This window comes from Notamacropus eugenii, chromosome 4, assembly GCF_028372415.1.
Source record: "Notamacropus eugenii isolate mMacEug1 chromosome 4, mMacEug1.pri_v2, whole genome shotgun sequence".
NCBI lineage: Eukaryota > Metazoa > Chordata > Mammalia > Diprotodontia > Macropodidae > Notamacropus > Notamacropus eugenii.
This window is the reverse complement of record NC_092875.1, coordinates 55,050,658-55,193,229: the sequence shown is the minus strand read 5'-3', so window position 1 is coordinate 55,193,229 and position 142,572 is coordinate 55,050,658. Positions and strand designations below refer to the sequence as shown.

General features: G+C 45.2%; 4 protein-coding genes and 1 pseudogene across 25 annotated transcripts; 3 read left to right on the top strand and 2 right to left on the bottom strand.

Moving 5' to 3' along the window:
• Nucleotides 1-9,919: 9,919 nt before the first annotated feature.
• On the top strand, nt 9,920-10,914 carry LOC140498105 (WW domain-binding protein 2 pseudogene; annotated as a pseudogene).
• A 13,966-nt stretch (nt 10,915-24,880) lies between these two features.
• NR2C2AP (nuclear receptor 2C2 associated protein) lies at nt 24,881-26,511 on the top strand. Its single transcript, XM_072601104.1, has 5 exons — nt 24,881-25,039; nt 25,121-25,211; nt 25,655-25,760; nt 25,879-25,947; nt 26,249-26,511. Exons 1-5 carry the CDS (start codon nt 24,996-24,998, stop codon nt 26,362-26,364), a joined length of 426 nt encoding a protein of 141 aa, XP_072457205.1. The 5' UTR covers nt 24,881-24,995; the 3' UTR covers nt 26,365-26,511.
• Nucleotides 26,512-27,161: 650 nt separating this feature from the next.
• On the bottom strand, nt 27,162-36,363 carry RFXANK (regulatory factor X associated ankyrin containing protein). 20 transcript variants are annotated; one of them, XM_072601082.1, is made up of 10 exons: nt 36,179-36,363; nt 35,035-35,247; nt 34,411-34,494; nt 33,916-33,981; nt 33,489-33,521; nt 33,011-33,111; nt 31,244-31,369; nt 29,985-30,051; nt 29,117-29,197; nt 27,162-27,698 (listed from the first exon to the last, which is right to left on the bottom strand). In XM_072601082.1, the coding sequence occupies exons 1-10, from the start codon at nt 36,315-36,317 to the stop codon at nt 27,631-27,633; spliced, it is 978 nt and encodes a 325-aa protein (XP_072457183.1). In that variant the 5' UTR covers nt 36,318-36,363; the 3' UTR covers nt 27,162-27,630. The 20 variants fall into 20 exon arrangements, with proteins under 20 accessions (XP_072457183.1, XP_072457185.1, XP_072457204.1 ...); XM_072601084.1 differs by having other exon boundaries at nt 34,411-34,491; nt 36,179-36,360; XM_072601103.1 differs by lacking the exon at nt 36,179-36,363 and adding an exon at nt 35,777-36,058.
• Nucleotides 36,364-36,417: 54 nt separating this feature from the next.
• On the top strand, nt 36,418-51,568 carry BORCS8 (BLOC-1 related complex subunit 8). Its single transcript, XM_072601107.1, has 6 exons — nt 36,418-36,592; nt 38,125-38,237; nt 46,886-46,950; nt 47,629-47,736; nt 48,861-48,930; nt 49,644-51,568. The coding sequence occupies exons 1-5, from the start codon at nt 36,556-36,558 to the stop codon at nt 48,892-48,894; spliced, it is 357 nt and encodes a 118-aa protein (XP_072457208.1). The 5' UTR covers nt 36,418-36,555; the 3' UTR covers nt 48,895-48,930; nt 49,644-51,568.
• Nucleotides 51,569-61,604: 10,036 nt separating this feature from the next.
• Nucleotides 61,605-134,763, bottom strand: UNC13A (unc-13 homolog A). 3 transcript variants are annotated; one of them, XR_011965479.1, is made up of 41 exons: nt 134,684-134,763; nt 131,267-131,384; nt 130,487-130,610; nt 124,231-124,304; nt 123,926-123,980; nt 120,145-120,180; nt 118,179-118,395; nt 114,756-115,250; nt 114,317-114,410; nt 112,218-112,264; nt 111,884-111,962; nt 109,338-109,409; nt 106,938-107,157; nt 105,841-106,068; nt 104,858-104,999; nt 104,514-104,683; nt 104,012-104,127; nt 103,662-103,825; nt 102,141-102,291; nt 101,479-101,547; nt 100,853-100,942; nt 100,360-100,494; nt 97,222-97,355; nt 95,573-95,658; nt 94,818-94,944; nt 94,521-94,617; nt 93,823-93,966; nt 90,371-90,454; nt 88,307-88,384; nt 86,561-86,649; nt 85,953-86,105; nt 84,386-84,509; nt 81,857-81,895; nt 79,211-79,240; nt 77,370-77,426; nt 76,924-77,004; nt 75,990-76,137; nt 67,503-67,595; nt 67,196-67,355; nt 64,196-66,231; nt 61,605-61,811 (listed from the first exon to the last, which is right to left on the bottom strand). XR_011965479.1 is itself a non-coding variant. In XM_072601080.1 (40 exons), the coding sequence occupies exons 1-40, from the start codon at nt 134,686-134,688 to the stop codon at nt 65,907-65,909; spliced, it is 4,950 nt and encodes a 1,649-aa protein (XP_072457181.1). In that variant the 5' UTR covers nt 134,689-134,763; the 3' UTR covers nt 61,605-65,906. The 3 variants fall into 3 exon arrangements, 2 of the variants coding, with proteins under 2 accessions (XP_072457181.1, XP_072457182.1); XM_072601080.1 differs by having other exon boundaries at nt 61,605-66,231; XM_072601081.1 differs by lacking the exons at nt 79,211-79,240; nt 81,857-81,895 and having other exon boundaries at nt 61,605-66,231.
• Between the last annotated feature and the right edge of the window lie 7,809 nt (nt 134,764-142,572).

The window sequence follows — 142,572 nt, the reverse complement described above, 5'->3', positions numbered from 1 at the left end:
GAGGATAGAGGGGAGGGCATGGGGAGGAGAATGCAATCCGAGGTCGACACTCATGGGGAGGGAAAGGATCATAAGAGAATAGAAGTAATGGGGGACAGGATAGGATGGAGGGAAATATAGTTAGTCCTATACAACACAACTAGTATGGAAATCATTTGCAAAACTAAACAGATTTGGCCTATATTGAATTGCTTGTCCTCCAAAGGGAAGGGGTGGAGAGGGAGGGAGCTAAAGAAGTTGGAACTCAAAGTGTTAGGATCAACTGTAATGTTCTTACCACTAGGAAATAAGAAATACAGGTTAAGGGGTAAAGAAAGCTATCTGGCCCTACAGGACAAAAGAGAAGACGGAGACAAGGGCAGAGAGGGAGGAGAGAGGAGAGAGCAGATTGGTCACAGGGGCAATTAGAATGCTTGGGTTTGGGGGGGAGAGGGGATAAAAGGGGAGAAAATTTGTAACCCAAAACTTTGTGAAAATAAATGTTAAAAGTTAAATAAAAAAAATGAAAATAAAAAATAAAGTATCTGAGTGAGTGATGGATCCTAGGACTATAAATGTATAAAGTATAATTACATATTATACTATAAAATTATATATAACATATAAAGCTAATATATGATATATAATTATGGTATTTATATATTATATACACAATGTATACAAGCCACTAGGTCAAGTCTCACAAGTAACAATGATCAGAGGCAGAATTTGAACCCAGGTCCTATGCTTCTGGAACCAGCATGCTTTTCTACTTTACCATGAAAAAGGGTAAAAGAAGATCCTAGGGTTTTTGTCTTCTATTTTCCTCTACAGAAAGTGTTGACTCCTCTTGCCCCCAAGCTGACCAAGCTGTGTAGCTTCACACAAGCCTCAGGGGAATCTGGAATGCTCATAGGGAAAAAAGGTGCTTGGGGGATGGGGAAAATGATATTATCAGATTGTTAAACTGCTATATTCATTGAAGCCGCAGGACAGGCTGCTGTCTGTGCTGTTCATTATACCAAAGCAGCCCCAGGGGGAATCTCCATGATTAGGAACAGAATTTTATTCCTCTTTGTCATCTGACTGTGCTAGTCCAGCATTTCCCTCCTTTGTTCTTTAGCCCCAGCCTCCCTCTGACATTGCCCCCCACTCACCCAGGTATCAGACACCCAGCCTTTCAGCTTTTTAACTTTAATTGACATTATTAACATTTTCCCCATCCCTTTCTTAAGCCCAAACAATCAACAGAACAATAAATCGAGCCTTGATTTGTAGATTTATTGATTTCTGAGGTATAAATACTCACAGTGAAAATTTAACAATAACTCTTGAGAGCTAATACAGTGGGCTCTGATACAATTCTGCTTACATTCTAGCTTGTTATTACTTATACCTTTAAAAGGTAATTGGGGATACAAATATGAAAAAAAATACACATGTTCTGTGTTCAAGGAACTTCGAGTAGAAAAAAGAGAATCATACATTTATATGGATGTTTCATCTAGGGACGATACTCCCTTCTGGTCTATTGGCTTATTTAGGAAAGGAGTAGAAAGGGGAGAACATCGTAGAAGGGAGCGCACATGTGCTGCTCCATGGGGACCCTTCTGTCACCTTTTTCTAGATGGCTTTAGGACATGGGTTTTTAATCTGGGGTCCATAAACTTAGTTTAAAAAAATTGTGATAACTGTATTTCAGTACAACTGGCTTTCTTTGTGATATTATATATTTTATTTTGTTAATCTAGAAGAGGTCCATAAGTTTCACCAGAAGGAATCCATGACTCCCCAAAAGGCTAACAATTCCTGATTTAGAGCATAACAGGTCAGACCTGGAAGGAGCCTAACACAGATCAAAGAACTTTAGAGCAAGGGAGGGATGATAAAACATTTTTTGATGAATTCGTATTTAGCAATGTGAGTACTTAATTGTTTCACATTGTCTTGTCCATGTCTTTTCATATTTTCCATAAAAGATCAATTCAATGTTCATGAGATTTCTGATTCTTTTGATATTTCACCTGAATACATATATGCCATGGTGTGTTCTCCCTCACTCTTGTTATATATCTGGCCCACCTCCTTTTCCAGTCTTTGATGATGTTTTCATGCCACTTTTTATCTGCAGGTTATGGTTGATGAGATGCTGCAGCCTGGAACTATTGTTCTATCTATTGCAGTTTGGGTCAGTTACCATTTTGACTATTCTGAGATTGTGGTTTTTCATTTTTTATAACCATCTGACTCATCAAAAGTAGGAAATACTAGTTTTTGTGTTGTCGTCATTGTTTCAAAAGAAGAATGATTTTGGCAACAGTGTTTAGCTTGGCATCATTGATGGTACTTTGCAGTTTTCCAAATGTGGTCCAGTTTGTTCTCTTTCCTAATCTATTTATGGTTAGTCAGCCAGTCAATGAGCATTTATTGAGCACCTACTATGTACTAGGCACTGGTAATACAAAGAAAAGTAAAGCAAAATAAAACCAGTTCCTTCTTTCAAGGTGCTTATATTTTAATGGGGTAGCTCCTCATTAATCTGCAGTACTCAAGATATATGTTCTGATAGACTGACTCAATGAATCTGACTACACCAAAAAATCTGGGATACAGATATTATTCATCTACCTGGTCTTTCCTATGTGGATTTCTAGGCTAATCTCTCATGAGTGATTATGGATCTTGATCTGGAGTTCTTCAGGACTCAATGCACTCAACTCAATGTCATCTGCAAATATGAGCAACTGGAGGGTGATTTCACCATTCATAGGGAATTTTTCTTCCATATGAATTTTGAGCAGGATATCCTCCATGACAGCGATAAAAACCTTTGGCAAGTATATATCTCTCTATTTTATACTTCACTTGATGTTGATAACCAACAATTACGCGTGGGACAAAATTAATTCTCTTTTTTCTGACATAGAATTTTTTCTATTATACATATACTCTTTGGCTCAGCCAAACTTGTCTTCACACACAATATTCCACTCCCCATCTCTGTGCCTTTGCACTGACTGTCTCCCATGCCAAGAATGTATTTTCTTATTTTCTTCCTCATCCCTCCCCACCTGATAAAATTCCTAGTGTTCTTCAAAGCTCAGTTCAAGCACCACCTCCTTCATGAAGGCTCTCCCAATCCTCCCAAATGTCAGTGCCTCCCATCAAAATTACTTTGTGTAATTTTACTTAACACACGTACATACAAGTGTGTGTGCCTATGTCCCAGTTTATTATTACTTATATTTTAAAGGATCTAGGTAGTTGGGGATACAAATATGAAAAAAAAAATACATGCTCTGTCCTGAAGGAACTTAGAGAGGTAAGAATCATCCACTTAAACAGATGTTTCATCCAAGGGGAGTATACTTCCCTCTTCTGATCTGCCCTACTGGTATACACACATACATACCTACATATATATATACACACACATACACACACATACACACACACATATACACTATATCTATATCTATGTGCCTGCACAGTGCCTGAAACATAGTAGGTGCTTACTAAATGTTTTGTTTTTGGTTTTTTTTTTGGCCAAGGCAAAGGTATGGAGGTGGGAGATGGAATACCAAAGCCAGAAAATAGCATGTATTTTAAGCAGGATGGCAACTTTGATATGACAGAAAGGTTAGACAAAGGCCTTCTGCTCTACCGAACCTCCTTTCTGCTGTGTGAGATTTTCATGGACTACAATAGCTATAAGTGTAGTAGAAAGGAACTAAAGGAAATTTTCTAACCCCAAGTTAGTCAATGAGCCAATAAACATTTATTAAATGCCTTTACATGACGTAAACTATACTAAGCACTGGGTAAACCAAGAAGGGTCAAGGACTTACCTTTAAATGGAAGAAGATAGTATACTAATACACAAAAGAAAGCTGAAACGAGGGGTGGGCCATGATAGAGAAGTCCAGAGGAGTGCAGTTAGGTAGGAAATAAAGAGAGAACTGACTGGGGTATCCTGCTTAAATGAAGGGAGAAGCTCTCTATCATCCAATTAGAGAGGGCCCTTCTTCTTCCCAAGATACTGATGAGATGTGAGTTCTGGAGTTGAAATGAGATAGAAGATTTGGCCCAGAGAGTGAACACAGAAGAAGTGCAAAAGATAGACCTTAATGTCTAAGGGCTTCTATAGCTAGCTGGTGAGGTGCAGCTGACTGGGTTCTACATAGCAAAAAGAACTGAAATAGCCCCGTGGGCTATAAGTAAAAAAATAAAAAATGAATGCTGATACTTCCTTCTAACCGTTAAGAAGTCAAATGGCATTTGACATTCAGTAAATGGCAGCATAGAGCAGTTCAGAGTATTAACAGAAGAAAGAAGAGCGTTTTTGTTGCTATTGAAAGAACAACTTTTCAAATGATAATACCAAAGGATACCAGTCAGTCAATAAACATTGATTAAACACCTGCTATGTTCTAGGTACTGCACTAAGCACTGAGGATACAAAAAGAAGTAAAAGAGAGACCTTGCCCAAGAAGTTACAGTCTAATGGGGGAGACAATATGCAAACAAATATACACACACACACACGTATATATACACACACACACACACATATATACACACACACATTATATACAGGATAAATAGGAAATCATTAAAAGAGGGGAGGTACTAGGATTAAGAGGGGTAGGAAAGACTTCCTTCAGAGATGAGGTTTTAGTTAATACCAGGAAAAGGAGATGAGGAATGACAGCATGCCAGGCATGGGGAATGGCTGTAGAAAATGCCCAGAGATGGAGTATCTTGTTCATGGAACAGCCATCAGGCCAGTGTCACCGGATCATAGAGTACAATGGCAGACAGTAAGGTATAAAAAGACTGAGAAGGTATGGGGGGGTGTGTGTGTGTGGCTAGGTAATGAAGGGTTTTGAATGCCAAAGATTTTGATTTTATCTTGGTGGTGATAAAGACCCACTGGAGTTTGCTGAGTGGAGGAGTGACAGTTGTTGGACCTTAACATTAGGAAAATCACTTTGATGGCTGAACAGAGGATGGATTGAAGTGGGGAGAGATAGGCAGGGAGATCCACCAGAAGGCTATTGAAATTCACAACAATATGTGACATTTACACAACTAACCACTCATAATAATGAGTAAGCATTTACTTTATAATAACACAAAATGAACCTCTGTGAGAGAGCACTCATTTGTTATATGTGGAGACCTTTCTTGTCACTGATTATGCAATGCTACTTTAACTAATGTGTCTTCTGCTTGGCACAAGAAACAAATCATTGGAGACTGATGCAATGAAGTTTTGAATGGATACTGACCCACAAAACACTTTGGATGTGGGGTATCTTTCAAAGAAACCCCATGTAAATGAGTCTTTGTATAAATTTAAGCAGAAAGATCATACCAATGTTTATCATTCTATAGCTAGTTTGAAAAAAGAGAAAGTGGCATTGATTATATCAGGCAAAATTAAATCCAAAGAAAAACACTTTAAAAAGGAAAAGATGAGGAAATTATACATTCCTTTAAAATGTACTTTTCAAATAAATATTTCGAAGATTTATGCACCATATAATTTGGCATAAAATTGTTAATAGAAAAGTTTGACATTTTCTAGGAGGCAATAAGTAAATTATTAATAAAGGAATATTTCAATAGCTAACTACAAAAATATGACAACTCTAAAAGAAAGACAAAGAAAAGAGAGTTAAATATAGTGCTAAACAAACAAGATCAAATAGATACATGGGGAAAACTTAATGGGAAAGTGACAAATAAATACAATTTGAAATTATGAAAAGTACAAAAAAATTTATTGTCTGCTAGGATCAAGGAGAAATCATAGGTAAATGAGGAAACTAGATTGGCTTATCTTTCTGGTAATCCTGTGGAAGAAAGGAAGGAAGGAAGGAAGGAAGGAAGGAAGGAAGGAAGGAAGGAAGGAAGGAAGGAAGGAAAGAAGGAAAAAAGGAAGGAAGGAAGGAAGGAAAAAAGAAAGAAAAAAGGAAGGAAAGTCTATCATGAGTTGTTCTTGATGATGCCTTCTGGTTACACACATCACTCCTTATTTCCAAATAGTCATAAACTATCTCTTTCTTGAGTACATTCTAAATTTTCTCCAGGAACTGAAACTCACCAATCTAGAGTTTTCAGATACTTTCTTTTTTTTTTTCTTAGAAAACCAGGATGACATTTGCCTTTCTCCAGTCCTGGCAGGCATTTCTGTGGTTGTTCCTGGTATCTAAAAGTTCAGTGGCAATGGCTCAGGAATCCCACCTATCAGTTCTTTCAGGACTCTAGGATGCTATTAGCAGTTTATCTAGAATGGGTGATTTGAACTCATTAAGGGCAGTGAGGTGTGCTCTTATTTCCTTATTTATTCTTTTCCAACTCAGAAAATGGTTTTCTTAGCAGAGAAAGCAAAATCAAAAAGCGTTAAATAATTCTACTTTCTCACTATCATGCATTATCATCATAACGTCTACCTTAAACAGTGGTTCTAGATTTTATATAATTTCCTTCCCTAGCAAAGCCAAAAAGTCATACTTGAGGAAAAGAGGTCCTGTTAATTAAGTAAGTAATGTTGAGAGCAGTAGTAATGGACAGTTAAGAGATGTGGAATCAATGGGACTTAAGAACTGGTTTAATATGGGGAATGAGGAAGAGGTAAGAGTCAAAAATAGCTTTAAGATTATGTGCCTTGAGCAGCTCGAAGGATGGTGATTCTATCAACAGAAACTGGGTTGTTGGGTCAAGGGACAGATTTAAAAGGGAAATGATGAATTTCACTATGAACATGTTTAGTTTGAGATATCAGTGGATATGTAGGTGGAGCTACCCAGAAGGCAGTTGGTGATGTGGTAAGGAAGTCCTGGGAGAGATTGGGTCTAGAAAAAGAATAATTTGGAGGTCAAATTGAACCAGTGAATAAAGACAATACTTACAGATGTTTCACTCTTCTCCAAGAAAGACACATCTAGAATTAAAGTTATGAGGGACAAAGCTAGGACTGTATATGTCCAAAGAATTATTAGCACTTTGAACTCAAAGCTAGAAAAGTAAATTTGAAACCATAAACACCTTCATGATATTAGTTATAATGAAAGCTTTTCGAACAGCAAAAGGGATATCAACATATTTATCAAGTATCCTAACAAACTGTGTGCAGGATTAACCAAACACAGGGTCATTCTAAAGTATAAGAGGAAATTTACTCATTTAACTTTAAACAAATTAAAAAACTTAAATATTTTTTGGGATGACCGTCACTTTATCAAGCAATGGCATAGACTAGCAATAGATATAGGTAACTGGATTTGTTGAATGCAAAAGAAAGTAGTTTGTCTCTGAGTAGAGCCTATGAAATGACCAAGACTCAAGAATGGAATCAAAAGGTCCTCCATGGGCAACAAGATGCTGACAAGGAAATATTGAACAAATGGCCAAGTCATTGGGATTTGTTGATAGAAATAGAGGGATATATTGTGGTAATTCACGATCAGGTAATCACCACTAAAAATTGCCAAAAGGTTTCCTTGAGGATCCTGAACATAGTGATCAATGAAGATTATGCAAAATAATAGTAGAAACTATGTAACATATCTTTGCAGGCCTATCAAATATCTAGAAAGACAACAGGAACAAAGAATCCTCAAAAGAATAATCGCAAACTTTTAGCAGCCACATGAAAGAGTACCTTAAATAACTAATAAATGCACAAATGCTATTCAGAACAAACCTTGAAATATCAACTCATAGCTCCCACACTGGCAAAGATGACAAAAAATGAGAATAATCAATCTTACAGGGACCGAGGAAAGAAGGGCATACTAGTTCATTGTTGGTGGACTTGAGAATTGGTACAATCATTCTGGAAATATACAACTAAAGTGATTAAAATGTCCATGCCCTTTGACTTAGAGATTCCATTGCTAGGTTTATACCCTACGAAGTCAACGACAAAGAGAAAGGATCCATATATAAGCATATGTTGGAAATACTGCAGGTTCAATTCCAGTCCACCATAGTAAAGCAAATTTTGCAATAGAGTGAGTCACATGAATTTTTTTTTGGTTTCCTAGTGCATACACAAATCGTTTACACTATATTGTAGTCTATTAAGTGTGCAATAGTATTATGCCTAAATAAACAATGTACCTACCTTAATTAGAAAAATACTTTATTACTAAAAAATACTAACCATCATCTGAGCCTTCAGTGAGTCATAAGGGTGGAGGGTCTTGCCTCAGCGTTGATGGCTGCTGACCAATCAGGGTAGTGGTTGCTGACAGGGTGGTTATGACAATTTCTTAAAATAAGACCACAATGAAGTTCATTACATCAATTGACTCTTCCTTTCCCTTGAATGCTTAGAAGCCATCATAGGGTTCTTAGCTAGCTAGTTAGTTAGCTATTTTCAACATTGTTATGTCTCAGAAAGAAGGGAAGCCTGAGCAGAGGGCGAGAGACGGGGAATGGCTGGTCAGTGGAACAGTTAGAGTACACACAATATTCATCAATAAAGTTCATCATCTTATATGAGCGTGGTTTGTGATGTCCCAAAACAATTATAGTAGTAACACCAAAGATCACTGATCACAGATCATTGTAACAGATAAAATAATAATAATAAACAATTTTGAAATATTGAGAGTTATCAAAATGTGACACAGAGATGATGTGAACACATGCTGTTGGAAAAATAGCACCAATAGACTTACTTGATACAAGGTTGCCACAAACCTTCAATTTGTAAAAAACACAATATCTGCAAAGTGCAATAAGATGGTTCATACCTGTATATCAAAATATTTATAGCAGCATTTTTTTTTGTGGTAGCAAAGAATTGGAAACAAAGTAGATACCCATCAACTGGGAAATAGCTAAACAGAGTGTGGTATATTAATGTAACAGAATATCCTGTATTATAAGAAACAATGAACATAATGAAGATAGGGAAGGAAAAGCTTATATGAACTGATGCAAATTAAAGGAAGCAGAACTAAGAAAACAATATGCACAAAGGTTACAATGCAAAGAACAGCAATTCCAACATGTTCAAAATTGATGATAGCAAAATTACAAAGAGCTTAAATGTGGTCCCAAAGAAGCAATATAAGAAGATATCTTCCCTGGATCTTTGCAGAGGTAAGAGTCCTGGGGAATGGGACATTCATTGCGCATATTGTCAGATGTTTTTCGATGCATCGATTGATTTTACTGATAGTTATCTTTTCTTTTTCTTAAAAAAAATTCTTTGCTTTAGGAATAGTTCTCTGGGAAGGGAAGAAGAAGGATTAAGGAGGAAATCTCCTTAGAGATTTCCAAAAGATAGCAATAAAATCCCTGGAAAGACTTACATGAACTGATGCAAAGTGAAGTTAGCAGTACCAGGAGAACACTGTATACAGTAACATCAATATCTACTGAGAATAGCTAAGCCATTCTCAGCAGTACAATGACCCAAGACGATTCCAAAGTACTCATGATGAAAAAAAAATCCACCGTTAGAGAAAGAACTGAGGGAGTTCTATTTTCCACTTTTTTGTGAGGTTTTTTTTTTTTTTTTGGTCTATGTTTTCTTTCACAACATGATTAATTTGGAAATATGTTTTGTGTAATTACACATGTAAAACCTATATCTATTGCTGCCTCAGGGAGGGAGAGGGGAGAAAGAGACGGAGAGAATTTGGAACTCAAAGTTTTTAGAAACATTAAAATCATTTACATTTACATGTAATTGAGAAGAATAATGTATTATTTAAAAGATATAAAAAAGATATCAATAAAATAAATTTTAAAAAGACACTGTCAGGTCGATAATATTATATACCAGAAATATGCCATTCTTCATAAGCTAACAGAAGAATTTCCATACTAGAAATTCAGACCCAAAACTATTCTTCAGAATTCAACAAGTAGGCACTATTCTTCGAGGTCTGGATCAGGGCATCTGTGCGGCCCTGCCATGGCGCTCAACAAGAACCACTCGGAGAGAGGAGTGATTGTCAACAACACAGAGAACATTCTAATGACCTACGATCATGTGGAGCTCTCCTTCAGTGACATGGATCACTACAGACGCCTTCAAAGGAACCAAGAAAGGCAGTCTCTATTTGACGCCTTACAGAGTTATTTTTCTGTCCAAGGGAGAGGACTCCATGCAGTCATTCATGATACCATTTTACCTAAGAAAGGACTACGAGATCAAGCAGCCTGTGTTTGGTGCAAATTACATCAGAGGAACAGTGAAGGTTGAAGCAGGAGGTGGCTGGGAAGGATCAGCTGTATACAGATTGACCTTTGCAGGAAAGGCTCTATTGAGTTTGCAAGCGAATGCTACAGGTGGCTGCTCAAGCCTCCAGAGATGAAGTCCCCAGTGGCGCTTATATTTACTCTTACATGCCCAATGGAGCCTATGCTTTTCCTATGCCAGCTGCCAATAGAATGTACCCAAACCCTCCAAGCTATCCCTATGCACCACCTCCACCTGAGTTTTATCCAGGACCTCCCATGATGGATGGGGCCATAGGGTACATGCAGCCCCCACCACCTCCATATCCGGGACCCATGGAGCCACCTGTAGGTGGCCCTGATGTACCATCTACTCCTGCAGCTGAAGCAAAAGCTGGTGAAGCTGCTACCAGTGCTTACTACAACCCTGTCAATCCCCACAATGTCTACATGCCCATGGACCAGCCTCCACCACCTCCATACTACCCCCCAGAAGACAAGAAGACCCAGTAGATGCCCCTGCAATCTCATCACTCACATGCTCCCTTATTTCCCCAGAGCTGAGTTTGGAGTTGGTGGGGAGACTTTTGTCAGACCTGGCCTTTCCTCTAGGCCTGTGTGTAGTTAGCAGTAACAGGCACAGAGAGAAGGAGAGTAGCCTGGGAGAGTTCCAGCTGGCCTAGAGACATTGACACATCTCCTCCACCTTTGTCAGTGGGACTTTCCATTTGAGTCGCCATTTCCATTTTGCTCCTGTTGCACTAACACAGCTTCCCATAAAGGAGGTGACTGTTCTTGATCAGCTCCTCAGCTCCTACCCAGTACTTTTATTTTTTAATTCATTTGGACTATACTTGTGGCTCCTCCCAACCCAGATCAGCAGAGTTCTCTCTCCTTGAGCTGGGAAGGTGTCTTGAACTCATTCCCCAAGGGTCCCCTACCCACATTCTGTCACCACCCTAATCCCTCTCTAGCTGTCAACTCTAGCCTGGGTTTCCAGTGTGACCATAAGATGGAATGGTGGCATGCCCTCGAGCATCCCCTCTTTTCCATTTCCATGCCTTTAGGGGTATCACCCCTGTTCATACTCCTGTCTTTCTTTTTAAATTCCCACCACTTTGGGGTTGTTCTTGATCATGAGCCTGCAACACCTGGGACTGGTGGGGGGAGAATAAAGGGAAGACTGTTCAGCTGGGAAGACATAGAAATGATTGCTTGGCTTTGATCCTTGTATTCTGAGAAGGTCCTAAGGTTCTGTGTTGTCCCCAGAGGGGCTGCTGAGGCTTAGAGCTGTAGAGTGCATATCTTATCTCACCCGCCTTAGGGCTCCTGGCTATGAGGAAATCAGGTGTACCTGGGCCCTGGCTTAGTCCTGAGTCAGCAGGTGCCCATTGGTGGTCCCAAATCAGCTCTCATCCCTTCCTTTCAGCTTCATGCCTGATTGGTGACTCTCCCCTGGATACATTAATTTCCTTTGATTTCCTCTTGGACTGGCCAGAGTGTGAGATCATTATTTAAAAGAAAACTCCCTATTTATTTGAACAAAAATCCAGTTAATATATTAATGTGAAATAAACCCTGTTGCACTTTGATTTGTTTGCCAAAACTATGATGTAGTAAAGATGAAGTAGCTTGAAAAAAAAAAGAATTCAACAAGTAGTTGGAATTGAGTATTATTACATATAGAAATCAGTCATTTGGTTATAACACTAGTCCATAAAAAGTTAATCAGTCCTTTAAATAGATATTGCCATGTTGAATATGCATAATCTCCACTTTATATGAAATTTCAAAATATGGAGATTTGGCTAAAGAAAACCATTTGGGAGCAGGATGAGATGCATATTAGCTTAACCATTTGCTACTAAAGTCCAGAAGGTGCTTTCAATGAGCCTATAAAATATAAACATACATTCCAAAACTTTTATTCATTTATAAAAGAGTAGTTATTTTATATACTTGGGCAATAGTTTACAGAACATTACATATAAAAGAATATTAGCAAGACAGTGATTTATCTCAAGATAATTTCTCACTAAAATCCATTTTTTAAAAAAGATGAGAATGAAATAATAAAAATGATAATAATAATAATAGCCTTTAAGATTTGAAAAATGCTTTACACATATTATGTCATCTGATCTCATCTGCAAGTCATCTAAATGTGGAGAAAATAATTGAAAAAATAGGAAAATGGGGAAAATAGGAAAAAATACGCCAAGGAAGAAAGTGTAGAGAGAAGTGGGCCAAGGACAGTCTGAACCTCAAGGGACACCCAAATCCCATCCCAGAAGGCACTTCATTAAGCTTTTAAAAAGTCAGTTTTATAACACATGGGGCTCTATGCTCCCCTTTGTGAATACATAATACAGCTAAATATAAAGATGAGTTATCCCTCATATTCTCTATTGACAATCCCCTATTTTCCTTCTCTGGCTTCTGAGGTACTTCTTTCTTTTTTTTTATTTTTATTTTTTAAAATTTATTTATTTAAATTTTAACATTCATTTTCAAAAAATTTTGGGTTCCAAATTTTCTCCCCATTTGTCCCCTCCCCCCACCCCAAAACACTAAGCATTCTGATTGCCCCTATCACCAATCTGCCCTCTCTTCTATCATCCCTCCCTTCCCTTGTCCCCATCTTCTCTTTTGTCCTGTAAGGCCAGATAACTTTCTATACTCCATTACCTGTATTTCTTATTTCCTAGTAGCAAGAACAGTGCTTAACAGTTGTTCCTAAAACTTTGAGTTCCAACTTCTCTTCATCCCTCCCTTCCCACCCATTCCCTTTGGGAAGGCAAGCAATTCGATATAGGCCATATCTGTGTAGTTTTGCAAATGGCTTCCATAATAGTTGTGTTGTGTAAGACTAACTATATTTCCCTCCATCCTATTCTGCCCCCCATTGCTTCTATTCTCTCTTTTGATGCTGTCCCTCCCCAAGAGTGTTGACTTCAAATTGCTCCCTCCTCCCATTGCCCTCCCTTCCACCATCCCCCCTACCCTGCTTATCCCCTTCTCCCCCACTTTCCTGTATTGTAAGATAGGTTTTCATACCAAAATGAGCGTGCATTTTATTCCTTCCTTTAGTGGAATGTGATGAGTAAACTTCATATTTTTCTCTCACCTCCCCTCTTTTTCCCTCCACTAAAAAGTCTTTTGCTTGCCTCTTTTATGAGAGATAATTTACCCCATTCCATTTCTCCCTTTCTCCTCCCAATATATTTCTCTTTCACCGCTTAATTTCATTTTTTTAAGATATGATCCCATCCTATTCAATTCACTCTATGCTCTCTGTCTCTCTGTGTGTGTGTGAGTGTGTGTGTGTGTGTGTGTATGTGATCCCATCCACTACCCAGATACTGAAAAGTTTCAAGAGTTACAAATGTTGTCTTTCCATGTAGGAATGTAAACAGTTCAACTTTAGTAAGTCCCTTATGACTTCTCTTTGTTGTTTACCTTTTCATGCTTCTCTTCATTCTTGTGTTTGAAAGTCAAATTTTCTTTTCAGCTCTGGTCTTTTCATCAAGAATGCTTGAAAGTCCTCTATTTCATTGAAAGACCATTTTTCCCCCTGAAGTATTATACTCAGTTTTGCTGGGTAGGTGATTCTTGGTTTTAGTCCTAGTTCCTTTGATTTCTGGAATATCATATTCCAAGTCCTTCGATCCCTTAATGTAGAAGCTGCTAGATCTTGTGTTATCCTTATTGTATTTCCACAATACTTGAATTGTTTCTTTCTAGCTGCTTGCAATATTTTCTCCTTGACCTGGGAACTCTGGAATTTGGCCACAATGTTCCTAGGAGTTTCTCTTTTTGGATCTCTTTCAGGTGGTGATCGGTGTATTCCTTGAAGACTTATTTTGCTCTCTGGTTCTAGAATCTCAGGGCAGTTTTCCTTGATAATTTCATGAAAGATGATGTCTAGGCTCTTTTTTTGATCCTGGCTTTCAGGTAGGCCCATAATTTTTAAATTGTCTGTCCTGGATCTATTTTCCAGGTCAGTTGTTTTTCCAATGAGATATTTCACATTATCTTCCATTTTTTTCATTCTTTTGGTTTTGTTTTGTGATTTCTTGGTTTCTCATAAAGTCATTAGCCTCCATCTGTTCCATTCTAATTTTGAAAGAACTATTTTCTTCAGCGAGCTTTTGAACCTCCTTTTCCATTTGGCTAATTCTGCTTTTGAAAGCATTCTTCCCATTAGCTTTTTGAACCTCTTTTGTCAATTGAGTTAGCCTATTTTTCAAGGTGTTATTTTCTTCAGCATTTTTTTGGGTCTCCTTTAGCAAGGTGTTGACCATGCTTTTCTTGCATCTCTTTCATTTCTCTTCCCAGTTTTTCCTCCACCTCTCTAACTTGATTTTCAAAATTTGTTTTGAGCTCTTCCATGGCCTGAGCCCATTGAATATTTATTTTGGATGTGTGGGATACAGAAGCCTTGATTTCTATGTCTTTCTCTGATGGTAAGCATTGTTCTTCCTCATCAGAAAAGATGAGAGGAGATATCTGTTCACCAAGAAAGTAACCTTCTATGGTCTTATTTTTCCCCCCCTTTTCTGGGCATTTTCCCAACCAGTTACTTGACTTCTGAGTGTCTTCTCCACACCCACCTCACCTCCAGATCAGCCCAGCCAGAGCTTGGGGTCTGAGATTCAAATGCTGCTTCCCAGCCTCAGGGCTTTTGGTGGGGGCAGGGCTGCCTCAAGGGGCTCAGTTCCCTCAGGGGGTTTATGCAGAGACCTTCAACAATGGATCCGATCTCCTGCTTGCTTTGGGAGCCCCTGTCCTCTGCTGCTTCTGCTGCTGCCTCCAGAGGGGGCCTGAGTTATGGGGACACCCTGCTCCCCTCTTGGCAAGCCCAAAAGACCCTCTCACTGACCTTTGGTGCCTGTGTGTGGAGGGACCTGGGCTGCTGCTGGAGATTCTGTCCCTGAAGCCTGCTCGGATCTGCTCCCCTCAGTGCCGCACACGTGCGTGGCCAAGGCAGGACTGGGCTCTGCTCTGGGTCTGGTGTGTGACGGACCTTTTGCCATTGGTTTTTCAGGTCTCTCTGGAACAGAAATCTCCTTTGTCCCGTTGTTGTGTGGCTTCCGTTGCTCCAGATTTTGTTGGGAGTTCTTCTTTACAGGTATTTTATGATCTGTGGGTTGGGAGCTAGTATATGTGTATCTTTCTACTCAGCCATCTTGGCACCTCCCCCTCTGAGGCACTTCTTTCTCCTGGTTTTCCCACCTACAGGATTGCTCCTGCTCAAGGATGGGAAACCTATGGCCTCTAGGTCCTCCTGTGTGGCCTTTTGACTGAATCCAGACTTCATAGAACAAATCCCCTTAATAAAAAGGATTTGTTCTGTAAAACTTGGACTCAGTCAAAAGACCACACCCAAGTATCTAGAAGGCCATGGCTGCAGGTTCCCCATCCCGCTCCTGCTTCTCACATTTGCTATTTGAATCAACCAGTTCTTATTAAATGCCTGTTTGCCTAGGAGGCTGCTAGGTGAATCAGTGGATAGAATGCTGGGCCTGAAGTTAGAAAGACCTGAGTTCAGAATCCAGCCTCAGACACTTATGAGCTGTGTGACCCTGGGCAAGTCACTTAACCTTTCAGGGCCTCAGCTCCTGATCTGCAAAATTGGAAAGTTGAACTAGATGACTTCTAAAGTCCCCTCCAGCTTCACATCTATGATCCTATGATTCTATGACCTTGCGAGAGAAATAAGGATGATGACTAAATGAGTTAAGAATGAAAGACAAAGCATTTATTTGGTACTTACCATGTGCCGAGCCATTATGCTAAGCACTGGGGATAGAAATCTGAAAGCAGAGATAGTGAGAACATGTCAGTTTGATTACATCTGTCATCATCATCGTGATCATCACTAGCATTTACATGGTACCTTAAGATTTGTAAAGAGCTTTAAAAATGTCTCAGTTTATTTTCACAGAAATTTTTGGAGATAGGTTTTATTGTTATCCCCATTTTACAGATGAGACAATTAAAGCCAACAGTGGTTAAATGATTTGATCAGGGCCACATAACTAGGGAGTATCTAAGACCAGATCTGAACTCAGGTCTTCCCAATGCCAGATCCAGCGGTCTAGCCTCTGCTCCACCTACACTACACCAGAACTTCAACAGAACTACAGGGTGGATGGCCATGTATCCCATGAAAGGCTGCTGCTTGTTGCTTTTAGAGTCATGATGATACCAGCTCCTTCAAATACTTTACTCCCTTTTCTATGAAGAATCTGTGAATTATCTTCCATTGGATGTCTTTGTTTTTTGATTTCCTTTGCAGGGAATGTCATGAGAGCACAGGGGTGAAATCTAGCTGGGATTTTAGAGAGCATCCAGTACAAGCCCATCTTAAAGCAAAGCAAACTGAAACATAGAGAAGGGAAGTAACTTACCTAAGATCACATAAAGGAATAAATGGCATAATCTGAATATAAGTAATTATGACATACATTATAAATAATAACCCAGGCCTTATTACTCTATTTCCAGGGCTCTTTCTATCACATTCCAATTCTTGCATACAGTCTACTAGATTCATTTTCTCAAAGTGAATTGGGTGTGACTTTATAATTTGTTGAGCCTTGCACAGAGCCGAGAATGTTAGAGTTGGAAGAAACCTTAGGATGTGGAATGTTGTGGGGGGGAAGGGCCCTTAGAACACTGAACAGCAAAGCTACTAAGGACCTTAGAACCTAGGATATTAGAGCTAGAAGGGACCTGAGGACATGGATTTCCAGAGCTGAAGTATTTGAGACAGATTAGAACATGTAATGTCAGGACTTAAAGACATCTCAGATTAGTGTGGCTGGAATATTTCCTCTTTTGGAGAGAAGAAGACTTGACTTGGACACAAACTGTGTGATCTTAAGCAAGTCACTTTCTTATCAGTAAACTGAGGGGAGTAGATTAGAGAGGCAGTATGATCTCTCCCAGATCTAAATCTCTGGTCCTACGGACATAGAGTGCCAGAGCTGAAAGGCATCTTAAACCAGGGCCTTCTGACTCAAACAGAAATGAGGGCCACTAAACAACAAATATGGATCTTTGTAAGCAGCGTTTTGAGTTCATTTAAAAATGCAATATTATCTATGTTTTATTGTCTTTTTATTCATTTTTTAAACTATTTCTCAGTTACATTTTAAGCTGGAGTGCTGAGGGCCCTGGCCTGACAGTATTGGAGACCTCTGTCTTAGAATATAAAGTGTTCAAGGTTTAGGGGTACCTGCGCCTCATTAACCAGCTCCAGGCTAATGAGCATACAGAAAAATCAACCATTCAATGGGTATTTATTAAACATCTGCTGTGTGCCAGGTGTTGTGTTTGGTAGTGGATACACACAAGAGAAACAATTCTTTCCCTCAAAGAGTTGAGAGTCTATCAGAAAACACAATATTTACAGGCAACTAAAAAAAATATCAGGTAAATTGAAGTTGGAAGAACAGGTTGGGGGGTGGGCTGAGATCCTCCTGAGGGAAATGGCCTTTCGCTGAGGGAATGGTGGGAATCATTCATCTCTCAGGCCCTGCCCAGCTAACAGTGGTCTGACCTTTCCCTAGCTCCCGCCTCCCCATGCCATAGTTCCCCTCCATCTCCGCCCGGATCCCTTTCTTCCCCAGAAAAGGAGGTTTCCGTTTCTATTCATCAGGGGCTGGCGCCGGAGTCCCCAGCCAAAGACGCCCCCTCCCCTCCACCGTGGAGAGCTCCCGTTTTCCTGCCAGCTGCCCCTGGGTACTGGAGGTAGGGGAGGGATGGGACCGGGTAAAGAGGGAGGGTGCCCAGTGTGGCTCGAGGCACGGGGCAGGAAGGACGTGAGCTTAAGTGAGAAGGGTCCAGGAGAGGGTCCTGAACCTCCCCTTCCTTTCACTCCCTCTCCCCTGGAGTTGCTAGGGCTGATTGGACAGAACAGGGTGGCTCCTGGGCCACGAGAAGGCTCGAGCCTGGGCTGAACCAGCTCTTGGAGATCGGTCCCGCAATAGCCGGGAGAGTAAGCGCACACCGCGGTCTGCCCTCGCCATCTGGTGGCTGGAGCATGGGCCCATCGCTGGCTTTCTGTGGGGTGAACCCAAGACAACTTCGTCTGGGGACAAAGGATTCCTCCAATTCGGGGGAGCTTGGGGTAGGGGCTGGGTTGTAGGGACTCGATCTCCCTAATTCCCTACGAATTCACCTGAGAGGCACGGGTTCGGGAAGGGGGGAGAGGAGAGGCGGCAAGGGCATGCTTTAGGGCACAGGGATTCCAACGGTTTACAGGGTCTCCCAGAGAACATGCTAACAAGGGCAGGGAGTTCTTTTGAGAGACAATGGCTTATTGCCCTAGTGACAAAATATCAGATCAAGTGGGAATATCCTTCTTTCCTTTACAGGATGTGTGAGAGGGAAAGGACCTCAGATTTCATCAGTTTTGGTCGGGACCTGTGATTTCAGCAGCATAGTTGGCCCGCTGGATAGAGTGCTGGGCTTCGTCTTCCTGAGTTCAGATCTGGCCTCAGATACTTATTAGCTGTGTGACCCTGGGCAAGTCACTTAGTCCCCCGCCTCAGTTTCCTCATTTGTAAAATAAGCTGGAGAAAGAAATGGCAAACCACTCCTGTATCTGCCAAGAAAACCCCAAATGGGGCCATGAAGAGTCATGACATGCCTGAACAACAGTAAAGAGAGAAACTCACTTCATCTGTGCAGGGCTGCAAACTATGCAACTGGCCCTCTACCTCTTGGTCACTACCCCTAGTTTAGGACCTCTTCATTTGCCTGGAAACTTACATTAAATAGGCTTCTGATTGGTCATTGCCTCAAATCTCTCCTCACTCCAATCCATCCTTCACACAGCTGCCAAAGTGATTTTCCTAAAGTATGAATCTGATCATGTCAACAAACTTCAGCGGCTCACTATTACCTTCAGAATTAAATAGAAAATCTTTGATTTGGCATTTAAAGCTCTTTAACTCCCTCCCCCCTCCTCCCCTCTTTTCTTATCCTTTACTCTTTTCCACACACTCTATGCCCCACCTGCTCTGGCCTACTTGCATTTTCTCAGACATGACATTCCATCTCCCATCTCCCTGCCTTTTTGTGGCTGTTCCTCCACAATGGGGTGCTTCCCTTCCTTACCACTGCCACTGTTTTCCTTCCTTTCCCTAAGATTCAGCTCAAATTCTATATTCTGTAAAAGGCCTCTCCCAGTCCCTCTAGCTGCTAATGCTTCTCCCTCTGAGATTACCAACCAATTGCTCTGTGTACATCTTGTATATATACCCAGTTATTTACATATATACCTAGTTATTTACATATCCCCACCAGAGGAGTATTTTCATTTGAATTGCCAAGGGGATCACAGAGTGGAGTGTTTCTGGAAGATCAGCCTTGTATGTCTTCCTCGAAGGCAAGGATTGTTTTTGCATTTCTTTATATCCCCAGTGCTTTGAACATAGTAGAGGCTTCATAAATGCTTGTTAACTGATAGGAAATTTGGAGAGAACAGTTTTTTTTCAGTTGAGTGATCAGATTGGAAGCCAGATTGCAAAAGTTTGAGAAATGAGTATGAGAAGGGGAAATGGAGGCAGTCTTTTTCAAAGGTTTTGGCTGAGAAAAAGAGGAGAGTTACAAGACTTAAGGAGATGAAAGGGCTTTTTTAGGATGGGAGAGACTTGGCCATGTTTGTAGAGAGCAGGGAAAGATCCAGTAGATAGGGAGAAATTGAAAAATTTAAGAGAGAGTAAGTATGATTGTGTGTGTGTGTGTGTGTGGGGGGGAGACAATCTGCTGAAGAAAATGGGAAATGTGATAGAGGGCACACTAAGTGGGGTTTGTCATGGTAAGGAAGAGGGTTACCTCTCTTATCAGAGACCAGAATAAAGAGGAGAGAATAAGGATTATGTCATTGGACTGAGAGATGAAAGGAAGAAGAGGGACCTCAAGGTGAATGACTTCTGCTTTTTTTTTTCTTAATTTTCTTTTTATTATCAGTTCTACATTTTCTCCCTCTCTCCACCCTCTCCTTTACCCATTGAGAAGGCAAGAAATATGACACCCAATATACATATACAGTCATCTAAAACATTTCCACATTAGTCATGAAAAAAATCAAGAAAAATAAAGCAAAAACAATATGCTTCAGTTTGCACTCCTAGTCCATCAGAGGTGGATAACATTTTAAATCATGAGTCCTTTGGAGTGGTGGTGGCTCACTGTTACAAAGCCTTTCATAGTTGATCATCTTTATCTTATTGCTAAGACTGTGTAGATTATTTTACTGGTTCTATTCACTTCACTTTGCATCAGTTCCTACAGGTCTTCTTGGGTCTTTTCTGAAACCATTCCCTTCATCATTTCTTATAACACAATAGTATTCCATCACATTCATATACCATCACTTATTCAGTCATTCCTTAATTGATGGGCATCCCCTCAGATTCCAATACTTTGGCAACATGAAAAGGGCTGCTATTGTTCATATAGGTCTTTTTCCTTTATCTCTGATGTCCTTGAGATAAATACCTAGTAATGGTATTGCTGGGTTAAAGGATATGCACAATTTATAGCCCTTTGGACATATTATTTTCTGGAATGATTGGACCAGTTCATCATTCCACCAACAGTGCATTAATTAATCTACTTTCCTACATTCCATCAAGCATTTGTCATTTTCCTTTTCTATCATCTTAGCCAATCTGAGTATGAGGTAGTACCTCAGAGTCGTTTTAATTCTCATTTCTCTAATTATTAGTGATTTAGAACATTTTAAAAACATGGCTATTGATAACTTTCATTTTTTTCCTCTGAAAACTACCTGTTTACTTTGATTGGTTATTATTTGGGGAATGGCTCCCATTTTTATAAACATGGCTCAATTCTCTATATATTTGAGAAATGAGACTTTTATCAGTGCAATGCTGCAAAATTAACTCCCCCCACTTTTCTATTTTTATTCTAACTTCAGCTGCATTAGTTTTGTTTGTTCAAAAACTTTTGATCTGACAGGTAATTTCTTCTATGCTCCCCTAATTTGCTTGATAACTATGGCTAGTTCTTGCCAGTCTACTTTCCAGTTTTCTCAGCAGTTTTTGTCAAATAGTGAGTCTCTATTTTCTCAGTAAAGTATGAAGTCTTCTGCTGTGAGTAGGGGTGGGAGTGTGGGAAGCTTGAGGACAGAAGGTTTAGAACAGCTGCTATAGGGAGTGGATTAGAGAATCAAGTATGGAAGAGTATAAGGTTTTATTTCTGTGTTCTTCATTTGCTTTCATTGGTCAACTTCTCTCGGGTGTCTTTTATACTGTTCTTTTTGGCTGAAATGACGTTTTGATGGATTAGGTCCTGGTTGAATGGCCAGACCCAAAGAGTTAACTAATGGGCTGTTGTCAACTTGTACGATGTGCGTGTTCATCCTTCTTTGCCAAAGAAGACCATCAGAGACCATGCCATCAGAGAAATAATGACATGACTTGCACTTGACTTTGTTTCGAGTGAGGGAGGGCTGTGCAGGTCACCAGCCTCACTTCTCCTCCAGAGCCATCTGAATCCAGTGACTAGCTATTCATCAGGATGAATGGAGATGACCTAGGGTGAGGCAATTGGGGTTAAGTGACTTGCCCAAGGTCACACAGCTAGCGAGTGCCAAGTGTCTGAGGTGAGATTTGAGCTCAGGTCCTCCTGACTCCTGCACTGGTACCCTATCCACTGCACCACCTAGCTGCCCCTGTCAACTTGTAGGATAGTCTCTAGTGAAGTACCCCAGGGATCTGTGCCTCGCATTCTGCTCTTCAATGTGTTGTTGTTGTTGTTTTTTCAGTGACTTGTTTAAAGAGACAGATGGCATGATTATCAGCTCTGCAGATGACACAAAGTGGGAGGGGAGAGCAAACATATTAGATACCAGAGTCAGATTATCAAAGAGAGGCAAATTTATTACAATGATAGAATTTAGAGCCAGAAGAGACTTTAGAGAAAACTAGCTAAGCCCTCAAGCTTATGACGAACATAAGACTCCAGAGAGTGGAAGGGACTTGGATGAGATTATACAGATAATGAGGAACAAAGACATACAGATCACCTGATCTAATATTCTTGGCTTTGCTGGGTTCCAGACTAAAAATGAAACCTTTCCCAAGGCCTCACAACCTTTGTCAGGCCCTGTTAACCCATACTGGGAAGAAACATTAGCCAAAACAAGCTGAAGGGATTTGGAGTTACATTCTGAGACACAGTATACAAAACAAGGGTGGTTCTTCCTCGGCCTTGATTACATCGCATGTTTAGCATCCTAATATTAAGAGCTAGCATTTACATAGCTAAGTTTTGCAAAGTGTTCTACATATGTTATTTCATTTGATCTTCACAACAATCCTGGGAGGTAGGTGCTATTATTATTCCCATTTTACAGATGAAAAAACTGAGGCAGGTCAAGGGATTTCCCCAGGGTCACACAGCTGGTAAGTATCTGAGGCAGGATTTGAACTTAGGTCTTCCTGAGTCTCTATCCATCGCACCATCTAGCCTAGACCTCACTTTTTTTAGGAAGGATGTTGGCGAGCTAAAGCATGACTTGAGGGGGACATTCAGAAGATGAAAAGACTGGAGACTATGCCACAGGAGGGCTTGTTGATGTGTCTGAGGATGTTTAGTCTGAAGAAAAGGCTGGGAGGCCGGGGTGGAGGGAGTAGGGGTGGAAGGGTGCCGTGAAAGATACATGAGAGATGTCAAAGACTCAATTGGAAGAGGAATTAGATTTGGCTGTTTGACTTCAGAGGCAGAACTAGGTGCATATGTGTGAGAATTTGCCCAGCAAATTTTGGGTTCCATGTAAAGAAAACCTTTGCAGTGATGAAAACTGTCCCAAAATGGAATGGGCCAGCTCTATCAGCACTGAGGTCCCCATCCCTGAGGATTTTCAATCCAGACAGGATGGTCTGTATCAGTGCACTGAAGAAAGCAGTGTGGGTCAGGTTCTCAGAATATAAGGCATCTCCTCTAACCCCCTCTACTATATCTAGTGATAATATTCAATATCATTTTTGTGCTTTAATAAGGGCCAGAGCCTGCATTAATCAATCAGAAGAAGAGCCTAGACCTAACAGTCTCTTTGTTCTCTGAAGTAAACTCAGAGAATACCTCTTCTTAGGTCTACAAGGCCAGATGGGGCTGACTTAGCATACTTTAGGATACCCTTAACCTGAGACACTATCTTGAATAATGGAACTTTTTCCATGTCTTAATATTTTGTGGACATATTAATGACAGAGAAAATGCAGATGTTCTGAGTTGTAATTTCGATCAACACCTTGTCTTATTGTATTTACAACCTATCCAATTAAGAAATTCCTTTCTTGTGGTATAGTTAATCACTCATGGAGACCATAAATCTGAAGGACACAGACCATCTTGGATTATCCTAAAACAGATTTAAGCCTGGTCATTCTTGTATTAATCAGTCAGAAACTTTTCTGGCTCCATGATCATGTAACCCCTAGCTTTAAGGGAACAAACAATGAGCATTCAGCCAGTTTGCCCTTTTTAACCAAACTTTCAGGTCCACACCAGCCTCCCCCTGGAGACCTCCACGTGGGGGCTGCTTGTCAGTCTTACAAAACTTTCCTAAACATTTCTTTTGGGTGAGTGGGTGCCACCATGGAGCGCAGCAGGAACGGGTCGGTCAGCCAACGTTTATTAAGCACCTACTGCATGCCAGGCACTGTGCCAAGTGCTGGGCATACAAAGAAAGGCAAAAAGGCCCCGCCCTCAAGGAGCTCCACGGTCACGGGGAAACAAGCAAACAAGCTACGGACAGGATGACCAGATACCGTCAGAGGGCAGAGAAGCGACCTTCGCTGAGACTGGAGGGAATGAGGGAATGAGGAGGTGGGGACTTCAGGCTTGAGGTGAGAAAGTCCAGGCACGACGTCACCGCACAGGCGAGGCCCTGGGGCAGAGGCATGGGGGGCGGGGAGCGAATCTGGCCAATCCCGGAGTTCCAAGGACCCTCCACATCGGTTACGGGCGGGGCTGCTCACAGCTGCGGGGGGAGAGGGTGGGCGGGAGCAGAAAGGACGGGATCGTGAGGCCCGGGCCCTTTAAGGTCTGGGGAGGGGCGGGGCCCACTCTTCTCCGCCCCTCCCGAGGTTGCACCAGGAAGCACTTCCCGCCTCGCCGCTCCCGGCTCCCGCAGCACCCCCCCCCCCCACCCCGGCTGCTGCCCCGCCCTGCGCGCCTGCGCCCTGCGCGCCTCTGGCCTGAGAGCTGGCCCGGAGCTCTCCACGTGCTGGGTCTCAGGACTGCCCGGTCACGGGGAGGGAGGGGGTGCGGGGCCTCCCCACGTGACCGAGCGCGCTCGCTCCCAACTGCGAGTCCTTTTCAAACTTAGCTCCCCTGCCGCCTCCGCCGGGGCTGGGAGACTGGCAGCGAGGAGACCCCCGGGAGCGGGCCGTGCACAGAGCCCCAGCAGGGAGGAGGCCCGGCTCGGGCCAGGTCGGCCCCTTTCGCTGGGCTCGGCTTCCCTGTTAGAGGCGGGGGCTTTTCCCTGGGGGCTCAGGCGCCGGGTTCTGCGGGGGGGGGCCCTTCTGAAGAGGGGGTGGGAAGGGGCCGTTCACTGCTCAGCCGCGGGGCGCTCTGCCAGCAGCGTCTCGTTTGGGGCTCACATCAAACCCAGGAGGCGGGGGCCGTCCCCCCCGTATTACGGTTTCAGGAAACCGAGGCAGGCAGGGGGACTTGGCCCGGTGGGGCCGGGGCAGCTGCCGGGCCGGGGAGGCTGGCTCTGATCGGGCTTTCCCAGCCGGGAAGAGGCGAGCAGAGGCCCGGCGATGGCCACCCCGGGACCTTTGGTCTGCGGCCGGACCGTGAGCAGGTGAGGGCGGGGCCGTGGGGCCTGGGCCGTAGTCTGAGCCCGGCCCCCGACACCCTCCCCGCCCCCTCGGTGTCTCCGCAGGGTGAGCTCCGTGCTCAACCGCGATGTGAAGCAGTTCGGAAAGAAGCATCTGTTTGACGAGCAGGACGAGACCTGTTGGAATTCTGACCAGGTGACGAGGGTGGGGGAGCCGGAAGTCACTCCCAGGGTCCCCCGAAGCCGGACATCCCTAGAAGACTCCTCAGACCCTCCACGGTTGATGTGGAGTCAGAGGCCCCGCCACCCGTTGGCTGTGACCACGGTGTCCCCGGCCTTCCACTTCCCACCTATGAAATGTGGGAATTGGGCTGGACCACCTGAGGCCCCTTCCAGCCCCGATCCGCCTTCTTACCCAGCACGGTGACTCCCCTTTTACTGGTAAACTAAAGCTCATCCAGGGTCGTTCCTGGGGACGTTCCGACTCCTTACGTTCCACAGCTGAGAAACAGGTCAGCTCAGGAGCCTTGCGTAGGTTTGTGTCTCTAGGGCCTGATCCGTCCCTGGGCCCACCACACCCCGTGGTAGGGTACCATTTATTTGGGTCTAGCCCGATTCTTTTTGGCTGTCTGACCTCAGGGCTCCTCGCAGTGGGTGATGCTGGAATTCCCACAACCTGTCCGAGTGTCTCAGGTGCAGATCCAGTTCCAGGGTGGGTTCGCAAGCCGCCAGGGCCGCTTGGAAGGTGACAAGGGGTTAAGGAGTGGGGAGGGAAAGGAGGGTGGTCTGGTCTTTGCCCTCATAGGTAGGGCCCTAGAGCTGTCCGTGGGACTGAGCTCTTTCTCTCCCCTTCTTCACAACAGGTGGCAGGAAGAGCGAGTCCCTAGAGAAGATTGGGGATTTCTACCCCCAGGACAACAACTCCCTTCAGATATCCTCCTGCTCTGTGGCAAGGGTGGGGCTGGAGAACTTGAGGCTAGTTAGGCAGCCTCAGGGGCTTGGAGGTGCCATGAGAAGCCTGTCAGTGGGAGGGGGGAGAAAAGAGGGAAAAGGCAGGCCTATCCATATGTGAACTGAGAAAGCACCCCCAGCAGTGGCCTCACCCTCCATGCCCAGGGCTTTTCCTCTCCCTGCCATGAAGGTTGAGCACTCTGAAGCTGGTCCAGTATGACACAGGGTTCAGGTAGGGCCACCCGGGTCTGTCCTGTTAACCTTGACAGCCCCTCAGTTACAGCTTTCCTGTGGCAGACGTCACGCTGGACAAGCTCAAGGTAACTTTCGAAAACAGCACTGACTTTTTTGGCCGGATCATCATCTACCACCTGCGGATTCTTGGAGAGAAGCTGTGAGCAGCTTCATTTCACGGGCCCAGCCTGCTTCCCAGACCAGTTAGGACACCTTAGGAGAGGCTCCTGGAAGGACAGCAGAAGCTACACCTGGCTCTGAGTCAGGGCAGCCAGGAAGTAGAAACAGTTCTGGTTTGGGTGAACCAGCATCTCCTCCCCTCCAAGGACTGGGAAGAGAATCCCAGAAGGAAAGAGCCACAGAAGTTTGATTTAAATCCTTACAGAGAGCCAGGCTTGATTAGAAAACATTATCAAGGCAACTTTGAAGAACTTAAGAATACTGATGGTAGAGTAATGCTGTCTTCATGGAGAGGTGAGAGATTCAGGATGCAAAAGGTTTTTTTTTGGCCTAGACACTGGGTATTTGTTTTGCTTGACTGTGCACATTTATTACAAGCATTCTCCCTGCCCCCCCTTCCAAGGAATTTGGGAAAAATAAATGCTAATTAATTTAAAAAGGAAAGAAAAAGCATACTCCTAGCTAATGATCACTTGGCTTGTTTAGCCCCGTCTGTTTCACTGCCAGCCCTGACTCTTAGAAAGTTCTTGCATATGTAGTGGAAATCCTCCTTGTAACTTCCTCCTTATTCCCCCCATTCCATCTCTCAGAACAAGAGAGCAAGCCTAAATCCTTCCCAGGATGGCCTCTCAGATTGAGTAGAATTGCTGTTTCTCTTCTTTTCCAGGCTAAAATCACCTTATTTCTTTATAGCTAGTCTTCCCTAGGATGTGGTTCTGAATTTTCTCACCTCTGCAGTTGCTGTTAAGAGATGGGGAGGAACAGCCTATGTTTGCCCTGGTTATTGGGGTAGCAGCTGGTTTTTATTGGTTATTTGTTCCCATTTCATGGGCTCAGGGAAGCAGGGAGGGACTACCAGGACGGCTGGTGTGGGGACAGCAGAGGAGCCAGCATGGCTGAGTGGACTGGAGTAGGGACCTACATTTCCAACCAGGGTGAGTCATTAACCAGTAGCACAGTCCCTCCCATGGTCCTGGGAAGGCCAGGAGCTGCCTTGTTTCCTTTAGGGGTTTGTCCCTTGTGCCACAGTGGACGTGATTGCTGGGCACTAAGTTCTTGGGTGGCACCTCCAAAGCTCTGTAGGTGGCTAGGGAAAGATATACAGCCTTCAGCCAGAGAAAGTGGGAGACCTCCTCTTGGACCTGTTTTCCCTGGCCATAGGTATTGAAGAACTGGCTTCTTAGTGAGCTGGCCTTCCTGAGCACCAGATGGAAGGCAGAGGACCAAAAGCCCAGTGTCCTAGGCCCCCTTCACTCTGTCTCTGGAAGCAGCTTGTTCTGAAAAAGCTTAAGGATATGGTTCTCCATCACCTGTTGGACTGAAGCCCAGAAAGAAGGAGTGAGAGATAAGAAAACTCAGGAGCTATGGCCCCCTCTGCCAGCCCTGCCTACACAAGGAGGCAATACTGGGCAATACCAAGAGCCAGGGGCTTGGAACTGGCACACCTGACTTAATGTCCTGGCTTTGACATAAGCCGGCAGGACACCACCATTACAAGGCTCAGCCTGCTCATCTGTATAATGGGGATGACAAAGATCTGTGAGTAAAGTGCCTGGTGCTGACCAAGAAGACAGAAACGAAGCCCCCATGATCCCAGGTTTCTCCGAAACATCTTTCTGGGGGAGTTGATGCAGATGGGGAAAGGAGCTCAGTCACTCCAAGGAGGATCTGATTAGTGAGGCAAGGACAGGGCTGGGATGGAGCCTTGGCTAGAATGCCTGGGGTACTGGCAGGTGGGGGCTGGGGACCTCATAAGAACTTTAAATTTGGAAAAGTGCTCTCTTCATGGCAACCCTGTGGGGCTGGGTTAGTGCAGGTAACAGGATTCCCATTTGACACAAGTGAGGAAAAAGATGAGGCTTGGAATTAGGGGTCAATTCAGAATTTAGGGGAAGGTGCTTGATTGGGGTCCCAGAACCAGTAAGTATGGGACTAGAACCCTCCCCTATAGTGAGCACATCATCCATAGTCTACTGGGAGGTAGGATCCAGCAGCTCCAGGGCTCAGAGTCACAGAATTGGAGCTAGGCCTTGGTATTAAGAAAACAAAAACCCAGAGAAGTTCAGATACTTGTCCAGGGTCACAGTAAGTTCATATCTGAGGCAGGATTCAAACCCAGGTCATCTTGCCTCTAACCACTACACCATGGGTGGGGAACCTTTGACCTCAAGGCCACATGTAGTCCAGGTCCTCAAGTGTGGCCCTTTCACTGAATGGTCCCCACCCCTGCACTGCACTCTACACTGCCTCTTATTAGCTGTGATTGGGGGCAGATCTCCTGAGTCTCTGAGCCTCAGTTTCCTCATTGGTGAAACAGGAATACTACTAGTCGTACCTGCCTTGAAGGCTACAAAACTTAAAAGGACTAGTTATTGTCCCCAACTGCGTCCTGGGGGCTGTGTGGGTCAGCAGATCAAGAGGGGGTAGTCCCCCCAACAGATTTTTGTGTAGTTTGTTTTTTACTTATTTGTGTGTATTTCCACCCAGTAGAATATGAGCTCCTTGGGGAAGGACTTTTGTTTACATTTCTAATCCCAGCATACAACTCAAGGCTTGGCACATAGTAGGTGCTGAATAAAGAAATGCTTGCTGAATTGAAATGAATCTGTTTAGGGTTGGGGTGGATTCCAGATATCACTGACAGCCTTCTGATCCAGGAATGCTTCTGATGGTGGCCAAGGAGAACAGCCTCCCTCTCACACACTGAATACGTCCCTTCCCCTGAAATGTACATACCCTTCTTGTGTCCCAAGGCCACAGCCAGATCCATTGGGGTGTAGCCTGAATCTGCTTCTGTTGTTAGGTCGGCCCCTCTGGCTGAAAACCAAAGCAGAAAAAAGGGAGCTGATGGGGAAAGGCTCAGTTCCGTGTTTTGTGTTTTGGGGGGAGGGGGAGCAGGCATATCCTCCTATTCCCAACATGGCTTCCCTAGCTAATTAGAATATAAACTCCTTGAAGACAGGGACCCTCTTACATCTTTCTGTCCCACAGTGCACAGCCTAGTGCTTACCACATTCTAAGCATTTACTAAATGCTTTTTTGGATCAACGTGGGCCTGCCCTGGGATCCTGAAATCTTCCATAAAGCCCTGTTGGTATGCCCTTGACTCCTCAGCAGGGATAGGCTTGTTACCAGCTGAGAGAAAGTGCCCCAAAATGAGTGGCATTAAATGCTGACAAAGTGAGTTCAGCAAAGTGTTATTGTTGGCCAGTCAAATTCAGGCAAGAATAGGGGTCACTGTTGTGCAGACAGGCTCCTGCAGGCCTCATGCTGACTCAGCTTTAAAATGTAATGTTTGTGTTTTATTGTACTTTTATTTATTTTGTTAAATATTTCCCAATTACACTTTGATCTGATTTGGGCCTCACTTGGCAGTGTTGTGGGCCACATGCCTGACATCTGCTGTCAGACTAGCAAAGTCATTGCCTATGAAGAATGCCCAGTAGATAATGAAGGATTGACAGGAAGTCTCCTGATCTTGCAGAACAAAAAAGGGTAAGAGCTGAAAAATGGACTAACAGAGCCGCCATCCCTCCTTCCCCCATCCAATACCTGTGCCACAAATCCTGCTCCCCAACCTGGAGTTAAAGTGGCCCACACCTACCCAGCAGAGCTTCCACACACTTCACGTGATTCCCCCTCACAGCGTAGAGCAGCGGAGTCCCACCGTTCTGGAGGAGGGAGGGGCAAGGGTGAAAATGGCCTCCCTTACTGGCACCATGTCCTGCTAGGGCAGGGACCCTGTCTTTGAATATCCTCAAGGCCAGGCCGGCACTAGGGGCCTGGAGACAGTTATCACAGTAGGTATAGTGCCCTCCCAGAACCCCTCAGCTTCCTGGACATTCACCCTACTTGGGAATAAAACCCAAGAACGTTGGTGCTGAAACAGATCACTAAGGCCTGGGGCTCTTAAGCTTTTCTGGACCCCATTGGCAGCCCTGGTGAGACCTATGAACCCTTCTCAGAATGATGCTTTTAAATGCATGAAAATAAAATACATGGGATTACAAAGGAAACGAATTCTATTGAAATACAGTTTTCAAGATATATTTTTAAAAAGTTCATGAACCCCAGGTTAAGCTGACTTAGTCCAACCCCTCACTTTACAGATGGAGAAAGTAAGTTTTCAAGAAGGGCAGTGATTTACCCAAGGTTCCCCCAAACTGGTGGCAGAGCCAGGATTAGAACCCAGTTCTTCTCCCTCCCACCTAATGGCTTTTCTGTAACACTACATGGAGTCTGTCCTTTAGCCAGAGGAGGCTCACTATCTCCCACACAAGTCAAGCTTGTTGTGTCTGTTTCAGCTCCATGGGGAAAGGCAATGTGGGGCAGTGGGAAGAGTCAGGAGAGTCCTGCCTGACACGTTAGCTGTGGTGCCTCACTGGTATTAAGAGAATAATAATCCCCAGAGTAACCACTTTGAAGGATTTTAGTGAGGTTCAAAGAGTCTATAAAGCACCAAGGACCCATCAACCATTACTGAAGATCAGCCTCCAAAGCCTCCCCAACCTCCTGGGCCTCTGCCGACTCCTGAGCATCCTGGGATTGAGAAGTGGAAGGGACTGGTGAAATTATAAAACGAGAGGGTCAGAATGGACAAAGACACTGAGGTTAAGGAAATGGCCCAAGGTCACCTTGGTGGCAGACAGCAGAGTCAGGACTGGAACTTTGCCCCCTCTGCTCCAAAACTGCTCTCCTATACTGCCTTGCCTTCTCTGGACTCTTGGGGTGCCTTTTGGCAGCAGCCCAACCTACACCTCCTCTAGTTCAGTCCATTACAGGTGCGGGAGACATCCAGCTTCCCCCATGCCAAGGAGAGGAGCTCTCCTGCTGACTAAGGCAGTCACAAGTAAGGGGCCTTACCCAGTCATAGCTGTTGATATCCACATCCCGCTCCAGAAGCATGACCACAATATCCGTATAGCCACCGGTGCTGGCCAGGGAGAGCGCACTCTCCCGTTCCTTGGCCAGAATGTGAGGATCAGCACCCTGTGGGGCAAGAAGGTGGGTGAGTGGGCATAGGCTGGGGGTCCCGGAGAGTCACAGAGACAGAGATGAAGAACCCTGGATACTGCCTCTTGCTGAACTGAGTCCATCTTGTCAGAAGCACTTTGGTAAAGACATTGTGTCATTCTATTCTGCCTCTGAAGGCAAGTGAAGATGCTTAGTTAGGCCTCTGTTTTCCTGTCTAGGACAGGCGGCAAAGTTAGACTCTCCAAGGTCTCCTTCAGCTTTGATACTGTTCTCTAAGAGAAGTTCAGACTCCTCAATGTAGCATCCAAGCACTTCCCTTTATGACCCCCATTTTCCTCTAAATGATGACTGAGGTGTGATGCTTTTGATGGCCCACAGGGCAGTTGCTTAGTAGAAAATACCACTGAGTTCTGAACTCCTGCCCTTTATTCCCATCCAACTCTTGGAGACTGGGAATAGGGAGGGGTTTGGCTATAACATGGCCCCCATGGGAGCAGAGAGAGAAGGGGGATCTTGCTTGGCTATCCTGGTCCAGACTTCCCTAGCTATCAGACAGCTCTTCATAGCATTACTGAGCTTCAGCCACATGAATAAATGTCTACTGTCCAGAGCAAGGGGACAACCATCCACTGTCCTCTGTCCTGGCCAGACCACTTCCGGAAGGCCATATTCAGATCACAGGATTTAGAGATGAAAAGGGACCTCCAAGGTCACCGAATCTAGCATTTCACCCTAGGCAACAAGAAATCTTCCTCTGTAGTTCACCTGACAAATGAACTTCTGGACTCTCCAAATAAGGGGACTGCTACACTCCCCAAGATGGCTCCAAATGTTGAGACATTCTAGCACACATGGAGGTCTCCCCACCTTCCTCCCTGTCACTTCTCTACACTGTTCATTCTTCTTCTCCATGACATTCCTTTTGGTATTTAGAGGCAGCAATCACATCCCTACTAAGAAGTTTTTTCTGTGGGATTAATATTCTCCAAACGGTCCCAAGTCCTGTGTTTTCCTCTGGAGGTACTCCAATTTCCACATGATGTAATTTTTTTAAAAAAGCCTCTGATTGGGGGTTGGGTGACTCCAAATGATGTGATGAATTGAACACAATCCTTCAGAGTAAGTCTGACCAATAGCAGGACTGTCACCTCTCTCCCTCAGGACAGGACACATCCATTCCATTTATGTGTATGGCCCAAGATTGCATTAGCTTTCTAGCTGCCAAGTCACACATTTGACATATCAAGCTTATCTTCAGGTAAGATATCCCCATAGCTAGGTGTCAAAGTAGATAGAACTTGGGGGTTGAAAAGACCTGAGTTCAAAACCTGCCTCAGATACTTAGTAGCTACATGACCCTGGGCAACACAGTTAACTCTCAGCCTCAATTTCCTCATTTATAAAGTGAGGATAATAACTGCAACTACCTCATAGGTTTGCTGTAAGAATTCAGTGAGTTAACACACATAAAGGCCTTTGCAGATCTTCAAGTGCTGTATAAATGGTAGCTATTATTAAAGGAATTGTTTCCCCACTACATCTTTTCCATCCCATGCTTGAACAACTGATTTTCCTTAGCTAAGCAGAATGAACATGGGATAAAAAGAAAAACCATCCCCAAAAGTAGGCACCCAGCAGCCTCCTCCACCCTCTTACCCACTCCAGCAGGAAGCGCACGGTCTCAATCTCTCCAAAAGCAGATGCCCAGATCAGGGGGGTGAAGCCACGTTCATCCGGCTTGTTCACCAAGTTGTCACCTGGTAGGATGGGAAGATCTGGCTATGTCTGTAGCCAAGCCAGCCCTTAGGCTAGGAGGGGCCAGGCCTCTCCTGGGTGCAAGTGGACACGGCATCAACAGATCAGAAAGGCATGTAGGGGGGGTTCCTGTCTAAATCCTGCTCTGAAGGGGGATCATCATAAGACAGGTGACAAAGGTGGTCCCCCAGCCAATGGTCACTGAGTGGATCCTGAGCTTTGGCCTCAGCAGTGAGAATGGGCTGCATGGATACACTTCTCTCCATGACCAAAGGAATAGATGCAATAAGGTCACCTGGGGGCCAGGGTGAGGTGCAAAGAGAAAGTGGTTGGAAATTAGAAGACTTAGATTCTAGTTCTGGCCCTCCCACTAACTCACTATGAGGTCTCTCTGAGTCTTCCATTTCTGCATCTGGAAAAGAAAGGGGGCAGAACAGGTGATTCCTTGGGAAATGTTTGTGTTCTAGCTCTGGCATTCTAGGTTCTCTAGGCTGGGGCAGAGAAGGTGGTGACCTGTGACCTTAAAACAGAGCAAAGCTACCTAAGCCTAAGCAAGCCTAACTAGGCTGGGCCTGGAACCCTTCTCTCCCTGCTCCCACTCCATCCATTATCATCTCCATTCGAGTCTCTGATAAAGTAGGCTAGGGTTGGCTGATCAAGTGGGGAGACTCTGTGGAGCACAGGTTCTTGACATCCTAGTCTTAGGGGTCCTGTGCATGTGTATGGCTCAAGCTTGATGAAGTAGGGTGGAGAGTCTGGATCAGGAGAGGACTGCAAGGATCAGGTGGGAGACAAAAGCCACATACCTTTAAGAAGGTATTCTTTCAGCTGAGTCAGTTCTCCCTGAGCGGCAAGCTGGTGGATGGATAGAGCTGTTGTTTACAAAGGGGAGAGGGAAAGAGACACAGATTACAGGGGGATTCCAGGCACTCCAATGAGAGGGAAGTGTCTATATCATGGTGGAGGGAGGGGGCATCTTCTGAAAATGCAAAGATAAAGCCAGGAGAAAATCCCTAGGGCTGGGAATCAAGAGAAGGGGTTTCTGATTTCGCCACTGATTTGCTGTGTGAGCCTAAATATATCCCCTGCCCTGTCTGGGGCTCAGTTTCCTTATCTCTACATTTGAGATTGGAACAAATGATCTCTAAGGTCCCCCCAGTTTAGACACTCTATATGCTACATTCTAAGGATTCAGCTGGCTGAAAATTCTAGGAGTGAGTCTGACTCCCTCCAGAAGGGCTTCCCCTCCATGACCCTGCCCTCTTCTTGTCCAACCTTTAGTCTCCAGGAGGTATACTCACAGTCCAGGGTGGCAGGCAGGGCTGAAATCTCATTTCCCCTCTGCCGGTTGGTCAGGGTGGTGGAGTGCTTCAGGGAACTGCCTGCTGGGATAGAAAAAGAAGTCAGGAGGGAACTGTTTGTTCACTTTCTCCATCATAGGAGAAGAAAAGATAATTTGGATTTCTGAAGTCTGGAGGAAAGAACACCAGACTGGCAGTCAGAAGGTCTGGGTTTGGGTTCTTGCTCAGTCACTCAACAAGCATTTATTAATGCCAGGCATGGGAAACAAAGAAAGGCAAAAACACTTCCTACTCTCAAGGAGTGTCCATTCTAATGGAGGAGACAGCACCTAAGGGTGAGGTAAATATAAAAGGGAAAGGGAGAACACTCATTAAATACCTATGCCTCCTATGTGCCCTGCACTGTGCTATATACTTGACAAATGTTATCTCCTTTGAGAGGATACATGGGAGGTAGAGGGAGGCATTCGCAGAAGATGGAATCGCTCTGTGACTCTGGGCAAGTCACGGGAACTCCTCTGAACCTCAGTTTCCTCATCTGTAAAATGGGGAAGAGTCCCAGAGGTACCACCTATCTTCTCCCCCCCCACCCCATACTAGAGCTCTCCCCAAGGAGGCACGTACTGGGAGGTGTGGTGAGGACCCCATCCAGTTCCGGACTCCCCGAGTCCGGGGTACAAGGATAGAGGCGCAACAACACCATTTCCGAACCATCCGAGCTGTCCTGGGCTGGGTCTTCGGGCTGCGAGCCAAAGGCAGTGAGGGTGTGGGGCTCCTGGACTTGGCCCTCGGGACCTAGGTTGGCCACGGCCCCTTCTGGCTCCATGGAGGGCACTTCTGGGGGTCCGGATGAAATTGAGACATTAGGGCACCCCCTCCCCCCTGTTCACGCCCTCCCCCTCCCTCCCACGGCCTCCTCAGACCAGAGAGGGTGCTCCCAATTCCTAGGGCCTGTTCCTTTAAGAAACTTTAGTCCTTTCTAGTTCTGGTTCTCCGAGTGACCTTGACCAAGTCTCTTCCCCTCCCTGGGCCTCAGTTTCCCCTATCTGCCAAATGCCTCCCAAAGCATGAGAAATACAGGGTCAAGCAAAGCCTGCGAGCCCCGCTGGATGCAATGACGTGGGCCCGCATCCTGCTCCGCGCCCGGCGGGGAGAGCCCACCTCCTCGGACCCCAGCCTTTCTTTCCCCTTCGGGCTGGACGCTCCTCGCACCCTGGCCGGGCCCGGTCCGGAGATCGCCGCGCCAGGGGCCAAGTGCGCGAAGCTCTGCCCACGAGGCGGCCGGGGGCTGGGCAGCCTCCCCCAGCGTGCTCCTCCCGACCCCCAGCCCCGGACTTCCGAAGTCCGAACCGAAAGTTAACTTTACCAAACTGCAGCGCTCCGCCCCCTCGCCCCCTGCCCCTAACCTGGCGGGGGGCCTCCCACAATGCACCTGAGCTCGGCGGGGGCGGGGGGCGCCCCTCCCCCGCCTGAGAGCAGCTGCGCAGAGCGCAGAGAAGGGGAGAGGCGCGCTGGCCCTTTAAGAACTCAGCTTCGGTCCCCGGGAGACCAACAGGAGCAGGAGGAGGAGGAGGGCCGGGCGGGGCCCGGACGCAAGGAGGCGAGGTCGGAGGGCGCCTGCGCACCACCCATCCCCCTCCCGCCGGGACCAATCGCTAGGGGCTGGGCGGGACCGCCTCTGCTGCGGAGTTTAAAGGGACGGGGCCGCCCATTTCTCCGTCACCCTCGCGAGGGGCGAGTTTAGCCAGCTTCAGGCCCTTGCGTGTACCTGGGGGAGGGGGGAACTGGGAGACGGTCCACTGGGTCCCAGGTGGGTCTGTAGAGCCTCTCCCCCTTGCCCCCAGCCCCAGTACAGCCCCGCGTGGAGCGTCCGTCCTAGCCAGGGCCAGGAAGGGCCGAAGTCCCATCCCGAGGCTGGTCGTCCCCGCCGCTCAGGGTCGGGGATAAGGGGTAGGGGGAGGAGGCGGAGGCGGAGGCAGGGGTGGGGTAGGGAAGGGAGCCGGACCGGAAGCGGAACTGGAGCGGCGCGGCCATGAGTTTCTGCCGGGACGGTCGAGGAGCTGCACCTATCCCCGGCCCCCCGAGACTTCCCGTCGCCACCCACCGCCGCTCACCGCTACCACCCGCCGGCTCCGCGGAGGCGCCATGGAGGAGGCGGAGATGCAGCTCAAGGGGAAGAAAGGTGGCGGCCGGGGCCTGGGGGCCGGGGAGGGAGGAGGAGGCGGCTGGAGACGCCGCTGTGTGACCCTGGGCCAGTGTCTCCCCCTCTCCGGGTCCGATGGGCCGGGGAATCCGAGGACCTGGGCGGGGACAAAATCCATCCTCGCTCCGACCAACCTTTGGTTTCCTCATGTTAAATGCGTTTAAAAACGTCTCGGAGGAGTCCATTGGCTTCCCAGGCCGGAAGCCCGACGGGTCCAGAGGCCGGCAAGTTGGAGAAGCCCGGCGCCCACGGAGCCTTGGGGTGCCCGAGACCCTTCCGTGTGCCCGGAGGGTCCTGACCAAAGACAGCCCTTCCCCCCTTCTCCCACGGTCTTCTCCGTTCTGGAAGAGATTCATTTTACAGAGAGCAAGGGGAGTGATGGACCTAAGTTGTGTCAGAGCAGTGGTGGAACTGCCTTCTGAACAAATTGTTCCTCTCCACCCACCTCCTGTTACTTTTTACACCTCTGACAGCCCCCTCCCCAAGTTAGGCCTGTCCTCTGACGTAAAAATGAAAAGTCTGTCCAATCCAACGCCTATTGGGTGTTTAAGGCCCTTTTTGGCATAAAATCTATGATTAACCCCAACGGTCCCAAACCAGATTTTTCTCTCAAGGGGGAGGAGCGCTTATTTTCCACAGAAATGGAATAAACGTTTACTAAGCTTCTACTATGTGCCAGGCATTAAAATTATCCGACTTGATCTTGAGAACAGCTCTTTGAGGAAGATGTTATTAGGATTCCCCTTTTACTATTCAGGTAACTGAGGCAGACAGGTTAAATGACCAGCCCAGAGTTACACAGCTAGTAAGTGTCTAAATTTGAACTGGGTTCTTCCTAACTCCGAACCCAACCCACTATTTACCTCTTGTCTCTCATCTATTTCACTTCCCAATTTCTTCCCAAGGTTTTCTTTTTCTTTTGACATCAATTCCCGCTCCGTAACATACTCCTATGAACTAGGTCTCTGCATAGACATTTCCCTTCCCCTTTCTCCTTTTTTCATCACCCCTTCCCCCACCCCCGAAATTCAGAGTCCTAATGTTTATTTTGAAAGATGAGGTTGGGAGTTTGATAAAAATGAGCAAGTGCCTAGATTGTCAGCTCCTCAAACGTGTATGTTTTCTCAGGAGCTCTTTCCTGGCCTCCGGAGCATTTATGTTCAGGACTGGGTTGAGCTGTTATGGCCAATTGTAATGCAACACCTGAATGAACAAGGGCAGATCTTTATGTGCCAAGGGATCACTTTGAACAAAATATATACTTTAGGCATCAGTTGTTTTTAGTCTGAATTGTTGAGGGAAGGTTCAGATATTTTCCTCCTTTGAGGATGCATAAATTGCTACTGTAGAATTCTAGTAACTTACGTGCTCTAGAGCTGGTCTTGGGTGGATGGTTGATATGTTTGGGGTAGTAGACGAACTGGGGTTAGGGGGGCAGGTAATTTTCATTATTTTGGGATATTTCTCCATATGGACTGCATCTTAACCATGGTCACTGGTCTTGGGTTCAGTTACAGACAAATTCACAGAGAGTGTTTACGTCCTGGCCAACGAGCCATCTGTGGCACTGTATCGCCTACAGGAACACGTGAGGCGCTCCCTGCCGGAGTTAGCCCAACATAAGGTGAGCTTAGAGCCAATGGTTGGCACAGCCCTTGTCTAAAGGAATAGTTTCTCTTAAACTTGAGAGTCAATCATGTTTGTCAGCTTGGGATCAGTAGAAGGAACTAGAGACATTTTACCTTCAAATAGATTTTGGGGGGGCATAAATCACTGTCATCAAAGTATTGAAAGGGTTGTCATCAGAAGAGATACCCTACGCGGCTTCAGAGGATGTTGCTAGGATCGCTGAGTGGAGGGTACAAGGAGGCAGGTTTCAGCTTCAGGAGCAGCTTAGTGATCACAGTATTATGTGCTGCTTTTTAAAATGGTGAGCACTTCTGTCACTGGAATTGTTTAAACCGAGAGGGAGGGAGTGTTGTAGAAGGGTTCATATTTCAAGTAGGGTTTGGACTACATGACTTAAATTTTTAAAATCGATGTCTTCTATTTACATTACCTTGGCTTTCCAAAATCTCTCTCCCTTTTTCCCTCCTCAAAGAACCAGTACTTATAATAATAAAAAAGGAGGGGTAGAGAAAACAGTTTGGCCAAACTAAACACCTTAGTTGAGTCTGATATTATATACAGTCTTTATACCCCATCACCCCCATCTCTGAAGATGATTTTGAAGGTCCCCTTTAATTCTGAGTTTCTCTGCTATGTGGTAGAGGGGAAAGAGCGAAGCATTTGGAAAGTTAGGCCTGAGGTCAGTTTTTTAAAACTTTAGCTTCCCAGTGGGCAAGTCAGCTTCTCTGCAATTGTGTTCATCTAAAGATCAAAATAATCCTTTTCACAAATTCTTTGGAAACCTTGAAAGTTCTTATATCTATGTTAGTTACTGTTAAGTGACTCTGCTTGCTTCTGGGACTGATGCAAACCTGAATAAGACTCTACCTGCTGTCTTTATGGAACTTAAGTACTAGGTTGCTTTCCTACAAAAATAGAGTGTTCCATTTTATAGGGTATTTAAGTAAAGAAAAGTTACAAAGCATGCTATGGAAATTCTAAAAAGGGCAAATTGTTTCTCACCAGGGAAAGAAGGCTTCATGAAAGAGGTGGCATTTGAGCTGGGCCTTGAAATATGAGTGGCGTTTTAGCTGAAATGAGGAAGGAGGAATTGTAGGCTTTGGCAGTATTGGGAGAAGAGGCAGCAAAGTAGTGTGGTTCATTTCTTAGAGGACAGAATAGAGAGAGAAAAATGAAAGGGCTAGAAAGTTAGGTTGGTGCCAGCTCCCAGCAGATCCCACCTATCGAGTGGGGAAGTTTGACTTTTTCCCATAGGCACAGGAGAGAGCTATTTCAGGGAATGGTAAATAGGGGACTTTTACGGTCAGGACTATATGTGAAGGTATATCACTGGATGTTGGGGTGAAGGATGGCCTCAAAGAAGGGAGATTGGTTAAGAGACTTGTCAGTCACGTTGGTCAGAATAGAAATCTGGAGTCAGGGAGGTCCAGGTGATTTTGAACAGCTTTGGAAAGAAATAACTATCTGCTGTTTGGACATGGTCATCTGCATGTTGTCTCCCCAGTTAGACTACTCATGGGTATGGAACCTGTGACCTTGAGACCACACGTAGCCCTCTAGGTCTTCAAGTGTGGCCTTTTGACTGAGTCAGTGTTTTACAGAACCAGATCCTCTTATTAAGGGGATTTGTTCTGTAAAGTTTGGATTCCATCAAAGGACCATACTTGAGGACCTACAGGGCCACATGTGACCTTGAGGCCACAGGTTCCCCACCCCTGTACTATAAGCTCCTTGAGAAGCAGGGCCTGGCTTTACCTTTCTTTGTGCCCTTAGCACAGTGCCTGGCAACAGCTTTAGCTATGATAAGTTGGACAGCTCCAAGTTACTATTAACATAAAATAAATCTACCTGCTATTCCAGATGTGAACATCTGGCTGCCCTCACAAATCAGACTTTAATGGTAAACCCATAAGACTGGTGTGATTGAAATGCTCATGCATTCTGTCCCATGGGTCTGGGCTGCAGCTGCTGAGATATCTGACATCTGCCTAAAACATAAATCTTGGAAAATGTAAATGTTTTTAAAGTTTGTGAGCAAGATTGGGCTCATGGGGTTTTACCTAGATACAAGTTCGGTGAAGATTTCACCTTGTTCCTTTCTCTTCTGCTAAACATGAACAATATTCCATTTTCATACATGCTCTTTTTCCCTTGTTGCCCCCAAATCTTGGAGTCTCTTTTGTTGTTGTTTTTAATTCTATCTCAGCGGTTCCATTGGGATGAGCAAATGCTAGTCTTACAGAATCAAAGGGCCCTTCAGATATAGAACAGATATAGAACACATAATGCTATGCTGAATCCTGAATAGTGAGAGCTGATATTGATGTGGTACTTTCAAGTTTACAAAGTGCTTTGTATACATTTTCATGTGAACCTCATGACACTCTGTGAAGTAGATACCATAGGTATTGTCACTGTTCTATAGATGAGGAAACTGAGACATAGAGAATGATTTATCTAAGGTCACACAGGTTGTGTCAGAGTTGGGATTCAAACTCCGTTCTGTTCTGAAGCTAGGTCCTGTGCCCTTTGCTCTGCTTACTTCCTTCTAGAGCAGGGGTTCTTCTCAGGTTCATAAACTCCCCTCCCTCCCCACACCCAACCCCGCCAGATTTTGATGACTGTATTTCAATATGATTCGTTTCATTCTTGATTAATTTTTAAAATTTTCAGTTCCATATTCTCTCTTCACCCCTCCTTCACCCAGTGAGAAGACAAGAAATACAATTCCCATTATACATATGAAATCATGCAAAATATATTTCCGTATCAGCCATATTGTGTAGAGGGAGTGGGGGAACCAAGAAAAATAAAATGAAAAAAAATACATTTCAGTCTTCAAGGAAGAAAAAAAATGCTTCAATTTGCATTCAGATTTGACCATTTCTCTTTCTAGAGGAGGGTAGCATTTTTCCTCATGAGTCCTTTGGACTTACCTTGGCTCATTGTATTGATCAGAGTAGCTAAGTCTTCCCCAATGGTCATCATTACAACATCGCTGTTACTGTGAATGATGGTCTCTTGGTTCTGCCCACTTTACTTTGCATTTGCTCATCTAAGGCTTTCCAGGTTTTTCTGAAACATGGTTTTATCTGTAACCTCATGGACTTTTATTTTATGCATTTAAGAACATTAATCTGAGGAATCCTTTAGTTTTACCAGACTATCAAAGGGCACATGACAGTGGAAGAGGTGCGCCAGAAAGAATCTTGTTTATCTTCTTTATTTGACAGATTTTGTAACTGGCAAAATTCTATGTAAAATGTCTATATCAATATTTCTAAGTCCCAGGATTATTATATAATGTAATTATATAATATTGTATTTATAGTCCCATTATATTTTAGTTTATAAATGTAAACTAAATGTAGTTTATATTTATAGATTATATAATAGTCTCAGGACTATTTCAGGTGTTCAGGTGATTTGTTTGCGTGAAAAAAAGTACCCTTTGCATAACTGAACAGGCATTTTAAGTAGCCAAAGTCCCTGCTCAACAGAGTACCTTAATGAGGGGTGTCTACACCAATTCCCTGTTCTCTCAGCTCTTCATCCCTCGTTTATGATCAGTGGTTCTGTCAAGGTGCAGAGGGCATTAGGATGCTTGAAGAGAATCCTCTGTGTGAGTGGAAACCGGCAAGAAAAGCACCAGCAACACCAATCTTAGTAACTTTGGCGAGATTTTGTAAATACTAATGTCTGTAGTGATTAAAATTAGAAGAAAACTGTGCAGAAGCTTAACATGGTAGGAAAGGAAGGGCCTGCCAATCTTGGGTCACTAAGTACAACCTCAGAAGGTCCCTTTTTAGGTTGGTGTGATAAATAGAAAGTTTCACCCCGTGTGATAGAAGAGAAACCACAGTATGTTAGGAGAGGATCATTGAGCCTTTCACTGATTATCACCTATGACCTATTTGCAGTAAGAGGACTTGAGCATATTCTGATTCTGTCTCATTATTCTCCTCTCTAAAATGGGCTCAAAGATCCAACTCCAGTCTCTGATCCTCTAAGTAAAGAATGGGGGTGGAAGCGAGAGAGATAAACAGTGAACATAAACTGTAATCTTCAGTTGTAGTAAGTAGCAGTGCTAAAAACCTTCCATACTATTAGGCCGCTCTTCAAGTGTTCACAAAGAAGAGGGTATTAATGGCATACTATGCCCTACCTTGGGCAGACCATGTCTAGAGGATGGAAAGTCTGGTGGAGGGGGACCAACATGTGATCCCAGATGAGGATCTCTTGAAACAGCAGAGGATGAGTAGGAGAGACACATGATCAAGTTCCATATGGCTTTTGCAGTAGGTTGGACTTGAGGTCAGGACAGGGAGTCAGCAGACCTTTTCTGTAAAGGGCCAGATAGTATTTTAGGCAAAATCAAGAATACTATGTAGGTAATAATAAGAGAAAATAAATTTTTAAGTGATGAAATATAACGATTGAGTATAACGTTTTGTAGTCCAGGTCTACTTGTGAAAAGAATGGAATACTTTGTGGGAAGAGGGGCATGGGAGGGGAGAATAACATTTCGATTCATTTGGGTTCAAAGTTAGTGTTCTCTACTATCAAAATTATAAATGTTCATCTGTTAATGCTGGTCTTTAATGAGATTTTACATGTTTCATCTTTGAAAATGCCCTTTTGTACAGATGCTGACATCAGTCCATGAGCAGGTGATTTTACTTGAGCATATTCATCACTTGGAAAGCTTTTCTAGAATTCTGTTAGCTCCTTCTCTTGATATTTGCCTTTTAGCAGCTCATTATACTGCAGATTAATCACTACCAATTGAAGGTTAGGTAGCGGCTCCTCAATTGCAGTTAAATGGACTTTGAAATATGGAAATTCTTTTTGCATTTGCATTGAGGTCTGAAAAAATGCTGCTGGAATCATTGTTTGAGCTCAGAAAATCTATTCACTGCCAATTTGTGTGGGAATGGAGATTTCCCTTCTTGTTTTAAATGTTGACAGCCCAGGAAATGGATAAAGCAGCTTGACATAACTTGTGGTTCAAACAATGTTAGTTGTCGTAGAATTAACTTTACTGCAGTTTAAGTTTTGCATAGAAGCACTGTTTTGCATTGTAATTTTAGGTTGGTTTCATTAAGAAGCATTATCAAGTCTATAGCAAAAGGTAGAGGCAGCTAGACAGTGCAGTGGTTAGAGCACCGCACCTAGAGTCAGGAATATTAATCTTCCTGAGTTCAAATCTGGCTTCAGATGCTTACTAGCTGTGTGACCCTGGGCAAGTCACTTAACCCTATGCTTCTAATTCTTCATCTGTAAAATGAGCCGTAAAACGAAATGGCCAACCACTCCAGTATCTTTGTTGCCAACATCTCTTTCCCCCCCAAAAAGGTCACAGAGTCAGATGTGACTGAACACCAACAAGAAAAGGTATAATAAAGCCTCAGTTCGTATCTGGCCTTAGACACTCATTAGTTGTGTGACCCAGGACAAGTGACTTCACTTTGTTTGCATCTGTAAAATGAGCTGGAGAAGGAAATGGTGAACTGCTCTAGTACCTTTGCCAAGAAAACACCAAATAGAGTCATGACACAATTGCAAAACAGCTAAACACAGAAAAGCTAATATCCAAAGCCATTCAGTGGTCAGTAATAGTGATTGAAGGCAGTTCTTTTTATTCAGAAAAATTTCAGTATTGTCCCTGAGCTCAAAAACTCCTAAGACAACTTTTTTTTCTTCATGCTTTGATGTCATGGGGATGTGCTGGTAATTTTTTTAAATGTCCCACTTTGACAATACATGGGGCATTTGAAACCCTGTTGAGATGTAACTGTATTCCTGCAGTGTGTAATGCGGTGAGTGCGCAAATTTGGAGTAACCACCCCAAATATTCACACGGACTATCTGTGCCCAACCTATGGTAGAGCATTCCGAGCTCGTATTGGTCTGATCAGCCACGGTCAGACACACTGAAACTTCACTTTGCAATGGTGATGTCATTTTGGTCCTCTTCGAAAATGAAGGACAAGGCAGTAACAGTGACACATATGGTCTCTGTCCCAAATGCTGGACTCTGTTGTCAGACAGTACACAAATTAACCATTCTGGCTGTGTGCCAAGAAAATTAAATTCATAGACACTGCAATTAGAATTTTGTGTAATTTTCACATTGCAAAGTATCCTTCTTTTGATTTTTTTTTAACCATTTAAAAATGAAGAGATCTTTCTCAGCTCACTGGTCATACAAAAACAGGAATCCAGCTGAATTTGGCCTAGTAGTTTGCAGACCCCTGGGCAAGGAGATCAATTAGGCTGTTAAAATAATCTGGGATGGTGGAGGGACAAAGACAGACAGATGGAGGGGCAGGAAGAGAGATGGAGACAGGGAAGAAGGGAAATAGGGAGGGAGAATGAAGATGAGGAGAAGGGAAAGAGACACGGAGGGAAGGAGAGAGAAAGTTGGTGGGGAGGGGTAAGAAGCAGAGAGGGGGTGGGTTAGACACTATACGTCCTTTTAGCTCTGTTACTTAACCTTTCTGTTCCTTAGTTTACTTGCCTATCAAAATAAAAGGGTTGAATTCAATAACTTATAAAGATTCCTTCTAGAAATTTGAGTCAGGAGAAACCTGAGTTCAAATTCTGGCTCCAAAGACTAGTGTTCTTTCTATTATATTGTGCTTCAGAGCTGGAGGGGATCTTTGGAAATTAAGAATATCAGAACAAATCACTGTGCCAGATTAACTTTGTTTTCTCTTTAGGTTGGTTTATCACACTAGTAGGGTCAGGGGATGCTGTAAATATAGGTAGTTGTCTGAAATCTAGCATACTATAACTAAGGTCGGGTGAGTTAAATCCTCTGACAGTGCTTCTTGAATTGTGGGTCTCAACCCCACCCATATGGGTCAAGAGTGGAAAAAGTTTAAGAAGTCCTGCCCTAAGGGAATGTGTGGACTTCTGGGAGTTTCCAGGAGAAGGTAATTCACTTCCAGCTGAGCAGGTCCGAGAAAACTCCCAGGAGGAGTTGCTATTTGATCTGATCTCAAAAGGTCTTAAAGATAATAGACCTTCAGACCTGGAGACTTAGAGCATCTTGAAAGTCATGTAGTTCACCCTTCTCTAAAAATGTAGTGGAGGAAACTGAGTCCCAGAGAAGGGAAGTGACTTCCTCAGGGTCATATAGCAAGTTACTTGTTTCTGTTGACTTTGTGAGCAAAGAATTATGTGAGAGAAAAGTCAAAGCTCTCTATGCTCTCGTCAGTCTGGTTTTAATTTGAAAATGACTATTTCAAAACCTCTGTCTCTAACTTAGAAACTATGATCAGGATTTACAGCGGGGCTCTCCAAGGATGCTGTCAGCCTAGCTGTCCTTGACTGTCCTTGGTAGCCAGAGTTCTTAGGAAATTAACAAGGACTTTTCATTTTATTGTTGGTGTATTAACTGCCAATCATTAGCTAGCTTTAGAGCACAAGCTGTACCCATTTCCTTCTTTGGAAACCTTAAAATGCCATAGTAACATAAATGATTGCCTCAAGGATTTCCCTCCACCAGCATTGGATTGCAGTTCCTCTTTGACTTAATAGAAGATGAGCTGAGCATGGCTCTGTCTTGGGAGGACTTGTCAGAATTTATGCTCTCCCAACAATCAGGGGCATTCTTGTGTCACATGAATAATAACGACAACAGACATTTCAGTAATGTTTTAAGGATTAAAAAATACTCTCCGATTGGATTCTTGGAACCACCCTGTGAGGTGGGTATCATAAGAAATATTAGCTCTGAGGCTCAGAGATCTTAAGTGATGTGCTCATAATTATATAGTATGTACATGTCAGAGGTGGTATTTGACGCTAAATCTTTTCAGAGTCTAAGTGTCATTAGAGTAGGACCTAAGTGAAAATAATTATCTTTCAGAGGTGTTGATGGATGCTTTAAGATGTTTCGTGTAAACCTATCCCTTTCTAATTATGTACCTGAAAGCTTCAAGAAATAGAAAAAGATGGTAGTGGTAGAAAGCAAAAGAATAGATTTTTAAATTTTCAAAACATATGACATTTAATGTCTTCCCTGGGAAACAACTTTTTTGCTTTAACTAGGCAAAAATAAGACCCTTGCTGTGGTAAACTTTAGCTTTCCAACTCCTCTCAGGTCACATGGACTCAAAAAATCTCATGCCTTCTTGTATCTAATTTGTACTTCCTGAGGTTTGTAATTGATTTAGGGGAGATTGGGGGTGCCTCCTCCATGGGATTTTTATAACAATCTAGTCACCAAAGTCAAAGCAAGTTTTCTTCAATATTAGACCAACTACAACAAATTAATTGTAGCACTTCAATCTGTCTTTATCCCATTGTTCTTAAGGAGAAGATCCAGGTCTAAGAAAACTTGATGTGTCTTAGCATAAACCAGTTACAGAATGATGATGCTGGAAGGGGCCACAGAATAGACGTCACCTGTCTAGTCACACTGAAGGTTTTTGGTCCAGTAGTTCAACAAGAGTAGTGGAGCTGAGACTGGATCCCTGATCTTCAGGTTCTCAGGCCAATTCTCTTTCCATTACAGCATACTATTATTCTGTCGAAAATATAAATTTTGATCAACCCTTTCTCTCTCCCTACTCCCTCTGGGGAAAAAAAAGAAGGAAAGGCTTTCATTGAATAATCTCCAGCATTTTTTTTCAGTCTGACATGCAGAACTGGGAGGAACAGAGCCAGGGAGCCATCTATACAGTGGAGTATGCTTGCAGGTAAACTCAGGAGCCTAATTTTAACTTCTTTCTGCATTTGCAAACAGAATTTGATCTCGGCATTGAGGAGGAAAGGATAATTGTTCCCCCTAGAAGGGACTCCTTCTGTACCTGGCCCCAGAACTCATCACCCAGGTTACTTTCAGTGTACAGTCCATGTGATGATTCATTCTTCTCCATGTCCTGCACTACATATTGGAGATGGAATCTGGCTCTCAGTTCACGTCAGTAAAGTTATTGTGTTGCTACCCCAGAATTAGGCTGGACATAATTTTAGCCACTCATATTTGTTTATTTCAAGTAATTTTTACATGCAGGTGGTTGTGCTGGGTGCTTCGACTACAAAGATTTTAAAGTAACCCAGTTCCCTTCCCTCAAGGAGCTTATATTCTACAGATAAGTATCACACAAATCAGGGGCAAAAGAGAGCCAGGAGGATGGGGGAGGATCAGGGAAGGCACTCCAGAAGAGACAACCCCCAAGTCCTGTGCTCATCCTTAACACAGCAGGCACATGGATGGATCCTCCCTTAAGCTGAGAGCAGCCTTAGAGCCCTTTGCCAGGCACTAACTGACTTCTTACCATACCCATCCCGCATGTTGCATTGGTGGTTGTGGGACAGACAGACTCTGGTAACTGCCTTTCTTGTTCTCCTCTCCATCCCTCCCTGTATTTCAGTGCTGTGAAGAACTTGATGGATAGCAGTGTTCATTTTCGGAGCATTGAGGGCTTGCTGAAACAGGCCATCAGCATCAAGGACCAGCTGAATTCTGCTCAGGGTCGAAGGTAGCTGCTGAGAGTGGACATCGTGCTGTATTATCTAAAGATCCATTGCCCACCAGGGCTGTCTTAGGCAAGAGTGCATGAACCCATAAGCTAGCTGAATTAAGAACAGGGCTGCCCAAAGCAATGCAGAAAACCTCCCATTGCTTGTGTTAGTCTTCACTGGGCAAAAATACAGGTAAAGTTTTCAGATATTGAAATGAAAATAGCTTACTTTCATATGTCTGGAAGAATATTTTTGGCTAATATGTAGCCTCCCCGCCCCCCTTTTTGTTATTTTTCACCGTTAGCTAATCTGAATAAGTTATGCTTTAAACCTGCAACAGCCTCCTTTTTTGGATGCTTCTGGGAGCCTTTTCTGGATTGGTGGTTCTAGGAAGCATTGTGAAATACTTCCCACTCCTCCCCCTGCACCCCAAAAATGTCTGAGTTCCCTATTGCTGCCTCTTGACCCAGGTTGCTAAAGGACTAAGGCTGCTATTGGTTCCTTCCTGTTCCTTCTGGGAAGGCCAGTTTGAAGGAATCAAATAAAAACTATCTGCTGGCAAAATGACAAGCCTCGTTTCTATTCAGAGAGCTTACTTAACTGTCTTCCCTATGTTGCTCCAATGTGTTGGTTTTTACAGGATTTAGACCTACTTTTCCAACTAAGTTCATTGTATCAGAAAGAATATTGGGAGTCAGGAAGACCTGGGTTCTGATTCTAGCACTGCCCTAACCTGACATGGTTAAGGCCAAGCCTCTGGACCATAATTTCCCAAGTTGGTTCTTGCAGAGAGATAGTTATAGTCGCAGAATCAGAGAATGTCAGTGGAGAGAGAGCATTAGATACATCATCCCATCGAACCCCTTCATTTTACAAATGGAGAGACTGAGGCTTAGGACAAGTGCTTGGCCCGGAGTTGACCAGCATATGTATCTCTGTTTCTGCCGAAGTCACAGATGAGTCAATATGTACGCATATTTATGTACCTCTTAAAAGTCTTGGCGTGCAGAGCTCTTGTAGCAACTTTGAATTTGGATTTGACTCTTTCTGGATTCCTTCCTGGGAGGGGAGGAGAAGAGATGGAGCTTTGTTGGGTTGGTTTGGTTTTTTTGGCCTGTGTGATGGTCATGTTTTGTTACAGCCCTGCTGACCCGAAGCCTCCTTCCTTGGCCTGATTTTTGGATGAGGCAAGTCTTTCTCCACCTTCCCAGGTCAGTGTAGAGAGGGGAGGGTGATGCATCCTGCTGCTCTGGGGCTAATCTTGCTGCCTTCTGTTTCCAGATGGAAACCTCACTTTTCCAACCTATCCACAAAGCTCCCCATATGGGCATCAAATCTAGTCATAAGGTTCTTGGAATGTAAAGTGTCAGGGTGGGAGGACCCACAGAATGTAGCCAGTTAAATGGAACATGGTATATAAGATCCCATGGAATGGGTGAGCCGAAAGGGACCTGAGATCATGTTGTCCAGCTCTGTCACTTTATAGGTGAGGGCCTTGAGGAACAAGAGACTTGCCCCAGAGCACACGGGGAGAAGCAGAGCCAGAATTGGGTCCATCTGTCCCCTGATGCTCCAAGTAGGGACTCCTCCTTCTGCACCATGACTTAGGATCATGGGGTTTAGAGCTGGTGAAGACTAGAGATGAGGCTTGATGATCTCCATATTTCTTTGGCACTTTCCTCACACCAGCACTGTTAGAATTATCTTAGTTTCAGAGACGAGGGAATTTAGTCAAAGAAGCAAAATAACTCTCCCTTGGCCATCCAGGCATTAAGTAACAGTACTTGGTTTTGAAATCTTTTGCTCTTTCTACCTCAGCCTGCTACCATCCCCACTGCTGCTACTGCTGCTAGCGCTCCAGCTGTCCTTTCTGTGAGTCTCTCTGTACTTCACTCCATCTCACCAGGTAATCTATGTGTTCCAGGCAGCAAAGGCCCCCAGAAGACAGGCTCAGAAGCCAGAAGCACCAAGGAAGAGAAAAGGTCCCTTATTTTGCAAGCACTCGTTCCTGTGACCTCAACGGGTGTGCGTCAGATTGGTCCCTGATATGAGCAGCAGACATTTCTGAAAACCTTATGACTGTGGCTCTTTGTTTGATTCTTACCATGAAATGAGAAGACTGATGTCTTCTTCCTTAGGGACATCCTTCCATCCCCAGTACCATGAAGGTTCACCTCTCTGTTGGGGAAGCCAGAGCACATGGCTCCTTTGGGAAATACTGATTGCCTCTTTGTACAATATCAGAGAAGAGACCTTTGAAGGTCAGGTTAAAAAAAAAAAAAGCAAAGACAAGGGAAGTAAATTAACTTTCCCGAAGTTAGTCACGCCATGAGTCAGTGGCTGAGCTGGGCCTAGAGCCTTAGTGTCCTGACCCTTTCGTGTAGTGTTCTTTTCACTTCATACCACGGTGGTACAAAGGTTAATTGGCTTTTGAAGGGACTGGTAGGAGGCCACTGAGTACCAGGCTAAGTGGGCATTATGTGGCCTTGCTGTGCTTACTAAGTACATGAGGACCCTAGAACAAAAGAGGCCTGAGACAGGCTGCCAGAGAATGCTGCTTGTCAGCCTGGGGCTTGGGGACGAGGAAGGGCCCACATGGACTGGACAAGATGGGGATGGGAGTACAAGTTTGTGAGAGCCTTATCAAATATCTTTTGAGTGGAAGGGGCCTTAGGAGTCAATCATGTTGTGTTGTTCAGTTATGATCAGTTCTTTGTGACCCAGTAGATGTAGGATGCCAGTGCTGTCCACGGGTTTTTCTTGGCAAAGATACTGGAGCGGTTTGTCATTTCCTTCTCTAGTGAATTAAGGCAAACAGAGGTTAAGTGCCCAGGGTCACATATTAAATGTCAGGCCAAATTTGAATTTGAGGTTTCCTGACTGCAAGGCCCAGCACTCTTTATCAACTGAGCCACCTATCTACCTCATTTAAAGTAAGAATTTTCTTCATAGTTCTTCAAGTGGCTATCAGCCTCCACTTGACCTACGGATTATTGACCCATGACCTTGGAGACGACAGCTTTGTGTAAGGGAGAGAACACTGGATTCTTGAATCTCGCCCTTAGATACTGTCCTTTGTGTCTGGGTGAGACCTTTCTGTGGGTTTTTCTTCATCTGTAAAGTAAGGGACTTGAGGTGGGGTGGTTCAGGAGTGTGGCTTGGGTTAAAGTACCTTCTGGCTTATATCTTGTGATTCAGTTTAGTTCTACCACTTATCAAGGTCACCTGTTATGTTACTGGACAGTGTTGAGTTTCCTATAAATCCCACCACTGACCAGCTTCTGTACTTCTGGTATTCCAACCTTTTGAAGCTCAGAAGGTAAGAACCAGAGGCCTGTATCTGCAGGCCTCTAGGCAGCTGGAAGCAGGAATCCTGTGCAACCACTGATTATCTCAGAAGGCCCGAAAGCCTTTCCCTAACCCAGAAGGACTATAGCAGCTCATCCTCCTTGCTTGAACCCCAACCAGGAAGGAAAGAAATTCCAATGCCTTTCAAATGTATTCTCAGTTCTGAATCAGCCAATCAAAAGGATTCTCCTCTCAGCCTGGCAAAAGAGCTAGGCCCTTATGTTTACAGTCATCACATACACCTTTCCAGGAGCAGACTTCCTAGCCTTTTATGGACTAGAAGCAGATTAAGCACAAAGTACATTCTCTGAGGATGGGGTCCCACTGGACAGGTCCAGTTACATGTAATTATTTGTCTATTTACATATTATATCCTTCCCCCACTTCAGTGAAATGTAAGTTCCTTGAGGCAGGGACTGTTTTTCATTTTTTGTCATTGTATCCCCAGTACCTAACAATGTTGCATTTAGTAGGCATTGATAAATCTGCCCTAAGACAGTAGCTCTGCTTCAGTTTCTTCATCTGTAAAATGGGATAATAGCACCAATTCTTTTGAGGATAAAATGAAATTGTATTTGTAAAGCATGTGGCATAGTCCCTGCACATAGTAGGCACTACATAAATGTTAGCTGCTGCTGCTATTAGTCCTACTCCTACTATTACTAAATGCTCTTTGGATTGAAGTTCACTGAACTAACTCAGAAGGAAGCAACTTTTTGTTCCTCAAAAAATGATGGTATGCACCAGCTATATGAGCCGTGGTGATTCGTCTCTCCCACTGAGAGGCGCCAAGGTAGCCATATTTATTTTTCTTGCAGAAGCAATAGAAGGGTCTGTTGTCTTCCTGGGGAAGTTCCCCCAGCTTGTTAAATCCATGACTACTGCCCATTTAGAGTGACTCCTGTGGCCACACATGACGCTTCCAAAAGGAATCTAGAAAGTATTCCTAAAGATTATGAAGTCCCAGGCCACAAACTGAAGACTGTGGGGCCACAACGGATGTTTTCATCACCACTGCCAATCAAGGCAAAGATTTCAGACTATACAGGCATATTTGGAAAATGAATATTATGTTAAGGAAATGGTATTTGCAACAAGATTTGGATTTTGGACCACAACTTAAGATTTAGAAATAACGTTTTGCATATGGTTGAAGTATATTTAACAAGCACAGCTTAAAATGTAATTGGATAGAATCTTGCAAACTCAGTTGAAAAGGTTTTAAACTAAAAAGGAAAGGGAAGGAAGAAAACTGCCTAGAGACCATAGTGAATGGCTACAATGGAAGAACAGCGGTAAAGGTCCTCAGAATTCACTGGAGGAACCAGCAATAAAACACATGAGCTTATATATCTGTACATAAATGCACAAAATAGAGATGAGGAGCAAGGTGGCCTGTGTGTCAAGGAAGCAAATTTGACTTCATGGTATAATCATGCTAAAATAATAGCATTTATAATGACAGTCTTTAAGGGTTAAAAAGTGCTTTACTGACACTTCATCTGATTGCTGGTAAAGCGTTCAAAAGAAGGGAGGAATAACTCTGAGGAGCTTGTATGTATATTCTATTGTCTTTGGAAGGAGAAAGAAAAAGAATTAACATGCTGATTGACCATTTTGTCCAATATGCGTAGGAACCAGAAAACTTCTGTAGTTGCTGTGTGTCATAGGACAGCTCACTCCCGGCATGATGGTGATCACATCTCCCTTTCAGAGTTCTAGGGATAATTCTAAGGAGTTAGAGTTGTCTCTTTTCTAATGTTATTAACTGGAACCCCCATTTCCAATGTGGTCCACCACTGATTAGCACCATGTTTTCTTTTAACCAGTTACTGTCAATTAACTTTTACTGAGGATATTTTCTAAAAAGAACAGTTGTATAGACATTCCCCTGCTCCATTAGCAAGGGGTATATTCTTCCCCAATGCTACCTAAGTCTCACAGTTTCTGCATATGGTTGCACCAAGTTTATATAATATATGTGGGGATGGGATCAAGTCACAAGTGGGGTATTAACACCCCCACCCTTTTGATGAATTTGGCTCTTACACTAGCAGTTTTAAGTTCTGAGAGATAGAACACTACCACTCAGTTAAATTCGAACTCTGTATCTTGGAGGTGACCCTGTTGAGGGGAAATACAGATGCCCTACTCCTCACTCTGACTTTTGAACCCCTATCCAGTATGTTTTCTACGTACACAATCAGCAATTCACAAGACAATGTAGCCAGTCGATAAGTCTTAACTGCTCAGTGTTCATTGCTGGGGATTGAAAAAGAGGCAAAAGATAGTCCCTGCCCTCAAGGAGGTCACAATCGAATGTAGCACAAGCAAACACATGTACATACAAACTTTACACAGGATAAATAGGAAATTAATAATTAACAAAAGAAAGGCACTAGAATCAAGAGCTATTGGGAAAGATTTCCCGTACAAAGTTTAGTTGGGACTGGAAGGAAGCCCAGAAAGAAGGCAAAAGTGAGAAAGGGGAACATTCCAAATATGAGAGACAGAGTATGTCCAGAACCAAGGGATGGAATTGTCTGGTTCATGGAACAGCAAGGAGGCCGATGCTACTACATCAAAAAGCACTTGGTGGAGAATAAAGTGTAAGAGCCTAGAAAGGTGTCAGGGGAGTAGGTTATGAAGGGCTTTGAATGACAAACAAGATTTTGAATTTGATCCCCGAAGTACCAGGAAGTCCCTGGAGCTTTTTGAATAGAGAGGTGACATGGTTGGACCTGTGATTTAGGAAAACTACTTTGGTGGCTGGAGGATAGAGTGAAGTGGGGAGAGACTTGAGGCAGGCAAACCTGTCAGTAGGCTGTTGAAATTCACATAGTGTAAATGTAGTGTAGTGTACAACTAGCCCCTTGTAATATTTAATAAGGCAAAATAAACCATTTTATGTGTGTATACATATATATGCAGATGCATAAATAAAATTATCATAAGACATCTACCACCAAATCACTCTCTCCCACCAGTGTACTCAGTAGCTACATTGAAGAGTGATCACATGCTTATAGGAACCTGACAAAAACATGAGGAAGGAAAACTCATGAGCCTGGGGTACTTTACAGCTTCAGCCAGTAGGCTTCAAAGCATTTGGTCGGTTCAGGAACATCTGCGTCACACAAAACTGCTTCTGTTCTCACTGCTTCACTGTTGAACTTCACCACTCCTCAACTGGGGAAACCCTCTTGTCTACCTGAACAGAGCCTTTATAAGCTCTTTCAATGACCTATCACCCTTCAAAGGGCATCTAGAAAATATCTTAATGTGAATAGTAGTTCTCTTCAAGCTAGAGAACTGTAAAGCTCTTCCCGCTGGTCATCTTTGGGCTACACAAACCAAACTGGCCAGTTCTTCACTCACCAGGAGGCTGTGCTGTTCAGTTAGTGCAGAGCTAACAGCAACACAGGAACTGCCTTCTGCTTTTCCTTTTTTTTCAAGCCAGATTTGGTGGTATAGAACAAATCTTCATATAAAGCTCTCCAACTCTAGGTGTCACTGAGGAGCAATGACTTTCAATCTTTACAAAGGCTATTTATCAAGTAGATTAGAGTTGGACCCGACTGAAGAGTAGTGAGGGTCAACAGTCCGGCTGTCCCTGGAGCTCTTGGTTTGTTGACTTCTGTTCTTTCTGACTACTAAAAGAATCATTCAGCTGAAGCTGCCTTTTTGTTGACTGCTTCTAAATGCCACAGCTCCAGTGGGGAAGCTTTTTCAACTTCCCTCCTGTCCTCTTCTTTTCCTGTTGCTGTCTTGAGTGATGTCTCTTGCCCCTCTGCAAGTGTTTAATGTTTGATATCTTAAGGGAGAACCTCCTGACTCTCTGTAACTCACCTACTGAAAAAGTCACAACTCCTCACGTTTCCCCTATCAAATTGATGTGTTTTTTTTTTTTTGTTTTAGAATCACACCTCAGTCTCCAAATATCTGTGATTCCTCATTTTCTTGGTTTTAGAGGTGGCTAGTGGATATAGTGTTGGGCCTGGAATCAGGAAGACCTGAGTTCAAATCCAGCTTCAGACACTTAATAGCTGTGAGACCCAGGGCAGGTCACTGGGGATAATAACATCAACCTACCTTTCAGGGTTATTGTGAGGATTAAATGAAACAATATTTGTAAAACGCTTAGCAAACTTTGGTGCGTTAGTGCTTGCCCTTGCCCTTGGATTGTGACCCAGGCCTTTGACCCAGATCTGTGTCTGGGCAATGTAACAGAGTCTTGTACCCAGTGCCAGCAAAGGGACTGCTGTAATCTCCTGACCTTCTTGCCATCTGTGGGCTGAGAGCTCTGGAAGTCACTGCTGCACATTCAGTTGCCCCCAAGTCCTGCTGCTGTATTGGTTGGGAGTTGCCTGCCCTGGACTGTGCTCTACTTTCACCTCAGTGCAAGAGACCTTTCCTGACAACTTTCTAAGTTGTCTTAGGCTGAAAAATTGTTTCACCCATCTTTTTGTGGGTTCTCTTGCTCCAGAATTTGTTTTGAGGAGTTTTTTAGAATTGTCTGGAGGAGAATTTGGAAGAGCTCAGGCAAGTCCCTGCCTTTTCCCTACCATCTTGGCTCCTGTGGATTTTCTTGACATCTCTATCCTGGTTTTCCACCTTCTTTCTTGACTGCTCCTCAGTCTCCTTTATTGGATCATCAGCCAAATCATACCCAGTAATTCTGACTGTCCTCCAAGGCTCTCTCTAGCCTCTTTTCTCTCTATTCTTCCTCATTGTGCTAATTTTGGCCTAATAGTTAACACAAAGGAAACAGAGGTTCTCCACTAGCCAGCACCATACCATCATTTGGGCAGCTAGGTGGTGCAGTGGATAGAGCACCAATGCAGGAGTCAGGAGGACCTGAGTTCAAATCTCACCTCAGACACTTGACATTCACTAGCTGTGTGACCTTGGGCAAGTCACTTGCCCACTGGGTTATCTCCAGTCATCCTGATGAATATCTGGTCACTGGATTTAGATGACTCTGGAGGACAAGTGAGGCTGGTGACCTGCACAGCCCTCCCTCACTCAAAACAAAGTCAAGTGCAAGTCATGTCATTATTTCTCTGATGGCATGGTCTTCTTTGGCAATAAAAGACAAACACATACCATACCATCTATATCTGGAACCATTGATTATAGCAAATGGAGAAATTTTGAATGCTGTGGAAAAGTTCACTTACTTTGGCAATATACTTTTTAGAGATGTACTTATAGATGATGAAGTTGACACACACATTGCCAAAGCTAGCTCAGTGTTTGAGAGGCTACAAAGGAAAATATGGGAGAGAAGAGAAATTAAGACTTTCTCTCAGCCTGAAGGTCTACAGAGTCATTGTGCTGACCTTATTATTGTATGCATATGAAACCTGGGCAGTCTATCTGTGCCATGCCAAGAAACTTAGTTGCTTCCATTTGAATGTTTTTAGGAAGATTCTGAAGATCATCTGGCAGGATAAGGTACCAGACACTGAGGTCCTTTCGTGAGCTAAACTGCCAAGCCTTCAAGCTCAACTGCAGGGAGCACAACTCTGATGGGCTAGTCATGGTGTTTGAATGCCAAATGTATGTTTATCTAAAAGACTTTTATGGCGAACTCATACGAGGCAAGTGCTTACATGAAGGTCAGAAGAAATGACTAAGGATCCTCTCAAGGTCCCTTTGAAGAACTTTGGAATTGATTGTGAGATGTGGTAAACACTGGCACAGACCACCCAGCATGGCATCACAGAAGATGCTGTGCTCCAGGCGCAAAGCAGAAGTGCAGTAGCTAAAAAGAAACTTGAGATGTACAAACTTAGAGCTATCTCCACTCCAAATGTTCATGTGGTAGAGCCTCTTGAGCTCATATTGGTCTGATCAGCCACAGTCAGACATACCATACCTTGATCCCAACATAGTAATGTCATTTTACTCCTCTTTGAGAACAAAGGACAACAACTATACCATACTTTCTCACTTGACCTCATCAATCATTCAAGCAGCCTTTTATATTATTAAGTGCTTCCTGTGTATATCAGCTCTCATGGATTCAATTATCATCTCTGCATACATGAATACATCTACATATTCAATCCTAATCTCTTTTCTGAGCTGCATTCCATATTACCTATTAGACTGCCTACTGGCTATCCCAAAGGCATCTCAGATTCAACATCCAAAAGAGAATTCACCTCTCTTCTGAACTTCCCTATTACTTTTGAAAGCATCATCATCCTTCTAGTCAAGTCACTCAGGTTCACAACCTTGATGTCATCCTTGGTTTCTCAGTCTTTCACCCCACATGTCTAATCAGTTTCCAAGTCTTGTAATTTCTTTATAATATCTCTGGCATATACCTTCTTCCCTATACTCACATCACAATATGTTTCAGGCCATTATGTTCTCCTGCCTGGGATACTTTAATAACCTCATTGGACTCCTTGCCTCAAGTCTGTTCCCATTCCAATCTGTTCTCCTTGCCAAAGTGATTTTCCTCAAGCCTAGGTCTGATCATGTCAACCTTCCCTACTTAATAAACTCATATGACCTCTATAATCAAATATAAAAAACTCTTCATGGTCACTTCCTATCTTTTTTGACACATTATTATTTTTCATGCACTCTGTGGTCCAGCCTTACTGGTGTTCATGTTGCTCCTCACATATCACACTCCATCTTCCATCTCTCTGCTTTGCACTGGTTGTCCCCCATGCCTGGAATTCTCTCCCTCCTTATATCTGCCTCCTGATCCTAGTTTCCTTCAAGACCTGTCTTGCTGTGGAAGGGTTTTCTTAGTTTCTTCCAGCTGCATGTACTCCCCTCTTCAAGGTTACCTTGAATTAGATGCATATATATTGTTTATAAGGTATGTCTACACGACGGTCATTTAGAAAAGTCTTGGCCTGGTTGCCTTGTCAGGAGACTGAGTTGCTAAGATTCTGGGAGTTAGAGTTTTCCCATCATGAGAAAAGACTAAGCTACAGGCTTGGAATTGGTAGGTAGAATTTCCTGTCGGAATAGTGGTTTAAAATGCTCTCTAAAGGACACAGAAAGGGATCCAAAGGTCAGCAATGATGATAGATTGTGGAGATTCCAGTAGCATTGAGTAGCAGTGACTGAGTTAGTCAGCTTTCCAGGAGAACTGACTCTAACCCTTGTAGAGACTGGAGTCTTTTCCTTTCCTTGGGTCCCAGCTCAGTTTTAAAATTTAACAGGGAGTGACTAAACTATCCCTATTTGAGTGAAGAGCTAAAACAAAGGTAAATGTACTTCTTCTGTTTTATTGGCCCATGCAATAGGTGGCAGTTTATTAATGGTTATTTTGCTTGTTTAAATTTGCTTACTTTTCTGTATTAAAAAAAGTTTTTCATAGATTAGGGTGATTTTAATTGCATCCTGTGTCAATCTTTGTTAAAGAAAATGTGGTTCTGGAGAGCAATTTGGAACTATGCCCAAAGGGCTACAAAAATGTGCATACCCTTTGACCCAGCAATATCGCTACTAGGACTATATCCCCAAGAGATCATAAAAATGGGAAAGGGTCCCACATGTACAAAAATATTTATAGCAGCACTCTATGTAGTTGCCAAAAACTGGAAGTCAAGGGGATGTCCATCAATTGGGGAATGGCTGAATAAATTATGGTATATGAATGTAATGGAGTACTATTGTGCCATAAGAAATGATGAACAAGAAGACTTCAGAGAGGCCTGGAAGGACTTATATGACCTGATGCTGAGTGAAAGGAGCAGAACCAGGAGAACTTTATGCACAGCAACAACCACAGTGTGTGAGAGTTTTTTCTGGTAGACTTAGATTTTTGTAATAACACAAGAACTTCTGAAAAAAAAAAAAAATCCCAGTGGTGGACCTCAAGGCAAAAAGCCTTCCACACTCAGAGAGAGAAATATGGAAGTCACTCACATAATGTAGCAGATCATGTTTGTGTATGTGTATCTGTTTGTGTATCATGTTCTGATTTGTTATACGGATTCTTTCATTTATCTTAGTCTGACTACACAGCATGACGATAGTGAAAATATACTCAATAGGAAAGTATATGTAGAATCTATACAGAATTGTATGCAGTCGTGGGGAGGGAGGGAGGTAGTGGGGGGTGGGTGGGGAGGGATAAAATCGCAATTGTATGGCAGTGATTGTTAAACATTAAAAAAAAATAAAAAAATTAATAAAAAAAAAAAAAAAAAAAAGAAAATGTGGATAAGTTGGGGGAAGTCAGTGGATAAATTGGCTACACAGAATCTAACTGGCAGGCACGCCTCATTTCCAGCCTGGCAACCAAAAGATTACCTGGAGCTTAAGAGATTTTATGAATTTTATTAATAGTCTGTATTTTTAAGTTTTTTTTTTTCTTATTTTGAACAGAAAAGAAGCCAAATGGAACAGGGCCCCTTGCCCTAGAGTAAAACTCTCATGAGTTAGACTCTTTATCTCCCAGCATACAGGTCAGTTTGAACAAGTGACTTTTGAGTTTTCTCCATCCTGCTTGGGAGAGAAGGAAGAGGAAGCAGATATGGGGAGCCTCAGGGAGTAGAGCCTGGAAAGACCAGGAAGAATCAGTACCACCTCTGTTCTGAGGGGAGTGCCCCTTAGGTGAACTCGACACAGTGACATCACAATGACATGTATTTATTATTTTCTGCACTAGACTATAAGCTCCTTGAGATCAAGGCCTGTTTTTACTTCTGTCACTGTTGTGGGTCCTTTGTTCTTGAAGAGGGTAATGTCAATTGGATTAAAGTGAGGCAATCCAAAAGTTATCAGCCTCATTCTCTCCTCCAGAGTCATCAGAGTCCAGTGACAAGATAAGAGTCAAGACACCTGGTGATGACCCCAAATGCAGTGGATGATCTCAGACTTTCTAAATTAAAGTCTTTCCCAGGCCTCAGTTTGTCTGAGACAATACCCACTCACTGTTTAGTGATTAAGGTCTAGATAAGAATTCAGACAAAAGATGGCCTAATTTACCATCCTCAAAATATCAGTCTGTCTGGGGAAGACCCTCACAATTTCTGGCTAGAACAACAATAATTGCTATTTACACCCATTCTGAGCCATCAAAATTTAAACAGTGATCCATAGAGGCTTGGGGGGTGGGGGTGGGGGAACCTTGTTTTTCTACTCAGTGAAAGCCAGAATGATTTGGCTTGAAAGGTATAGTCAAATAGCTCCATTTGAAACACAATAGATTGGTTCAGAAAATCATTTAGCACCTTTGAAGCTATTATATTTTTTAAGAGCCTGGTTTTTCAGAGCTATATTTCAAGAAATCATAAATGAAAACTGAACAGGACAAAAAAGTGAATTGTCCCAGTTTTTAGAAAAAAAAATCTAGTTCCCAATCCCCAAATATCTTACAAAATATAAGCAACTAAAATTATATTCCTACAGAACACCCACATGTAAGGATAAGCCCCCAAGTAGAGAGGGACCACATGTGGTGAGGGGGTAGTTGTGTGTGGCTACAAGGGAGGTAGAATAAACATCTCTTGCCTCCCCTACCCTTCTCCAAGAAAGAGTCATTCCTGCTAGGTGCATTTTTTTTTTAAAGAGCTAGTTCTAGGGGTCTGCAAGCCCTCAGGTCTTCCAAGGTATCATGATCCAAGGAGAGATGTGGTCACTGCTCTCCTAGCCTGTGCTCTGGTCTGTGAGCAATCCAAGTATTCTCTGCCTTGTAAACTGTGACCAGGGCCCCTGTAACCTACCTTTAATGTGGATAATAATAATAGCACCTACCTTACAGGGATGACTGAATTAGCAGGGGCAGCCAAATCTGCTGGAATGTATATCCCCAGTGATAATCACACAATAGGTATTCAATAAATTCTTTTGTTGATTAATTAATTTCTTCCCCTCCGATACTCATTTATTTGCATGGGAGATCCAGAGATTATCAGGGAAGAGGACATGCTGAAGAATAGTGCCTAAGTCCTGTGTAGTCTTGTGAAATTTCTTTAGAAGAGCCCCCTGAAATGGGTTTTGGGGACACTAGATCTTCATAAAGGGTTAAATAGGAATTGCAGGGTTTCTTGCTCTGAGTCAGAAATTTAGGAGAAATTTTAATCCTGCTAGTAGGACTGAAGACTTCAAAAAAGACAGACTAAATGCCCTTGGATTCTAATTAACTGACTTCCTGTTTTGTGTTGCAAAAGAGCTTTGCCACAGGAAGGCTCATAGACCTTATCCTTGTGGAGAGATGACTGGGTATGTGAAAGGCCTGCCTTTTTCACTGAAAGGGTTGAAACTTCTCATCTCTCACTTAAGAGAGATGGCAAAATCCACTTCTGAGATGGCTAAGAGGCTAAGCTGAGGACTCTCGCTGAACCTCAGTAGGAGTCAGCTGTGAGAAGTCCAGGAGAGAGAGAAAGGTAAAACACCCTCAGCGATCAGCAGGCTCAGGGGTTGTCCTGGTGCCTTCATGGATCTTTAAAAACCCACAATTCTAGATCAGATCCTTTGAGGATTCTTTCAGCTATGACATTCTAAGATCCCATTTTATTATTAATGAGGTTGGGGCAGGAAAAGGAGGAGTCAAGGGTTTTGAGAGCTGAGAGGGTGTGCTTTTTTTTTTTTAATGTCCGTTAATAATAAAATATTTTTACAGAGACCAAAAAGTCAAAATAGTGCAAAACATCTCAATTTCATGCATCCATGATCAATTTAACACTTTTGTTCTGGTTCGTATATTTACAGAGGAAGTCCCAGGTGGAAGGTGTTTCTTTCGCAGCCACATGCCAGACAAGTCCTGTAGCAGGGACAAACACTTGTTTGTGGAATTGTTCCTGGGGCCAAGGGGTGGGGGCACACCCTCCCCTCCCCTCCCATTAAAGCCTTCTCTGCTCTAGTCAGGGGCTCCAGGTTGTTGGGAAAGGGACTGAGAGGCATTGGGGAAGAAGGGAAGCAGTTCAGAGAGCCCTGGGCTGGGCATCCATAGACCTGGGTTCCAGTCCCAGCTCTGTGCCCTGGCTCAAAGTGTGACCTTGGGCAAGTCCCTTATCCTGGGGCTGAAATTTCCCCTCTCTGTAAAAGGAGGGGTTTGAGCTAGAGCTGAGATCCTTCCAGCTTTAAGATCCTGTTACTGAAGGCAGCAAACTAAATGCTTGTCACAGGGGGCAGTGGCTGGAAGTGGGTGGGAATGGGGTTGAAGGAGGGAAAGTTTCTTATCCGACACAAGTGCTCTTCTCTAAAAGGCAAAGATGAATGGAAAACAGGTGCAGTGTTCTACAACTTTGGTCCTTGGCAAGTTTTAGAAAAAGGAATGGATGTTGAAGAAAGGGGTGGGGTATGATCTTGTGGTAACAGAAAATTGGGGCTTCCCCATTTATGATCCCCCCCTTTCCCCACCCAGCCCTTTGGTCCTTCCAGATCCTCTGCTCTCCCCTCCTCCCTAGCTCTCCATCTACCTGTCTCTTTTGTGCTGTCTCAGTCTCAAGGCTCTGTAGCCCTGGGTTTCACTTAGAAGATGATAGATTTATTGCTGGAAGGAATCTAGTCCCAACCTCACATTTTGTCAGATGAGGAAACTGAGACCAAGAGATGTTAGATATTCACCCGTAATAGAAGCTGAGAAGCAGAACCAGGATTTGAACTCTACCACTGCCACAGTTCATCCCTCTGTCACTGGCTCACCATGTGACTTTGGCCAAGTCCCTTCCCTCTCTGCCCCTCAGGTTTCCCATCAGTAAAATGAGGGGATTAAGCTAGATGGCTTTTAAGGTGCCTTGAAGCTCTAATACTCCCCCACCCTTTTTGCATATTGCATTTCTAATCCTTGGCCTTGGTGGGAGAAAGAACAGTTGGCTTTAGTAGATTAGGAAGGGATAGAGGAAAGAGAGGATATCTCTCCTAATTTTATTGAACCTCTCCTCTGGGTAGGAGGAGAATCTAATCTCTGTTAATCTGGCTCTTTTCTGCCTGTCTCTCTGTCTCTCTAATTAGTTTTTTTTCTACCTGTCAATTCCCGAAAACAGATGGCATTCTTCCCTTATGCAATCCAGGCTGAAGGCAGATGGCTTCCAGGTTGGGACCCAGGAGATTGAGGGGAGCAGTTTTGGCCCCTTCCCGACATTTGGTCTCATATCACCCATTAGCAAATATCTTTGGGTAGTTGCTTTCCAGTAGGCAGATCCCTCTTTGAGCAAACTGGCTAAATGGACATTGGGATTCACTGAAAGGCTTCATTGGAATGATTTGGGGTCTGAAGTATTTTATAAATGAGCTCCCCTCCAGTGCTGAGGATAGCATTTGACTTCTTCAGGTGCTTTCCCATTGTGTAAAATGAGGTCTGCATTCCGCAGGCTTAGTATGCCCCAAGTGCCTTCCTGCTCCCAAGGAGGCACAGACTGTCTGGAGCCCCCCTCATCCAGGCCTCATGTGATGAAAGATGGGGGAGCCTATACCTTCCCTGAGCTCAGCAGGGTTGTTTGGCTATGTGACCCTTCACTTCTCGGAGCCTCAGTTACCTCATCTGAAAAAACCAGGAGGCAGGATTTGATGCTCTTTAAAGCCCTGCATTCTGTGTCCTGAGGTCCTTTCTATCTCTGCAGTTCTATATTCCAAGAGTCCTCCCATCTCTGATGTTCTGTGATTCATTCTATTCTCTCTTTTCCTTCCTTCTTTCCAGATTAGAACCATGGACCTCCCCCCTCTTCCTTATAAAAGTATCCTTATTTTCCTCTTCTCTTTTTGCTCTATGACTTTCCTCCCCTTCTGTAAAAAGATGAGTTCTCAGTTGTGTCTTCCCTGCCCCCATCTCTCTGGTCCCTCCTTATTGTCTGGGTTCCTCTCTCCTCTCCTATCCATGGAGGTCCTCTGAGATACAGACTGGAGAGGCAGGAAGATAGGTGCACAGATAGGAAGTTAAGACAGGTACACACTTGCTCACTCACACAGACTGGCACACACATGCAAGGTGTATAGACACGTACACACACATGCAAGACTGGCACACAAACTCATGTTGGCAAACATGCATGTACACAGACATGCTCATTCACACAGACAGCCACATACAGATGGGATGTACAGGCACACACACAGAGGCAAATGGGTACAAACACAGTAAAGCACAGAGACAGATACGGACAATCTCCCATACACATGCACAGACAAGTACACACAGATGGGCACCTATGATCATGAATGGACATGCTCAGAGATGGGGTGCCCCTGCCCACAGGCACACAGCCTCTTGCTTTTTGTTTCAGTGGCCCATGTGGAGGGCCAGCCCTTGGAAGGCAGAGGAGCCCCTAGTTGGAGGGAAAGGAGAAAGAAAGTGACAGAGTGAATTTAGTGACTGGGGACAGTGCGGTCAGGCAGCTTCATTTCTGACTCATCAAGTACTGGGGGTGGGGAGGGGTGAGGAATATTAACATTTTGAGGGCATTTCTAATGGGAAGTGGTAGAAGGGAGTATCTGCTCCCTGGGTAAGTTTAAGGACCCTTCAGGAACAGAGGTTTCTATTCTCCCTCCCTCCCTGTGCAAAGCCTTTCCATACCTCCTAGGCCCCCCTGGCTCAGTGGGTGGGGGAAGAGGAAAGACTGAGTGGGGTGGGTGGAGGAGAGGATGAAGGAGGGGCCTGGGGAACTTGTAGACTGGTGGCAAACTTCCCTTCTTGCCTGTCCTCCAGGTGACAGATGAGGCTGAAGGAACAGTGAAAGTCCTCCGAGGTTGGGGAGAGGACCCCATTTTGGGGACTTTTAGCAGCAGCTGGAAGCAGGGGTCTGAGGTGCAGCCCCTTGGGGAATGGTGATGGAAATGGGATGGTTGTGGTCCTGGTTCCTGCCTTCTTCCTGAATCCCCTAAGATGGGAAAGAGGCTGGGAGCAGGGGCATCCAGAAGGCAATGGGGAGGGGGAAGAGGAGCCATTCTGGGCCTGGACCCAGGAGCTCTTGGGAATCAGAAGGGGAGCTATATCAACTTCTATCCAGAACAGGCCATTCAGTGCTCCCCTCCAGTCTCCACTAGCAGTGGCCCCTGATGCCCTCAGAACCCTGAATGGAGTTGGGTGCCTGAGGGTTTGTGTGCTTTTAAGTCACTTTTTTTTTTTTGCAAACACCAAACCTGGGGGTCCCTCCCCAAACCCTCCTCTCAGCTTGCCTTTCAAAGGCCCAGCCTCTGAGTACCCCCTCCCCCCCTCCCTGAATGGCTAGGGCCTCAGGCCCCTGCCTAGAGTCCTGACTCACTATCCCCAGCTCCACAAAAGGGCTCTGAGGTCCTCCCTGGGTAATTGCCCTGCTCCCCTTCCCCAACCCACACTCCTAGGGGTAGGGGTATGTCTGGTGGTGATATAGGGCAGACGACCTGTATGGCTTTTCTGCAGGTGTGGGTATGGGTCCCCGGGAGAGAGGATTATCCTAGGGAAGCCCCTCCCGTGGCATATCTTCCCCCTACTAATCTACCCCACAACCCCACCCCACCCCGGGGCGGGGCTCCGACCTTCCCAGCCTCTTAGCAGGTAGGTCTCTGGGAGCTCAAGACAATACCCAATCTCCCCTTACTCCCTCTGTTCGCTGCCCAGCGGGACAGAGTGGTTGGAGTATGCCGTGAAACAGAGGCTCTCAGACCTCTCCCCCGGTCCCTAGGGTGGGATGGAGTGAGGCGCGCCTCATCTTTTTCAGCCCTCCTAACCCCATGTTGGGGATGGCAGGAGCAGAAGGTCCCTCCCCCTCCCCAACTCTCCCTGGTGGGCAGGGCTGGGGCCAGTGGGAGGAGGGGCCTCCCGGGCTGCCCAGCGTCCCGAGAGAGCGAGCTTCCCCACGCCGGACACGGCCAGGCCAGGCCAGGCCAGGCTAGGCCAGGCCGGGCCCGGGGCCCCTCCCCATCAGCCTAGCTCAGCTCCCTAGGGCCCAGGCCCCTGGCCAGACCCGGGCCCGGGTCCGGCTCCCCCCTCCTCGGCTGAGCGGGTGTCCGATTTGAGCTTGACGAATTCCTTGGCCACCTCGTCGTTGCTGCGCTGGGAGAGGATGCGCAGGACGGTGAGGCCCGTGTCATCCATGTGGATGCGGCGGCCCAGGGGCAGCCAGCAGGCGCAGCTCCCGCGCTGCAGCAGCTCCTTGAGCTGCAGCACGGCCAGGCCCACCGTGCGGTCCTCGCGGGCGAAGCAGTAATCCTTGACACAGACCTGCAGCTCGTAGCACTCCGGACCGGCGTCCGCGCTCAGTGTGCTGGGGGCAGGCGAGACACGGAGGGCTGAGACCCGGCAGGCTGGGCTCCCGCCGCGCCCTGCGCTCCCAGCCGCGCACCCACGCCTCCCTGGCACGCCTGTCCTGGGCGGGCACCCCTGTCCTGGGCGGGCGCCCCTGTCCTGGGCGGGCACCCCTGTCCTGGGCGGGCGCCCCTGTCCTGGGCGGGCGCCTCTGTCCTGGGCGGGCGCGCCTGTCCTGGGCGGGCACACCTGTGTTGCGCACGCCGTGGTGGACAGCTCCCTCCACCAGCCAGTCTGGGACTTAGTAGATAAATCCGAGAGGGCTGCTGGAGGCACACACAGGTTGTGTCTCGCCCAGATCCGCTGTATTAGCAAATGTCAGAGGTGGATTTAAACCCGGGTCTTCCTGACTCTAAACCCGATCCCTTCTATTATTAATTTGATAAAAATGGGACTTCTTTATAGATACTTTTGCTGTACAAATAATTCCCCTGTATGAGTTATACTTGTGCAGATGTTTATGCCTGCACAGACCTTGTACAGTCCTACGTTAGTCCTATGCAGATGCTTATATTTGGGCAGATGTTCTTCCTGCGCAGGTGTTTATACCAGTACAGATGTTTCTCCAGTGTAGTTGCTTAGGCCTACACACCACAGATGTAGCTACCACATATATGATTATGCATGCACAGATCTTGTATCTGCACACATTTGCATAGGTGTTACTTCCATGCAGACACTTGGGCCTGTATGAATTTTGCACCTGTCAATGGACTTGTGCAGGTGTTAATTTTGTGCAGATAGTTATGCCTAGGCAGATGTTTCCTGTAGAGCTCCTTCTTTAGAGCAGATGTTTGTACAGATGTTACATTTGTGAATATATTGTTACCCCTTTTCAACTGTTTGTCCCATGTAGATGCTACTAGTAAAGACACATCTTGTTAAATACTTGTATGTGTCCTCCCAGGCCCAACCCTACTCACAATTGGAAGGTCTCATTGTACTTGGGAGCCCAGCTGTTGTTCTTGGACTTGGTGGCAAATTTCCTTTTCTTGTCACTTAGCTGGGGTCCAATGATATTGACCTCGATGAAGGGCCGAAAGATGCCTGATGTTTGCCACTTGAGGTCATTGGCAGCCACAACTGTTCCAGAGGAAGCAGAGAGTATGTGAGGCTCAAGTCAGATGCACTGGGTCCTCCCCTATCTGGCCTCCCACTTGAACTGGTTGAGGGCCTTCTAGTGGACAGAGGTCAGGAGGCTCAAGCTCTCACCTTCCCAGTCACACTTACCTTTCACTGTAACTTTGTGTTCCCCAGTACCTGGGTGGGTGAAGAGCTCCACATGGACAGAAACCTCACCGACAGGGTCATCCACTCCTGATCCTGATGGGGGTGGGGGAGGAGACAGTGGGTATGAGTTCTATCCTCTACTTGGAGACCACAAGCAGTGTTCTCCAAAACCCACTCCCAACCCATACCCGTGCTGGCGGCCTCAGGTCAACAGCACTAATGGGGCAGGTCATTCAAGAGGGGAATGGGGAGAGGAGACGATGAAATGGGAGCAGAAAAAGTCCTGGACTAGGAACCTTGGATAGAGAGAATGATGAACTTAGAGTCAGGCAGGCAACTCTGGCTTTAACCCTTTCTTCAAACCACCTCTAACACTTCTGAGCAGCTATTAACTATTAACTTCTCCAAGCCTCAGTTTATCCATTAACAATTGGGATAATCATACCTGTATCTCACAGGATTAAATGAGACTACAAAATTTCAGAGTTAAGAGGAACATCTGAGGCCACTAGCCTGATGAGTCCTGGGGAAAAAATCCTTACTACAGTTTGCCCACCAATGAGTCACCCAGCTTCTTCATGAAGACTTCCACTGAGGAACAACACTGAAAGTCTATGGCTCTTATTTTAAACAGTTGGCACCCCTTTTCCTACTCTGCTTAGTACAGTTCTCCTTAGGGAGAGCCATGCAGACTCCTTCAATAGAACAGAAACCCCATGAAGGCAGAACAGCTTCATGTTGCCTTTGTCCCCTCAATACCCAGCAGTGCCTTTGGTCCACAGTGGATGCTCAATAAAGGCTTGCTCAATTGAATCGTTGACCCTACTACATCCTGTTGCAGCCTGTTACAATCTTGGAGACTTCTAAGTATTCTAGTCTCCTCCTCTGCCCCCTTATATCAATCCTACTTTTATTTCTTTCCAACACCCACATGTTGCTCTTGATTCTGACCTCTGGGGCCTAGCAGAGGACATTTACTCTCTCTTCCATATGACCACCCTTTGAGAGCTTGAAGACAGCTCCCATGTCCCTCCAAATCTTCTCTTCTCCAGGCTAAACAGACTCAACTCTTTCAGCCTTTCTTCCTGTGGCATCCTTCATCATCCTGCTTTCCTTCCTCTGGACACTCTCCCATTTATCAATGGCCTTCCTAAACTGTAGCATCCTGAGATGAAGTGGTGCTCCAGAGGTGGTCTGACTGCGGCAGAATGTGAAGGACCTATCACCTCCTGTTTCCCGGAAGCTGTGAGTCTCTTAAAGCAGACTAGAATCAAGTAAACCTTTTGGGCTTCCACATCAGACTGTGGACTCATGTCTACATTACAGCTGCCTCATACTGAGCATGTGGTCCACTAAAGCACCCTGATTATTTTCAAACAGCTGTTGGAAATAATGCATGTAAAGTGTTTTATACATCTTAAAGCAGAATATAAATATGGACTGTTCTATTAATGGTAGTTTACATTTTATATAGCACTTAAAGGTTTGCAAAGCATGTTGCAAATATCTCAGTTGATCCTCACTATCCTGTGAGATAGATGCGATTACTATCCCCATCTTTTTTCAGTTGTATCTGGCTCCTTGTGACCCCATTTGGGGTTCTCTTGGCCATGATTCTGGAGTGGTTTCTCATTTCCTTCTCCAGTTCATTTTACAAAGGAGTCACCCAGCTAGTGTCTGAGTCCAGATTTGAACTCAGGAGGATGAGTCTTTCTGACTCCAGACCTGGTGCTCTGTGTCCTGTGGTGCCACCTAGCTTCCCATTTCCATTTTACACATGAGAAAACTCAGGCTGAAAGTGGTTCAATGGACTCATGGTCACACAGCTCCTAAGGTCCTGAGGCAGAATTTTCAGCGGTTCTTTATTGTCCTTAGGATATGCAACAACTAGGCTGCAAGGGCTGCATCAGAATGTAGTAGGGTTAATGATTCCATTGAGCAAGCCTTTATTGAGCATCAGCTGTGAGCCAGACACACTGCTGGGTGTTCAGAGGACAAAGGCAACATGAAGCTGTTCCTGTCTTCAAGGGGTTTCCGTTCTATTGGAGGAGTCTGCATGGCTTTCCCTAAGGACCATTGTCTCCTCAGTGCAGTGGATTCAAAATGCACAAAAACGTGGGGCCACTTACTTGTACATACCAATCCAAACTGACTATATTAACTTAGAAAGCCACACATTAACATTATCTATGTTTTACTGTATTTTTATTTTCTTAAATATTTTCCCATTACATTTTAATCTGGTTCAGGCTGCTCTTGGGAATACTAAGGACTATGTGTTTGATATCTTTAGTGTATAGAATCAGGAGTCTGGAGATTTCAAATCCTTCTTCAGATACTTGCTAGATATATGACCCTGGGCAGGTCAATTAACCTGCCTTGCCCTCACTTTCCTCCTCTGCAAATGGGGATAATAATATTGGCTTCTTAGACTTGTTGTAAGAATCAAGTGAGATAATATGTATAAAGAGCTAAATATACTAGCTATTATCATCATCATTATTGAAATAACAACTTCTCAGTCAGGTATTTAAAGCCCTGGACAGGCTGGCTGCCATCTACTTGTCCAAATTTGTTCCATGTTACTCCCACTTCATATACTCAATGCTTCAGCCTACTTGCTCTTTTTTGAGCTAGAGCCTGGCCTCCCATCTCCTTCCTCCATATCTTTATACTTATAAACTGCCTCCTATGCCAGCAGTGCCCTCTCACCTCCATCTCTTAGAATCCTCACCTTCATTCAGGGCTCAGCCAAGTTTTACCTCCTATAAAACTTTCTGCAACTCCCTGCCTGTTAGTGCTTCTTCCTCCTCCAATTTTCTTGTATTTAGTTACATGTTTACATGTGGCATCCTTTTACACACTAGTAGAATATAAGCTTCTTGAGGATAGGGATCTTTTTTGTTTTCATCTTCATTGCCATAGACACTTAATATATGCTTGTTGGGTTAGATTTGGGAAAACACCTGATGGCAAATATGTTGCTAATATAACTTGGTTTTTTCCCTAAATCTCATCAGGAAGCCATGGCATCTCCCTTAAAGAAGAAAGAATTAATTTGCTGTGTAACTAGTGTCACGTACAAAGTATTGTGGGGTGGCGGATAACACATTTGAGCTTAGAATCCAGATACTTAGATTTGAACTCTGCCTCTGACACTTACTAGGTTTGTGATCATAGACAAGCCATTTAATCACTTAGATCCTCAGTTTCTACATCTATTAAATGAGGATAATAACACTTGTACCATCTACCACATGGAGTGATTGGGAAGAAAGCACTTTGAGAACCTTGCAGTAGTAAACATAGAAATATGAGTTGCTTGGTCTTCAGTTGTTATGTTAGAATGAACATGATGGGATAGAGGGAGCTTTGTCAGTAGAGAAGGTCACATGATATGATACATGATACAAAGACCTCTGGACTAGGATTCAAGGACATGAATCCTAGTGTCTCCTTTTCTCTCATGTTTTTCCATCTCTTGGTCTCATTTTCTCAGCTTTGAAAAAAGAGGGTTTGACAAGATAATCCCTAAAGTTGCTTCCAGCTTTAGTGCTTTATATCTCAGGCACTGTTCAGCTCTAAGATTCTATGTTCAATGTCACAGAATCACCTCGAAGCCTGTTTTACCTTGCTGTGATTCTACAGAGCTTGACATGACTGCAAAGGATTAGGGACAAGCTGGATACTGCTCCCCTGAGGGATTGGGAGAAATGATCTTTTCCATTATAAATTGTGCCCCCTCTAGGGAGGCAAGAGATGAGAAGAACCTGCTTAACTTACTGTCATCAGTTATATGGCAATATAGCACCTTTTCCTCAGTATATTCCAAAACCCATCACTCAGCTCCTGAAGCTCACTATTTTGCATACTCTCATTTTCCCCCAACCTTGTATACTTTACTCACTTCCTTTAGCACAGTGTCTGGAACATAATAGGTACTTAATAAATGTTTACTGAATTGAATTGATCAGCCTCCCAACTTTGTACTGTCCCCTCCTAAGGAACTTTGTACTGTCCCTTCCTAACAAATTTTGTATCACCGTCACTTGATTTCCCCCCTCTGTTCTCAAAAGATTATAAATATCTAAACTATACTCAGCTTGGACGAAGAGTGAGACCATGGTGTTCTCTTATAGTCACAGGTAATAAAAATGCCTTTAAGTCAGAAAATACAGAGTTACTGAGTCAGTTCTTGAACAATATTCTAAGGTTCCTTCTGTCATTCTGTGTTCCAGGGTGCCTTCTTAGTCTTGACATTCTACACTCTAAAGTCCTTTCTAGTTCTGGTATTTTGTTCTGTTTCAAGGTAACTCCTCATTCTATGTTCTAAGGTGTCTTCTCTTTCTGATTTTCCATGTTCTAAGATCCTTTCTAGCTCTAACATTCTCTGATCCATGTTCTAAAGTCTCTTATCTTTCTGGGCTTCAGTTCTTTGGTGTCTGGTATTTCAATCAATCTTTTGGGATTGAATGTCTTGAATGGACCCTTTCATTTTTGAGTAAATCATATAACACTGAAGCTTAATACTGAAAGACAGGCCCTGGGCCAGTGGCCACAGCACTGATGTAGTCCCCTGCCAAAGCATTCTTTTGTCCATCCTAAGCAGTTCTGTGAGTTAAGCCTTAGTTCTTGTGCCCTGCCATGTTGATGACTCATGCAGCATCTGCCATGAACTAACATCCCTAGACCATAGAACCTCACAGCTGGAAGGGATCACAGAAGGCAATTCTAACTCTGGGCTAAGTAGGAATCCTCTCAGTAATGTCCGGGCAAGTGGTCATCTAGTCCCTGTTTGAACACCTCCAAAACAAGGAACTTACTAGCGACAAGGCAGCCCTCTCCTGCCATTACTGGTTTGCTCTGATTAGGAAATACCTCTTTACATTGAACTCAAATCTGCCTCTCCATGACTTCCACCCATTGCTCCTAGTTCTTCTTGGCTTTGGGGGATGGAAAGAAAGAGACAAATTCCTCCTGTACGTAATAGACCTTCATATACTTGAAGGCAACTATCACATTCCTCCTAAGTCTTTTCTTCTCTTTTGACAAACATTTCCAGTTCCTTCAAATGATCCCCATGATCCTTCAGGCCCCTGCTCTCCCTCCTTTATAGTTGCTCCGGCATGTCTATGTCCTTCCTAAAATATGGTTCCCAAAATCCAATACTCCAGTGTGGTCTGTCTAGAGGACAGACAGACTGACAATCACCATTCTCACTCTAGACTGTAGTACTGGCCCCAGGACCATGTCTTGATTCCTTTGCAACCTTTCCTTGCTGAATATCAACATGGTCTTGTGGGGAAAGAGGGATCAGGACCTACCTTCAAGTGGGACCAGTGACTGCCCCAAAGTGGGACCTGTTGCCGCCAGCAGTTGGGGCCCCAGTTTATCTCCCACTCTTCCCACCCTCCCCTGCACCCCTCACCACACTGCAGGCAGCTCCCCATCCCCCATGAGGGCAGGCTTGCCAAATGGGACATGCAGCAGGTGGCTGGGACTGGAGGAGGTGGCAGCTGCAAAGGGGATGAGATGGGAATCATTTATTCCAAGCAGAACCATATCAGGCCAGCTTGGCTGGGGGCTAAAGAGAAGTAGATCCAGGTTGGGGGGAGCCCATGGATCTCCCTGCCCTGGGGGCTCAGATACTGAGCCCCTCACCCCACCCCAACAAGTCACATGCTCAGCTTCATCTCCCTCCCCTCTGGAATCCGATGCTTTTTATGCAAGCGTCAAACCAGACCCAAGGGAGTTCAGGGTAAGGGGTGGAGAGGGTAAGAAGGGAGGATTGGAGGGTGGGTCACACATCGGGCAGGGCCAGGCCCCCAAGGGCAAGGGAGAGAGAAATGCTGGGACCCCCACCATGGGATTGGGGGAGTCAGAGCCTGAGGCCCACCCTGTTTTGCTGGCTCCAAGGGGAAGGGCCTTGCCAAGCTGCCCCTGCTCCTATATGGAAGGAAATGGTAGAAAAAGGCTCATTCCTTTCTTCGGAAGGCCTTGGGTCCCACAGGACCTGACCACTAGGGATTTGAGTCATGTACCAAATGAGGCGGTGGGTGATGCTAGGATCCAGCCCAAGACAACTGGGATCTGGTATGAAAAAAATAGGATCTAGCTCAGAACAGGAAGGATGTAGCTTAGGAGACAGTTGAACTGGTCCAAGAAAGGACAAGGCCAATGAAGCAGTTCAGGAGAGTGAGGACCTAAAATTCAGATCAAGATAACTGGATCTGGGATCAACTCTTGGAGAACTAGGACTCCTCTCCCTTCAACATGTCCCTCCTCCCTTCCTCTTTTCTTACATCTAAGTTTTCTGTTCTGTGAAATGGGAAGATTCAACTAGATGGTTTTTCATGTTCCTCCTAGCTCAGGCATCTATGATTCTAATTAGGGTTGTCTTAGTTTAGGAAAAATGCTTGCACGTAGTTTAGAAAATCTGGGTTCTTGGGCCCTGGGATTTCTTCCCAGTGGTTCCTGAGCCAGGTTGGTGGTGGGATAGCCACGTTATCTTCTGGCCCAGAGCCCTTCCCTTCCCTCCCCTCCCCTTTGGAACCAGCAACCTGCTGTGCCCTCCCATCCCCCAACCCTCCTATTCTTCCCCCAGCTCAGATCCTAAATCCCTGGCCCCATGGTGGAGAGGGGGAAGTTGGAGCTGGGGTGGCCAGGGTACACCCCAGTGGGTATGAGCATAGCAGGCCTGGCTCAGCCACCAGGCCAGCCACGGGGACAGAGGGAGAGAGCAAGGGATGGGGCCTTTTACTAGCTGGGGCATTGGGAGGGTGCTTCAGGGAGTGAGGGGCAGCGACCAGGGCACCGAGAGTGCAGGGAGAGGGTACCAGGGACGGGCAGGCGGGCAAAGAGACGTACCCTTCTCAGGATAAATTTCTTCACTAAGAGTAAACCTAATACCTTTTCCACCATGAACTAGTAAAGGGCAAAAGGAGAGACACAGAGAGAGGAAAAAGATAAAGAAAGAAAGAAATAGGGAAACAGAGACAATGAGGGAAACAGAGAGAGGCAGAGAAATAGGAGAGAGACGATTAAAGACAGGTGGAGCGGTAGAGATTATGAAATAATAGAGAAAAAAACAACAGAGACAGAGAGACACAGAGGGAAAGTGAGGAAGTCAGTGAGACCCACAAAAGAACATAGAGACAAAGATTGATAAAAAAAAGAGACCCCGAGAGGCAAGGAGAAGAGGAACAGGGAGAGAAGAATAGTGTTGTAGAGGGAGAAGGGGAGAGTGAGGAGAGGGTTGGGAGTTGAAAGGAAGGAAAAAACAAGAAAGAGAGAAACATCAGCTCCCAACAGACAGACAGACAGACAGATGAGACAGATTGGCCCCTGGGGCTGTGAGGGGCAAGAGTTAGGTCAGAACATTAGAGTGGCAGGCAGAGGAGGGGGAAGGTCTGTGGTCCCCAGCCCTACTCCTCAGCAGTCTCAGGCTGGGTGGGTAAGTTTCCTTGGATTTCCAGATACCCTTTCCCCCAAACCCAAGACCTGGTGGGAACTTGTGGAGGGCATCTCAATCACTCCTCTCTAGCTTCTAAGTTACAATGAATGGCCTTATACCATCCAGGATTGGGCTAAGTCAGGTGAAAGTCAAGAAGTCCATCCCATTTAGCCCAACTCCCAGCCAGGCCCAATATTCTCAGGAGTCTCTCTACAGGTGCGAGGAAGAGTCATATTCCACTTCAGAAGACCATTCCAAGATCCCACCCTGTGTTCATAAACCTCAAAGGTTTTTTCTAAAATGGGTTTCTGACATGGAAACTGAAACTTTGAACAAGGAGACCCCCAGAGGGTCAGTGATCCAGCTCAGGCCCCCACCTACATAGACCTATCTCCCACCAGCCCTGTAGTTAATGATGAGGGTGTAGAAGCCCTGTGAGGCAACCTAGGCCTCTTCCATGAGCAGACACTTCCCCCTTTCCCACAACCCAGTTACCTCAGGCTTAGGCACTGACCCAGAAAGGGACCAAGAGAGAACCAAAAAAGAAGAGAGGAGGCCAGAGACACTAAGCCTCCTCATCCTCCCCTCTACCTTACCCAAGCCAAGGGACATGGGAATTCCTGCTTTCTGGCAAAAGAGGTTGGCACTGAAGAAGTTAATTTGGGGTGGTCTTCTCATCCCCACTCAGCAGTGAGTGCCCAACTTCCTGTGCCCACAACGTTCAACGCTGAACTTTGTACTAATATTCTACGGATCTTGCCCTTTCTCTTGTAGTATCTTAGAGGCTCTCACCAAACCTCATCCAATGCTGCTCCTTCCTCCTCCCACCCCCATTCTATGACCCAGACTGGAGCAGAGACCTTGAGAGTGAAAGAAGAAAACAGCTGTCATTGGTTAGAGGAATGGACTTAGGGACACGTGGGCTTTCTCTGTGCTCCCCAGTGCCTAGGTTTGGGCACCAGGAATCATCCTCCCTCCCCTCCCTCCACACTGTGCCCAGCTGTGGGCAAGGGAAGGAGGTGGGCAGACCTTACCCTGAGCTGACTGAGTCTGGACAAAAGTTTTGATGAGCAGGTCTGTGGCCTGCGTGTAGAGAGACAGGGCATAACGGAGGGACTGCAGGTCTGGGCTCTTTTCTAAGAAGGTTTTCTTGAGCCCCACGCCACCCGCATGGAAGTATTGCTGTGAAGGGAGAGGTTAGGTCAGCGGTGGCTCTCAAAGACTCCCTCTGAGTCTAGGAGCACCAAAGCCACATTTTCCCAGGGCACCAAGATTGGTATGGTGGGCTGATTCCTGGAAAGAGCATCAGGATGTCTGGGTTTTATTAACTCAGTTTGCTGACTTGCAATGTGACTGGTGAAAGCCCTTCCGATCTCTGGGCCCCAGCTACCATATATGAGTTATATCACTCAATCAATCAGCATTTCTTCAGTGCTTAGTATTTTCAAGTGTAAGCACTGGGGATAGAAAGAAGGGCAAAAGCATGGTTCCTTCCCTCATTCTAATGGGGAAGACTCTATATGTGCCCAGAAAAGGCCAGGGTTGGGCTGGAGGATCTCTAATGTACTTTCTATCTCTGATGGTCTGCATTTTTAGTCCTAAACTCCTTTCTAGCCCTATAAGTTCGAATCTCCCCTCCAGCTTTAATATTTCATGTACTAAGGTCCTTTACAGCTTGGACACTGTATGTCCTAAAGCCGCCCATGATATTCTCCTTCCTTCCTCAATGATTTCGGTGACTAGCTCCAAGTCTTTCCAACTCAAATCTTGCCCTCCTCAGCTTTGACATTCCATGTTTTAAGGGACTTCCCAGCTCTGACATTCTGTGTTCTAAGGGCCCCCCCAGCTCTAACACTGTGTGTTCTAAGACCCCTTCCAGCCCTTGCATTCTGGGTTCTAAGGGCCCTCCCAGCTCCCATTTTCACCTTCTGCCCTGTAGCTGGGGGTCTTGGGGTTGTGGTTACTTACCTTGATAGTATCCAAAGCCAACTCAACCACAGCACACTGTTTTGGGGTTAAGCTCTTGGCCTCTTCCCGTACCATGTGATCCTAGAAGAACAGAGCAGAAAGGGAAGAAGGCTGAATGACTGTCAGCTGACACACTAATTCAGCCCCTTGATGATCCATCTGCCCTGGCTTGGCAGTAAGAAGCCCATGGGCATTGGACTTTGGGAGAGGTTAAGGGGAAATTCTCAGCCTTTGGAGTCCTTGCTCTGGCAGTCTATATTCTGAGCAGGTTCCAGGGTAATGAAAGTGGAGGTCAAGGATGGAACCCTTTATGGCCTCTGATCCCTGACCCTAGGCTCCCTCTGGAGGGCCTGAAACCTGAACTGAGGAAGTTGATATGAAGACTCCTGTCTCCAACTACTACCACGTGACCTCCCCAAGTCTGTTCCCCCATACCCCCAGCTCACCTTGAGCTTTGAGAGCTGGCCCAGCTCCTTGGCAGCATTGAAGATCATTTGAGTCCCCTGCAGAACACACAGAGATACCCAGGGATGGGGGTAAAGATATGATTGTAGGGTCCGATGTCCCTGGGTCCCACCCCACCCTCCTGTACTGAGCATCACCCTTTCATTGGACCTGGGCTGAGAGCCACTTTACCCTCTACAGGGCTGATGTGCCCAGGGCCATGGTGGCAAGGAGGCAAATCCCAGGCCTCCTGGCATTAGGGCAAGAAGGAGGCTGGCACACATGGCCACTTGATGAAAAAATGAAGGCAGGTCCATAGCTGGGGAAGGACTCTAGAGACTTGGACTTCATTCTTGCTCAGTCTCAAGATCCCTGGACTCAGATGATGCCATGCTGGACCACTCTGAGGGGATCCCTGGAGCTTGGGGGCGGGGCTGACTTTGATGGTTCCCTGTCTTGTAGGGTCAGTAAAATCTAGGCAGGGGTGATTGGTTTGGGGCTGAACCTTCTGTGGATGGTGGTTCTCAGAAACTGCCCTCATCTCTAGGGTAGGACTTCATCTGGGGAAGTCATGACCCCACACCCAACAAATGCAGAGTCCTGAAAAGTTGCACCCCTCCACTCAAGAGCCCAAAGAGCTAGAGACAAGAAAGATTAGGGGAGAAAAATAAAATAGTAGAGTCTGGGAGGCAGCAAGAGGTCAGATGTCACTAGGCCCAGGGTAGGCAGAGGTTGAAGAAAAGCTGGTCATTGTTCTGTCCGAAGTATTGAGTATAGGATCTAGGAAGGGGCTTCCAGAGAGGGAGGTAGCCCCTCCCATGTGGCCCCTGGGCTCTGCGTCCCTAGACAGGAACGGGACTGATGAGTTCAGAAGCCACTGATAACCTTCATGGAAAAGCACCCCATTTACCCTCTTGGTCCCCACCTCTTTCACCATCCTAACCCCGCCCCCCCCATGTCAGAATAAGTAAGGGTCTGGAAAGGGATGGGGCAGTCCATGGGAAGCAGTATGGTATGCAGGGGCGGGGAACCTGCAGGCCTCAAGGCTGCATGTGGCCTTCTAGGTCTTTGCAAGCAGCCTTTTGACTGAGTACAAGTTTTACAGAACAATGTGAATTGTTATGAGGGGGATGTGTTCTGTGAAATTTAGATTCAGTCAAAGGGCTGCACTTGAGGTCCTAGAGGGTCACATGTGGCCTCCAGGTCACAGGTTCCCCACCCCTAGAAGAGAACAAGCCTGGGGTCCTAGTGCCATCCTTGCCACATCTTCATTGTGTGGCTTTGGGCAAGTCACCTCTACTTTCGGGTCTGTTTCTCAGTCCCTAAAATGTAGAAGTTGGATTAGATGGTACTTAAAGTCTCCTTTATGGTTCTATGATTCTTCAACTCACTGGCTGTGTGATCTCAAGCAATCAGAGCCTCTCTCAGGTTTCTCTTCTATGCAATGGTGATGATAATCCCTTCCTGGCTTACCTCTGGGAAGGTATTATGAGACTGATTTGACAAAGGGGTGTTGAAACGAACCTAGATAGCCCAGAACCACTGGATTGTGTTCAATCTTTGGGAGGCTTCTGGGGGTATTGCCCTCCAGTCTGCAGCCCATCCACTCCTCCCCCCACCAACATGAATAAGTCGGCCAGCCGGACAGACAGAGAAAAGAGAGCGGACAGACAAAGGGACAGCACAAGGGTCCAGCTTTCCCCACCTTGGGGGGAGAGATTCTGGGGAACACAGGGTCACAGAGGCAAGAGGTCTGGGAAGGAAGTGGTGGGGGCCGAGGAGAGGAAGGAGGGGCATATAGAGAGGGGGAAGCCAGACAGACAGTGAGAGACCAACATCTTACGTCTGAGTGGCTGGGGAGTTTCACCCTGCCCTGTGGAGAGAATAGGAGTTCAGAGGTTTCATTGACTGTTGGGGGGTTGGGGTGGTCAGTAGGACTTCCCTTCCTGTTCCCCCACCCTCTATCCTCAACCTGAGCACAGCTCAGGAACCTGCCCAGTTCTCCTGCCCATTCCCTCATTCTCCCACTACCCACCAACTAGATAGAAAATCCTCTCCCACTCCCCAACCAATCAACCCTCTCATTCCATCCTTGGATGGGGGACTCAGGGCTCAAGGTTAACATTTCTCATTCTACTGGGTTCCTTGCTGGGCACCCAGGACTGTGGAGATACAGTTGTCTTCCACATGGAGACCAGGGCCAGCCCCCCATACCAGGGATGGGTGCTCTTTTCTCCTGAGTCCTTTTCTGAGAGGAGAGGCAGGGCTAACCAGCTCTCCCCAGCCCAACCCCCAACCCTAGTCCCCATAAAACTTGTCTCTGGACTCCTAGGGAGGGGGGCAAATTACACAGTTTGACTCCACATACACAATCCCTCACACATGATTACATACACCACAGCACACTTATCCCCCACACACAATACACAGAAGCTTCTACTCAGAATACACATGAACACATATATTCCTCTCCATAGAATCACAGAAACTCAAACATTGAACCTAGCCCAACCTGTCCCTGACAAATGGTCATTCGTCCTGTGCTTGAGGACATCCCAAGACAAACAGCTCCCTGTCTGTCTCTAAAAGCTGCCTTTTCTACTCTGGAGAGATCATTGTGAGAAAGCTGGTACTTACACAAGGCAGAATTCTATGTTCCTGTCACTTCCCCCTAACCCCCTCCTACACTGCTCTTCCTTCTTGCCTTCTAGGGACAACCAGAACAAATCTAATCCCTCTTACAAGTGACAGCCCTTTAAATCCTGGAAGACAGCTATTCTGTCCCCATAAGTCTTCTCTTCTCCAGGGTGAGCATGTCCACGTCCTTCCACTCATTCTCAGCTGACATCCTCTCTAGCCCTTCACTATCCTGGGCATCCCCTTCTTGAATGCTTTCAGTGTTTTGGTGCCTAAAAAAGAACATGCCACCCAGACATGGTCTGACTAGGGCAGAGTGCAGCCTAACTATCATCTCCCTCTCGGGAGACTGGGTTTGTTTTTGTTGTGGTTGTTTTTTAGTTCAATGAGGAACTACCATTACTACATTTGGATGCTTGTGCCAGGGTAGACACAGACTGTACTCTCTGCCCTGCAGGACCAAAACCAACCAAACGAACAAACACAATACCCCCACATCCTCAAACCCGGAAAAGCAGCTAGAAAGAATGCAAAAGTCCAACAGAACACACTGACACACAATCCCTCATGGACACCACTGTATTTCTCAGTGCAGCCCTAACTAGTTGTTTGTTTTTCACTCTGTGTGGACTCATGTTGAATTTGCAGTCCACTTAAACCCCCTGGCTTTTTTCATACAGATTACTCTCTAAACATTTCCTCCATCTTGTACTTGGGAAATTGACTTTTAGAACCCAAGAACAGGTCTTTATATTATCACTACTGTTTCAGTTTTACTTGATTTGACCCAATATTTTGGCCAGGGGATCCTGACTTTTGTTCTTAAAATGTGGTACCACTCCCTCCCAGTTCTGTGTCATCTGCAAATTTGACAAACGTAATTTATATCTTCATTCAAGTTGTTGAACAAAAGAGAGACACAGACACAGACATGGACATAGACAAGGACACAGTAGGTACATGAGTAAACAGAAAAATGTACATAGCACAAATGCCAACAGATAAACACCCATATCATACACACAAACATATGTGTGAAAATACAGATGATACATGAAACTGAGACAGAAGCATATGGACACAAGAACTCATTAAAGACATAAACATATTGAGATATATACATACCTGGACACAAAATAGGCAACCCCAACTTTTAAACAAAACACATCCCTAAAGCTCACTCCTCAAAGTGCATGGGTCAGTAAGATACTATCCTGACAGCCCATGCACCATTGACTTGTTTCAGGAAGGCATTAATGAGTCCTAATGAAGGAGTCACTGCCAGAAATGATATCCTCTGCTCATCAAGCAGGGAGGGAGGAAGGTGAAGTTGAAAAGAGGGGGTTGCCTCTACATACATGTGAACAGTGCACACACACACACACACACACACACACACACACTCCACCTTCTTCTCTGTAGGTCAAATCCCATCTCAACAAACCATCACAATGTAAATCAGCGTGTAAGAAATAGCTCTCCAAGTCAAGGGACAGTGTGGCTGGTAGACCATGCCTGATACTGAAACATTTCAGCACATCCTGGGAGCCATTGTGTGTTTGTTGTGAGGGGATGTACATTATATTCAGTGTGCAGACACCTGTACACTTAATACACACACACACACACACACTCATCAGATGCAGAACTACCTCCCTACAAAGTCAAGCCCTGGTTGTCTGTCCCCTATCTCTCTCTTCCCAGCCATCTGTACTCTCTCTACCCCTTCCATGCTCAGTCTAACTCCCCACACAGGCATACACACACAGACACACAGACACACAGGCTTAGCATGGGCAGAGCTGAGTGTGGGGCCCGGGCCTCAGGTCAGCTGGGGATCGGCCCTCATTACCTTCTCTAATCCCTTGCCATGTTTTCTCAAGAGCGTTCCCTGTAGAAACAATGTCACAAGTCCATCAACTGTGCCAAGGGGTGTCAAGGGGTGTCATGAAGCTCTGTGTGTGTATGTGTGTGTGTGTGTATAAGTGTGTCTGTGTGTGTTAGAGGGTCCTGGTGCACAAGGTGTGCCTGTCTATATGTGTGCACAGGTAACTCAAAAGTAAACTTCACACATGTTCATGTTTATAAGAATTATGTATATGTATATGTGTGTGAGACCAGGAATTCAGGAATTGTCTTGCGTTTCTTTTGTAACCCCATAGTATGCCTAGGACAGTGTTAGACACATACTAATTTTATGTTAGAGAGGGAATAAACATATTTAGGGAACTATGTGAATCTGTAAGAATTTGTATATCTGTGTGTATGAAAGTCTGTGTGTTTCAGTGTTTGTGCATGTGTGTATGTGTGTGTGTGTGTGTGTGTGTGTGTGTGTGTGTGTGTGTGTGAATGGAGAGCCTGGGGTTAGCTTATTGGGGATATGGATGTTATTATGTTGGGGCCCCTCTTCTCCCTAAGCCTTCTTCCCCTTCCCCCTCCCCCACTGAGCTGCTGGGTCTAAGAAGGAAAGGGGGTGTGGAGCCTCTTGACCTGGGTCCTTTAGGTATCCCCTCCCATGCTGGTTCAGGAAGCCTGGTGTTCCCATCTGCCCAGGGAATTCTGTTTCCCAGGGGGCACAAAGGTCTGGCTTGTAGTGAATGGGGAGGAGAGAAGGGGAGATGAGAACCCTTGAGGGGTAAGGAGAGGGAAGAAGGAAACCTCTGAGGCTGGGAAGGAGGGGTAGGAAACCCTTAGTGGGGATGGGGAAGAGGACAGCTCTAGAAGAAGCAGGGAGAGGGAACATTTCCTCCAATTTCAAATCCTTGCAGGCCAAACAAGTAAATTTATGTGACTCTCTGGGAAAGGAATCAGGGGTTCTAGACGAGATCTCCAACTGGGGATAGGGGGTGGTTGTGTGGTACTGGTCTGTCCCAACAGCATTCATTGCCCCACCCTGTTCCTAAGTAATTTCTGTTCAGAGACAGAAGGGGAGGGGAGAAATCAGGAGTAACAGCTTCTCTGAGGGATCCCCAGAATTGCAGACAGATTATAGAATAATAGGTTCTGTCCCTTGTTCAAAGGCAGGGCTGTGGGCATAACCTGTGCCATCTTGGGCATGGGGAAGAGAGTGGAAGACTAGGAAGGAGAGGGACATCCCTTCCCTCCCTCAGGGGTCCCCTCCTCCCCCAAGACAAACATGAGGCAGAATCCTTGAATGGCAGTGCCTGTGGTGGGTACCCCAACTGGCACCAAGCAGTCCGGCCAGGCAGGGGCTCTCGAGAACATGGGGATTTTGGGGAGGTGCTGAGGCCAAGGCCAAGGCCGGGCTGAGGTGGTGAGGTGGAGTGCAGCCACACGAGACAGGGGACTGACCAACCAAGTTCGAACACTGAGCGGACAGACAGACAGAGATGGGCTGCTGTACTTACAATCATCTGCCGCAGGGGGATGGAATAACCAAGAATTAGCAAACGATTGCCTCCTCTGGGTAAGGGTTGGGGCTCAGTCCCTGTCCTAGGCTGGACCTTAGGCTGGGCCAATCTCTTCTATGCCTCTAAGGGTCAGTCTAAGATGGTCTCTGTTTAACAGATGGCTGTGGAGCCAGTCATTCTGGGGTCGACCAACAGAAGGCGCTGTTTGCTCAACCCTAAACCTTCATACTACGCTGTGGCACCTACAAGTCCCACCAGACTTGGGGTTTGGTCCCCAGTGATCCTGGGGTCGTTTCTACCATTCTTAGCAATTTTTCACTCTTTGCTCCCATTCAGACCTTTGACCTAATGACTCAATTCCCCTCCTCCATTCTATGTTGGGTGTCCTGAAGTCACAGGAACTAACCCCCTGCCTCCCCTGATAGGGGTATCTCTCCATTGGGGGAGTGAGAATCAGAAAATATAGCCCCTTTTGGGGTGGGCTCACACAGTTTGCTAAGGATCCACCAAAGGGCTACTAGAGGTGTCTCATCTTCCCTTTCCCTTCTTACTTCTTTCCTAGGGCTATTCTCTTTCCTTGTTGATCCCTTGCTTCCACAGCCCCAAACCCATTGCTGATGGAGAGAGATGAAGGCTCCAATCTCTTAGGCTGGTCTCCTGCACCAGCTATGTTGGAAGTGTCCTTTTGAAAGAATGGGCCTCTTCTTGAAGATAGAAGAAAGAACTAAGGGATTTCTGACCTTTCTGTTTCCAGACCTCTCTCCTGTCTTTACTCTAGGACATCTGTGACCTCTGTCCTCAGATCTTTTTACTCCCTAATAAAGTCTCTGACTTCTGACCCAAACTCTAGTCTCCACTTAATGTCTTGATTCCTGAATATCGCTGTTCTCTGACCTGTCCATGGGTTCAATTTGTGACTCAGCAGTCCCCAATTTTGAGTTCTTGGGGCCTGCCTGGTCAGAGACAGAGGTAGGACAGGTGGGTGGTGGCAGCCCGCAGCTGAGCCTTACCGTCTGGTCTGTGAGGGGAGGCAGGACTATGGTCTTCTCCATTGTGTTCATCACCAGTTTCCAGAGCTCCTTCAGTACACGCTTCAGCACTGTCTTCTCGCAGATTTTGGCAAAGAGGGTCAGGCTAGGGGTGGGGAGTGGGTAGGGAAGCTGAGCTGGCATCCGTGGGTGGGCAGGGGCCCAGAAGGCAGCGGGGAGAGAAAGGCCACACAGGTCCTCCCCAATGCCTTCTAGTTATGGGGAAGGGGAGCTCATGTCTTACAGGGTGGCCACCACATCTCCAGGAATATCATGTTCCCCTCTACTTTGCAGTCCTACTTCTGTTTCTTCCTTCTCTCCAACCCCCCAAAACCACCCCTTTCACTATTTCCAGCCTTCCTTTTCCCTACTTGGATCCTGCAAACCCCAGGCTCTGACTAATGTAGTTAACAAGGATCTACTGGCTCCTGTGCTGGGTGGGAAGATGGAACGGGTGATCTCTAAAGTCCCTTATAGTAAGCTCCAAAATTGTAGTATTCTAGGATTTCAAGAGTCTATGAGTCTAAGTTTCTAACAATCCAAGAAAGTATTAGTCTAAGATTCTACAAGTCTAGGAAACTAAGGTTCTAGAATTCTAAGCATCTAAGATTCTAGAATTCTATTAATCTAAGATTCTAGAATTTTATATGTCTAAGATTCTAATAGTCTCAGATTCTAGAAGTCTATGGATGGTATCCTGGAAAGAGTACTAATTTTTGAGTCAGAAGTCCTGGGTTCAGATTCTAACTCTGCTACTTAATAGCTGTATGACCTTGAGCAAATCCCTTCCCTGGACCTCAGTTTACTCATTTATAAAACAAAGAGATTGGACTAGAAGATACAACAAGGTTCCTTACGGCTCTAAATATTATAATCCTATGAAGCTCAAATGAAAAGCTTCTCGTAGGGTGTTGGAGTTGAGTGAGACCTTGGTTCAAATCCTGATAGCTGGCTGACTCTTGGAAAGTGATTTTCCTCTCTCTGAGCCTCTGTTCCATCATCTTTAAAGTGGGAGTGATAGAATTTGTACCACCTACGTCAGAGAGCTGATATGTAGAAAGTGCTTGGTATGCCTTAAAGCAGTGGGTAAGTGTGAGCTGTAATCTTGAGTCTAAGAATCCAAAGTCATGATTCTAAACTTCTGTTGCTGTGTTTCTGCTCAGTCATTTCAGTCATGTCTGACTCTGCGGTCCCATTTAGGGTTTTATTGGCAGAGATAGTGGAGTGGTTTGTTATTTCCTTTTCCAGCTCTTTTTACAGATGAGAAAACCAAGCAAACAGGGTTAAGTGACTTGCCCCGGGTCACATACTGGTAGTAAGTGTTTTCAGGCTAGATTTGAACTCATGTCTTCCTGACTCAGAGTCTGGTGCTCTATCCACTGACTCATCTAGCTGCATGGATGAGGAATCTATTACAATAAGATTCTGCAATTCTCACCACACTCACAAAGCCCTCCTTCTTCCCAATGGTCCTTCCTCCATGCCCCATTTTCCTGGCTCTACATGATCCCTTCCCTCCCTTCCTCTGGGCCCCAAGGTGGGGACTCACTTGCTGTCCAACAGGTCCATGATGGGCTGCAGGACGTTATCAGCATCCTGGGCAACGCTGCTGCAGGCACTGGCTGGAACATTTCCTGTGCCCTTCACTTGACTCAGAATGTCCCCCATCTGCTTGACACACTCTTCTATGTGTGGCTGGAAGCTGGGGGCATAGGGCTAGTCATCAGCCTGGGGCACCCAGAAGGGCAGCCCTGATTCTCCAGAACGGGGAGGTTTGGGATGAGGGCAGAGGCAAAGGAGGGGTCAGGTGAGGGAGTAGAGTGCTTGGGGCAGGGGGATGAGTAGTTGGGAACACAGAGGAAAGGAAAGGAAGTAGAGTGATTGAGTCGGGGAGACACAGGGATGGAATGAATGAAGGAACAGAGGGGAGTGATGAGGTCAGGGCTGTAGTTTTGGTATTGAAATTCTTACATGCAGTCCTCCTTCCTCCTCCTCCTCACCCCACATGTATACACACACACACACATACACACACACACCTGGCCCAATTACTTCTGGGCCCCTTCCCAGAGTCCTCTAATAGCTGAGATCTAGGAGTTCAGAGGCCTAATTCTTCCTGTGCTGTTCACAGTCGTACCTACACAAACACTCACGCACCTGGTGGCAAATAGTCGACTGAGTTCATCCAGCACATTATTGAGTTTCACCTGAAGCTCCTTCAGGATGTCGCTGGCTTCAGCATCCAGCTGGGGATAGGGAGGGGTGAAGATGAGATTATGGTCAGAGTGGACCCTTGCACTCAGAGGGGCAAGAGAGAGTCGGAACAGTTGGAGATTCAGACCTCCTGGGGTCAGTAGGCACCACCTTCCTCAACTGATCAAACTAGCCAGACTGATGACAGCTTTGGCCCAGAAAAATCACAGAGTTTCTAAGGTTATTAAGCCCAATCAGAGAAGAAATCCCTTCTAATATCCCTGAGGAGTGGTCATCCAGTTTCTACTTGAACACCTCCAGTCCCAGGGAACACCCTCACACTGGAGGCTGCCATTTCTACTTTTGTGTAGCTCTCGCTGTTAGGAAGGTTTTTCTTTACAATTTCCCCCCTTTTTAGTAAAATGTATCTTTCTTGAGGAGAGGGACTATTTCATTCTTGTCTTTGTATTACCAGTGCCTAGCACGGTGCCTGTCATATAATAAACATTTAATAGATACTTGTTGAATAGGATTGATGCTGAAATTGACCTTCCTACAATGTACCCACATCATCCTTCATCCCACCTTTGGTGGCCAAGTCTAATCCCTCTTCCATAAAAGAGCCCTTCACATACTTGAAGACAGTCCATATCCCCCCAGGAAAATGCCCAGGTTCCTTCACGTGATGCTTATATTTAGCATGGTCTCCAGTCCCCTTGCCATTTTGATTGCCTTTCTTTGGACACACTCTAGGTTGTCAGTGGCTTTCCTGGAACCTAATACCTACAACTGAACCCAGGGCTCTAGATGTGCTCTGACCATGGAACAGGGAAGGACTCCCATTCTGGTCTGGACTTTTGGGTCACCCATTGAGTCCATCAGCAGGCCCAGACTGGATACTAGGCCTCTCTTAGTGCACCCTAAGATCCTGCTAGCTTTTTTTGGTGGCCACATCACACAGATAATTCATATTCAACTTACAGTTTACAAAGCCACAGGTCATCTTCAGATATTACTTTTCATCCACTCATATCTCTTTACCTCCCCCCACAATACATATATCCATACATACATACACACAGTTGTGAAAATGATTATTTGAACCTCAGTGTAGAATTTTACATTTGTCTCTAATTCCATCCCATGGAAATAAGAGTAAAATGGTGACCTGCAAAGGGATTGATGCATTCTAAGTCTGACAGCTGATATGCCCTTCCCTTTGTAACTTTGTGTACTCTGAATTTGATAAATTCACCACTAATGCTTTCATCCAGGAAACTTTTATAGGAAAAGGTAACTTTCCTGTCTATTTCTCTTCCTAGTCCTGGCCCCTGTGAATACCACCCAGCGACTATATTCCTTTCTTGATCCCACCTACAAGCCCTCAGTCATCTCTTCCTCAGTATTCAAGGTAAATGGAGTCAAGTGAGTCTGGAGTAAAGATGGAGGAGGGAGTCAGGGCTCTCACCTATAGTGGGGCCTTGATTCATAAAAAAAGAAGATGAAGGACCCAGGCTATGAGTTTTGCTTCCACTGATCTTGGGCACTTGCCTAGGGAGCCCACTGGATAATCTAACTCTGGGTGTAAGGGGTCACAGGTCAGAGGTGATATAGGTCAGAGAAAACAGATGAGATCACTGAGGATCATTGGATCGGAGAGAGCACATCTGGGGTCCCTGCTTTTTCCATTTTCTTCCAGTCAAGTCTTACCTCCTTTCCACCCATGGCCTCAAACATCTTCTCCAGTTGCACACGAAGTTGCTGTGTGTTGTTCATGAGGATGCATGGCTGTGGGGTGAGGCAGGGAGATACCAGAGGGTCAGAACCCCATACCCTGAGGCTGTCACACTGGGATTTCATATACAGTATGTTTGGAAACTAAAGGTGACTGGAGTCTCTGGGATCCATCAAAAGTTGAATCAGAGATGGGCAAGGGAAGAAGATAGAGTAAGAAAGACTAGGGGTTCAGAGTCATGCCCCCTTCTAGTATGCAAGTGTAAGTTTTGGCCCTAGTGTATGGGAGGGACTGAGAACAGTAGACAAGTGAGCCGGAGCCTGAAGGAAAGGAACAGAAAAAAAACTTTTGGGGTGAAGTAAGGGAAAGGGAGGGAGGTGGGTGATGGAGACAGTAGGCAGATGAGGCAGTTGGGTGTGGGAGAAAGGAAAGTCACACACAGGCACATCTAGTTGCATCCAGACACTCAGTTATACATTCTGTACACACACACCCATTCTCAGATGTAGATACACACCTGAAGACAGACAGACACACATACAGAAATGCTACATCTGAGAGGTTGAATTGAACGTCCAGTATGATTGAGGTCAATGTTGGTAAGAAGTGATATGGGTCTAAATAATGCCTCCTTGGCAAAGCTCCTCCTCCCCTCTCCACCCCAAGCAGTTTTAAGATACTGCTCCTTCAAGAGTATTGAGTCAAGGGAAGATAGCATTCTGAGCTGGTTTCATCACGTGTGTTTTTAAAGAAATAGAACACATCTTTGCTTGAAAGTTACTCTCAATCTCAGAATACTTGTCCAGTTAAGATGGAGTACATACCCTTGGAGAGACTGAAGGCCATTCTTCAGTACCTCACTCTCTGCATACGGCCTGCTAGTAACAGTTCTGGGGTGCAGCCAAAGGAGAGCATGCTCACATATGTACATGTATGTATATTGTGCATACACATGTGTGTATTGTACATGTATGTCTGTCTCTATACAGATATCTATATCATATAGATCTATGTGTGTCAATCTATTTATCTATCTGTCTGTCCATCTATCTATCTATTTATCTATCTGCCTCTGTCTATCTGTCTGTTTGTCTATCTCTATGGAGCATGTCTGAGGTAAGAAGCAAGAAGGCTATACTATACATAAAGATTGGGAAAGACTGAAGAAAGGACACACTTGGGAACCACATCACAGTTGGACTGATCAATGCACCATGGTGGATAGAGGGGCCAGCCTTGGAGTCAGGAAGACTTGGGTTTAAATCCTGCCTCTAGCACATACTGGCTGTGTGGTCTTGGTCAAGTCACTTGACCTCTTATGACACTAGACAACTCTAAGAACACATGTTACCAAGAAGCAGCTAACTTTCATTGGGAGAGGGAGTTCCCTTTCTAGGGAGTTCCCTATACCTAGGAAATCATAGTTCTAGCCTCCATTCCTCTTTTAGATGGTCTAAATTTTTAATATTAGCTGGTGGTCTTAAAACACTCCATATAGACACACACTCATAGACATAACACCTAGACTCACTTCTCCTCAGACACCAACACAAATGTACACCCCCTTTGATGCATACCCATCTTCTGTCTGCCTTTCCTCCTCCTCCTTCACCCTCTTTCCTCTCTCTCTCTGTTTCTTTCCTTGTTTGTCTCTCTGTGTCTGACGGTCTCTTTCATAGACTCATAGAGGTTAAAGCTGGAAGGCATCTTAGAGATAATTTAATCCAATCCCCTTCATTTTATAGATGAGGAACTGAGACCCAGAGGTGAAAAATGCCTTGCCTGGATCATAAAGTGTTATCCTAACAGAGGAAAGGCTTGAGTCTATGTCTTTTAACCCTGAATCTGGTGATGTTTCCACCAGACTATACTCTTTTTCATATATCTTCAGATACGGTCATTCCTTTATGTGAACACAAACAAACACACGCATACACACACATGTGTTCCAATTTGTGTGACCCAAATGAGGGTGGTAATGGAGTAGGAGTGGGCAAGGAGGGCCCCAGGAGCTGAAGGGGGAGGGGAGCACACGTCACCACTTTTTCCTTCTCCTTCGAGCAGTAGGTAGTGAAGTCCTTGGAGATGATCTCAGCATACTGCAACAGGACGTTGCTGATTGTCTGTGGGGAAAGCACAGAGACAAGAAAGCAGATGGAGGCTGTGGACCTGGGACAGGGTGCAAGAGCAGGGTGGACAGGGCCATGAACCAACTCCCCATAATAATGATAAATATAATGATAGAGTAGTTGGTAGCTAGCATTTTTAATTTTGCTTTAAGATTTACAAAAGGCTTTTCAAATATCTCATTTGATCCTCAAAACAACCCTGCAAGGTAGGTGCTGTTATTAGCCCCATTTTATAGATGAAGAAATTGAGAAAGACAGCAGTTAAGCCCATTCACACAGCTAAGTGTCTTGAGCATGGAAGATCGGGTCTTTCTGATGCCAGGTCCAGTGCTCTATCCACTGCACCACCTGGCTGCCCAAGCAGCTGTATTTTATAAGTTGCTGAGCTCATTACATATCATGATGTCTAATAAAACTGAAGAGAGTTAAATCCTCATGCCCTCAAGAACCCAGAACCATGAATATACCAATCATGGAGATTTCCATTCTTGGCCACAGGATAAAAAGACACACTCTATGGGTTTGTGACTCACCGCTGAGAAATGTGGCACCTGGTATACGTGGACCTGATAACATCAACTGGGAGTTCTTCTGTCTTCCTGAGGACAGGAGCCCAGGACAGGACAAAAAGCCCCCCAAGATTTATCAAACTCAACAATCACTGTTACCATCTTGTGACTTATGTGCAGACAGATGATACCACCATAAAGAAACTAGGAAGCATCTTTAGGATTATGAAAAGCTAGGCAGGAAACTACACCCAGGTGCCTAAGGGGTCTTTTCATTCCTGCTGCCTAGTAAAGGTAGAGGCTTCAGAAGAGAAAGTAGGATTTGGGAAATGAATAGTGGGCTAAGATGTCAGAGAATAGGATTTGGGTCCCTGCATCGTGCCTTCAGCTATAGGAATGATGAACTCTTGGACAGTGAGGGAATGCACATCTGTAATCCTGGAACCTCAGAGTTGGGAAGGAGCTCAGAGAACATCTGGACTCATCTATACTTGAACAGGAATCCACTCCATGGAGAGCACCCCTGACTAATGGTCATCCAGCCCAAGGTCACACAGGGAATTCATAGCAGAACTGGGTTGGGAGTAGATGAGACAAGGACAAAGAAAGCACAACTATGCAACTTGTATTTTGCTTTTCTTTTGTCTTCCAGGGAAAATGACCTTCAGCATGAAAGGAGCAAAAAAGGCTAACAGGAAATTGAAACCTGAGGTAAATGAAGAGCTTGAAAGAAAGCCCCTTGATGTTCACAATGAATTCGTATCACCAGGCCTGGAGAGACCACATCCCAGAGGACTGAGATGTATCTATGAGCTTCTTTTGGTGGTCTAGCTGTGAACGAGGTGTATCATAGAAAGAGAAATAGGCAAACATTGTGTTGACTTTCCAAAGGAGGAAAAACTGTAGCTTTTCAGACTGCAGGCTGGTGAACTCGATGCCAATCCATGGCAAAAGTCTAGAGTAGATTATTAAAGAGTCAGTCTGTGAGCACTTACAAAGTGAAGTGGTAATCACAACATGCCAGCACGGATTTACCAAGAACAAATCTTTCCAGTCTACCACAATTTCCTTTTTTAAAGGGTTACTAGATTGGTAGGTCAAGAAAATGCTTTAGCCACAACATAATCGAATTTCATTCAACAAGGAATTCATCAAATCTGTCTCACAGTATCCCGTAGACAAAATGGAGACATATTGACTAGATGGTAATAGGTAATTTCAGAGATGGTTGAATGACTAGACTTATAGAGGTAATTAATAATAATTCGATATCAACCTTGTGGGAATTTACTACTGGAGACAGCAGAGTTCTGTTCCCATCCCTATTTTGTTATTTTTTCAAAGATTTGGATGAAGGTACATATGGAATTCTCACAAAATTCACAGGCTAATAGGGTTAGGTAACACGTTGCACATAAGAATCAGGATCCCAAAAGATCTTGTTGAGTCACATCTAATAAGATGAAATTAAGCAAGGGTAAATGGAAAGTCTCTTTCTTGCATTAAAAAATATCAACTATACAAGGATAGAATGGCGAAACATGGACAATTAATGTGAAAGACTCCAAACTCACTAAGAGTCAACAGTGTGATATGGAAGCCTCCTAAATCTAATGCCATCTTTGGTTGTGATAACAGAGCATTCTGTCCTGGACAAGGCAGATGAAAGCCCTTTTGTCCTCTGCTCTGGTCAGGCTATATAGGACTGCATTTCTGAGCAGCACCTGGTAGGAAGGACATTGACAAAGTGAAGAGCATCCAGAAGAGGGTGACCAGGGTGGTGAGGACATTGGAAATTTTGTCACAGGAGAGTCAGTTGAAGGAACTTGGGGTGTTTAGCCTGGAAAAGAAAAGACTTGGGGGAGTTCTCTTCAGAGATCAAAGGCCTCTCAGATCAAAGAGAGATCAAACTTACTACACTTGGCCCTAGCAGTGAGCAATGGCAGAAGGTTGAAGGTTTAGGCTTGATATGTGAAAAGGTTTTATCACAATGAGAACCATTCAGAATTGGAAAGATCTGCCTTGGGAAGGAGTATCACTGGAAGTTTTCAATGAGATGCTCCATTCATTCACCAAGTATGTCGTGGGGGAATTCCTGCTTACCCTGGTTTGGACAAAATAATCTCTATAGTCCTTGAAGTTCCCATACTGAGGTCCCTTATGATTCCATGATGAAAAGACAATTAGTTGGATGATCTAGCCACTGAGGGCTCTGAAAACCCCAGGAAGAAGATGCAGAAAGCACCTTTAAACTAAAGCTCAATGGTTCTCAAAATGCTTTCAGAAAGATTCAAGTCAGGTAATGGTAATCTTTACATTTATACAGCATCATATAGCTTTCCCAAGATATTTCCCATCTGTCATTTCATTTTAGGATTATAAGATTTAGAGTTGGGAGTTTCCATAGAGATCACTTAGTTTCATCCCATTGTTTTACAAATGAGGAAAATTATTCTCATAGAGGGGAAGTTCCAGTGACCATGGCTGACCTTGGCTCAGATAGGAAACAGGGGAGATGGTTTATCCATTCCAGTCAGGTCCTTCTACTCACTATTTCTTTCCCCCCGCCACGCCCCCATCCTTCACAGCCAAAAAAATTCCTATTTCCACACTTTTGCTCAGGCCATGCCCTTCTCCTGGAATGCCCACTTCTTTTCCCTCTCTATCAATCCAGCTTTCTGTTGTCCAGAAAACTCACCATATAGTGATCTCTGTTGGTTCCTCCCATCTGAAAGATCTCATCTGGATATATTTTCTAATATCTATGAAAATGTGAGTGCAGGCTAAATCCTTTCCTACACTAACTCTGACTCTCATCAACTGATCTCCCCCCACCCCATCTGACATCAGTACCTTAGCAAATCGGCGCATGTAGTGGCCTACAATCTGAGGATCAGGACACTCAAGTTTCTTGATGATCTCAAAACTCTGGTTGAGCTGGGAGAAGACGTCCACCACGGAGCAGGAGAATAGGGCATGCTCAGAAGTCTGCTGGAACTATAGAGGGCCAAGGAATGAGGAAGAAGGTTGTATCAGTGGGCACAGAAACTACTTGGCACAACTGAACACCGAAGAAGAGTGTATGGGAAGTGGAATGAACACAGGACCTGCACTTTCCACATGTGGGGCTGCTCTCCACCCTACTCAGTCTTAAAACTTAAGGTCCTTCAGACCATGGTTGGGTTCCTGGAGCTTAGGGAGGGTGTTTGAAACCCTATTCTAGATCTGGGGAGTGATGAGGGAGCCTCCAGAGGAGGCAGAGCTAGATCCTTGAAGCATGCTAGAATGGTAACTCTTTGATTCTCATTCAAGAAGGCTGGAAGTATGGGGTCTGACCTTATCCTGGGTGGGGATATCATCTTTCCACCAAACTCATCTGACATAAATATCTGAGTTAAAACTAGTCAGTTCCAGGACTGGGGTAGAAGAAAAGGGCTGGGTTAGATTCTTCGATGAGTTCATGAACACCTGGCTAGGTTCTGGGGTGAGTCAGGGAAGCTTAGGGAGCCACACCTTCCTCCTCACTCCCCACCTGTCGGGGAGTGACTCACCCCATCCTTCTTGTCACGCTCCAAAGCTCCATGGAGGAAGTCCCGGGACACCTCCTCATTCTCATCCAGCCACTGGATAACGAAGGGCTCAAACCACCTGCAATGGGAGATGTTGGCCCAGTTATCCTCAGTCCCCACCTCCCATAATCTCCCAATGCATCCATCCCAGGACAATGACCCCTCTCCCTTAGTTTCCCCTGCAGCACCTATCCCTGGTCAAGGAATTGCCTTTCTTGCCTTCCCCTCTCCCTTTCCCCCACAGAGCCCAGCTTGGGAGAGGGGAGGGGGATGACTTACGCTGGGTACTCCGGCACCCGGTCCTTGAAGGAGGGCAGCTCTGTCACGTACTCATTGTATAACCATTTGACTTTGAAGTGCAAGTTCATGTAGTCGGCACTCTTGCACAATCGGTGTTTGTCATGCTCTGGGGAGAGGAGCAAGGAACAGAGATGGGGAGTGGGAAAGCTCAGAGAAAGGTCTATCCTATCTTCTCCCTCAGCCCAGGGCCGAGTCTCAACTCCAGAGTCAGAGGACCTGTGTTTGAATCCTCGCTTTGACCGAGACTCAACTCTGCCACTTACTAGCTGCGTGACCTTAGGCAAGACTCTTTCCTTCTCTGGCCCTCAGTGTCTTTACCAGCAAAAGGGGGACAATGATGGCATCTGCCTTGTAAGGTTATTGAGAGGATCAAATGAGATAACACGTAAAGTGGAATGAGACAACATATGGAAAGTGCTTTCCCAACCTTAAAGCCTTGTATAAATGCTAGTTTGTGTTATTATTGTTGTTGTAAATACCAAAGCCCTATATTAGTATTAGTTATTGTTGTTGTGTTATTATCTGCAGTTCTAGGGGACTGGACCAATCCATCTCTGAGTTTCTTCTCTAAACACTCTACTCTCCTAGAAACTGGGAATTCTCCAGGCCTGGGAAGCAGGGCACCAAACCCATCCTTACAGCTCACAGGTCTATTATCCCCTGCCAGTCCAGGCAAAGGACTGGGGGCAAAGGAGCTGCCCTTGGGCAGGAGGATCTGGGGAAAGGCTCCTCACCCTCCATGGCATACTTCATGTCCTGAGCAAACAGGTTCCACATCACCTCCGCACTGATCTTGCCCACGTTCAGTTCTTGGGGAAACCTTTTGCAAAAGAATGTGGAATGGTGGGAAGGAGGAGAGAGGGAGGGGAAGGAGAGACAAAGATAGACTGAGATGAGGCAGTGGCTACCAGGGGGCTCCCTCTGCTGCCACTGGCTTTCTCCTTTTCTTCTTTTCTCCATCTCCTCTCCATAGATAGAACACATGGACCCTTCCTTCCCTCCCTCCTCCATCTCTCTCTCTGTCTCTGTCTCTCTGTCTCTCTTTGTCTCTCTCTCTCTCTCCCATCTCTCTCTCTCTCTCTCCTCCCCATCTCTCTCTCTCTCCCTCTCTCCCCCTTCCCCTTCCCCTCTCCCTCCCTCCCTTTCTCCCTTTCTCTCTCCTCTTGGGCTAGTTGTTTGATGTTCCTGGACATGGAGTTCCTTCATATGTAAAATGAGGGCGTCGGATTCAATGAATTCTAAGATTGCTTCCATCTCTACATCTACAATCCTATGATTTATGGTTCTGGTTCTTCCACAGGACTCTGACCTCCTTCGGGCTTTAATGATCCCTTTTGAGTCCAGAGCCACTCACACCCAATAGACAGAATAAGAACATAGCTGAGAGACCACCTGCCCTAGGATTGAAATTTGCCCCTATTTGACATTATTCTTTCTGCCTCTGAATTCCTAGACTTAGGAACTGTTTGTTTCTCAGGGTCTAGCATCCTTATCCCCTCTTCCCTGCCTCAGCTGCCTCCCCTTTCCTGGGCCCCCTACCTATACTTGTCAACAATCTCTCCTCTGGGGAAGTCAGTATATTTCTCTGATGTCATGGTCCTCTTCAAAAACAAAGGACAAACACATCCCCTTTTGCTTTGCTGATTTCCCAATACTGATCAGCCTGATCCTATTTTTATTCACACTAAATGCTCATTTTCACTGTAAATTTCAGTTGCCTTCACTCAAGGTCCTAGGGATATGGTGGGTCTCATACACAGAGCTACAAAATGCATATAACTAAACTGCTACACACGTTCACAATTCCACACATATCCAGTACTTAGTATTTGGTACATAAAAGGCACTTAATAAATGTTTGCTGATTTGATATATACATATAGCTACCTTCATGTATACAGTTACACTTTGCACACACACACACAATACTCATTCACACAATTCCCTACAAATAAGCACCCATATACAATTACTCACATATGCAAAATTATGCATGTGAGTCATTACTCACACATATCACTATATATAAATTTATATATACACACAACACACACATATATATGTAAATCTGGAAAAGGAAATGGCAACTCATTCCAGTGTCTTTGCCAAGTAAACCCCAAATGGAGTCACAAAGAGTCAGACATGAGTGAAAAACACAACTGAATATACACACATACATGCATATGTCTGTATACACACAGTTATAGTTACCCATATTGACACACAATTTTTTTCTCTTCTATATCTCTCCCTTTTTTTCTTCCTCACTCCCTTTCTCCCCTTTTATCTCTCCCTTTCTATCCCCCCTTCACCATACACATTTATACAATGACACACATTCACAAAATTTGCCCACCCCCAACATTCATCTTCCTCCACTCACTGGTTGAGACAGGGTGTATAGGAGTTCTTGTCTTCCTCGATGATGGACACAATGAGGGTGATGAGCTTGGACCAAAAGTCCAGGTTCTTGATGCTGGGTCCCTGCTCCTCTGGAGGCACCTCACCCTTCTTAGCCTGAAAGGTCAACATTGATGTCTATCCTAAGGACCACTAGGACAGATCAGCTGGATCTGATGATTTTGTGGATGGATAGAGAAGGTGAGGAAGAGGCTTCATCACAGGAAGTAGGGAATTCAGATGTGATGTTTGGGTGGTCCCAGCAGTCACATCTCAATGAATTCTTCACTCCTGAATCCCCTCCCCTACAACTACAGAGTCCATCCCTCCATCATAATATATTCAATCCCTTCACTTTTCTTAAGGCTGCTTGAGGAAGTGGAGTTGGAACAGGAAAGAATGTGATATCCATGTCACCCTTGTATATGTGTGGGACACTGTTGTCTTAGGTCCTCTTCTTTTCTCTCCCTATACCTTTTCTCTTGGTGATCTCATCACCTCTAATGGGATGACATCCAAATCTGTACATCTGGTCTGAGTCTCTCTCCTAACCTCCAGCGCTACATCACCAACTGTTTGTTGGATATCTCCATCTAGATGACCCACAGACATCTCAAACTCAACACATCCAAAATAGAACTCATTATCTTTCACTCTAAACCCACCCTGCCTCCAAATGTTTCCATTTCTGTTGAGGGCACTATCCTCTTGCAGTATACAACCTTAGAGTTATCCTTGATCTTTCCCTTCCATAGCCAGATAGTCATCAAATCTTGTTGAGTCTACCTCCACAGCATCTGTTGGGTCTAGCTTCTCCCCACACAGATAACCACCACTCTTGTTCAGGCCCTAATCACCTCTTGCCTGGACTATTACAACAGTCTCTTAAGTGGAGTCCAGGCTCCTAGTCTCTCCTCTCCCCAGTTCATCTTCCACACACTTATCAAAATAATCTTCTTAAAATACAATACTATGTCACTTCCCTGCTCTGAAAGCTTTACTGGCTCCCTATTACCACAAAATAAAAATACTAAGTCCTTAGCATGATATTAAAGCCTGTGACAATTTGGTTCCCAGCTACCTTAGTGCCCCTTACCTCTACACTAATTTCCAATCAGACTGGCCTATTTGGTGTTTACTAAGCTTGGAATTCCATTTCCTGCCCACACATTTTTGCAGTGCTCGAATTTTTCCTCACCTCTGCCTCTGGTTGAGGTTCATTCAAGGCTCAGCTCATGTGACACTTCCTAATGGAAGACTTTCCTGATTCCCCTGATTGGTGTGGCTCTCTCTCACTCAACTTTTCATGTATATACCTATCTGCTTACATACTATAAAAAAAATAGAATGGAAACTCCTTAAGAATAGAGATAATTTTTCATCTTGTTTTTGTATCACCAGTCTAGCATAGTGCCTTGCACATAGTAGGTGCTTAGGATATGTTTGCTAGATTTGGACTGAACCTGAACTCATCCCAACTCAGCTAAACTCACTCAACTGAATGGAATTAAATTGAACTGTACTGAAATGAACTCCCTAAAGTTAACCCATTTCTCCTCCAAACTTCCCAATTTTTATTAAATGCACTACCATCTTTCCATCATTAATTTCAATCATCCTCACTCTTGCTCTTCCTTCACTCTCCATACCCAATCAGATTTGTTTTTTTCTACTTCCACAAAACCTTTCACATCCATATCCATTCTCTTCTTTCTACTTCCAAGACCACTACCTTAGTTCAGGTTCTCATCATCTCCCTAGATCATTGTAATTGCCTCCTAAGTGATCTCCCTTCCAGGCTTAGCCTTTTCCAATCCATTATACAGCTACCCAAAAATCTTTTTAGATCACAGAGCTAACTATGTTACTCTGTTTCTCAAACATATTCAGTGGTTCCCTATTACCTCTAGGACAAAATACAAATTCTTCATCCCAGTGCTTAATGATCTACACAATCTGACTTTCTCCTATTCCTGCCTTATTTCACATTATTCCTCTTCATATATCTTATTTTCTAGCCTATCTCACTAACTGTTCCCCAAATTCAGCTATCTCCTACATCTGTACATGTGTATAAATAGACTGCCATGTCTATAAATGTACTCCATCTTCATCTGCCCCTCGTAGAATCCTTATCTTCTTTAAAAGTTTGGCTCAGGCATCCTTTGTTTCATGAAGCCTTCCCCCAGTTCCCCAACTATAAATACTCTCTCCCTCTTCAAATGAACTTATATTTATTTATGTGTTCACCTGTTGTACTCTCAGTAGAATGTAAGCTACTAAGGGTAGAGATAATTTTGTTTCCTATTCTTATCCCAAGTACCTGGCATAGTACGTTTTACATAGTAGGCATTTAATAAATATTTGCTGTCTTGAATTTTGTTCACTTGACTGAACTTGACCCACTAACTCAACTCACCCCAATCTGATTCAACTCAACCTAACCCAGCCTGTCTCAGCTCAGTTGTCCCCAACTCAACTCACTTCAACTCAGCCAAGATCAGTTTAAACTAATCCACCCAACTCAATATGATGCAATCCAATTCAACCTGATCCAGATCAGTTCAACATAACTCAACTCAACCCAAGCCAAACTAACTCAAATCTATCAAACCTTCCCCAATCTAATCCAGTCCAACTCAGTCCAGTTCAATTTAACTAAACCCAACTCAGTTCAACCCAGTTCAACTCAAATCAACCCAGCCTAATATAACTTAACATAATTTAACCAAAATGAACTCAGCTCAATTCAACTTAACTCCAACCCAACCAAATTTAAACATATTCAATTCAACCCAACTCAGCTCTATTAAACCCAATTCAACTCAACTCAATCCAAAACAACTGAACTCAATTCAATTGAGTAAAACATAGATCAATTCAACTTAACTCAGCAGAACCCAGCCCATACAAGGCCAACAAATATGACCTCAAAGGATCCAGCACAATTCAACCCAACTCAACTCAATTCATAGTTATCCATCTCAAATTTAACCCAACCTAACATAACTGTATTTGGCTTGTACATTTTCTATCTCTATTAAGGATTAATCTTACAAGGACCATGGTCTAGCCTTAACCACCCTCTCCCATGAAGCATCTACATGTCTCACTTCCTTACCGGGTCAGTCTGGTATTCTCGACTATAGAGTTCATGGCAGTTGTTAAAGATGTACTCATAGGTGGAATTGAGGCATGCCTTCACACAGTCCTTTACCACTTGGCTGGCACGAGGTGGGCTCTGTAGCTCCTGGACCTATGGGAGAAACAGGTCTAGGTAGGCAGGGCTAGGAAATCATCTGTCCTCATCTCAGAAGCTGAAGCTGGACCAACGGGTATGAAATAAAGCCTGACTGGCCAGTAGATTCCAGTTTCAAAGGGGTGATGCCAGAGGAGAGGATCAATTGTCTAATGGAAATCAGGTCATCAGGAAAGATATACAGTTCTGAGATATAGGCATATGATGATGTGTGTGGGATGTTCTGGTGGAGAGGTATGGAGCCATTCCCTAGGCAAGATAACAACAACAAATAATAATAACAGCCTAGTAGCCAGGAGTCCCTGGAGATTCCAGGAGATTCTCAATCCCACCCCAGGCAGAACCTCTCTGTTACCTTCATCCGGAAGAAGGTGATGCTGGTGAGAAGGTCCACAGTTGACTTGAGGTCCTGAAGCCTCTCTGGGCTGCTTGCTGGGAAGTTGTTCTGAAGGGGGAGGGAACAAGGATGGCCAGAGATAATAGAAGCTCCCTAAACCCTTCCCAACCCCAGGGGTGCTCATCAAATGATTCCAAGGGATTGTGGGAATCTGGGAGGAGGACAAGAGATGGCAAAGGGGAACTTTTCTGAGTCTGGGGGAGGGGATATGAGGACATGGGACCACCATAGCCTAGAGATAGTACAGTGAAGGGCCCTGCCAGGAACTAAAGCGTGGCCAGGGAAAAGGGGGTGCAACTATATAGGGGTCTTCCACATGAATATTTCACAGCTTCCATCCATATTAAGGTATATGCCAATATACATGTATACAAGTTGACCTATGTACCATGGTATGTTTATTTTCATGTGTGCTTCTGTGTTAGTACCATCTTCCTTGAGTAAATACTAAGGCACATATGAGCCAACTGCTCCATATGCTCATGCCTACATGCCATAGTTCATGCATTTCCTCACGATGTATGTAAATGTCAGTATGTGCATGCATGTTTGGAACACATATTTTACACAAATGTGCTTCTTACCCGGTACATGGACAGGTCAATTCTCAGGGAATTGTGCAGCTGGTCCAGGAGTTTCACAAAGCGCTCTTTCTGAGGAGACAGTGGGCATGGGGCAGGGGAAAAGGGGAAGATTAGAGATGCCAGTGATTATCCTAACCTGATAGGGGGTACAACCTCATGAAATGAGAGGATCAGAGATGTATCTTTCCCCTCATGTTCCTTAGCAGGAAAGGATCAACCCCACATGAATCAATTGCCAGATATGAATGGTGATCTTGTCACCTATTGCCCCATCTTGACAGAATCCAGACCTGGTGAGATTTAGGGACACTAAAGACAGAGAGTCAAAGGCCCAGCTGAGAGGGCAGAAGACCTAGGTCTTCAGGAGCAAGCTCTTCCAGGGGGAGCCTGTACTATTCAACAGTTTCCTCTGGGCTGTGGGCATAGTCAGGTACCTCTAGGCCTGACACCTCACTCCAGATCCCAGCAAATATTTTACTGGGAGCCCTGGGATGATTAGAAACTGATTTGGTATCTCTCCCCATAGTCATTAGGGAATATAAGGAATTTGGTCAGTTCTGTCTCAGTCCTGGCAAGAAGTGCCCATCTGGTTGGATGGGACAAAGGGCAGAGGTAAGGGTGGAGGTGGGGCCTCTGATGGGCCCAGGAGGCAAGGTACTGACCCCAAAGTTGGAGGCAGCAAATCGGTCAGAAGCAGACACATTCGTAGAGGCTGTGGTGTGGGCATAGTAGGCATTAATGTTGGCTAACAGGGTACTCATGACAGCAGGTACTCCAGGGCACATGTACTTGGAGGAGAGGCAGGCAAAGTGTCTGGGGAAAGGAGGGATGAAGCAGAGGAGTCAGCATGGTGCTCTGTAGAGGGGCCATGTCCTCCCTCTGGCCAGGGAGCTGAGCCTGGGCTTGCTTCCCGCCCTGCCCTGCCCCTAGGAAGATTTGCAGTGTGGAGGATCCAGACTTGACTTCAGCCATAGTTTTATGTCCCTTTAAATGTCTCCCTACAAAAGGTTTCTCTGAGGATATATGTCCCCCATTTTCTCCCTCCCTTTATTCTCTCCTTTCCTCCCTCCCTACTTTCCTCTCTCCATTCCTTTCTTCTTCCCTTTCTTCCTTCCTTCCTTCCCTCCCTCCCTTCCTTCCTTTCTCTTTCCCTTCCTCTCTTCCTTCTCTGTTTCCTATCTCAATCTGTCAGTTTGTTTTCTGTCTTTCTCTCTGTGTCCTTTCTATTAATTTCATATTGTCTGTTTCTCTCTGTCATGGTCTTTGTATGTTTCTTCTCTCTTGAGTCTGTGTCTCCATTTATGTCTGTTTGGGTATTAAGGATGCTTTTCTCAAATGCAGAATGAAGCATACTTTTTTTGACATGGCCAGTGGGAGAATTTGTTTTTCTGACCGTGCATATTTGTTACAAGGATTTTAAGAAATTGTTCAGTGGGGGAGAGGGAGAGACAACAAATGCTTGTTAGAAACATAATAAAATCAAATTTAAAAAGGAATGAAATGTGCCAAAAATATAAAAACTAATCATCTTGAAACATCTTTGAAATTATATGAAGTTTTCCCTATGATTTGAAAATAATTCCCACTTAACACATTTTTTAAAAAGTGTTTCTATTTCCCTCCTCAGTCTCTGTCTCTTTGTCGCTGAACTTGTCTGTCTCTCTGTCCATCATTTTGTGTGCCTTTCTCACTCTGTCTCATTTGTTCCTCCTCCTCTTTGCCTGTCTCTCTCTCTCCCCATTTCTCTGTGTTGTTCTTTCTCCTTGCTCATTAAGTGATGTTCTTTTGCTAAATCTCGAACTTGACATTTCCTTCCCTCCTCCACTTCCCGGTATAAAGTTCTTCTGATTAGTTTCCCTTCCCATGGCTACATCCTTGCCACCTCAAGTTCCGCCCAAGTGTCTTCTGATAGGCTTTCTACCTTTAACCTCACTGGTGGCCCCCCACTTCCCTAATACCATTCTGAATTTAAGACTGACTAATGCAGATTAACACTGCTTCATCCCCATACCACCCAATTTCCCAACTGATCTTCTCTGGTGTCATGTTGATCCCATCAACCTGCCTAACTCCCTTCTCCTCCCTGTCTTGAATTCATCCCATCCCCACCTGCTCCTATACCAAGGGGCTACTGCCCACTCCAGCTGCTAGAGCCCACCCTTCTACCCCATGGGTGGTCTCACGTCATGGCTTGGTAGATGGATTCGACACCATAACGCATGGCAAATTCGTCCACAATTTCCTGAGCAGTCTCATCATAGTAGACCTTCCAGGCATCATCACCCTTTGCATCTGGGATCCGGACAGCACCACTGTTCTGCACGTCTGTTACAAAGTGGAACAGGTTCTGAAGAGGAAAAGGGGGAACAGTTTAGATCAATGGTGAGAGGGGATAGGTCCAAGACCAGGAGGAGGCTCAGGGATTAGTGGGCGGGATGTAGACAGGACCCCCTGCAGTTCAGGCCAAAGACAGTGGCACTGATCTGAAGGATACCTGGCAGGGTCCAGAATGGGAACACTGAGATGGTCTCACCTCATGCAGACACGTGTACTGGACATGGTATGGTGCCACCTTCTCCTCACCCTTGATCTCTACACTGATATGTAATCGGATGGCTCCGGATACGGCTGACTTGTCTGTCCGCTTGTCTGGGAACCAGAGAAAGAAAAAGCAGAAGGTCAGAAAAAGTCCCCAAAGTGATTTGGATCATTGAAGAGGGACAATGGAGGCTTTCCTCATAGCTCTATGCATGGCTTAGGGATAGTCCACCTGGAAACAGGAGATAGAACCAGATGATTCCTGGAGTCTGACAGTATTTAAATCTTTCCAATCAGATTGAAGACCCAATGGCAAGGATTATATATGTTCTTTTCTAGTCTCTCTCCTGTAATTGAGACCTATCCAAATGTTTTCTCCTCAGACTGGAGACTTTCTGAAGACAAAGTCGTGTCTCTTCCTCAGAACAATATTGCGTCTCTTCCCCCGTCCACCCCCCGCCCCTCCCCAGCACAAACATGCCAGTAGCAGCTCTCACCCAGGTTGTACCAGACATCCATCTCTCCGCTCAGAGTACGGACTTCAATGATGGTCTGGCCCAGGAAGTCATCTGACTCTCGCTTGAACCTCTGTTTCACTCGAGATTTGATGTCATCATCCTCATCCCAGACACGCACCTTGATGCGGTCTGAAGAGTTATGGCACTCACTGTGGGGTAGATGGAGGGAAGGGGCAACTGTTCATGCTCTGGGCATCAGTGCCAGGGGGAAGCTGGGAGGACAAAGGGAAGGAGGAGGGCTGAATCTCCTTGCCAGAAGGGAATTCAGGGCCAGGTGGATCCTCCCTGAGCACTGGGAGACACCCCCAGGTAAGGGCACTTACAAATGGAAGTTCTCCTCCCACACAGGGTTGAGATTCCCATAGATGGTTTTAGTTCGTTTCTTTGTCTTGCCGACCTGGACAGTAACATAGGGGTCACTGGAGCCGGTTTTATCCTTTGCCTGAAGACCCTGGGCACAGACCACTGCAACACACACATGCATGTACAAACACGTGTGAGCACATGCAAATGTACATGCCAGATCAGATTACATACACATACAAACATGAGCACACATGTATATGATTCAGGGACATATGTTCTAGCACAGTTACATAATACATATGCACATACATGCATATGTACTCCAGAGTATGTGTTTGCATATACATATATCACATGATCAGATACAGACACAAATGCCCAAACAACAATCTTGCACACATATCACTTGTACATATACCCACAGGTACTTGTAAGCCCCTATAGAACTGAACTATAAAAGGCAACCATAGGGAGTCTTGGAGACGAGACACCCAAAGTGCTCCTGGTGGTGCGTTGGGAATACCTTAAGTAATACCAAGAGCACATGGTGATCCTAGGGGGATACTGCGGGCACAGGGTTGCATGGACATTTCCTAGGGCATTCAAAGGAGTAAGTCAATAGTAAACTAAGAATCAACTAAGTATCTTCTATGTGCTCGGCATTATTCTAGGCACAGTATAAGTTGCCTCTGGACCTTGGCTTAGACAAGAAACCACTAAGACGTGGGTGCTAAGGGCATCACTAGATGGCCAAGGAGATGTTCCCAGGAGCCCAAAAGAAAACTATTTTTCTTGGGAAGTGACTTAGAGCCTGGTGATTACAGAAGGGGTCTAGGGCGGGCATAGAGTAAGATGGAAAGGCATCTGAGAAGAGATACCAGTGAAGGGCATAGAGGCCACTGCTGCCTAATATATGCCATAAACTCAGCCTAGCCTCGGGCACCCAACCCACTGCCATGCCTCTGGGGGTCATACATCCCAACACCCAGGTGGACCTCACCAGTGATACTGATCTTAGCCGACCACTTGGATGTTCCATCCAGGACACTCTGTTTCACAGCCTTCATCTGTTGTGTATGTGTTGTCTTGGAGACTGCAAAGATCTCCTGGATCAGCTCAAAGATCTCAGGCTTGTTGCGCTCCCGGATCTTCATGCGGTCCTTAAGCACCATAATGATGTTCTGTGTGCGGTCTTCAGCCCCATGCTTGGAACTCTTTTCTGCAGCTCCTGGAGTATCAACAGAAGAACTCATAGACATTAGGGTTCCTCCAATTCCCTCACTAAACCCCAATCACCAACACGGTTTCCCCATCTTCTTCCAGAAGCCCCTCCCCTTTCATTCATAGATAAAATTAAGAACCAGAAGGGACCTCTACCTCTACTCTCTCACTTTGTAGACGAGAAAACTGAGGTTTGCCTAAATTCAGACTGGGAAGTAGTGGCAGAACCAGGGTGTGAACCCAAGTTAGAACTCCATATTCAGTACTTTCTCATTGTATCATGCTTCCTTTGCAGCCTCCATTCACTCAATGATCACACATCCCTTATCCTGTATTTTGCTTAATGAATTCCCATTCCTCTCAGAGCTTTTCATTCTCTTTACTGAATCCTCTTTCTCTTCACTGAGTTCCTCATCCCCTGATGGAACCACTATCACCTTATACATGGCTAATGGTCACTTCTACACTTGCTCCATTTTCTGTTGAACCCTGGCTATTGGCACCTCTGCTTTTTCCTGCTCTGCCCTAGGATACCCAGGTCCCCATAGCCACTGGAATCTATGGAGTGTATGTTGGCTGGTGGACTTGAACATGGGTCTGATATGTCATAGGCTAGGCTTGCCTATGCCAATAACTGAGATAATTGTGGATTTGGACTCAGAATGTCTTGTAGGATCTGGGGAGCTGGTGCTGAAGTCCAGGGAATGAAAGATGATAAGAAGAGTTGGCACTGCTGGTGTCTGAGTTGACCTGAATCAACTTGGGGAACACAGACAATGAGAGAGGCAGAGAAATGCCCCCTCATGCCCCAGAGAGGAGAGAAGAAAAGGCCTAGGGAAGTATACCCATGATGGTCCCCACTGGGTCTATCCTTACGCTGCAGGCAGTCAGCATTGAGCAAGTCCTGGCACTTCTCATGACACTTGACCCCGCACTCGGTACATCTCATGCCCTGCCGAGCAATGCCCCACAGAAGCCCCTCACACTCATAGCAGTAGGTGGGTGTGGTGGCCGTCCACACCTCGAAGTTGTGGGGGGTTGTGCAGGAGATGGGGTAGATTAAGGCTTGAAGCGTCTTCTTGTAAACATGGTTTTTCTGGAGAGAGACAAAGACAGAGGCAGAGAGAAGAGGATCTGATGGCAGGGGCCCAGACCAACAGGGCAAGCCTCCCTTTATACTGGCAAACAGAATCACAACCTGAAAATTGGAAAGGACCTTGGAAGTCATCTCCTTGGAAGGCTCACCCACCCTTCACTTGAAGATGCCCACAGACATCCCCCCTGATTTGGCCTGTGCCATTTTTGGATGGCTCTAATTGTCCAGCTCTTCCTCTGAGTGCCAGAAATCTGCCTTTCTTCAACTGCCCCCCTCCCTGCCTCCTTTACTTCTAATCCTGACCTCTGGGGCCAAGCAGAACATGGCTAATCCCTTTTTTCTTTTTCAAATACTTGGACACCTGCTGGTTATCCTTGAAAAGAGAAATCAAGTTCCCTGTCACTCTCCCTCCCTCCTCACCGATTCTTATTTTCCAAGCTAAATATCCTTGGTTCCTTCAGCATAGCCTCATTCTGACATGGTCTCCTCTCCCTTTACCATCCTGGTCCCCTTCCAACACTTCCTCTAACTTCTAAGGAGCACTTCTCTGTGCCCATTTCTTATTGTTCTTCAGGGCCCAGCTGGATTCCTACTTCCTCCCTCTCCATCTGTGCCAGTCCACAAGGGTCCCTCCCTAAATCCTCCCATCCTGAGGATCTGTTTGGCTCATGGAAACTTCTGTTTGTTTCTTGTCTTTTCTCTGGGCTGAGTCCTGCTTCCTACCCAGCCTTTGGAGCTTTCTGAGGACAGCAGAGCACAAAGTTTTGCCCATTGGAGTTTCCCAGTCTACTCCACCTTCCCCCCACCACCCCATTGCTGGTACCTTTACCTCTCAGATTTTCTCCAATTTATCCTATATATAAGCTTGTTTGTACATAGTTCTTTGCATGCTCCCTCTCCTATTAAAATATAAGCTCCTGTTGTTTGCCCTTCTTTATGTCCCTGGAAGTTAGCACAACATAGTAGGCACTTAATAAATGCTTTTTAACTGATTGTGGCACATCTTTCCTTCTCCTATTCCCCTAGACAACTCAAAAAAGAACACTGTTCAGAAACTGTGCAGTAAAAAATAAAAACCAAGGAGGCCAGTATCCAAGAGTCTACACCTGCCTGCAGCCTGCACTTTTCATGCCTACACGAAGACCCTGGTCCCTGGGAAGGAGACAACATTGAAAAATAGGTGCTGGTCAGGGGAGTTATCAGGAAGGATTGTTGAATAGGATATCCCATAGAGATTAAACTCAACACTGAGCTCATCCAAAACTGAGCTCATCATCCCCCCTTCCACACCCCAATCCCATCCTTTCTAATTTTCCTTTTAAAAGGATGACCCCCTCAGTCACCCATACTTGCAAGCTCTTATCCTTTACTCCTTACTCTCTCTTACTCTCCTGCACACTCCTGTATCTAATCAGGATACCATTTCAACCTTCATAACATCTCTTCTTCTTGTCTCTGATTCTGCCAACACCCCTCATCACCTTACCCCTGGACTCTTGTAGCCTTCTAGCTGTTCTTGTCGACTTGGGTCTTTCTCTACTCCTGTGTATCCTCCCCTCAGCTTTCAAAAAGATCTTCCTAAAATATCACTCACCCCTGCCTCCAACTCTTATTCAGGAAACTGCAATGGCTCCCTACTACCTTCTGGATCAAATATAAATTTTCCTTTGGCCACTAAATCTCTTTAACCTGGCCCCTTCCTATAATTCAATGACACTGGCCTCTTTGCTGTTCCTTGCACAAACATTCACTCTCTGGACTCCAGGATTTTTTATTGGCTATCCCCCTGCTGGGAGCTCTCTCAGCTTCTCATCTCAGTCCTCTGGTTTTCCTGGCTTCTGTAAAATCCAAACTTCAGCAGGAAGCTTTTCCTGATCCCCTTTAAGGTTAGTGATTTCCTCCCAGATCATCTTCAATATAATCTCCATATGTTCTGTTTATACACAGTTGTTTACATCTTGTCTCCCCCATTAATGAGTTCCTTAAGAGCAGGGACTGTCTTTTGCCTTTCTGTGTATTCAAGGAGTTTAGCACAATGCCTGGCGAATAGTAGGTGCTTATAAATGCTTGTTGCTTTTCCCATCCTCAAGGCCAGAGCATCTGCTGGCAAAATCTCAGATCCATAGGCTCCCAGTTAGGGCCCCTTCCCCTCCACCATCCCACCACTCCTGACCACTTACTAGCTCTTCATTGTTTAAGGTGCTGGAGGCCAATGCAGAGGTGATCCCAGCCTTCCGGGATTGGACCAAGGACTAAAAGGGGAAAGCCAAAGGTGGAAGAAATCAGCTATGGATAAGAATCCCTATTCAGGATGCTTGCATCACCATCAGAATCAGAACCATCAGTCTTCATTTGAAATCACTGGTCACACATTGGTATCATGCATCATGGTAAAGGGACTAGCTCTCTTGTACCTCCCTGATAGCTGTGGCAAGAACCCCCTAGCCATCCCACACCCATAGGCAGGTCAATTCCCCAGGAGAATAGTGATCACATACTCTTTGGGATATTGAAGTATCCTAGGATAGTAGGCAGGATGTAGGAGAAGCAGGAAAGGCTGTAGACAGTGTTTGAGGGTAGGATTGTTGGGAAGGAAAGTATGGTGGTCACTTACCATTGCCTGAATGGCCAAGTAGCAGGAGAAAAAGAAATTAATGGTGTTAGCTTCAGAGAGCCTTTCCCCACCCCCCACCATTCCCTTATACACACACACACACACACACACACACACACACAAACACACACACCATGTACCCCTTCAGACATATCTGCTGAGGTCTGTGAAAGTCCTGCCCTCAAATGCTCTCTTTGGAAATGCTATCAGAGAAAGGCCAGCATTTAACTGGCAATCTCAAGGGTAAAGGAAGGGCCCAGTCACCAGCATCCTACCCCTTCCTGGGCTACAACGGCGGGCTATGACTCCCACCAGTCACAAGCACTAAAACAGTACCAAGGTGGTAAGAGGTGAAGGGTATTAGGCCCAGGATGGGGAGGGTGCTCTGGGAAGCTAGTATTTATGACGCATCTGAGAAGAGAATGGAAAGCAGTGAGGCCTTGGAAGGATCAGATGGGGAACTGCCTGGTTCCACCCTTTTGTTCCTCCCAGCCCAGGAATAGCCCTGACTGGTATGATGTGGTTTGGGGGTAGGAAGTAGGGATCTTCTCAGGCTTCAGTTTCCTTCTTTGTAAAATGAAGAGGAGCTCTAAGGCTCTTTCCAGGGTGACCATTCCATGTTACATAGGAAGAAGGAAGGAACTCTCCACCTGGTTGGGGGTGGGGAGGAAGTTGTTTCAAATTTTTGCTGTTGTGGATATTGTATGCTGTTAATTACAGGGGAAAAACAGTAGCCAGGGATGGGTGAGGGTGGCAGGCCAGTCATAGCATCATAGAAAGAGAGCTGGAAGAAACTTCTGAGATCAGGAAATCCAAGCCCTCCATTTGACACATGAGGAAACTGAGGCCCATAGAGGTGACATGGCTTGCCCAAAGTTGCCAGTAATGGAGCTGAGTAATGCGGATGCGATCTGGACCCTATCCAGCTCTTTCCATCTCTCCACGCTACCTCCGGGCACTTATGCTGGGAAATACAAGAAGTAACAAGGCAGAATCTCTGGCCATGCTCCTGGGAGATGTTGGGAAGGTTTAGAACAGTCGGAACAGGAAGTCTGATCTCACCACAACCCTGCTCCCATTGCACAGATGTATATGTTGTTAGTGATTATGCTTACTCCTCCCCTTCCTGAAGCCAGAAATTACCCCAAGGATTTTCTGGGAATGTGCTGAATGGGAAATATGCACCAGTTGGCCAAGTCATGGGGCTGGGTGCTGTGGATATGGAGCCGAGGAAGCAGATAGTGGAGGAAAGCAGGCAAGACTTGGAGAGAATGCAGAGGGAAAGAGGGAGCTTCCTGGGAGACAGCGTCCATGCCCACTCCCAAATGGTTGTTTACATGTTATTCCTTCCCCTCCTCCTCATTAGACTATGAATTTTGGGGGAACAGAGACTGTTTTCCCCCTGCCCCCCACCTTTCTTTGTATCTCCAACACTCATCAGAGTGTCTAGAAGATAGTAGGTACTACCTAAATGCTTATCAACATATCCTTAGCTAGTCAAGTAGACAAACATTTAGTAAGCACCTACTATGTGCTCAGTCTGAACAATCCTAATCTCTCTGACAAGTGTCAGCCCTTCGAGTGTTTGAAAAAAACTATCACTCCCCTCCCCATAGTCTTCTCTTTGACGGGCTAAAGTCCCAATTCCTTCAACTGACTGTCAGAGGGTGTGATCCTCCCAAGGTTATCTGTGTTCTATGACCCTGATGGAAGTCACAGGCAACATCTCTGAGCCTCTGATTTCCTCAAAATGGAAATAAAATATGGATACTAATAGCATTTATGTAGCACTCCAAGGTTAACAAAGCAATACAACTACCCGGTGAGGCTGGTCTTGTTACTATGTTCATATTGCCGATGGGGAAACTGAGGCCCAAGTGAAGTTAAGTGACTTTCCCAGAGTCACACAGCCATTAAGTGTCTGAGGCTGGATGGGGTAGGAGGGAAAATGAAGTTTCAAGAGAAAAGATACAGAGGCATAGAGACCACTAGGAGTAGTGTGGTGTAGTAACTGAGTTCCAGGGAAATCAAGGGAGACAGTCCCAGTGGACCCCTGGGACCAGCCCTGGAGACAGGTCAGGACTAGGAGAGAAGGGAATGCTGCGTACTCACCAGGTCGCTCACAAGGGGAATTGGTTTTCTTTTTCGAATGTCAGGCATGCTGTCTATGATGATGAGACCACCGCCAGGCCTGGGACAGAGACAGCAAAGAATGCCCCTGGGCACTGCTCAAGCCTGTGGGTTCCCTTCCAACACCCCAGGGGCCTACCTTGGCACCTCAAACTGCTAAGGGCACAATGCTCTTTCACTTCTGGGATCTCTAACTGCCCAAATGTGTCTACAGACCTGAGCCCTTGATCTGACCTCCCAAAGTAGGAAACTCATTCCAGGCTGGGAAGGGGGAGGGAACAATTTGGGCTTGAAGGGGCTGTGTTTAGCTACTCACCCGCCTTTGAACCAGAGGGAGTTAGACATGTCTCCTTCTCCTCGGGCCTGAGGGATAATCACAACTCTGTGACATTTCATCCAAAAGGCAGTCACCATCCCTTCCACCCCCCTCTGGCTCACAGATGGATACCCTGGAGAGATTTCTCTGAACCTCCAGGATCCTGACTTTTCCCCCCACCTGGGTCTCCTTAGGAGAACAAAGTCCCTGTGGGCCCTCCTAGACCCTGGAACTCAGCCTCCATAGCCTGAGATTTGAGAGGAACTTCCCTGCTGCCCTTACCCCTCCCCCTCAGGGCTTCCTGGCCATCAATCCAATCTCTCTTAGCTTTCATCTATACAGTCTTACCTCAGTGTTTTAATCTACTGTGATAAAGGGTCCTTGGGATGGGGCAAAGGGTGAATGTTAATGAGTGTTAACGAGTGGGGAAGCGGTGTCCACTGGCAAGGAGGCAGGAGAATCTGAACCAACCCCAGGTCCATCCTGAGACCCTTGGGAGACAGGGTGGATTCTAAATAGGACAACTTCTATCCTGACTCAGTCACCATCTCTCAATGGGACTTTGGACAAGTCATTCACTTGTCCATTCTAAATCACAGTAAACTTGTCAATTGAGGTTGATACTTTTACAGTAGTTGCCTTGAGAAATTCTATAGAAATGATGAAGGATGAGTGTTATTTCAGAGGTTTTAATTAGAGCAGGTTTTCCCACCTACTACCTGGATGAGAGTGGAGGGATCTCAGTGTCTGATATATCTTGATGAAACGTTAATTTGTCTCCCCTGCATCCCTGAGTTGAGACCAAAAGATCCTGTTCTGGAGCCTAGTAAGCTATGCCAGGCATGATGCTGAAGGTGCACGAAGAGGACAGAGGAGAAAGACCAACTTCCTTCCTGGGATCCCTGGCCATCTGCTAGAACGTGCCTTCTTCCCCCTCCTGCTGCTCTGTGTCCATTGGGGACTCCAAGGGAGGGTACACACCTACCTGTGCCAATGGTGCTCACAGGGCATGAGGACAGTGATGGTGATGAGCAACTGAAAAGCATGAGAGGACCCGAAGGGCAGCCAAAGGCAAACAAAAAAAGAAATGATGGCGGATGGAGGCGAGGGAGAGTGGCCACAGCCAAGCAACGGGAGGATGGGAGATTCAATGGAGACCATGGAGGGAGCAAGGGAGCAAATGGAGGCACATCCCCAACCCCTGCCCTGCTGAGCTTTGATTCAATGCAGCCCAGCCTGAGGCTTTCTCAGCTACCCAACCCAATGCCTTCCTCCCCTCTGACTCCCATCCCAGAACCCAGTCTTGCTTGACAACTTACTCCTGACTCCCATGCTTACCTTGCCCCGCCAAAGTTCTTAACCTTGACATCAGTCTTGGCCATTATCTGACAGATGACCTTCACTTTAATCCTGATTATGACCATGACCTTAGATGCAACCCTAACTCTAAATGTGATACACTCAACTCAGCCTTCGCCCTGATCATGAATTCTACCCTAATCCCAGACCTAACCTTGATCCTCATCCAAATTTGAATTCTGATCTCGATGCTAACCCAGTGTTGCCGTTCAGTTGTTTCATTCGTGTCTGGCTCTTTGTGACCCCACTTAGGGTTTTCTTGGTAAAGATACTGGAGTGGTTTGCCATTTCCTTCTCCAGCTCACTTTACAGAGGAGGACACTAAAGCCCATGGTCAATCAGCTAGTAAGGATCTGAGGTCACATCTGAACTTGGGAAGATGAATCTTCTTGATTCCAAGTCCAATGCTCTGTCTACTATACCACCTAACTGCCCAATAACCCCAGCCTTGAGGATCAACCCAACCCCAATGCCTGAAACCAAATCTAACTTCAGACTTATCCTTGAGCATAACTTGAATTGAAAGGCCAGCCTGGCTCCTCATCATGTCCTCAATCCTGACCTCATACTAACCTTGATATTACTCCTGACCGCTACCCTAACCCCAAATCTCAAATCCCTACATCTAGTCCTACAAACCTGGAAACTTCCCAGACCAATCTAGACCCACTCCTGGCTTGCAGCCCTGATGCTCTTGATCTCTTCCTAGTGGGGGCAGTCCCTTTACAGGGCACACTCACCTCCTGGAGCTGCATTCGGACTTTGTTGAATACTCGCAGCCAGTTGGCCTTAGCTCTGGATATGGAGTCCTGCCCCTCTTCATCTTCCCGAGCCCTGTAACTGAGACCGGCCCCACCCCAGGGCCAGCACTTAGGTTCCCCTCTGGGTTCCCAGTGTCTGGATCTCTACAGTCTCCCATGCATCACTGTCTGTGTGAGGAGGGGCCTGGGGGTTCCCTGATGAGATGGGGGCCAGACCTCATGCTCCCACCTGGAGAGAGTCAAGAAATGAATAGAGACCTCAAACATCTTAGCCCTCTCTGGTAGTTTTCTGGGTCTATAGCTCTATCACCCAGTACTCTGTGTAGCCTGGGGCCCAGGACTAGACTGAGCCAGCTTGTCTCTTGTTCCTCTTCCCCTACTCCCTACCATGGCTGTATCTATGTCATGCTTCCTTTACCTCTCTTCCAGCTTTGGAGGTTCTGGCTCAGGTGCCCGCTCTGCCCCGGGCACCTCCTCAGCTCCTGCTGACTCTGGAAGCATCTTGGCCCCTTCAGGGGCTTCGGCAGACACTGGCGAGACTTTTTCCTCCCTTTCAGAGGACGTGGGTGCAGCCGGGAGGTAGCTCTCCTCCTTGGAGTACTCTTCCTCATTCTCACTGTAACGTCCCTGCCTCAGCTCTTCATCTTCCAAGTCTTCCTCTAGGTCTTCCTCTTCCAAGTCCTCCTCCTCTTCCTCCTCTTCCTCTTCCTCCTCCTCCTCATTCTGATCCCAATGCGGGGAGTCTTTGTGGTAGCTCACCGAGCTGTGGCAGGAGTGGTAAGAGTCTCGGTCCCTCTCTTCCTCTATCTCGGAGCCCTGCAAGCTCTGGTCATCTGGATCAAAGTCCTCACTCAGCTGGGAGCTGCCTTGGCTCAGTTCCCCTGAGGAGGCATAGCGGCTACTACCAGTTGGGCTGAACAGGTGGAAGGGTTGGGAGTGGGGAGAGAGGAGATATAGACGGATGTTAAAAGGACAGTTGTCTCCAATTTAGAAGTCCCTGTGCCCTTTCCTTCCAGTCTTGAGCATCCTGTGGCCCTCAGTGGGATGGGTTATTCATGCTAAGGGTGAATACTCATCTAACCCAAAGTCAGAATAGATTGGAACAATAGTAGGTTATGGAAAAGTAGAACCCTTTAGTAAAGTCCCAGCTCTGCTATTAGCTAATTGTGGGACATAAAGTAAGGCGTCCCCTCTCTGAATCTGTATTCCCAGAAGAATAATTCCTGCTCTGTCTACCCTACAGGGCTTTGGTGAAGGATGAATGAGAATTTATATAGAAAAGTGCCCTTTTCCACAGGGTAGTATAAAAGCCCAGCACAAATAATGTAAGGTAATAGCTCTGCTCTTTTCCCCATTCCACTTTCTTCTCTTTCATCAGAGCAGAAATGTCCTGGATGCCAACCCAAGCCAAGGGAGTTCAAATCCAGGACACAAGGAGCTGCTGGCATCTGTCCCTAGGCCTTATTCTTCAGCCAGCTGACTAAGGACCCACTACTCTAAAGCAAAAGATTGCTTTCTTTAAAATCTGGCTAAGCATGCGGAAAGTATTAAAATGGACAGTGCTGACTCCCTCTGGAGTCTAGATGGGAATGGAGTTAACCTTCGCTTACTCTCACCTACCATTTTGCCCCCAAATTTATTTCTGTCTTTGTTTCCCAGAATTCCTTTGACCCCCTCCATCTCTCTCCCCTGGAGGTCCCACAGATCAGTGGCCAACTGCTCATTATACTATCTTAGATTAAGATCATATCTAATGCCTCTCTTCCTTCTACCCACCTTGAGTCCCTCCACCCTCCCTTCTTCCTCCCCTACCCTCACAGCAAACAAATCCAAAACAGAGACAGGTAGACAAACCCAAAGGACAAGAAGAAGAGGCTCCCAAAGAAAAGCTCACCATGCAGACAAGGACAGGGGCAGTATGGGGGAGGCCGATACCACATCCATGGATACATCTGGATGGCTTAGAAAGCCCTTGGCGCCATTTCTGACTCAGACATTCTGACCCTATGGTTCCTAAGATTCTGGGCTAGGAGCTGGAACACCTGAATTCTAGTCCTAATTTTATGACTGAATGAAGGTATAACCTTGACTAAGTAAGATATTTCTAGTCTCTGAGCCCTGGTTTCCTCCTTCTGCGAAAGAGGATAACTTATAATTTGCTCACTTTCCTAGGGCTGTGTGTGGCTGTAATGGGAGACAACATGAGAAATGGCCTCGATGTAGATTAGTGCCATTATCATCAATACAGATAAGTGGGAGGAAGACCACACTACACTAGGAATGAGGTGCTAACTTTCCTCTTCTACCCAACCACAGCCACCACTACCCATTAGGTATGTGACTTTGTCCAAACCACTTAAACTCTGTGGGTCTCTGTTGCCTCATTGATACAATGGATTCTATAATATCTCACCCTCCTTACGGTTTGGGCCTGGAAGAGATGACCTCCTTTCCCATATGAGAGCTACAACTCTATGACATTTATTCTTTACTATAAAGGGAGCTGAAGAGGACTGGGAGAGGCTCCCCTTGGAGACAGGAGAGAGGGACTCCTTGGGAAGGGGTCAAGATCTACTTAAAATGCCATTCATTTTGCTGATATCTGGAGAATGGTCCCTCTAACTCACCCAAGAGGGAGTTATATGGACTAGGGGTGACTGGCCAGCGGTATCGGCCTGCCCCAGCCCACGAGGACCAGACCACAGCACTGGACGGGGCATGAGGCTCACAACAGGGAAAGGACCCACCTATCTGACAGGTCTAGGGATGGCCTGTTCTCAAGGGAATAATGGCGGCGGGTTGGCCAGCCCCGGCCAGCCTCCGAGTCGCTGTGGCCCCGAGTGGTTGGATCGACGCTACTGAAGCGTCTGCCAGGGAGTGGGGAAATGGGAGGAGGAACATGGTCAGCAGGTAGGGGAGGGATATTTAGCTATGGCTCCCCCTGGGGAGGGGAGGGCAAGTGTCAATGGGTGGGGTCATCCTGGGATTAGCTTGGTTGGTACCACATGGCAGGAAGGTTAAGCTCTGCCCCCTTGCCTACACTGGACTCATGAATGTTCCAAGAGACCAACCCATTTTCAGGGCCCCACACATTTGAGTTATTTGTCCAAGTTTCAGTATCATCTCTGGGTCAACGAAGAACAGCTCCTTTAACTTGCCTGGCCTGAAGACAACTTAATTCAATTTTGTAAATCCAACCAATGTTGGGTTAAACACCAGCTCTGTGCAAGACAGTATGCTCCTTGCAGTGATCCTGCACCATGGGTGAGGCAACTCCCTCTTGCTAGACAGAGTAGCAGTGGTCCTTAACTTGCTTTGTCATAATTATTTTTCAATAGTTGTTCTTTGTAATCCTCTATATTTTATTTAATGCATTTTAAGACATAATTCTGATAAATCCATAGGCTTCATTAGACTGTCCAAGGGATCCATGATGAAAAAAAGGTTAGGAGCCTCTGGATTAGAGATCAAAACTCTTAGACTCTACCCTGTGCCCAGAAGCAGGGTCCATTTCCTCTTCAGACCCCAACTTCCATTCACCTCCTACTTCTCCCCTTCCCTTACTCCCCTTCTCCCCTTACTCTTCCATTCAACAATATTCAAGGGGGAAGCCTTGTCTCATAGAGAATGCTGGCCTACTAGTCAGACCTGGGGTTTACTTCCAATACTAACTGGCTGATCTTAAGGAAGTTTGTTGCCCCTTGCTGAGTCTGAGTTTGTTCATCTGTAAAAGGAGAGTTGGAGTAGATAATCTCTTTCCTTCCATTCCAGCCTCCCCCTCCTCATGCCGCCCCAGGATTCTAGTTCCTCCCCTTCTCCTCTTCTACTCCCCACCAGATACCTGACTGGGGGTGCTTCTGAGTAGTCTTCATAGCTCCTCATAGAATCACTGTAAGAATCCCGGGAATCTCGGGACCCCAGTGGAGGAGGTCGGACTGAATACTGGTGGACAGAGGCATTTGGCTGGGATGTGGTGTAGTAGGGAGGTGGGATGCTGTTACTGGTCTCACTGCGGTAATCGCTGTCCCGGTCGTCCACAGCACTGTCTGGGTCTTCATCTGGAAAGGTCCCAAATGGAAAGGAAGGGATGCAGAAGGGAAAAGGATGAAGGACTGGGAGGTAGGATGGATGGTTGTTCCCAATAGACAACCCAGCCACCTCCCTTTTAGGCTCCATGGGTGGTACCAAAATGCCTTTGATCCCAAAGAATGACTGTGAATTTAGGGATACTCCCCCCAATACCTAGGGTGTCCCTAATGCCAGCTGCTTTCTTCCCCTCTGTCGCTACACTATGTGAGGTTAAGTATCTCATGCAAGTCAAAGAAGGTTGTCCTTAACATGGGATGCAGCATGTGACTCCCTATATGGGAGAGACTGTAAAAGGAAGATTGGAGGAAGAGACAGTCAGCTTGGCCATGGTGATGCTTGAGGAATGAAGCTGTATGGGCTTTGAGTAAAACAAGGGGAAAAGAGAAAGGAATAAAAGAGAGGTGATAGATCCATGATGGCAGAAGGGAAGTGTAGAAGTTTGGCACCCACTTCATCGAAAATGGATGGCCCAGGCTGGAGACAGGAAGAAGGGAGGAGACAGGATCCAGGATATTAGGGTATTATATGGGAGACAGAGATACCTGCAGATTCATGGTCAATAGAAATATACCCAGGGTTTAAGTAGGCTTGGAGAAGGAAGGTTTACCAGGCTCCAACTGGGCCTTGAGGAGACACAGGTGGCATGGTGCCAGCTCCACCTGCCTGACTTTTTTCCAGAACCAGCTATCCTCAATGGTATTGAGGCTACAAGAGCCTTCTGGGGTGGCCAGGCCCAATTTGTGGTGCAATGTCAAGGTTTCCTCCTCAGCCCTGGGCTCACCTATCACCCCTTGGTGATATTCCTTCAGAGGTATAGCAACACTGACCCATTGGTTGGGATGTTTTGCTGGAAGCAGGAGAAGATGTAGAGAATTGGGGTAGGGAGGGGTTTGAGGGCACAGAGTGGGCAGAAGGCTGTGGACAAAGCAGAAGTTCAGGGCATGGGACCACTGGAAGTGTTCATCTAGATGCTCATCCATCCCTCCAGATGAGGTAACTGAGGGTCCCTGATAACCACCCCCACAGCCCTGCCACTATCTTTAGTTTCTCATCTGGACCCTTTTCACAAAATAGTATAATGATAGAGCTAGGAAGGAACTTAGGGATCATCTAATGACTAGATGATCTATTCTAGACTAGGATATTATTCTAGTCCAACTCTTTCATTTTACAAAAAGGGAGACTGAGGCCCACAGAGAAGACTTGTCCAGAGTTACATTCATCCTTCTTCCCCACAAGAGGAGGGGGAAGAGAAGGAGGGGGGAGGAGAGAATCAACAAGGGAGTAGGTGACAGGTAGGGGAAGAGATATGGGATTGGACATGGGGGCAGAGGGTAAGGAGAGAGACTTGGGCACAGGTGGAGGTCCTGAAGGTCCCTAAGGGGGTACTTGTGGGCATCTAGTCCCATGCAATCCCAAATGGCAACCCTCATTTTCAGACTGAAGCCTTACAGGGGCTCCAAGGTTAGCCCCAAATTCCCACATTCTTCCTCTGCTCATCAGGTGACATAGGGACACCCCTCCTGCCACCACCAGACTGGAGGATGAAGATGCAAAAGGACAGGGGAAAGGCAGGGATGTGCCAGGCTGACTGTGCCAGGTTCCCCATACTGCTCTTCAGGGATTGGGTAGGAGGAGGGAAGGGGAACATGGTCAGGGGAGCCATACGCCCCCATTCCACCCCCTCACGCTGGACAAATCGCCGGCTCAGTACTTACTCTGCTGCTCCCCCCAGCCAAAATAACTCCAGTTGCCTACAAAGAAAAGGGGCAGAGATAATAAAGATGGGCAGGACTTGAGGCAGTGGGCATGGAAGAGGGCACAGGACAGGGAGCAGGGGCTGAATTGGGAGCACTTTCTGGACGCCTGCTCTCTTCCTCTCCCATTGTTCCCAGTCCACCTCCCTCTCTCCTGTCCGTCAACTCAAAGCAGTTTAGAATTTTACAGTTGAAAGTAAACTTTTAGTCCAGCTTCCCTCCCTCCCCCCACTGGAAAAGAATGGGACTGAGAGGGAAGGAGGAGGCAGGGAGAAGGTTGGGGAGGAGCTGGTAGGGTGGGGAAGAGGAGAGGGAGGAATCAGAGAAAAGTTGGAGGAATACGGAGCATCTTATGAAGGTTGTGCTAAAAAGCAGGTGTGACCAAAGTCATGGGCAGAGATAGAGGGAGAGCAAACTCTGCTCAGGAGAAAGCATGCAGGAACTCTTTGGATTCCTGGTGCTAGGCCCATAGTAAATGCTTTTCATTCATTCATTCAGCTTCATAGGCAAAGAGGATTTCCTCTGATTCCCTTGGAAAGAATCCTCTTCTTGACCTTTCCCCCACCATTTTTTTGGTGTGGGCCAGGGGATGTTTATGGGATCAATAATAATAACATATAATAATAATTAATAATAATAATGATAGATTATATTTACCTAGCCTTTGCATACATTAGTTCATTTGAGCCTTCCAATAACCCAGGGAGGTAGGTGCTATTTTTATCCCCATTTTACAGATGAGGAAATTGAGTGTGGGAGAAGTTAAGTGACTCGTCCATGTTCATGTGACAGGCTTCGAGCCCTGATCTTCCTGACTTCGGGCCCATGGAACATGCCATGCTGCCTCAGGGCTCACAATATATTACTCAGGCTACGGAACATGCCTATCCATGAAGGATACAGTAGATGCTCACCGTGGCACGAGTATTGTGCTCCTCATTGAAACAGGTCTCCTCCTCTTTTTCTTGGGAGGGAGGGGAGCAGGGAAAGGAGCCTATATCTTAAAGGAGGAAGTGGCCAGTCTTGCTGCATCCCTTGGATGGAGGGCATTCATATGCTAAGAGTAAAACTTAATAGGTCTTAGGATCAAAGAGTTAGAGCAGGAAGAGATCCTAGAGGCATCGAGTTCAATCACCTCATTCTGCAGATGAAGAAACTGAGGAAGACAGAGGTAAAATGACTTGCTCAAGGTCACACAGCTAGTTAGGAGTCTGGTGCAGGGTTTGAACTCAGAGTTTCCTGATACCAAGTCCAGCATTCTATCCACTGGAATACCTAGTTATCACTTGACAATTCACAAAGTGCTTTACAAGCCTTATTTCATTTGACCTTCATGGCTACCATGTAAGGGAGGCCTGGTAGGGATTATTATGCCCATTTTAGAGATGGGGAAAAATGAGGCACAGGAAAGAGAAGTGATTCACTCAAGGTCACAGAGCATATTAATGGTCGAGCCAGGACTGAATTCTTTGCCTTTGGGTACATCATATGGCATAGATATTCCCCAAAGTCCCAAATACTGGGGACCCTAGGCAAGGAGGTTGTAAGATCATAGATTTAGAGCTGGAAAAGACCTTAGAGGTCAAGTCCAACACCCTCATTGAATAGATACATCAGTCAGAGATGTTAAGTGGCCTGCCCATTTCACACAGGTAGTTAAGGGTCTGCGGCAGGGGTCACACTCAGGTCTTGCTTGATTCCAAGTCCTGCCCCTTAGCTCAGTTTAGAACAGGAAGGTACCTTAGAGTTCATGTAGTAGAGCCCTTCCTTTTGCAGGTGAGGAAATGGAGGTGAAGAAAAGCTACCGGATTTGCTGAAGTCATATAGCTAATTAGTGGCAGTGTCAAACTTCAACCAAATTCCTCTACCTGAGACATAGTGGTCCTTCCCCTGTGACGTACTGCCTTTCCTACAGGCTAACTCTGAGCTTGATTCCATCATCCCATCAATGAGAAAAACTGCCCTGGCTCCCAGAAGTTAGTGATGCTACCCCTGAAGCCGGGCATGAGGTCAGAACACCCACTGCCAATTTTATCTCCCTTGTCTGCCCATTCTCCCTGGCACCTGGATTCAAGCCAGGGCTTGAACAGAGAATCCTCAGATTTAAATTTGGCTTTGGTCCTGGGTTTTCAAGGGAAGAGTCCTACTGTCTGAGCCTTTACTTGTCAGAAGCTTTCCTGGCCCAGGAACTATTCTTCTCACCCACTGCCCCTGGACTATTGTGTACCCAGATGGATGGGGCAGCCTTGGGTGGGTAGGGCATGGATGACCCTCTCAAGCTTGGACGTTCATCCTGGCACTCAAAGCTAAGCTGAGATCTTGGCTGTTAGGGAAATATGTCTATTCTCAATCCATCAGATTCCTTGCCCAGCCAGTCAGATGTTTGTAAGCATTGGCCCTCACAGGTTCATCCCAACTGGTTCTTTACTAGGACAAGAGAAGTCCAAAGGTTAATGAATTTGATAGTGGGATCTGTGGAGCTATTCTATTGGCAGACTTTCTTAGTTCCTATAGATCTCTTTGTTGCTAACTATCTACCTGGGCATTTGACCAGAAGGTGACTGAGGAGGAACGAGAAAAACAAAGGTATTTACCTGGCATAGATTTCTATGCCATCTCGGGGTTCCAAATCTTACCCAGTTCCCAATCTAATTCCACCTGCCAAAGGGGTGAACAGGTTCTCTTCTTATGCTCCCAACATTCTCTATCCCAAATTTCCCCATTTCTTTGCTGTTTCTCCTTTGCAGGATCTGGAACAGGTCTCCATACCAAAAAGAAATCCCTCATGTCTGGAGAGTGCTTTTTTATTCCCCAAAGAATTTTAAAGCTATCATTTAATTTGATTCCCACCATAACTTGGGAAGTTGGCAGAGATTATTCTGTTCATTTGACAGATGATACAACTGAGGCACAGAGAGGTTGAGTGTCTTACCCAAGGATACACAATGAGTTAGTGGCAGAACTGGTTCTAATAAAGATAAAAACAGTTCCGATATTATCATAATGCACTGTGGTTATCAGATCCTTCAGAACCCAGGTGTCCTTGCTCCTAGTCCTGCCTCTTTCCACTAGACTGCTCTTCTCACCTTTGAGGAACTGGCCATTCCCCCTTCCAACTCTTTCCCTCAATCCATCCCAGGCACATGTAGAATGGGGGTGGAGTGGTAGGGATGCTGGAGGATGGGGAGATATGTGAAGGTGAGAAGGAGGATAGGAGAAGGACAGAAGGGAAAAGGAGCCAAAGAGAGAGGGGCCTTGGGGGTAAGTCAGGTCCAGGACTCTGGCAGAGGTCAGGGGTTGCTAGAAATGAGGGATAACTCTACTGGTGAAATGCTTCCCCCAAACAGAGAATTTGAATCTGGTGGTGCATGAATCCCAAATGGGATAAGTTGAACTGGGAGTTCACAGGCAGAAGTTATTAGAGGGCTGCTGGGCTGTTTTATTATTTCTTTTATTTTTATCTCAGAGAAGTGGGTCCCATAGGATCTGCAAGGGGAATCAGGCCTGAGTGAGCCTAGCTTCTTGGAATGTGAAGACACAGCACCTCAGGGGACACCAGGAGGGATCAAAGCCAAGAACTATATCTCAGAAGACACTCAAAACCCAAATCCCCTGTGGCACCAGACCCAGGCAGGAGGGCAGGCAATAAGGCAGTGGGAGGATGTGTTACTCCACTAGTGCCCTTTGCCCCAGGGAAGGACCCCACTGTTCAGGGCCATGAATGGAAGAGAGCAGTACTTACAACACTGGGAGCTTGGGACTGGAAGAGGCTTGTCCTGTTCTTCTTGAAATGAATACTGAAGGGAGAAGAGAGAATGGGAGAAGGAAGCTCAGGGGAGGGCAGAGGACTCTAGGGAGCCCGAAGGCAGAAATGTGGAACCCAGACATCCCATTACCTACCCAACCACAGGTCTGTCCTATGCCACGCTCTTCCACCAAGAAAAAGAATCTAGATACCCAGTAGGCTTAAGGAGCTATTCATGCAGTCCCCAGGGATAGCCATGTGTTGGGGCAAACAGAATTTGGGCACCATGCCCATCTACTCACATCATCCTGGTCCCTCATAGCATTCAACTGCTCCAGCTTCTTTGCCCAATACCGAGCCTCTTCCTCAGGGATGTCTGAAAACCAAATCCACATCTGTCAGCCCATCAGCAAGTGAACCTCCCATGGGACATGGATTGAAGTATGGGAGAGAAAAACAGGTTGTCCCAAAGCAATGGTTGTTGGGGAGGGATGCAAGAAGAGAAAGGAGAAAGGAAGAGGGGAGGGAGGGGAGGGAGAAAAGAAAAGTGAGAGAGAGAAGGCTGCTTCACCTACAGGTACTTTTAGTCTAAGATGGATGGCCAAGGAAGGAGGCAATTCATCATTAGGAGCAGCTCATCATTGGCATTAATTAAATAGCAGCATGGCAGAAAATGTAGTTCCTGGAAGGCATGAACAGGAAAGGCTTGGAGCATCCTTTGGGTCTTCCCTCTTCTATCTTCTCCACTCTTCTCCTCTTCTTTCCTCTCTTTTTTTCTCTTCTGCCTCTCTCTTCTCCCCTACTTCTGCTTCTCTCACCTCCAAAGTAGGTCCTCTGTACAAAAGCCTTCATCTGCTCACTCATTATGGTATGGAGGTGAACCAGGACTGGAGGATTTTGCCAGAAGAGTGTAAGTGCTGGTAGATCCTACTAAACTGGAAAGACTTTGTGTGTGGTCCTAGAAACAGGCTATTCAATCTAAGGACTGGCCCAGATTAGTACAGAGACTCACACTGCCAGTGTGTTGGTTATTAGATGATGAATTCTTTGGCCATGGCAATACATTGGAACAGATAAAAATATAAAATGTCCTCTGGTTCTCATTCTACAGTGACTGGAGTAGAGTGGTTGAAAAGGGTGCTAAGAATCTTACCATTTTTAGGTTTCCTACAAAACACCAACTTAAACACTAATACTCTAAATGTAAAATTTTCATCCAATGACCAGTGAGTTGACCCAGTCCTGGAGGAATGGAACCTCATCCACATTTACATTCTTTATATAAAATCTGAAGATATCAAGAAGTTGCAGCTAAATGGAAGTCTGGCTCTCAAGTCCCTCTCGGGGAGGTAAATAAAGAAACTTGGAATGCACCCGAGGACAAGAAAGATCATTTCATGGTACACTTGGTCACCTCAAGTTACAATGCTTATGATGAGCATAGGCAAGGAAACCAACATGAAGATAGTTGCAGCAACTGTAACCATTCCAACTCATCTATTAAGATAAACTATTGTCTCTAAGTCCTCTTCCAAAAATAGATACCCATAATCCTGTGTTCTTACAATCTTCCAAAAACAAACAAAAAAATTGGCCCTAATTATCACTATTTTTTAGAAAAGTTTAACAAATATAAAACAGTTGCCACAACTAGGAGGCCAAATGAACCCAGAAAGCAATTCAGCTATCGAACACTGACCTCTGCCAACCAGAGAGGTATTAAAAAGCAAAGACCACACCACTTTAGAGTACAACACTTACTCATTTGCAAAACATCACAGAAAAGGAGGATGGAAGATTTTTCACAGTATTGCCTTACAGAAGAGTGAAAAATAGTGAATGGGAAAACAAGGCTACAAATAATTGGTGTAAGATCCAACAAGGCCCCATAATCTTGAAAATATTTTTAGCTGAAATGGGAAAACTCAACAATAGATATGAAATATACACTTGCCAGCTTTCCTATATAATTCATTTTCATCATAAAAAACAGTAGAATAGCCATATATAGACTCTACCACGTCAGTACTCAATGTGGAAGTAGAATTGGCACTCAAGAAGTGAGAACAGCTTTACCTAACAAAATGCACAAGAAGTCCATATGGAGGTGATATTTTTAAAGGCATGAAAGAATCAGTTTTGAGGATATTACAAAGGTGAGGAATTTCCAAAAGGATGAAAAAAAACCAAACCCATGGACAGCATTCTTACTAAAGCGAAGTTGACTGAAAAGACACCAGTAGCCATAAATCAGGACTTTCTTTCCCATCTACATAAAAACTTTATAAGAATGGTCTAGATAGGTGTTGAGAGTATCCTAGATGAAAATATAAGAAAGGAATAATACATTTCTACAATCACATTTCCAAATCATACCACATCTTCATAGCCACATAAGAAAAGCTATTTGTTATTGCTCAGTCACGTCCCACTCTCCTTGATACCATTTAGGATTTTCTTGGCAAAGATACTGGAATGGTTTACCATTTCCTTCATCAGCTCACTTGACGGAGGAGAAAACTGAGGCAAACAAGATTAAGTGACTTGCCAAGGGTTACACAGGTAGTAAGTATCTGAGGATGGATTTGAACTCAGGAAGATCAGCGTTTCTGACTCCAAGCCCAGCACTCTCTTCATCGTGCCATCTGACTACCCAATGAAAGGTATAGAAAATATAAAATCCCATTGTGTTTACTGTTCATCAATTACCCCAAAAATAAATAAATAAAAGCAATTGACTGAGTAAAACAAAACATACCCTTAAAGGGTCTCCTCAACTAAGTATCTCCCACTCATAGATTAAGATTATACAAGATTCCATGACATGTCTGCAATCACAGATATAACTTTGTTCAATAATTCTCTGAATATCAGTAAGGCCTTAATAAGTGTTTATTGAATTACAATAACTCATTTTTATAAAACTGTAAAGTTTTTGAAGTGCCTTTTTCAAAACAAGCCTGTTAGGTTTTGAAAGAATTATCATCCCTATTTTATAGAAGAAGAAATTGCAGCTCCGAGAAATTAAGTGCCTTGCCATGAGCAAACAGAAAGTAAGAGTCTAAGGTGGGATTTAGACCCAGGTCTCCTGGCTTCAGATATAGAATTCTTTCTATTATTCTATGCTGCCCTAGAGTGAAATTGTTAAGCAAGTTAGGCATAAAGCAAACATACGTTTGTTAACATATGTTAACAAATGGGTTTGGTGTTGTCACCAAAGATAATGTAGGCTAAATGGAAAAAGAACTCCCAATTGATTGCAAGGATTTCCAGGTATTCCTGTTTTTACATTGGGCCAATAGCATGAAACTCAGCACATTTAGGGCCTCCTAAAGTGATTGCCATGGATCATCAAAAGAAACAAGACTAGTCTGTCTACACACAAAAAGCTAAGTGGATAAAGAATGTATGTTACCCAGATGATGAGAAGTAGTTGAATGGACAGCCCATTGAGTTAGTCCATCCATGCATATACCTGGGATAGGGACAGCAGATGGACAGTAAATTGAACAGAAGGTCAGAGCAGCCTTGGTAGCTTGTGGGAAGCTATTCATTGCTTTCAGTGATCCCAGGCTGAAGAAGGCCATCCTTTTAAACATCAGCAGTCTACTTACAATGCTATATGGCTTCAAATCATAAAGTATCAAGATCTTAAAATTGCCAATGACCCAAAGGGCGACAGAAAGTTGAAACATGCATATGTACTTTGTAGACTGCAAAGCAGACCCTTTCTGAATGTTTTTAAATGCACAAAATAAAATACGTAGAATTTAAAAAGAAACTACTCGAGATATAATTACCAAAATTTTTTTAAATCCAAGGCCATGGCCCCCAGGTTAGGTACTCCTGTTCTACAGCAAGGCTTCTAGAAAGTTGAGTAGCTCCTGTATGGAGAATTGATGGAAGGACATAGACAGGAATTATATAGGATGAGGTTCTTGTGATCAACATCAATGGAGATACCAACTGCATCAATAGAACCATGGGATCATCAAAGACTTGTTAGAGTTTGCACCCTATAAATGGAGTCTCCTTCCTTAACACTCAATCAAGGCAATCTCCAGGCCAGACGTCAGTCCCCTCTCATTCCAGGGCTGCTCTGTTCTGCCTCGGCACTCCTCTAGAACCAACGCTGATGCCCTGGAAATAAGAAGCTGCTAACAATGGCAGCATTGTGGTGGAGAGAATAGAAGCTAAAGGTAAGATTGAGGAAAGCAACTGCACAAAGTGTCTCCAGTGGAAGGGTGGTAGAGTTGTCTTCAGGTCCCCTCCTTCTCTGTAACTAAGCTTGGGTCATAGCCCTCATTTCCAACTGCCTGAGAGAAAAGACGGACTAGGAAAGTACTCTGTACACAGTAGACACTTATTACAGAATCTCAGGGCACCTATGCCAACCCTTATCCAAGCAGGAATCTCCTCTACAACATCCCTGATAAGAGATTATCCAATCTTCTCTCAAATATCTGTACAGCGAGGAGAAACTCATTATTTTTTAACAAAACAAGTTGCCTTTCCACAAGTAGGGCAATCCAGTCTGGGAGAGGAGGAGGAATGCTTTCTTTGATGTTCTGAATATTTAGGGAAAGAGGCCAAGGCTGTCTATCAGTGATGGTGAAGCCTGAGGCCAACTTGCAGAACTCCACCAAAGCTCAAAATTTCTTAGTTCTATCTCAATGTGAAAAGACAAAGAGATGGCTTAAGGAGAAGGCCTCAAAATGTTCCCAAGACAGAGAGCTACAGAATCTCAGCATGTGAAAGAGAGAAAGAACTTCAGAGGTCATACATAACAATCCATAGCGGAATGGAAATCATATTCCTGAGAAGTAGTTATTCACCTTCTATTTGAAAGTCTTGATTTAATAACAGAAAACTTACTACCCCTAAAAGGACCCCATCCCTGTTTTAGCCAGCTCTAATTGTGAAGAGGTTTTTTTTCCTTATACTGAGCTTGAATGGACTTTCTACCAGTTGCTCCTCATATGCTAAGGATAATAACAAGGCCTTTCAAATAGACGTTAGGCTCAGTAGCATAATGAGGTCCTGGTAAAAACAATTAACGTTATTTTTTGTTGCTGTTGAGTTGTTTCAGTTATCCAAGGACTTGGCAATACTTGAAGACAGTAACCATTTCCCTCTAAATCTTTCCTTCAGTCTAAATATTCCCTATTGCTTCACCTTATGCTCATATTTCAGGGTTTCCAGTTCCTTTCCTATATTGGTCTCCCATCTCTGGATACAGTCTAGCTCATCAATGACCTCCCTAAAATGTGATACTCAGAATAGCACACATTGTCCATGTATAGTATGATTAGAGCAGAGGACAATGGGTACCTTCACCTTCTCCATTCTGGACACCATGCCTTTTTAATGGTAGAGTAGAATAACATTGGTCAGGTAGTTGGTGTAGTGGATAGGGTGCTGATGCTGGAGACAGGAAGACCTAAGTTCAAATTTGGCCTCACATACTTACTAGCTGTGTGAACCTGGGCAAGTCATTGAACCCTATTTGCCTCAATTTCCTCATCTATAAAATTAGCTAGAGAAGGAAATGGTGAACCACATCAGTATCTTTGCCAAGAAAACCCCAGATGAAGTCATGTAGAGTTGGATACAACTGAAAGGACTCAACAGCAACAAAGAATAACATTAATTGTTTTTACCAGGATCTCATTATGTTCTTGAGGCATATTGAGCTTAATATCTATTTAAAAGGCCTTGTTATTATCCTTAGCATTCACCACCAGTCTCAGCTCATTCTGGGATTTAGTGTGGCTAACACTAACCTTAAAGGACCATGACATGCTTTGTACTCATTCTCTATCACTTATCCTTGATGTTCTTCAGGCATCCTTTATATCTGAGTGGAGGATGAACTTTCAGTAGCCTCAAGGCAGCTCTCTTTTCTTCTTTAATAGAACCATTTGCTTTTATATGATCAGAATTTCTTTCTTGAAAAAAAATCTCATCACTCTTGAACTGACTTCTCCTGTAGAATCTTACAATACTGTCTATCCTTTCTCTGAATTCTGGAATCCGTCCTCTTAAACATAGGAAACATATCAGACAATGCCCTCCTTCATCTGTGACAAATTCTAACATTTTCCCAAATTCTTCTTTGGCTTCCAGGTGCTCCTTATTGGTGAGAATCAGGTCCACATGCCCATTTTCAGCTATCCACCTTTTAGCAGAGAACTTTAGCAGATAGTCATATAGATGAAGTCTCTCATCACAGTTATATAACTCTTCTTTGTGATCTGCTTCTAGAAGTCATCATTCATTTCTTCCTTCCGGCCAAGCAGTCTGTAATGTGCTCTTATTATAGTATCATGTCTATTCTCTGTCCATTCATATTAAACCAAATGCCCTCCATTATACTTTTTGCATTTTAGTCCACGGGTGTCCACATAGCAGTATATTTTCTTGATATAAAATTCTAGACATGAGTTAGATTCTAGCAAGTCTCAGAGTGGAGGAAAAGGGGGATAGAGTAGGGCTTGAGGAAAGTTCTGGGAACTCTCCTTTGACTGGTACGTTCTAAGTTCTGCCTCCAGCACTTACCCAAGGGCAGTTCAAAGCGGGTGTCCAGGAGAATTCGATGAAAAGTGGGGTCCTTGGTACCACAGATCTCATTGTCTGTCATGATGACTTGAGAGTCCAGGGTTAGCCATTCACCAGGGCCCTCCTGAGAAAGGAAACCCCATCAAATCCAGAAGTGGTCAGAGGAAGAAGGTTAGGGGAGAGAAGAAAGCATCCAAAGGTTAAAACCAATGCCAAGGAAAAATGTTCCTGGAGGAGGGTAGGAGCACCAAGTGGTGGGTATCCTTGTACTCCATCAGCTAATGCTCATTCTAAGTCTCTTGGCACCCCTCCACTATGCACTGTTTCAGCCAGTCCCTACCAGGAGACATTCAAAATACAATGATATTCTGAGAAAGCCACTGTATCTCTGAGGTGGGAGTCTAAAGGGGGATCACAGCAGCATTAAGGCTCTGGATCAAAGTGATGCAATTAGGGTTGAGGCCAGGAAAAAGAACAGAACAGATGCTGTGTATCAGTCAAAGGGCAAAAAATACACCACCACCCCTTTCCTGCTCTACCTTGGGAAAAGGGGAGAATTCCATAAGAAAGATGAGCCAGGAACTATCCACAGCTCTTTTATACCTCCTTCAGGAAGCTTGTTGGGGAGCCCTGGACATGCTCCCAGACCTGCCAGCATCACCTTTGACCACTGTCTCCTCCTACTGTCCTGCCTCCTTCCCCACTTTTGAACATGGATTCAGTTTCTAAAGGCAGTGCTTGGTTCTTTGCTCTTGCCTATACCCCATCTCTTGTGCTCACCTCATTAGACTGGCGAATGGTGCGGAGGGGGATCCATACGGTGCCCACCATGGTGTCCCAGATGAGCCCTTTGTTCCAAACTTCCACTGTCAGGCCAAGGTCCAGGCGATTAATTTCACTGGCAGAAGAGGTAGAAGGAAAGGGGGGAGAGCAGTCATTTGTAGATCCATAGCCGGAAATGAGACCATAAGGTAGTTGGGAGACACAGTGAATAAAATATGAGGGTTAGAGTCAGGTGGACCTGAGCTCAGATCCAGGCTCAGACACTTATCAGCTGTGTGTCCTTGGGCAGGTCATTTACACTCTATCAACTTCAGTTACCCCAACTGTCAAATGGGGGTGATAACAGCACTTACCATAGGCACCTGGTGGCACAGTGGCTAGAGTGCTGGGCAGAGAGTCAGAAAGACCTCATTTTGTTGTTGTTAAGCTGACACTTCTCAGGCCAACCACCAGAGGCAGGAAATCAGAATCCCCACTCCCTCCTCCCAATAGTGGGAGATGAGATCCTTCCAGACTCCACTTCACAAACGTTGTTTATACCATTTGGATGAACCACATACAAGCTTTTGGATAAGATGAATGACTTCTAGGCCTTATCACCTGCCCTTTAACTGCATCTGAAGAACTTTCAGGCCTTTCCATTTGTCCTGGAGCTGAAGTATCTTATATGTGTTGTCTCCCCTCCACCCCCATCCATACCCCTCAAGTAGAATATGAGGTCCTTGGGAGCAAGGACTGACGCTTTTTCTATTTGTGTCCCTGATATTTGGCACATAGTCAGCACTACATCAATGCTTTCTTATTCAGTCATTCATTGACTTAATAAATGCTTGTTGAATGGAATGGAACTGAATTTTGTTACTCTGTTCCCTTTGCCTGAAATCTCAAGTGCTCTTCCTCCCTCCCTCTCTCCCTCTCTCTCCCTCTCTCTCCCTTTCTCTCTCTGTCTCTCTGTCTCTCTCTCTCTCTCTATCCCTCCCTCTCTCTCTCTGTCTCTCTCTTCCTCTCTTTCTGTCTCTCTCAGTCTCTGTCTCTTTGTCTCTGTCTCTCTCTCCCCCTGTTGAACTCTACCCATCTTTTAAAGACAAACTCAAATGCTATTTCCTCCCAGAAGAACCTGGTTGATAATGACATTCCCCTTTGTTTGTAGCTCCCTACTGTATGTATCATGTAATAAGTCATTCTCTAACTACCTGTGTTTGCTTTTTCATCTTCCACAAGGTTGTAAACTCCATAAAAGTAGAGTCTTCGCCTGAACAAAACCTTGAATCTTCCCCATGCCTGAGCATCTGTATACAACAGGCCCCAAAGAAATATTTGTGAATTTCTTGTTGTACTTCATTCTGCCTCCCCCTCAAGACTATAGCTAGTTAGGGGCTCCCCAGTGACTACTCGCCCCTCTCCCATAAGCTTTCCTGGGTTATAAGGGGCTATCTATAGTCTCTCCCACTCCTTAGATCCTGGGCCCTAGACTCAGGTCAGCTCTGCCCAGCATCTAGACAGCAACAAGGGCTTACTGTGTTGAAAAGAGTGCTGGGCTAGGAGTCAAGAGATCTGTGTTTGAGCTCTGGCAACCGTGGCCAAGTCACTTCTACTCCCAGAGTCTCAGTTTCATCCTCTGTAAAATAGGATTGATGACTTTTGCACCACCCACCTCCCAAAAGACCTATGAGAAAGAGTTTTGTAAATGGTAGAGAATAAAAACTGAGGCCATGGTATTGATCTCAGGTCTATAACTGACTTGTTTTATAATGGCTAACATTCACATAGGGCTTTAAGATTTGCAAAGCACTTCACAAATATCACTTCATCTGAATCTCCCAACCACCTTAGGAGATAGGGGCTATTATGGTCCCCATTTTACAGGTGAGGAAATTGAGGTAGACAAAGGTTAATGTCACACAAGTGTTTGAGGTCAAATTCGAACTCAGGTCTTCCTGACTCCAAGTCCAGTACTCTATCACCTGTACCACCAGGCTGCCTAGTTGCATGACTTTGATCAAGTAAGCCATTCTGCCTGAGCCTCAGTTTCCTTCTGTAAACTGAGAGGATTAGACTAGGTGATCACTGATATCCCTTCCAGTTCCAAATCCCACGAACTTACGAATGTAGCTGTATGACCTTGGGTAAGTCAACTGTGGAGCCTCATTTTCCTCATTTGTAAAATGGGAATAATAATAATTAAGTTCCCTTCCTCATAAGGTTGCTGTGAGGAAAACACTTGCCATACCTTAACCCACTATGGAAATGCAAATTATTATTATCATTAGTAGTAGTAGTGTTTTGGCTTCTCCCTTGGAAAGGGGATATGGATTGTTACGGGCATATGATTCTAGTGACTCATCAACTTGAGACTCCAGGAAAATGATTGGGGCTGAAAGCCAATGACAAACACCAGACACAATGCCAGAGATGAAAAGGGGAGAGGATTTATGTCCAGAGACCTCTGGGGATCACCTGGTGGAAGGATACCTTATGGGAACTTAGAGCAAGCTAATGAGTCTGATTGAATTAGGAAGATGTGGGGCTAAGATTTTCATGTTCCAAGCCTGCAATCCCTGACTTACCAGTTCTGAACTCTCAGTTTGCTTTGCTATGGATTTTCCCTTTGGCGGCTAGTAAAATAATAGGATTGGGATCTAGAAAGGGCCTTACAGGCAATTTGGCCCAACTCCACTCCAGTTAATAGGTAAGAAAACTAAGGCAAAAAAAAAGTGATTTGATCAAAGGGACTTTAGTGAGTCAAAAGGGCCCTTGTGGCGGAAAAAATAAACCCAACCAACTTTCATCTTGCATGAATTGGGGTGAAGAAAGAAATAAAATTGTCCACACCAAGGCCAGGGATCTGGAGAAATCTGGTACCTTAACAGCAAGGTAGGACAGATGGCTGTAGGAAGTAGGTACAAGAATAATCCTAGCAGCTTGGAGGGGCTGTCTGTCTGGGAGCGGGGGGCAGGAGGGGGAACCTACATGATTGAGTCTGGTGAATGTTGGCCCAGCTTTTCATTTGGCAGCTTTCTTTACAGACTGAAAAATAAAAGCCTAAGTAGCTGAATAATATGGAGCAGTGAAAAAACCAATGGACCTGAAGTCCGAGGACCCAAGTGCGAGTCCCAAGTGAGTCCCTTGGTGACCTTGCGCAAGCCTCTTTCCCTAACGTGAATCTCAGGCTATCTGTGAAATGGGGATACGAATCCTCACTCTACTAACCTCTCAGGGGATATTTGAGGCCCAAATGATAGGATGGATGGAGAAAAGCTTTGTAAACAGAAAAATCATCTGTGAAGTACTATGTATATTTGAATAATTATTATCATTCAGTCCTGTGCTCTGAGTCAGCTTCCACAGACCTTCACAGCTGCTGGGCCTGAATAGATAAGCAAGTGTGGCTACTGGGGTGCTACTGATACTTACAACATGAAATCTTGCTCCCAGCATGGCAAGTTCCCCCGCACCGCAATAGTGGTGCTCTTAACATTCTGCACCTTCAGGGTCACGTAGGTATTGAATTTTTCTGGGGGAAGAGATAGAAGACAGAGTGAAAAGGCTGTTGGGGTTGGGCCCACTGGATCTCTCTGACCCTCCCTTAGTGACTCCAATTTATTAACATTAAGAACTCCCCAAACCACCCCCAGACCAACCTCAAACAGACTTTGGGTGTGTAGAAAGCATTAAGAACACAGACAATCTTCATGCCCATGTCCTCAGACCCATCTCTTCTCAATTCATAGGGAGCAGAGTCTATTGTATTGCCCAAGAGTCTGCCCTCTTGTAGAATCATAGTCTCAGAGTCGAGTACTTGGTCCTACATGAATCTGAGTAAGAATCCTATCTACAAAATGCCAGAGGAGCAGTCAACCAGCCTCAACTTAAGGACCCTCTAGAGGCAGGAAATTCATTACAAATGAAGACAGACCATTTCACTTTTGGATGGGTCTTTGTTAAGAAGTTTCCTCTCATACTGAACCAAAATCAGTGTCTCTGCAAATTTCTTCTACTGGTCCTAGATCTACCCTCTGTGGAAAAGAAGTCTTCTCAAGCCAACTCCCTCCTTCCCAAAAGATTTGATGTGTTTTTGCCAATGAGACACTATTTTGTTACGAAGAATTTGTGGAGGATGGAGGAGAGACGAGCTGCCTCTCTTCTCCACCCCATCTCCTATCCTTAAATGTTGCCCTTCCAAACGAGAGGGCATTCACACACATTCCCATCTCACACATTCCCATCTCACTCTATCACAACAAAAAACAAGGGGGGGTGTCACTTACCTTGAGCACCATCAAACTTGGCTTTTTTGACTGTAGAAAGAGACAGAGAGGAGAGGCAAAGAGAGGGAAAGATGGGGAGAGGGAAAAACATGGAGATGAAATGGCAGAAAGAGAAATGAAGTTGAGAATACAGGTAGAAGGAAAGATGAGCAGAGGAAGTGAGGAGAAGAAGAGATAAAAGAGATGAGAAGAGATGAAAAAGGAGAAATAAGACAAAGGGATGGGAGAGGAGAGAGAAGAGGTAGAAGAGAGAGTAATGAGAACAGATGGAAAAAGACATGAAATGAGATGGGAAGGGGGTATGGAAAAGGAAAATATGAGGGAGAGATGAAAAGGAGAGAGGGGAGAGGGAAAAGGGAGAAAGGGGCCATGTTATTGAAAAGACAGATAAACATAAGCTGAAAGCAGGAGAGATAACGAAAAGTGTACCCATAACCCTTGGCCCCAAGTTTCTCCTCCCATCACCTCTCATGGCCCACCCTTAACTTTCCCTCTTGTGAAGAACCTGACCAGCCAACCTTTTTCTGAAATCTGGCCATACTAGAAACAGAACAAAACAAGAAAAAATATTAAGATAGAGATATTTTTTTGTGCCCCAGACCAGAGAAGGGGGCATGCATGTGTAGATGCAAGTACATGATAAAGGATAGAGGATGCTGGTAAAGATGTCAATAACTTGAGGGGAGGAGCCAAGATGGCAGAGTAGAAAGATACACATATGTTAGCTCCAAACCCACAGACCATAAAATACCTGTAAAGAAAACTCCCAACAAATTCAGGAGCAGCAGAAGCCACAGAACAATAGAGCAGAGGAGATTTCTGCTCCAGAGAGACCTGAAAAACTGACCTGAAAGGTCCGTCGTGCACTGGACCTGGAGCACAGCCCAACCCTGCCTTGGCTGCGCACGTGTGCGGCACTGAGGGGAGCAGATCCAAGCAGGCTTCAGGGACAGAATCTCCAGCAGCAGCCCAGGTCCCTCCACCCATAGGCACCAAAGGTCAGTGAGAGGGTCTTTTGGGCTTGCCGAGAGAGGAGCAAGGTGTCCCCATAACTCAGGCCCCCTCGGGAGGCAGCAGCAGAGGACAGGGGCTCCCAAAGCAGGCAGGAGCTCAGATCCATTGTTGAAGGTCTCTGCATAAACCCCCTGAGGGAACTGAGCCCCATGAGGCAGCCCTGCCGCCACCCCAGCACATGAACTTAATCTCACATTGAATAGCAGCCCTGCCCCCACCAAAAGCCCTGAGGCTGGGAAGCAGCATTTGAATCTCAGACCCCAAGCTCTGGCTAGGCAGATCTGGAGGCAAGGTGGGTGTGGAGAAGACACTCAGAAGTCAAGTAACTGGCTGGGAAAATGCCCAGAAAAGGGGGGGAAAAATAAGACCATAGAAGGTTACTTTCTTGGTGAACAGATACCTCCTCCCTTCCTTTCTGATGAGGAAGAACAATGCTTACCATCAGGGAAAGACATAGAAATCAAGGTTTCAGTATCCCAAACATCCAAAATAAGTATTCAATGGGCTCAGGCCATGGAAGAGCTCAAAAAGGATTTTGAAAATCAAGTTAGAGAGGTAGAGGAAAAACTGGGAAGAGAAATGAGAGAGATGCAAGAAAAGCATGAAAAGCAGGTCAACACCTTGCTAAAGGAGACCCCCAAAAAATGCTGAAGAAAATAACACCTTGAAAAATAGGCTAACTCAATTGGTAAAAGAGGTTCAAAAAGCCATTGAGGAGAAGAATGCTTTCAAAAGCAGAATTAGCCAAATGGAAAAGGAGGTTCAAAAGCTCACTGAAGAAAGTAGTTCTTTCAAAATGAGAATGGAACAGATGGAGGCTAATGACTTTATGAGAAACCAAGAAATCACAAAACAAAACCAAAAGAATGAAAAAATGGAAGATCATGTGAAATATCTCATTGGAAAAACAACTGACCTGGAAAACAGATCCAGGAGAGACAATTTAAAAATTATGGGACTACCTGAAAGCCATGATAAAAAAAAAGAGCCTAGACATCATCTTTCATGAAATTATCAAGGAAAACTGCCCTGAGATTCTAGAACCAGAGGGCAAAATAAGTCTTCAAGGAATTCACTGATCACCACCTGAAAGAGATCCAAAAAGAGAAACTCCTAGGAACATTGTGGCCAAATTCCAGAGTTCCCTGGTCAAGGAGAAAATGTTGCAAGCAGCTAGAAAGAAACAATTCAAATATTGTGGAAATACAATAAGGATAACACAAGATCTAGCAGCTTCTACATTAAGGGATCAAAGGGCATGGAATAGGATATTCCAGAAGTCAAAGGAACTAGGACTAAAACCAAGAATCACCTACCCAGCAAAACTGAGTATAATACTTCAGGGGGAAAAATGGTCTTTCAATAAAATCGAGGACTTTCAAGCATTCTTGATGAAAAGACCAGCGCTGAGAAGAAAATTTGACTTTCAAACACAAGAATGAAGAGAAGCATGAAAAGGTAAACAGCAAAGAGAAGTCATAAGGGACTTACTAAAGTTGAACTGTTTACACTCCTACATGGAAAGACAATATTTGTAACTCTTGAAACTTTTTAGTATCTGGGTAGTGGATGGAATTACACACACACACACACACACACACACACACACACACACAGAGAGAGCACAGAGTGAATTGAATAGGATGGGATCATATCTTTAAAAAATGAAATTAAGTGGTGAGAGAGAAATATATTGGGAGGAGAAAGGGAGAAATGGAATGGGGCAAACTATCTCTCATAAAAGAGGCAAGCAAAAGACTTTTTAGTGGAGGGAAAAAGAGGGGAGGTGAGAGAAAAACATGAAGTTTACTCTCATCACATTCCACTAAAGGAAGGAATAAAATGCACACTCATCTTGGTATGAAAACCTATCTTACAATACAGGAAAGTGGGGGAGAAGGGGATAAGCAAGGTGGGGGATGGTGGAAGGGAGGGCAATGGGAGGAGGGAGCAATTTGAAGTCAACACTCTTGGGGAGGGACAGGATCAAAAGAAAGAATAGAAGCAACAGGGGACAGGATAGGATGGAGGGAAACATAGTTAGTCTTACACAACATGACAATTATGGAAGTCATTTGCAAAACCACACAGATATGGCCTATATCGAATTGCTTGCCTTCCAAAGGGAATAGGTGGGGAGGGAGGGATGAAGAGAAGTTGGAACTCAAAGTTTTAGGAACAACTGTAGAGTTCTGTTCTTGCTACTAGGAAATAAGAAATACAGGCAAAGGGGTATAGAAAGTTATCTGGCCCTACAGGACAAAAGAGAAGATGGGGACAAGGGAAGGGAGGGATGATAGAAGAGAGGGCAGATTGGTGATAGGGGCAATCAGAATGCTCAGTGTTTTGGGGTGGGGGAGGGGACAAATGGGGAGAAAATTTGGAACCCAAAATTTTGTGAAAATGAATGTTAAAAGTTAAATAAATAAATTAAAAACAACAACAACAACAAAAAACCAGAGTTGGCCAGACCTTTGAAATCCAAATGTAATAGAGAAAAGAAACATAAGAAAGGTAAATAAATTTAAATTGCTAAAAAAAAAGATGTCAATAACCTAAGGAAGATTTTGCCCATTCTCTCCCTTGTCTTCAGTAGAGCTTCCTGCCAATGAAGTTTATCAAAGCATTGTCACTGACAGAAATATCTCCAGTGTTTATCCTTTTTCTCAGGGTGGTGGGTTGTCTTGAGGAGGGGGGAAGAGAATCACTGGCATTCCTATCTTATTCTGTGCTGTAAATCTTTAGCCCTAGGGACTTGACCAGAGACTCCTTTTGGGTTAGTGTTACCCAGGCGAAAATAGATTCCCTCCTTCCTACTCCTACTCCTCAAGTCTTCCTCATCAGTGGCTGGAGAATGGAGTTTAATAGGGGGCCTGACTGGGCTAATGCAATCATTCCTGGAAAGTGTCCAGGCCCTTCTAGGGGCTCCCTTCTCACTGCCAGGAACAGTTATAGAGGGGAAACGGATGTTTTTCTGAAGACATTAAAGCTAGGAAGCAATGCAGAAAGTCTGTGAGCAAGTGAAAAGCTTGAGAGATGGACAGAAGAAGCCAGACATCACAAAGTCAGGCTTCTGGGGTTAGACTTTGGTTAGAGTCAGACCTCAGCTAGACTCATTAAGGCCAGCCCTTTGTCCCTAGAGAATCATGACTTATCTGTCATATCAGAGGAGTGGGGTGGGGAGGTGGAAAGAGATCTTTTCTAATCTCCCAAATTCTCATGGAAGTAAGAGACGAAAATAGCTTACAAAGGAGAGAGAAGGAGACAGGATTGGGGAGAGACATGGTTACAGGAAATGGAAGAAACAGAATTAGATATAAGATGAACAGATAGATAGAAACGGAGAGACACTGGGGCAAAGATGAATAGAGGAAGATGGGAGGAGCAACAGGTGGCTGGAGAGAGAGATGAGCAGATGCAAGCTGGAGTGGTAAAGACTAGAGAAGGAAACAGGTGGGTGGTGGGAAGAAGAGGGAGAGAGGTGTGAGGAAAGAAAGATGAAAGGAAGAGAGGGAGAAACCAGGAGCGCCAGAGAGAGGGAGAGCACCTAGAGCAAAGCAAACTGCCTTCAGCACTGCATGGGGGACAGCTCCTTGATCCCACTGCTTCCAGCCTGCTGGGGGCTGAAGAGGAGTACAAAACATGATTTAAGGAAAAGGGACCCAGTCTCCTCTTTCTAAGAGCCCAGGGGGGTTGGTGACCCAGAATAGGGCCCAGCAGCAAAGGCTGCTCTGAGTCCAGGTCCAAGAAATGGAAAAATGATTTCTGGTTCTGAGCTCTGCAGGCTCCCTTAAACCCAGAGGATAGTCCTCATTTTTATTAGATCCAGAGCTTTGGGACTGGAAGTCAGAACACTTGAGTTCTGATTCTGCTACTAATTCATTGTATGACCTCAGGTAAGTAATTTCTGCTCTCTGGGTCTCATCAATAAAATGGCAGTTCCTAGCATTTCCTATTTCATTTTTTCTTTTTCTTTAAAAATGTTATTTACTCTGTGACAGTTAGGTGGAGCAATGGATAGAGTGCTGGGCCTGAAGTCAGGAAGATCTGAGTTCATATCCAACCTCAGACACTATGTAATCCTGGGCAAATCACTTAACTTCTGTTTGCCTCGGTTTCCTCAACTGTAAAATACGGGTAGTAATAGCATCTACTCTTAGGGTTGTTGTAAGAATCAAATTATATAATATTTGTAAAATGCTTAGCAGAGTGGCTGTAACATAGTAGGTGTTTAATAGATGATTGTTTCCTTCCTCCCTCCCTTCCTTCCTTCCTTCCTTATTTGAGAATGACTTTCTAGGAGCAGAAAGAGAGAGGATATTGAGAGTAATTCTGGTGATATAATAAATATCCATAAAAATCTATTTATCTATTTTAAAATGTATGGTAAGGTACTATGGCAAGAAAGTGTTGTGCACTTGTGACAGGTTTTTAGCATCATCAATTAAACAACAAATTCAATGTGACAAAAGTGCCTAGTATATTCAAGATGCTTTGTTAGGTGCTAAAGATATAAAAACAAAACCAAAGTAGATCTCTTCCTCAAGATACTAATTAGAATTGTTTCACTCCCAGCAAGTTGGGGGTAACTTGCCCTATCTACAAGCTCTGTTCAGGAGGCACCAACCCTGAATTGTGGAATAGATAGAGGGAAGAAAAGAGAGGAGACAGACTCACTGATGGGAATGAAGACTGCAGGGAAATAAAGATTCAGTGAAAGGCCTGGGGTCTCACCTACCCGGATAGGGGCTCAGAAGGGAGACTGAGACTGAGAGGATAGGGGCTCAGTGAGCAGAAGGAGGATTAAATAAGGGAATTGGGTTCAGAAAGAGGGATGGGATCTGAGTGTTAGAGGTCAATGAAACGGTCATGATAATTTCTCTGGACCTCAGTTTCTTCATCTGTAAAACAAGGGGTTTAAAATGAAAAATAATCTTTACCTATTCTTCCAGGTTTAACAACAACCACAACAACAAATCCTCTAAGATGCAATGTCTGAGGCCTGTCTTAAACAATGTCCCAAACTATGACCTGGGGCTCACATGCTTCTTGCTTCTCTGTTCTTTCATATTCTGTGACCCTGCCTCTTTCTATTTATCCTTTCCCTTGCCTTCCACAGACCTGGGAAAGCCGCCATGGGCCATTGTGGGCAGCCACAGTCATCGCTAATAAGTTCACTGCCCCTGGCCTATGACCATAGGGCTGGCTTGAATGGGTAAGGCCAGGAGAGATGCTCAGAGTCCTGCCCTGGCAAGGCTACTGCCAGATTCAGTGGCCCCTCCTCACTGCCGCTCCCAGTCACACGCTCCACGGCTATTTATAAAACTGAGCTGCCGCCAGAGGAGGATGTGGGTGATGCGGCCAGCCGCTGGGAGGAGGTCTGAGTTGAGAACAGTGGGGGATGGGCTGGGAAAGAGGAGGGAGAAAGGGATGGGGAGGAGGGGGACCCAGGGGAGCCATAAGACAAGGCCCGCCCGCTGATAATGAGCAGCCTGGAGACACCTTATTATTAAATCTCATTGTAATTAGTATGGCTGTGATCCACCAGCATCCGACACCCATTTACTAATGATCAGAGACAGTGTGGTGCCTCTGAGAGAGTCATGGACTGGGTAATCAGGAGACCTGGTTTCTGGTGCTGGCTGTCACTAAATTTACCGCGTGACCTTGGACAACCACTTCCCCTAGCTGAGTCTGTCTTCCCATGTGCAGAATGAGGGTTTTGGGCATCATGCTCAATAAGCACCAACAGTCACTGCCTTCTACAACTCACCCTCTCCACAGCTGCCAAATTGATATTCCTAAAGTGCAAGTCTGATTATGCCACTCTCCTATTCAAGAAGTTCCAGGGGCTCACTCTTACCTTGTGGATAAAATACAAACTCCTTTGTATGGCGCTAAAGTCCTTCAGTCAGTCTGTCAGTCAGTACCCCAGCATTTATTACGTGCTTTCAAAGTTTGGCTCCAACCTATATTTCTAAGCTGATTTCACATTACTTCTCACATACTCTAAATTCCAAC

Bases quoted from the DNA above. Each gene is read 5' to 3' on its own strand.
- RFXANK (XM_072601082.1), bottom strand. From the start codon at position 36,317: ATGGGACTTCGGCCCTTCCTGGCCCTGGCTAGGACGGACGCTCCACGC. The intron at 34,495-35,034 runs GTACGTGCCTCC...TTTCTATCCCAG, and splicing joins GGTCCTCACCACACCTCCCA to CAGGCAGTTCCCTGAAGCAC. The intron at 33,522-33,915 runs GTATGTGGCTTT...TTTCTTTTCCAG, and splicing joins GAAAGAATACCTTCTTAAAG to ATGCAGAAATGGAAGACTCA.
- UNC13A (XM_072601080.1), bottom strand. The intron at 123,981-124,230 runs GTGAGTAGATGG...TTCTCCCTTCAG, and splicing joins CTATGAGGGACCAGGATGAT to TATTCATTTCAAGAAGAACA. The intron at 97,356-100,359 runs GTAAGGAAGTGA...TTGACCTTTCAG, and splicing joins GAGAATACCAGACTGACCCG to GCTAAGAAGGGTGAGGTGCC.
- NR2C2AP (XM_072601104.1), top strand. From the start codon at position 24,996: ATGGCCACCCCGGGACCTTTGGTCTGCGGCCGGACCGTGAGCAG. The intron at 25,040-25,120 runs GTGAGGGCGGGG...GTGTCTCCGCAG, and splicing joins TGCGGCCGGACCGTGAGCAG to GGTGAGCTCCGTGCTCAACC. The intron at 25,761-25,878 runs GTGACAAGGGGT...TCTTCACAACAG, and splicing joins CCGCCAGGGCCGCTTGGAAG to GTGGCAGGAAGAGCGAGTCC.
- BORCS8 (XM_072601107.1), top strand. From the start codon at position 36,556: ATGGAGGAGGCGGAGATGCAGCTCAAGGGGAAGAAAG. The intron at 36,593-38,124 runs GTGGCGGCCGGG...TCTTGGGTTCAG, and splicing joins GCAGCTCAAGGGGAAGAAAG to TTACAGACAAATTCACAGAG. The intron at 38,238-46,885 runs GTGAGCTTAGAG...ATTTTTTTTCAG, and splicing joins CGGAGTTAGCCCAACATAAG to TCTGACATGCAGAACTGGGA.